A 144,179-nucleotide genomic window follows, 5' to 3' on the forward strand; every position below is an offset into this window, starting at 1 on the left:
TACCTGAGAAATATTGTGGAATAAGGATATTCTGTGTTTTGTTTGAAGAGAGGCAAATCGAAAATTCTTGAGTGTTCATCAGTATTTTCCACTGAGTTCTAAGGTTAACAGCAGTTTGCTTACGTTTAAAATGAGAATAAGTGTTGCATCAATACCTCTCTTTAGAGGCAGCCATTCTAATTCTGAACCTTAAGTGAATACACTTAAGGGGGAGCCATGGAACATGTTTTATACTGTACACTGTGGAAAAGAGCACCAGAAACAGGCAAAGATGAGAAAAAGGATTCTGCTGATGGAACAAGAGAGATTTCCTAAGACAAAATGTGTTTTCATGTAGCCTTTCTAAAAAAAACGAAGTATTAGCACTCAAATTTTAACAGCTCTTGAAAACAATCAGTGGCTACAACCAAGAGGAGTTTGCCCTTCAGAGGTGGGAAACAAGAAAAGATACTGAGAGAGGAAAAGGTTGATTTAAATTAAAAATTTTGGATGAATTTTTTTCTGATTCAGAGATAAGCTCAGTAATGTTAATTGTCGATTTGTATTGAGAGGGTTGGGAATAAGAGGAAGAAAATGTAGAAAAACACACAATTTGGAGATTTGTGAGTAAATATTAATGATTTTATTCCCCCAAATCATCTTTTCTTTAAAGTGAAAGATGTGAGTAGTCAGCTTTATGAGTTAGTTTTCAAATATAATTCAGCCTATAAGAATTCTGTTAATTCAACTTTCGTAATTCTCTGTGGGTAAACACAAGACTCTTGTCTCCTTACGTATTGACAATTCTAATTATCCGTACTCAGAAAGGGTTTTGAATACTAGATACCACAATTTCTTTAAAATTGAAATATTTTACCCACAAAGTCTCACTGTTCTATTCATGAGTCATGTTGATTTGGAGTTTCCATAAATGCTACAAACCAAATGAATTATCTCAGTACATGTATAGGGCTATAGCCTATTTTATTTGTTGAAATAGCCATTTTAGTTGAAATAGCATCATTAGAAAAACAGGATCGCTTTTTACAAGTTTTAAGGATTTTCTGTGATTTTTTTCTGCAAAACTTGTGACATCTTTTTTTTTCTGTTTTCGAGTGTGTGTGTATATATATATATATATATATATATTTATTTAATGAGACTTGTTTTTTTATTCTTCTGCTTTCCCTCTAGATAAAAGTTAAGCAGCTAGAAGAACAACTACATTCTTTTACTGAAACCAGTTCACAGAACGACCATCTACGCAAGTTGAATAAGGCACTAGAGGGCAAATATGCTCAGGTGTGATGAATAGCTATAAAACAGATTGCTTCTATGTTGTTTTAATTAGCTTTTTAAGAATTTGGTGACTTTCTCCCCACCTCACCGTATGATCCCAGAAAGATGAATATTCTCTCACTTGACTCAATTTATCAAAAATATTTTAAACACCCTCGATGTACAAGGTTCCACTCAACCACAGAAGAGTTCATAAAGATGCCTGAAGCAGTATTGGGACATTCAACTTGCATGCTCTGATTGCAGGATTAGGAATGTACTCAGCAGACTTTATTATAGAATAGAAGGTTATGCCTTTCAGAAACAAAATAGATTGTATTGTGAGCATGCATAGGGAACATCATCATGATGAAAGCCTCGAGAATCTCTATCATAGAGGAAGTGGTTTTTTTTTAATTTGAACCTTAAAATTTTTGGCAGAGGTGAGGAACAAGTATCTTTGGGTTTTTAATTACAGGCGAACGCAGAACTCATTGCCAACAAGATATACTTGCAATAGCGCACTTGAAAGAGGTATTAGTAGTGAAGGTGCTTACTTGTTAGCATGGTGGCTATTGAGACTGAGACTATTGAGACTATTAACAATGATTTACAAATTTATCACATTATTTATTTTTAATTTTTAACAGTGTAAGCATGTGTGACTCCTTTAACTCTAACGTTTGTGTATGTCTACCCTTGGTAACCAAGCAACTAGAATGTGTCTTCAAATGGGTTCTAACGATCTGACTATACTGGTAAAGGGGACCTCATTAGATATGCTTTGTTTCTGCATGAGGACATACTTTACACTAGTATTTTCTTCATTCTGAAAGCAAAGGAACACATTTTAAAGTATATTTTCCATCCCAGCTTCATTTAGAACGTTGTGTTGTTTCTCATAGTAAAGGGGGCACTCACTGAAAAATAATTCTAGGTTTAGTTGATTTTGTCTTTTTAAATTGCTGATGCTTCCAAGAAGGAGGAAGTCTCCAGAGAGGCCTGCATCTTCAAAATTACTTTAAAGCCACAGGCCCCGTGTCAACACTGTAAAGGAACGAAGTTCATCAGTTGTTTTGCCCAGTGTTAGGCCAAACCCTACACACCATGTGACCTTTGCACCTACCCTGACTTCTGTGAGGTCTTCTCAGGAGATTGGAGACTCTGGGATCTCTCTAAAGACTCTTTTGAATGCCATTAAAACCATGGAGGGAAGACTGGAAGGTAAAATAGACATTCTTGCCTCAAGACCATTAAAAAATGATGAGTCACCAAATTTTCTTCACCGGGATTCGGTAAGTGAAGGCCACAAATTAAATCATAAGGAAATTTCAGATTTATACAACAATGAAGAAAAGTAGTAACATCTAGAAAGATAACGTTTGGAGGTGTGAGTAACAACAAGGAAAGAACTTCTTCACAAACAGCAAAAACTGATGATGTAGATCAAAACCATCATTCTGGCTATTGCATACTTAGTTTTTGATTTGGACACAGAAATGTCATATTTGGCTTAAGAGTAACCATTGAGATTTTTAATCTAATTTTCACTTTAAAAATTAATGCTAATAGTCTTAACATTTACAGTAAAATGGGTAAAGCCTGATTTTCAAGTAGAAATACATAAATAGAAGCCCTGAGAACTTGAACACTGGAAAATACTTCCCAAAGAAAACTTACTAGAGCATCCATCTTTGTTTGGTATTTAAAAATAGAAAGTACTATAGCTTGTCTTCTCGAGTTAACTACAATTTAGACCCTTTCTGTAAGCACTTTTGCTAGTGGCCTTTTCATTTTTTATAAATAATTTATAAGCACTGGTAAAATTATAAAAACTATATTCTTCCTAATGTGCTTTTCTAGAACAAAATCCAATAGGTTTTCAAAACCTTATAAGTGAGCATCTTTTGTACTATTCTTGAATCCTTACAGAAGACGTTAAAGTATTTTTAACGTTACAGGTTAAAAGTTATAAGGAAGTATAATATTGAGGAAGATGTGGGGAAAAGGCATTCTTCTTTGCTGCTGTTTGGAGTGCCCTTTTCCTGTGGAGGACAATTTGGCTTTGTTTATCACTTTACACCCACAGTTGTACTCTTTCCTACAGATACACTAGCTTGTACATAAGACATGTTTACAAGGTTACTTTCTGAAGTATTGTTTGTTATTAGCAAAAGACTAGAAACAACCAAAATTCCATCAGTAAGAGGCTGGCTAAATAAATCATGGTATATCCATAGTTTGGAATACTGTTTGAAGATATATTTATCTTAATCATAACATATCTATTATTAGGTTAAAACAGTCCAGGTTCAGAAGAGCATACAGAGTATTTTACTATTTGTGTGCAAAAGGGTTGGGGCGATGAAGTCTTCATATGTATTCACTTTTGAATAGAGTCTCTCTAAAATGAATCGTAATAAATGGGCAACATTATTTTCGAGGAAGGAAACTGGGTGGCTGGGAGATTTTTCACTTTATCCTTTTGTACCTTAAGAGTAATGTGAATGTGCTACCCATCCAGAAAAATTTTATGAACATTTTATTTTCAACAGAAGTAAAAGTAGAGAAAGGATGGTCTTTTCAACAAATGTGCTAGAGCAATTGGGTATCATATGCAGAAACAAAAAAACAAAATACCTTTGATCCATACCTCTTACCATATATAAAAATTAACTCAAAATGGATGAAAGCCCTAAAGGTAAAACTTAAAACTGTAAAACTTCTGAAACATAGGATGAAACCATTGTGATCTTGGATTACACTAAGATTTCTTAGATTTGACATCAAAAGCATGATCCATAAAGGAAAAAAGGTAACATTGACAACGTATGCTCTTCAAAGACATTGTTAAGAAAATGAAAAGCTACAGGCTGGGGGAAAGAAAACAAAACATTTTCAAATCACATATCTGATAAAGGTCTTGTCTCCACAGTTTATTAAAAACTCTCCAAACTCACTAAGAAGGAAAAACAATCCGAAAAAAAAAAGGTGCAAAGTATTTTATTTATTTGGTGAACACACGTTTCACCAAAAAAGATATACGGATGATAAATAAGCACCTGAAAAGATGTTAAACATCAGTCATTAGGGAAATGCAAATTAAAACTGCAGTGAGGTACTACCACACACTATTAGGATGTCTAAGATTGAAAAACTGATTACCCCAAGTGTTAGTGAAGATGTGGAGGAACTCTCATACATTGCTGAAGGGAATGTAAAATCACTCAGCCACTCTGGAAAATAGTTTGGTAGTTTCTTTAAAAGTGAGACATACTACTACCATACAACCCAGCCAGTCCACTCCTATGCATTCACCAAAGATAAATGAAAGCATATATCTACACGAAGATCTGTATACAACTGCCCAGAGCAGCTCTGCTTGTAACAGCTTAAAACTGGAACAACTCCAGTGTTCAGCAGAACACTATTCAGCAACAGAAAGGAAGAACTATTGATATATAAAGAAGAGTGAGTGAATCTCACAATAATTGTGCTGAGTGGAAAATCATTCAAAAATGAGTACATCAACTATGATTTCATTTATATAAAATCCTAGGAAATAAAAGTGAATTGATTGTGACAGAAAACAGGTCAGTGGTAGCCTTGGGTGGATGTGTAGGAACAGGGAGATATAGAAGTGGGGGAAATTACAAAAAGGCATAAGGGAACTTTGGGGATAACGGAAGTGTTCATTATCATGATTATGGTTTATACATATATCAAAATTGTACACTTTAAATATTCATAGCTTATTGTATTTCAACTATATCTCAGTAAGGCTGTTTTAAAAAATGTGAATGTATTATACTAAAGTTAATTATTTTTAAATGTTTAAAATAACATTCTTGAAATGACAAAAACAGTAGCGATAGAGAACAAATTACTGGTTGCCAGGGGACATGGGATGAGTTTGGGGGAGGGTGTGAACACAGAGAAGTAGCACAAGTGAGTTGTTTGCGGCAGTGGAGCAGTTCTGTATCTTGGTTGTCGTGATCACAGGAATATGTGCATGGGGTCAGATTACATAGAGCTCTGTGCATGTGTGCATACACAGATGAATGCAGGTTTAAAAAAATGGTGAAGGGCTTCCCTGGTGGCGCAGTGGTTGAGAGTCCGCCTGCCGACGCAGGGGACGCGGGTTCGTGCCCCGGCCCGGGAAGATCCCACATGCCGTGGAGTGGCTGGGCCCGTGAGCCATGGCCGCTGAGCCTGCGTGTCCGGAGCCTGTGCTCCGCAACGGGAGAGGCCACAACAGTGAGAGGCCCGCGTACCACACACACACAAAGTTCCTTTTCATCCATTTCTTAGGTGTCTCACAGTTTCTATAGTGTTATGTTTTTATAGTTTTATATTAGAGAATATATGTAAGGGGCAATATTAGGGTAGGAGATTAAGAAGTACAGACTACTGTGTATAAAATAAGCTACAAGGATATATTGTACATTACATGGAATATAGCCGATATTTTATAATAACTATAAATGGAGTATAATCTTTAAAAATTGTGAATCCCTATGTTGTATAGTTGAAACTTACATAATATTATAAATCAACTCTACCTCAATTTTTAAAAATATGTATCTATATATATTTAGATCATTTGAAACAGTAGGAGGATATGACCTTGACCTAAATACTGGTATTTCCGAGACTGCCTGGTAAGCTAGCTGTGGAAGCTACTTGGATTTTAATGACACAGGAACATCAGATCTCTGAGGGCAGCAGGATTTATTTGCTTCTGTGTTCTTCCCCATTTCAGTGTCCTGAATTAGAAATTCTTCCAAAAAAGAAACCCAGTATAAAAAGTAAAGTGCTTTATAGATGAGAACATGCCATCTGACAAGTTTCAGGGCATTTTATTGAGTACTCTGAGGCTGGGGGTAGCGTAAGTTACCTGAGAAATATTGTGGAATAAGGATATTCTGTGTTTTGTTTGAAGAGAGGCAAATCGAAAATTCTTGAGTGTTCATCAGTATTTTCCACTGAGTTCTAAGGTTAACAGCAGTTTGCTTACGTTTAAAATGAGAATAAGTGTTGCATCAATACCTCTCTTTAGAGGCAGCCATTCTAATTCTGAACCTTAAGTGAATACACTTAAGGGGGAGCCATGGAACATGTTTTATACTGTACACTGTGGAAAAGAGCACCAGAAACAGGCAAAGATGAGAAAAAGGATTCTGCTGATGGAACAAGAGAGATTTCCTAAGACAAAATGTGTTTTCATGTAGCCTTTCTAAAAAAAAACGAAGTATTAGCAGTCAAATTTTAACAGCTCTTGAAAACAATCAGTGGCTACAACCAAGAGGAGTTTGCCCTTCAGAGGTGGGAAACAAGAAAAGATACTGAGAGAGGAAAAGGTTGATTTAAATTAAAATTTTGGATGAATTTTTTTCTGATTCAGAGATAAGCTCAGTAATGTTAATTGTCAATTTGTATTGAGAGGGTTGGGAATAAGAGGAAGAAAATGTAGAAAAACACACAATTTGGAGATTTGTGAGTAAATATTAATGATTTTATTCCCCCAAATCATCTTTTCTTTAAAGTGAAAGATGTGAGTAGTCAGCTTTATGAGTTAGTTTTCAAATATAATTCAGCCTATAAGAATTCTGTTAATTCAACTTTCGTAATTCTCTGTGGGTAAACACAAGACTCTTGTCTCCTTACATATTGACAATTCTAATTATCCGTACTCAGAAAGGGTTTTGAATACTAGATACCACAATTTCTTTAAAATTGAAATATTTTACCCACAAAGTCTCACTGTTCTATTCATGAGTCATGTTGATTTGGAGTTTCCATAAATGCTACAAACCAAATGAATTATCTCAGTACATGTATAGGGCTATAGCCTATTTTATTTGTTGAAATAGCTATTTTAGTTGAAATAGCATCATTAGAAAAACAGGATCGCTTTTTACAAGTTTTAAGGATTTTCTGTGATTTTTTTCTGCAAAACTTGTGACATCTTTTTTTTTTCTGTTTTCGAGTGTGTGTGTATATATATATATATATATATATATATATATATTTCTTTAATGAGACTTGTTTTTTTATTCTTCTGCTTTCCCTCTAGATAAAAGTTAAGCAGCTAGAAGAACAACTACATTCTTTTACTGAAACCAGTTCACAGAACGACCATCTACGCAAGTTGAATAAGGCACTAGAGGGCAAATATGCTCAGGTGTGATGAATAGCTATAAAACAGATTGCTTCTATGTTGTTTTAATTAGCTTTTTAAGAATTTGGTGACTTTCTCCCCACCTCACCGTATGATCCCAGAAAGATGAATATTCTCTCACTTGACTCAATTTATCAAAAATATTTTAAACACCCTCGATGTACAAGGTTCCACTCAACCACAGAAGAGTTCATAAAGATGCCTGAAGCAGTATTGGGACATTCAACTTGCATGCTCTGATTGCAGGATTAGGAATGTACTCGGCAGACTTTATTATAGAATAGAAGGTTATGCCTTTCAGAAACAAAATAGATTGTATTGTGAGCATGCATAGGGAACATCATCATGATGAAAGCCTCGAGAATCTCTATCATAGAGGAAGTGGTTTTTTTTTTTAATTTGAACCTTAAAACTTTTGGCAGAGGTGAGGAACAAGTATCTTTGGGTTTTTAATTACAGGCGAACGCAGAACTCATTGCCAACAAGATATACTTGCAATAGCGCACTTGAAAGAGGTATTAGTAGTGAAGGTGCTTACTTGTTAGCATGGTGGCTATTGAGACTGAGACTATTGAGACTATTAACAATGATTTACAAATTTATCACATTATTTATTTTTAATTTTTAACAGTGTAAGCATGTGTGACTCCTTTAACTCTAACGTTTGTGTATGTCTACCCTTGGTAACCAAGCAACTAGAATGTGTCTTCAAATGGGTTCTAACGATCTGACTATACTGGTAAAGGGGACCCTCATTAGATATGCTTTGTTTCTGCATGAGGACATACTTTACACTAGTATTTTCTTCATTCTGAAAGCAAAGGAACACATTTTAAAGTATATTTTCCATCCCAGCTTCATTTAGAACGTTGTGTTGTTTCTCATAGTAAAGGGGGCACTCACTGAAAAATAATTCTAGGTTTAGTTGATTTTGTCTTTTTAAATTGCTGATGCTTCCAAGAAGGAGGAAGTCTCCAGAGAGGCCTGCATCTTCAAAATTACTTTAAAGCCACAGGCCCCGTGTCAACACTGTAAAGGAACGAAGTTCATCAGTTGTTTTGCCCAGTGTTAGGCCAAACCCTACACACCATGTGACCTTTGCACCTACCCTGACTTCTGTGAGGTCTTCTCAGGAGATTGGAGACTCTGGGATCTCTCTAAAGACTCGTTTGAATGCCATTAAAACCATGGAGGGAAGACTGGAAGGTAAAATAGACATTCTTGCCTCAAGACCATTAAAAAATGATGAGTCACCAAATTTTCTTCACCGGGATTCGGTAAGTGAAGGCCACAAATTAAATCATAAGGAAATTTCAGATTTATACAACAATGAAGAAAAGTAGTAACATCTAGAAAGATAACGTTTGGAGGTGTGAGTAACAACAAGGAAAGAACTTCTTCACAAACAGCAAAAACTGATGATGTAGATCAAAACCATCATTCTGGCTATTGCATACTTAGTTTTTGATTTGGACACAGAAATGTCATATTTGGCTTAAGAGTAACCATTGAGATTTTTAATCTAATTTTCACTTTAAAAATTAATGCTAATAGTCTTAACATTTACAGTAAAATGGGTAAAGCCTGATTTTCAAGTAGAAATACATAAATAGAAGCCCTGAGAACTTGAACACTGGAAAATACTTCCCAAAGAAAACTTACTAGAGCATCCATCTTTGTTTGGTATTTAAAAATAGAAAGTACTATAGCTTGTCTTCTCGAGTTAACTACAATTTAGACCCTTTCTGTAAGCACTTTTGCTAGTGGCCTTTTCATTTTTTATAAATAATTTATAAGCACTGGTAAAATTATAAAAACTATATTCTTCCTAATGTGCTTTTCTAGAACAAAATCCAATAGGTTTTCAAAACCTTATAAGTGAGCATCTTTTGTACTATTCTTGAATCCTTACAGAAGACGTTAAAGTATTTTTAACGTTACAGGTTAAAAGTTATAAGGAAGTATAATATTGAGGAAGATGTGGGGAAAAGGCATTCTTCTTTGCTGCTGTTTGGAGTGCCCTTTTCCTGTGGAGGACAATTTGGCTTTGTTTATCACTTTACACCCACAGTTGTACTCTTTCCTACAGATACACTAGCTTGTACATAAGACATGTTTACAAGGTTACTTTCTGAAGTATTGTTTGTTATTAGCAAAAGACTAGAAACAACCAAAATTCCATCAGTAAGAGGCTGGCTAAATAAATCATGGTATATCCATAGTTTGGAATACTGTTTGAAGATATATTTATCTTAATCATAACATATCTATTATTAGGTTAAAACAGTCCAGGTTCAGAAGAGCATACAGAGTATTTTACTATTTGTGTGCAAAAGGGTTGGGGCGATGAAGTCTTCATATGTATTCACTTTTGAATAGAGTCTCTCTAAAATGAATCATAATAAATGGGCAACATTATTTTCGAGGAAGGAAACTGGGTGGCTGGGAGATTTTTCACTTTATCCTTTTGTACCTTAAGAGTAATGTGAATGTGCTACCCATCCAGAAAAATTTTATGAACATTTTATTTTCAACAGAAGTAAAAGTAGAGAAAGGATGGTCTTTTCAACAAATGTGCTAGAGCAATTGGGTATCATATGCAGAAACAAAAAAACAAAATACCTTTGATCCATACCTCTTACCATATATAAAAATTAACTCAAAATGGATGAAAGCCCTAAAGGTAAAACTTAAAACTGTAAAACTTCTGAAACATAGGATGAAACCATTGTGATCTTGGATTACACTAAGATTTCTTAGATTTGACATCAAAAGCATGATCCATAAAGGAAAAAAGGTAACATTGACAACGTATGCTCTTCAAAGACATTGTTAAGAAAATGAAAAGCTACAGGCTGGGGGAAAGAAAACAAAACATTTTCAAATCACATATCTGATAAAGGTCTTGTCTCCACAGTTTATTAAAAACTCTCCAAACTCACTAAGAAGGAAAAACAATCCGAAAAAAAAAAGGTGCAAAGTATTTTATTTATTTGGTGAACACACGTTTCACCAAAAAAGATATACGGATGATAAATAAGCACCTGAAAAGATGTTAAACATCAGTCATTAGGGAAATGCAAATTAAAACTGCAGTGAGGTACTACCACACACTATTAGGATGTCTAAGATTGAAAAACTGATTACCCCAAGTGTTAGTGAAGATGTGGAGGAACTCTCATACATTGCTGAAGGGAATGTAAAATCACTCAGCCACTCTGGAAAATAGTTTGGTAGTTTCTTTAAAAGTGAGACATACTACTACCATACAACCCAGCCAGTCCACTCCTATGCATTCACCAAAGATAAATGAAAGCATATATCTACACGAAGATCTGTATACAACTGCCCAGAGCAGCTCTGCTTGTAACAGCTTAAAACTGGAACAACTCCAGTGTTCAGCAGAACACTATTCAGCAACAGAAAGGAAGAACTATTGATATATAAAGAAGAGTGAGTGAATCTCACAATAATTGTGCTGAGTGGAAAATCATTCAAAAATGAGTACATCAACTATGATTTCATTTATATAAAATCCTAGGAAATAAAAGTGAATTGATTGTGACAGAAAACAGGTCAGTGGTAGCCTTGGGTGGATGTGTAGGAACAGGGAGATATAGAAGTGGGGGAAATTACAAAAAGGCATAAGGGAACTTTGGGGATAACGGAAGTGTTCATTATCATGATTATGGTTTATACATATATCAAAATTGTACACTTTAAATATTCATAGCTTATTGTATTTCAACTATATCTCAGTAAGGCTGTTTTAAAAAATGTGAATGTATTATACTAAAGTTAATTATTTTTAAATGTTTAAAATAACATTCTTGAAATGACAAAAACAGTAGCGATAGAGAACAAATTACTGGTTGCCAGGGGACATGGGATGAGTTTGGGGGAGGGTGTGAACACAGAGAAGTAGCACAAGTGAGTTGTTTGCGGCAGTGGAGCAGTTCTGTATCTTGGTTGTCGTGATCACAGGAATATGTGCATGGGGTCAGATTACATAGAGCTCTGTGCATGTGTGCATACACAGATGAATGCAGGTTTAAAAAAATGGTGAAGGGCTTCCCTGGTGGCGCAGTGGTTGAGAGTCCGCCTGCCGACGCAGGGGACGCGGGTTCGTGCCCCGGCCCGGGAAGATCCCACATGCCGTGGAGTGGCTGGGCCCGTGAGCCATGGCCGCTGAGCCTGCGTGTCCGGAGCCTGTGCTCCGCAACGGGAGAGGCCACAACAGTGAGAGGCCCGCGTACCACACACACACAAAGTTCCTTTTCATCCATTTCTTAGGTGTCTCACAGTTTCTATAGTGTTATGTTTTTATAGTTTTATATTAGAGAATATATGTAAGGGGCAATATTAGGGTAGGAGATTAAGAAGTACAGACTACTGTGTATAAAATAAGCTACAAGGATATATTGTACATTACATGGAATATAGCCGATATTTTATAATAACTATAAATGGAGTATAATCTTTAAAAATTGTGAATCCCTATGTTGTATAGTTGAAACTTACATAATATTATAAATCAACTCTACCTCAATTTTTAAAAATATGTATCTATATATATTTAGATCATTTGAAACAGTAGGAGGATATGACCTTGACCTAAATACTGGTATTTCCGAGACTGCCTGGTAAGCTAGCTGTGGAAGCTACTTGGATTTTAATGACACAGGAACATCAGATCTCTGAGGGCAGCAGGATTTATTTGCTTCTGTGTTCTTCCCCATTTCAGTGTCCTGAATTAGAAATTCTTCCAAAAAAGAAACCCAGTATAAAAAGTAAAGTGCTTTATAGATGAGAACATGCCATCTGACAAGTTTCAGGGCATTTTATTGAGTACTCTGAGGCTGGGGGTAGCGTAAGTTACCTGAGAAATATTGTGGAATAAGGATATTCTGTGTTTTGTTTGAAGAGAGGCAAATCGAAAATTCTTGAGTGTTCATCAGTATTTTCCACTGAGTTCTAAGGTTAACAGCAGTTTGCTTACGTTTAAAATGAGAATAAGTGTTGCATCAATACCTCTCTTTAGAGGCAGCCATTCTAATTCTGAACCTTAAGTGAATACACTTAAGGGGGAGCCATGGAACATGTTTTATACTGTACACTGTGGAAAAGAGCACCAGAAACAGGCAAAGATGAGAAAAAGGATTCTGCTGATGGAACAAGAGAGATTTCCTAAGACAAAATGTGTTTTCATGTAGCCTTTCTAAAAAAAAACGAAGTATTAGCAGTCAAATTTTAACAGCTCTTGAAAACAATCAGTGGCTACAACCAAGAGGAGTTTGCCCTTCAGAGGTGGGAAACAAGAAAAGATACTGAGAGAGGAAAAGGTTGATTTAAATTAAAATTTTGGATGAATTTTTTTCTGATTCAGAGATAAGCTCAGTAATGTTAATTGTCAATTTGTATTGAGAGGGTTGGGAATAAGAGGAAGAAAATGTAGAAAAACACACAATTTGGAGATTTGTGAGTAAATATTAATGATTTTATTCCCCCAAATCATCTTTTCTTTAAAGTGAAAGATGTGAGTAGTCAGCTTTATGAGTTAGTTTTCAAATATAATTCAGCCTATAAGAATTCTGTTAATTCAACTTTCGTAATTCTCTGTGGGTAAACACAAGACTCTTGTCTCCTTACATATTGACAATTCTAATTATCCGTACTCAGAAAGGGTTTTGAATACTAGATACCACAATTTCTTTAAAATTGAAATATTTTACCCACAAAGTCTCACTGTTCTATTCATGAGTCATGTTGATTTGGAGTTTCCATAAATGCTACAAACCAAATGAATTATCTCAGTACATGTATAGGGCTATAGCCTATTTTATTTGTTGAAATAGCTATTTTAGTTGAAATAGCATCATTAGAAAAACAGGATCGCTTTTTACAAGTTTTAAGGATTTTCTGTGATTTTTTTCTGCAAAACTTGTGACATCTTTTTTTTTTCTGTTTTCGAGTGTGTGTGTATATATATATATATATATATATATATATTTCTTTAATGAGACTTGTTTTTTTATTCTTCTGCTTTCCCTCTAGATAAAAGTTAAGCAGCTAGAAGAACAACTACATTCTTTTACTGAAACCAGTTCACAGAACGACCATCTACGCAAGTTGAATAAGGCACTAGAGGGCAAATATGCTCAGGTGTGATGAATAGCTATAAAACAGATTGCTTCTATGTTGTTTTAATTAGCTTTTTAAGAATTTGGTGACTTTCTCCCCACCTCACCGTATGATCCCAGAAAGATGAATATTCTCTCACTTGACTCAATTTATCAAAAATATTTTAAACACCCTCGATGTACAAGGTTCCACTCAACCACAGAAGAGTTCATAAAGATGCCTGAAGCAGTATTGGGACATTCAACTTGCATGCTCTGATTGCAGGATTAGGAATGTACTCGGCAGACTTTATTATAGAATAGAAGGTTATGCCTTTCAGAAACAAAATAGATTGTATTGTGAGCATGCATAGGGAACATCATCATGATGAAAGCCTCGAGAATCTCTATCATAGAGGAAGTGGTTTTTTTTTTTAATTTGAACCTTAAAACTTTTGGCAGAGGTGAGGAACAAGTATCTTTGGGTTTTTAATTACAGGCGAACGCAGAACTCATTGCCAACAAGATATACTTGCAATAGCGCACTTGAAAGAGGTATTAGTAGTGAAGGTGCTTACTTGTTAGCATGGTGGCTATTGAGACTGAGACTATTGAGACTATTAACAATGATTTACAAATTTATCACATTATTTATTTTTAATTTTTAACAGTGTAAGCATGTGTGACTCCTTTAACTCTAACGTTTGTGTATGTCTACCCTTGGTAACCAAGCAACTAGAATGTGTCTTCAAATGGGTTCTAACGATCTGACTATACTGGTAAAGGGGACCCTCATTAGATATGCTTTGTTTCTGCATGAGGACATACTTTACACTAGTATTTTCTTCATTCTGAAAGCAAAGGAACACATTTTAAAGTATATTTTCCATCCCAGCTTCATTTAGAACGTTGTGTTGTTTCTCATAGTAAAGGGGGCACTCACTGAAAAATAATTCTAGGTTTAGTTGATTTTGTCTTTTTAAATTGCTGATGCTTCCAAGAAGGAGGAAGTCTCCAGAGAGGCCTGCATCTTCAAAATTACTTTAAAGCCACAGGCCCCGTGTCAACACTGTAAAGGAACGAAGTTCATCAGTTGTTTTGCCCAGTGTTAGGCCAAACCCTACACACCATGTGACCTTTGCACCTACCCTGACTTCTGTGAGGTCTTCTCAGGAGATTGGAGACTCTGGGATCTCTCTAAAGACTCTTTTGAATGCCATTAAAACCATGGAGGGAAGACTGGAAGGTAAAATAGACATTCTTGCCTCAAGACCATTAAAAAATGATGAGTCACCAAATTTTCTTCACCGGGATTCGGTAAGTGAAGGCCACAAATTAAATCATAAGGAAATTTCAGATTTATACAACAATGAAGAAAAGTAGTAACATCTAGAAAGATAACGTTTGGAGGTGTGAGTAACAACAAGGAAAGAACTTCTTCACAAACAGCAAAAACTGATGATGTAGATCAAAACCATCATTCTGGCTATTGCATACTTAGTTTTTGATTTGGACACAGAAATGTCATATTTGGCTTAAGAGTAACCATTGAGATTTTTAATCTAATTTTCACTTTAAAAATTAATGCTAATAGTCTTAACATTTACAGTAAAATGGGTAAAGCCTGATTTTCAAGTAGAAATACATAAATAGAAGCCCTGAGAACTTGAACACTGGAAAATACTTCCCAAAGAAAACTTACTAGAGCATCCATCTTTGTTTGGTATTTAAAAATAGAAAGTACTATAGCTTGTCTTCTCGAGTTAACTACAATTTAGACCCTTTCTGTAAGCACTTTTGCTAGTGGCCTTTTCATTTTTTATAAATAATTTATAAGCACTGGTAAAATTATAAAAACTATATTCTTCCTAATGTGCTTTTCTAGAACAAAATCCAATAGGTTTTCAAAACCTTATAAGTGAGCATCTTTTGTACTATTCTTGAATCCTTACAGAAGACGTTAAAGTATTTTTAACGTTACAGGTTAAAAGTTATAAGGAAGTATAATATTGAGGAAGATGTGGGGAAAAGGCATTCTTCTTTGCTGCTGTTTGGAGTGCCCTTTTCCTGTGGAGGACAATTTGGCTTTGTTTATCACTTTACACCCACAGTTGTACTCTTTCCTACAGATACACTAGCTTGTACATAAGACATGTTTACAAGGTTACTTTCTGAAGTATTGTTTGTTATTAGCAAAAGACTAGAAACAACCAAAATTCCATCAGTAAGAGGCTGGCTAAATAAATCATGGTATATCCATAGTTTGGAATACTGTTTGAAGATATATTTACCTTAATCATAACATATCTATTATTAGGTTAAAACAGTCCAGGTTCAGAAGAGCATACAGAGTATTTTACTATTTGTGTGCAAAAGGGTTGGGGCGATGAAGTCTTCATATGTATTCACTTTTGAATAGAGTCTCTCTAAAATGAATCGTAATAAATGGGCAACATTATTTTCGAGGAAGGAAACTGGGTGGCTGGGAGATTTTTCACTTTATCCTTTTGTACCTTAAGAGTAATGTGAATGTGCTACCCATCCAGAAAAATTTTATGAACATTTTATTTTCAACAGAAGTAAAAGTAGAGAAAGGATGGTCTTTTCAACAAATGTGCTAGAGCAATTGGGTATCATATGCAGAAACAAAAAAACAAAATACCTTTGATCCATACCTCTTACCATATATAAAAATTAACTCAAAATGGATGAAAGCCCTAAAGGTAAAACTTAAAACTGTAAAACTTCTGAAACATAGGATGAAACCATTGTGATCTTGGATTACACTAAGATTTCTTAGATTTGACATCAAAAGCATGATCCATAAAGGAAAAAAGGTAACATTGACAACGTATGCTCTTCAAAGACATTGTTAAGAAAATGAAAAGCTACAGGCTGGGGGAAAGAAAACAAAACATTTTCAAATCACATATCTGATAAAGGTCTTGTCTCCACAGTTTATTAAAAACTCTCCAAACTCACTAAGAAGGAAAAACAATCCGAAAAAAAAAAGGTGCAAAGTATTTTATTTATTTGGTGAACACACGTTTCACCAAAAAAGATATACGGATGATAAATAAGCACCTGAAAAGATGTTAAACATCAGTCATTAGGGAAATGCAAATTAAAACTGCAGTGAGGTACTACCACACACTATTAGGATGTCTAAGATTGAAAAACTGATTACCCCAAGTGTTAGTGAAGATGTGGAGGAACTCTCATACATTGCTGAAGGGAATGTAAAATCACTCAGCCACTCTGGAAAATAGTTTGGTAGTTTCTTTAAAAGTGAGACATACTACTACCATACAACCCAGCCAGTCCACTCCTATGCATTCACCAAAGATAAATGAAAGCATATATCTACACGAAGATCTGTATACAACTGCCCAGAGCAGCTCTGCTTGTAACAGCTTAAAACTGGAACAACTCCAGTGTTCAGCAGAACACTATTCAGCAACAGAAAGGAAGAACTATTGATATATAAAGAAGAGTGAGTGAATCTCACAATAATTGTGCTGAGTGGAAAATCATTCAAAAATGAGTACATCAACTATGATTTCATTTATATAAAATCCTAGGAAATAAAAGTGAATTGATTGTGACAGAAAACAGGTCAGTGGTAGCCTTGGGTGGATGTGTAGGAACAGGGAGATATAGAAGTGGGGGAAATTACAAAAAGGCATAAGGGAACTTTGGGGATAACGGAAGTGTTCATTATCATGATTATGGTTTATACATATATCAAAATTGTACACTTTAAATATTCATAGCTTATTGTATTTCAACTATATCTCAGTAAGGCTGTTTTAAAAAATGTGAATGTATTATACTAAAGTTAATTATTTTTAAATGTTTAAAATAACATTCTTGAAATGACAAAAACAGTAGCGATAGAGAACAAATTACTGGTTGCCAGGGGACATGGGATGAGTTTGGGGGAGGGTGTGAACACAGAGAAGTAGCACAAGTGAGTTGTTTGCGGCAGTGGAGCAGTTCTGTATCTTGGTTGTCGTGATCACAGGAATATGTGCATGGGGTCAGATTACATAGAGCTCTGTGCATGTGTGCATACACAGATGAATGCAGGTTTAAAAAAATGGTGAAGGGCTTCCCTGGTGGCGCAGTGGTTGAGAGTCCGCCTGCCGACGCAGGGGACGCGGGTTCGTGCCCCGGCCCGGGAAGATCCCACATGCCGTGGAGTGGCTGGGCCCGTGAGCCATGGCCGCTGAGCCTGCGTGTCCGGAGCCTGTGCTCCGCAACGGGAGAGGCCACAACAGTGAGAGGCCCGCGTACCACACACACACAAAGTTCCTTTTCATCCATTTCTTAGGTGTCTCACAGTTTCTATAGTGTTATGTTTTTATAGTTTTATATTAGAGAATATATGTAAGGGGCAATATTAGGGTAGGAGATTAAGAAGTACAGACTACTGTGTATAAAATAAGCTACAAGGATATATTGTACATTACATGGAATATAGCCGATATTTTATAATAACTATAAATGGAGTATAATCTTTAAAAATTGTGAATCCCTATGTTGTATAGTTGAAACTTACATAATATTATAAATCAACTCTACCTCAATTTTTAAAAATATGTATCTATATATATTTAGATCATTTGAAACAGTAGGAGGATATGACCTTGACCTAAATACTGGTATTTCCGAGACTGCCTGGTAAGCTAGCTGTGGAAGCTACTTGGATTTTAATGACACAGGAACATCAGATCTCTGAGGGCAGCAGGATTTATTTGCTTCTGTGTTCTTCCCCATTTCAGTGTCCTGAATTAGAAATTCTTCCAAAAAAGAAACCCAGTATAAAAAGTAAAGTGCTTTATAGATGAGAACATGCCATCTGACAAGTTTCAGGGCATTTTATTGAGTACTCTGAGGCTGGGGGTAGCGTAAGTTACCTGAGAAATATTGTGGAATAAGGATATTCTGTGTTTTGTTTGAAGAGAGGCAAATCGAAAATTCTTGAGTGTTCATCAGTATTTTCCACTGAGTTCTAAGGTTAACAGCAGTTTGCTTACGTTTAAAATGAGAATAAGTGTTGCATCAATACCTCTCTTTAGAGGCAGCCATTCTAATTCTGAACCTTAAGTGAATACACTTAAGGGGGAGCCATGGAACATGTTTTATACTGTACACTGTGGAAAAGAGCACCAGAAACAGGCAAAGATGAGAAAAAGGATTCTGCTGATGGAACAAGAGAGATTTCCTAAGACAAAATGTGTTTTCATGTAGCCTTTCTAAAAAAAACGAAGTATTAGCACTCAAATTTTAACAGCTCTTGAAAACAATCAGTGGCTACAACCAAGAGGAGTTTGCCCTTCAGAGGTGGGAAACAAGAAAAGATACTGAGAGAGGAAAAGGTTGATTTAAATTAAAATTTTGGATGAATTTTTTTCTGATTCAGAGATAAGCTCAGTAATGTTAATTGTCAATTTGTATTGAGAGGGTTGGGAATAAGAGGAAGAAAATGTAGAAAAACACACAATTTGGAGATTTGTGAGTAAATATTAATGATTTTATTCCCCCAAATCATCTTTTCTTTAAAGTGAAAGATGTGAGTAGTCAGCTTTATGAGTTAGTTTTCAAATATAATTCAGCCTATAAGAATTCTGTTAATTCAACTTTCGTAATTCTCTGTGGGTAAACACAAGACTCTTGTCTCCTTACATATTGACAATTCTAATTATCCGTACTCAGAAAGGGTTTTGAATACTAGATACCACAATTTCTTTAAAATTGAAATATTTTACCCACAAAGTCTCACTGTTCTATTCATGAGTCATGTTGATTTGGAGTTTCCATAAATGCTACAAACCAAATGAATTATCTCAGTACATGTATAGGGCTATAGCCTATTTTATTTGTTGAAATAGCTATTTTAGTTGAAATAGCATCATTAGAAAAACAGGATCGCTTTTTACAAGTTTTAAGGATTTTCTGTGATTTTTTTCTGCAAAACTTGTGACATCTTTTTTTTTCTGTTTTCGAGTGTGTGTGTATATATATATATATATATATATATATATATTTCTTTAATGAGACTTGTTTTTTTATTCTTCTGCTTTCCCTCTAGATAAAAGTTAAGCAGCTAGAAGAACAACTACATTCTTTTACTGAAACCAGTTCACAGAACGACCATCTACGCAAGTTGAATAAGGCACTAGAGGGCAAATATGCTCAGGTGTGATGAATAGCTATAAAACAGATTGCTTCTATGTTGTTTTAATTAGCTTTTTAAGAATTTGGTGACTTTCTCCCCACCTCACCGTATGATCCCAGAAAGATGAATATTCTCTCACTTGACTCAATTTATCAAAAATATTTTAAACACCCTCGATGTACAAGGTTCCACTCAACCACAGAAGAGTTCATAAAGATGCCTGAAGCAGTATTGGGACATTCAACTTGCATGCTCTGATTGCAGGATTAGGAATGTACTCGGCAGACTTTATTATAGAATAGAAGGTTATGCCTTTCAGAAACAAAATAGATTGTATTGTGAGCATGCATAGGGAACATCATCATGATGAAAGCCTCGAGAATCTCTATCATAGAGGAAGTGGTTTTTTTTTTTAATTTGAACCTTAAAACTTTTGGCAGAGGTGAGGAACAAGTATCTTTGGGTTTTTAATTACAGGCGAACGCAGAACTCATTGCCAACAAGATATACTTGCAATAGCGCACTTGAAAGAGGTATTAGTAGTGAAGGTGCTTACTTGTTAGCATGGTGGCTATTGAGACTGAGACTATTGAGACTATTAACAATGATTTACAAATTTATCACATTATTTATTTTTAATTTTTAACAGTGTAAGCATGTGTGACTCCTTTAACTCTAACGTTTGTGTATGTCTACCCTTGGTAACCAAGCAACTAGAATGTGTCTTCAAATGGGTTCTAACGATCTGACTATACTGGTAAAGGGGACCCTCATTAGATATGCTTTGTTTCTGCATGAGGACATACTTTACACTAGTATTTTCTTCATTCTGAAAGCAAAGGAACACATTTTAAAGTATATTTTCCATCCCAGCTTCATTTAGAACGTTGTGTTGTTTCTCATAGTAAAGGGGGCACTCACTGAAAAATAATTCTAGGTTTAGTTGATTTTGTCTTTTTAAATTGCTGATGCTTCCAAGAAGGAGGAAGTCTCCAGAGAGGCCTGCATCTTCAAAATTACTTTAAAGCCACAGGCCCCGTGTCAACACTGTAAAGGAACGAAGTTCATCAGTTGTTTTGCCCAGTGTTAGGCCAAACCCTACACACCATGTGACCTTTGCACCTACCCTGACTTCTGTGAGGTCTTCTCAGGAGATTGGAGACTCTGGGATCTCTCTAAAGACTCTTTTGAATGCCATTAAAACCATGGAGGGAAGACTGGAAGGTAAAATAGACATTCTTGCCTCAAGACCATTAAAAAATGATGAGTCACCAAATTTTCTTCACCGGGATTCGGTAAGTGAAGGCCACAAATTAAATCATAAGGAAATTTCAGATTTATACAACAATGAAGAAAAGTAGTAACATCTAGAAAGATAACGTTTGGAGGTGTGAGTAACAACAAGGAAAGAACTTCTTCACAAACAGCAAAAACTGATGATGTAGATCAAAACCATCATTCTGGCTATTGCATACTTAGTTTTTGATTTGGACACAGAAATGTCATATTTGGCTTAAGAGTAACCATTGAGATTTTTAATCTAATTTTCACTTTAAAAATTAATGCTAATAGTCTTAACATTTACAGTAAAATGGGTAAAGCCTGATTTTCAAGTAGAAATACATAAATAGAAGCCCTGAGAACTTGAACACTGGAAAATACTTCCCAAAGAAAACTTACTAGAGCATCCATCTTTGTTTGGTATTTAAAAATAGAAAGTACTATAGCTTGTCTTCTCGAGTTAACTACAATTTAGACCCTTTCTGTAAGCACTTTTGCTAGTGGCCTTTTCATTTTTTATAAATAATTTATAAGCACTGGTAAAATTATAAAAACTATATCCTTCCTAATGTGCTTTTCTAGAACAAAATCCAATAGGTTTTCAAAACCTTATAAGTGAGCATCTTTTGTACTATTCTTGAATCCTTACAGAAGACGTTAAAGTATTTTTAACGTTACAGGTTAAAAGTTATAAGGAAGTATAATATTGAGGAAGATGTGGGGAAAAGGCATTCTTCTTTGCTGCTGTTTGGAGTGCCCTTTTCCTGTGGAGGACAATTTGGCTTTGTTTATCACTTTACACCCACAGTTGTACTCTTTCCTACAGATACACTAGCTTGTACATAAGACATGTTTACAAGGTTACTTTCTGAAGTATTGTTTGTTATTAGCAAAAGACTAGAAACAACCAAAATTCCATCAGTAAGAGGCTGGCTAAATAAATCATGGTATATCCATAGTTTGGAATACTGTTTGAAGATATATTTATCTTAATCATAACATATCTATTATTAGGTTAAAACAGTCCAGGTTCAGAAGAGCATACAGAGTATTTTACTATTTGTGTGCAAAAGGGTTGGGGCGATGAAGTCTTCATATGTATTCACTTTTGAATAGAGTCTCTCTAAAATGAATCGTAATAAATGGGCAACATTATTTTCGAGGAAGGAAACTGGGTGGCTGGGAGATTTTTCACTTTATCCTTTTGTACCTTAAGAGTAATGTGAATGTGCTACCCATCCAGAAAAATTTTATGAACATTTTATTTTCAACAGAAGTAAAAGTAGAGAAAGGATGGTCTTTTCAACAAATGTGCTAGAGCAATTGGGTATCATATGCAGAAACAAAAAAACAAAATACCTTTGATCCATACCTCTTACCATATATAAAAATTAACTCAAAATGGATGAAAGCCCTAAAGGTAAAACTTAAAACTGTAAAACTTCTGAAACATAGGATGAAACCATTGTGATCTTGGATTACACTAAGATTTCTTAGATTTGACATCAAAAGCATGATCCATAAAGGAAAAAAGGTAACATTGACAACGTATGCTCTTCAAAGACATTGTTAAGAAAATGAAAAGCTACAGGCTGGGGGAAAGAAAACAAAACATTTTCAAATCACATATCTGATAAAGGTCTTGTCTCCACAGTTTATTAAAAACTCTCCAAACTCACTAAGAAGGAAAAACAATCCGAAAAAAAAAAGGTGCAAAGTATTTTATTTATTTGGTGAACACACGTTTCACCAAAAAAGATATACGGATGATAAATAAGCACCTGAAAAGATGTTAAACATCAGTCATTAGGGAAATGCAAATTAAAACTGCAGTGAGGTACTACCACACACTATTAGGATGTCTAAGATTGAAAAACTGATTACCCCAAGTGTTAGTGAAGATGTGGAGGAACTCTCATACATTGCTGAAGGGAATGTAAAATCACTCAGCCACTCTGGAAAATAGTTTGGTAGTTTCTTTAAAAGTGAGACATACTACTACCATACAACCCAGCCAGTCCACTCCTATGCATTCACCAAAGATAAATGAAAGCATATATCTACACGAAGATCTGTATACAACTGCCCAGAGCAGCTCTGCTTGTAACAGCTTAAAACTGGAACAACTCCAGTGTTCAGCAGAACACTATTCAGCAACAGAAAGGAAGAACTATTGATATATAAAGAAGAGTGAGTGAATCTCACAATAATTGTGCTGAGTGGAAAATCATTCAAAAATGAGTACATCAACTATGATTTCATTTATATAAAATCCTAGGAAATAAAAGTGAATTGATTGTGACAGAAAACAGGTCAGTGGTAGCCTTGGGTGGATGTGTAGGAACAGGGAGATATAGAAGTGGGGGAAATTACAAAAAGGCATAAGGGAACTTTGGGGATAACGGAAGTGTTCATTATCATGATTATGGTTTATACATATATCAAAATTGTACACTTTAAATATTCATAGCTTATTGTATTTCAACTATATCTCAGTAAGGCTGTTTTAAAAAATGTGAATGTATTATACTAAAGTTAATTATTTTTAAATGTTTAAAATAACATTCTTGAAATGACAAAAACAGTAGTGATAGAGAACAAATTACTGGTTGCCAGGGGACATGGGATGAGTTTGGGGGAGGATGTGAACACAGAGAAGTAGCACAAGTGAGTTGTTTGCGGCAGTGGAGCAGTTCTGTATCTTGGTTGTCGTGATCACAGGAATATGTGCATGGGGTCAGATTACATAGAGCTCTGTGCATGTGTGCATACACAGATGAATGCAGGTTTAAAAAAATGGTGAAGGGCTTCCCTGGTGGCGCAGTGGTTGAGAGTCCGCCTGCCGACGCAGGGGACGCGGGTTCGTGCCCCGGCCCGGGAAGATCCCACATGCCGTGGAGTGGCTGGGCCCGTGAGCCATGGCCGCTGAGCCTGCGTGTCCGGAGCCTGTGCTCCGCAACGGGAGAGGCCACAACAGTGAGAGGCCCGCGTACCACACACACACAAAGTTCCTTTTCATCCATTTCTTAGGTGTCTCACAGTTTCTATAGTGTTATGTTTTTATAGTTTTATATTAGAGAATATATGTAAGGGGCAATATTAGGGTAGGAGATTAAGAAGTACAGACTACTGTGTATAAAATAAGCTACAAGGATATATTGTACATTACATGGAATATAGCCGATATTTTATAATAACTATAAATGGAGTATAATCTTTAAAAATTGTGAATCCCTATGTTGTATAGTTGAAACTTACATAATATTATAAATCAACTCTACCTCAATTTTTAAAAATATGTATCTATATATATTTAGATCATTTGAAACAGTAGGAGGATATGACCTTGACCTAAATACTGGTATTTCCGAGACTGCCTGGTAAGCTAGCTGTGGAAGCTACTTGGATTTTAATGACACAGGAACATCAGATCTCTGAGGGCAGCAGGATTTATTTGCTTCTGTGTTCTTCCCCATTTCAGTGTCCTGAATTAGAAATTCTTCCAAAAAAGAAACCCAGTATAAAAAGTAAAGTGCTTTATAGATGAGAACATGCCATCTGACAAGTTTCAGGGCATTTTATTGAGTACTCTGAGGCTGGGGGTAGCGTAAGTTACCTGAGAAATATTGTGGAATAAGGATATTCTGTGTTTTGTTTGAAGAGAGGCAAATCGAAAATTCTTGAGTGTTCATCAGTATTTTCCACTGAGTTCTAAGGTTAACAGCAGTTTGCTTACGTTTAAAATGAGAATAAGTGTTGCATCAATACCTCTCTTTAGAGGCAGCCATTCTAATTCTGAACCTTAAGTGAATACACTTAAGGGGGAGCCATGGAACATGTTTTATACTGTACACTGTGGAAAAGAGCACCAGAAACAGGCAAAGATGAGAAAAAGGATTCTGCTGATGGAACAAGAGAGATTTCCTAAGACAAAATGTGTTTTCATGTAGCCTTTCTAAAAAAAACGAAGTATTAGCACTCAAATTTTAACAGCTCTTGAAAACAATCAGTGGCTACAACCAAGAGGAGTTTGCCCTTCAGAGGTGGGAAACAAGAAAAGATACTGAGAGAGGAAAAGGTTGATTTAAATTAAAATTTTGGATGAATTTTTTTCTGATTCAGAGATAAGCTCAGTAATGTTAATTGTCAATTTGTATTGAGAGGGTTGGGAATAAGAGGAAGAAAATGTAGAAAAACACACAATTTGGAGATTTGTGAGTAAATATTAATGATTTTATTCCCCCAAATCATCTTTTCTTTAAAGTGAAAGATGTGAGTAGTCAGCTTTATGAGTTAGTTTTCAAATATAATTCAGCCTATAAGAATTCTGTTAATTCAACTTTCGTAATTCTCTGTGGGTAAACACAAGACTCTTGTCTCCTTACATATTGACAATTCTAATTATCCGTACTCAGAAAGGGTTTTGAATACTAGATACCACAATTTCTTTAAAATTGAAATATTTTACCCACAAAGTCTCACTGTTCTATTCATGAGTCATGTTGATTTGGAGTTTCCATAAATGCTACAAACCAAATGAATTATCTCAGTACATGTATAGGGCTATAGCCTATTTTATTTGTTGAAATAGCTATTTTAGTTGAAATAGCATCATTAGAAAAACAGGATCGCTTTTTACAAGTTTTAAGGATTTTCTGTGATTTTTTTCTGCAAAACTTGTGACATCTTTTTTTTTTCTGTTTTCGAGTGTGTGTGTATATATATATATATATATATATATATATTTCTTTAATGAGACTTGTTTTTTTATTCTTCTGCTTTCCCTCTAGATAAAAGTTAAGCAGCTAGAAGAACAACTACATTCTTTTACTGAAACCAGTTCACAGAACGACCATCTACGCAAGTTGAATAAGGCACTAGAGGGCAAATATGCTCAGGTGTGATGAATAGCTATAAAACAGATTGCTTCTATGTTGTTTTAATTAGCTTTTTAAGAATTTGGTGACTTTCTCCCCACCTCACCGTATGATCCCAGAAAGATGAATATTCTCTCACTTGACTCAATTTATCAAAAATATTTTAAACACCCTCGATGTACAAGGTTCCACTCAACCACAGAAGAGTTCATAAAGATGCCTGAAGCAGTATTGGGACATTCAACTTGCATGCTCTGATTGCAGGATTAGGAATGTACTCGGCAGACTTTATTATAGAATAGAAGGTTATGCCTTTCAGAAACAAAATAGATTGTATTGTGAGCATGCATAGGGAACATCATCATGATGAAAGCCTCGAGAATCTCTATCATAGAGGAAGTGGTTTTTTTTTTTAATTTGAACCTTAAAACTTTTGGCAGAGGTGAGGAACAAGTATCTTTGGGTTTTTAATTACAGGCGAACGCAGAACTCATTGCCAACAAGATATACTTGCAATAGCGCACTTGAAAGAGGTATTAGTAGTGAAGGTGCTTACTTGTTAGCATGGTGGCTATTGAGACTGAGACTATTGAGACTATTAACAATGATTTACAAATTTATCACATTATTTATTTTTAATTTTTAACAGTGTAAGCATGTGTGACTCCTTTAACTCTAACGTTTGTGTATGTCTACCCTTGGTAACCAAGCAACTAGAATGTGTCTTCAAATGGGTTCTAACGATCTGACTATACTGGTAAAGGGGACCCTCATTAGATATGCTTTGTTTCTGCATGAGGACATACTTTACACTAGTATTTTCTTCATTCTGAAAGCAAAGGAACACATTTTAAAGTATATTTTCCATCCCAGCTTCATTTAGAACGTTGTGTTGTTTCTCATAGTAAAGGGGGCACTCACTGAAAAATAATTCTAGGTTTAGTTGATTTTGTCTTTTTAAATTGCTGATGCTTCCAAGAAGGAGGAAGTCTCCAGAGAGGCCTGCATCTTCAAAATTACTTTAAAGCCACAGGCCCCGTGTCAACACTGTAAAGGAACGAAGTTCATCAGTTGTTTTGCCCAGTGTTAGGCCAAACCCTACACACCATGTGACCTTTGCACCTACCCTGACTTCTGTGAGGTCTTCTCAGGAGATTGGAGACTCTGGGATCTCTCTAAAGACTCTTTTGAATGCCATTAAAACCATGGAGGGAAGACTGGAAGGTAAAATAGACATTCTTGCCTCAAGACCATTAAAAAATGATGAGTCACCAAATTTTCTTCACCGGGATTCGGTAAGTGAAGGCCACAAATTAAATCATAAGGAAATTTCAGATTTATACAACAATGAAGAAAAGTAGTAACATCTAGAAAGATAACGTTTGGAGGTGTGAGTAACAACAAGGAAAGAACTTCTTCACAAACAGCAAAAACTGATGATGTAGATCAAAACCATCATTCTGGCTATTGCATACTTAGTTTTTGATTTGGACACAGAAATGTCATATTTGGCTTAAGAGTAACCATTGAGATTTTTAATCTAATTTTCACTTTAAAAATTAATGCTAATAGTCTTAACATTTACAGTAAAATGGGTAAAGCCTGATTTTCAAGTAGAAATACATAAATAGAAGCCCTGAGAACTTGAACACTGGAAAATACTTCCCAAAGAAAACTTACTAGAGCATCCATCTTTGTTTGGTATTTAAAAATAGAAAGTACTATAGCTTGTCTTCTCGAGTTAACTACAATTTAGACCCTTTCTGTAAGCACTTTTGCTAGTGGCCTTTTCATTTTTTATAAATAATTTATAAGCACTGGTAAAATTATAAAAACTATATCCTTCCTAATGTGCTTTTCTAGAACAAAATCCAATAGGTTTTCAAAACCTTATAAGTGAGCATCTTTTGTACTATTCTTGAATCCTTACAGAAGACGTTAAAGTATTTTTAACGTTACAGGTTAAAAGTTATAAGGAAGTATAATATTGAGGAAGATGTGGGGAAAAGGCATTCTTCTTTGCTGCTGTTTGGAGTGCCCTTTTCCTGTGGAGGACAATTTGGCTTTGTTTATCACTTTACACCCACAGTTGTACTCTTTCCTACAGATACACTAGCTTGTACATAAGACATGTTTACAAGGTTACTTTCTGAAGTATTGTTTGTTATTAGCAAAAGACTAGAAACAACCAAAATTCCATCAGTAAGAGGCTGGCTAAATAAATCATGGTATATCCATAGTTTGGAATACTGTTTGAAGATATATTTACCTTAATCATAACATATCTATTATTAGGTTAAAACAGTCCAGGTTCAGAAGAGCATACAGAGTATTTTACTATTTGTGTGCAAAAGGGTTGGGGCGATGAAGTCTTCATATGTATTCACTTTTGAATAGAGTCTCTCTAAAATGAATCGTAATAAATGGGCAACATTATTTTCGAGGAAGGAAACTGGGTGGCTGGGAGATTTTTCACTTTATCCTTTTGTACCTTAAGAGTAATGTGAATGTGCTACCCATCCAGAAAAATTTTATGAACATTTTATTTTCAACAGAAGTAAAAGTAGAGAAAGGATGGTCTTTTCAACAAATGTGCTAGAGCAATTGGGTATCATATGCAGAAACAAAAAAACAAAATACCTTTGATCCATACCTCTTACCATATATAAAAATTAACTCAAAATGGATGAAAGCCCTAAAGGTAAAACTTAAAACTGTAAAACTTCTGAAACATAGGATGAAACCATTGTGATCTTGGATTACACTAAGATTTCTTAGATTTGACATCAAAAGCATGATCCATAAAGGAAAAAAGGTAACATTGACAACGTATGCTCTTCAAAGACATTGTTAAGAAAATGAAAAGCTACAGGCTGGGGGAAAGAAAACAAAACATTTTCAAATCACATATCTGATAAAGGTCTTGTCTCCACAGTTTATTAAAAACTCTCCAAACTCACTAAGAAGGAAAAACAATCCGAAAAAAAAAAGGTGCAAAGTATTTTATTTATTTGGTGAACACACGTTTCACCAAAAAAGATATACGGATGATAAATAAGCACCTGAAAAGATGTTAAACATCAGTCATTAGGGAAATGCAAATTAAAACTGCAGTGAGGTACTACCACACACTATTAGGATGTCTAAGATTGAAAAACTGATTACCCCAAGTGTTAGTGAAGATGTGGAGGAACTCTCATACATTGCTGAAGGGAATGTAAAATCACTCAGCCACTCTGGAAAATAGTTTGGTAGTTTCTTTAAAAGTGAGACATACTACTACCATACAACCCAGCCAGTCCACTCCTATGCATTCACCAAAGATAAATGAAAGCATATATCTACACGAAGATCTGTATACAACTGCCCAGAGCAGCTCTGCTTGTAACAGCTTAAAACTGGAACAACTCCAGTGTTCAGCAGAACACTATTCAGCCAACAGAAAGGAAGAACTATTGATATATAAAGAAGAGTGAGTGAATCTCACAATAATTGTGCTGAGTGGAAAATCATTCAAAAATGAGTACATCAACTATGATTTCATTTATATAAAATCCTAGGAAATAAAAGTGAATTGATTGTGACAGAAAACAGGTCAGTGGTAGCCTTGGGTGGATGTGTAGGAACAGGGAGATATAGAAGTGGGGGAAATTACAAAAAGGCATAAGGGAACTTTGGGGATAACGGAAGTGTTCATTATCATGATTATGGTTTATACATATATCAAAATTGTACACTTTAAATATTCATAGCTTATTGTATTTCAACTATATCTCAGTAAGGCTGTTTTAAAAAATGTGAATGTATTATACTAAAGTTAATTATTTTTAAATGTTTAAAATAACATTCTTGAAATGACAAAAACAGTAGTGATAGAGAACAAATTACTGGTTGCCAGGGGACATGGGATGAGTTTGGGGGAGGGTGTGAACACAGAGAAGTAGCACAAGTGAGTTGTTTGCGGCAGTGGAGCAGTTCTGTATCTTGGTTGTCGTGATCACAGGAATATGTGCATGGGGTCAGATTACATAGAGCTCTGTGCATGTGTGCATACACAGATGAATGCAGGTTTAAAAAAATGGTGAAGGGCTTCCCTGGTGGCGCAGTGGTTGAGAGTCCGCCTGCCGACGCAGGGGACGCGGGTTCGTGCCCCGGCCCGGGAAGATCCCACATGCCGTGGAGTGGCTGGGCCCGTGAGCCATGGCCGCTGAGCCTGCGTGTCCGGAGCCTGTGCTCCGCAACGGGAGAGGCCACAACAGTGAGAGGCCCGCGTACCACACACACACAAAGTTCCTTTTCATCCATTTCTTAGGTGTCTCACAGTTTCTATAGTGTTATGTTTTTATAGTTTTATATTAGAGAATATATGTAAGGGGCAATATTAGGGTAGGAGATTAAGAAGTACAGACTACTGTGTATAAAATAAGCTACAAGGATATATTGTACATTACATGGAATATAGCCGATATTTTATAATAACTATAAATGGAGTATAATCTTTAAAAATTGTGAATCCCTATGTTGTATAGTTGAAACTTACATAATATTATAAATCAACTCTACCTCAATTTTTAAAAATATGTATCTATATATATTTAGATCATTTGAAACAGTAGGAGGATATGACCTTGACCTAAATACTGGTATTTCCGAGACTGCCTGGTAAGCTAGCTGTGGAAGCTACTTGGATTTTAATGACACAGGAACATCAGATCTCTGAGGGCAGCAGGATTTATTTGCTTCTGTGTTCTTCCCCATTTCAGTGTCCTGAATTAGAAATTCTTCCAAAAAAGAAACCCAGTATAAAAAGTAAAGTGCTTTATAGATGAGAACATGCCATCTGACAAGTTTCAGGGCATTTTATTGAGTACTCTGAGGCTGGGGGTAGCGTAAGTTACCTGAGAAATATTGTGGAATAAGGATATTCTGTGTTTTGTTTGAAGAGAGGCAAATCGAAAATTCTTGAGTGTTCATCAGTATTTTCCACTGAGTTCTAAGGTTAACAGCAGTTTGCTTACGTTTAAAATGAGAATAAGTGTTGCATCAATACCTCTCTTTAGAGGCAGCCATTCTAATTCTGAACCTTAAGTGAATACACTTAAGGGGGAGCCATGGAACATGTTTTATACTGTACACTGTGGAAAAGAGCACCAGAAACAGGCAAAGATGAGAAAAAGGATTCTGCTGATGGAACAAGAGAGATTTCCTAAGACAAAATGTGTTTTCATGTAGCCTTTCTAAAAAAAAACGAAGTATTAGCAGTCAAATTTTAACAGCTCTTGAAAACAATCAGTGGCTACAACCAAGAGGAGTTTGCCCTTCAGAGGTGGGAAACAAGAAAAGATACTGAGAGAGGAAAAGGTTGATTTAAATTAAAATTTTGGATGAATTTTTTTCTGATTCAGAGATAAGCTCAGTAATGTTAATTGTCAATTTGTATTGAGAGGGTTGGGAATAAGAGGAAGAAAATGTAGAAAAACACACAATTTGGAGATTTGTGAGTAAATATTAATGATTTTATTCCCCCAAATCATCTTTTCTTTAAAGTGAAAGATGTGAGTAGTCAGCTTTATGAGTTAGTTTTCAAATATAATTCAGCCTATAAGAATTCTGTTAATTCAACTTTCGTAATTCTCTGTGGGTAAACACAAGACTCTTGTCTCCTTACATATTGACAATTCTAATTATCCGTACTCAGAAAGGGTTTTGAATACTAGATACCACAATTTCTTTAAAATTGAAATATTTTACCCACAAAGTCTCACTGTTCTATTCATGAGTCATGTTGATTTGGAGTTTCCATAAATGCTACAAACCAAATGAATTATCTCAGTACATGTATAGGGCTATAGCCTATTTTATTTGTTGAAATAGCTATTTTAGTTGAAATAGCATCATTAGAAAAACAGGATCGCTTTTTACAAGTTTTAAGGATTTTCTGTGATTTTTTTCTGCAAAACTTGTGACATCTTTTTTTTTTCTGTTTTCGAGTGTGTGTGTATATATATATATATATATATATATATATTTCTTTAATGAGACTTGTTTTTTTATTCTTCTGCTTTCCCTCTAGATAAAAGTTAAGCAGCTAGAAGAACAACTACATTCTTTTACTGAAACCAGTTCACAGAACGACCATCTACGCAAGTTGAATAAGGCACTAGAGGGCAAATATGCTCAGGTGTGATGAATAGCTATAAAACAGATTGCTTCTATGTTGTTTTAATTAGCTTTTTAAGAATTTGGTGACTTTCTCCCCACCTCACCGTATGATCCCAGAAAGATGAATATTCTCTCACTTGACTCAATTTATCAAAAATATTTTAAACACCCTCGATGTACAAGGTTCCACTCAACCACAGAAGAGTTCATAAAGATGCCTGAAGCAGTATTGGGACATTCAACTTGCATGCTCTGATTGCAGGATTAGGAATGTACTCGGCAGACTTTATTATAGAATAGAAGGTTATGCCTTTCAGAAACAAAATAGATTGTATTGTGAGCATGCATAGGGAACATCATCATGATGAAAGCCTCGAGAATCTCTATCATAGAGGAAGTGGTTTTTTTTTTTAATTTGAACCTTAAAACTTTTGGCAGAGGTGAGGAACAAGTATCTTTGGGTTTTTAATTACAGGCGAACGCAGAACTCATTGCCAACAAGATATACTTGCAATAGCGCACTTGAAAGAGGTATTAGTAGTGAAGGTGCTTACTTGTTAGCATGGTGGCTATTGAGACTGAGACTATTGAGACTATTAACAATGATTTACAAATTTATCACATTATTTATTTTTAATTTTTAACAGTGTAAGCATGTGTGACTCCTTTAACTCTAACGTTTGTGTATGTCTACCCTTGGTAACCAAGCAACTAGAATGTGTCTTCAAATGGGTTCTAACGATCTGACTATACTGGTAAAGGGGACCCTCATTAGATATGCTTTGTTTCTGCATGAGGACATACTTTACACTAGTATTTTCTTCATTCTGAAAGCAAAGGAACACATTTTAAAGTATATTTTCCATCCCAGCTTCATTTAGAACGTTGTGTTGTTTCTCATAGTAAAGGGGGCACTCACTGAAAAATAATTCTAGGTTTAGTTGATTTTGTCTTTTTAAATTGCTGATGCTTCCAAGAAGGAGGAAGTCTCCAGAGAGGCCTGCATCTTCAAAATTACTTTAAAGCCACAGGCCCCGTGTCAACACTGTAAAGGAACGAAGTTCATCAGTTGTTTTGCCCAGTGTTAGGCCAAACCCTACACACCATGTGACCTTTGCACCTACCCTGACTTCTGTGAGGTCTTCTCAGGAGATTGGAGACTCTGGGATCTCTCTAAAGACTCTTTTGAATGCCATTAAAACCATGGAGGGAAGACTGGAAGGTAAAATAGACATTCTTGCCTCAAGACCATTAAAAAATGATGAGTCACCAAATTTTCTTCACCGGGATTCGGTAAGTGAAGGCCACAAATTAAATCATAAGGAAATTTCAGATTTATACAACAATGAAGAAAAGTAGTAACATCTAGAAAGATAACGTTTGGAGGTGTGAGTAACAACAAGGAAAGAACTTCTTCACAAACAGCAAAAACTGATGATGTAGATCAAAACCATCATTCTGGCTATTGCATACTTAGTTTTTGATTTGGACACAGAAATGTCATATTTGGCTTAAGAGTAACCATTGAGATTTTTAATCTAATTTTCACTTTAAAAATTAATGCTAATAGTCTTAACATTTACAGTAAAATGGGTAAAGCCTGATTTTCAAGTAGAAATACATAAATAGAAGCCCTGAGAACTTGAACACTGGAAAATACTTCCCAAAGAAAACTTACTAGAGCATCCATCTTTGTTTGGTATTTAAAAATAGAAAGTACTATAGCTTGTCTTCTCGAGTTAACTACAATTTAGACCCTTTCTGTAAGCACTTTTGCTAGTGGCCTTTTCATTTTTTATAAATAATTTATAAGCACTGGTAAAATTATAAAAACTATATCCTTCCTAATGTGCTTTTCTAGAACAAAATCCAATAGGTTTTCAAAACCTTATAAGTGAGCATCTTTTGTACTATTCTTGAATCCTTACAGAAGACGTTAAAGTATTTTTAACGTTACAGGTTAAAAGTTATAAGGAAGTATAATATTGAGGAAGATGTGGGGAAAAGGCATTCTTCTTTGCTGCTGTTTGGAGTGCCCTTTTCCTGTGGAGGACAATTTGGCTTTGTTTATCACTTTACACCCACAGTTGTACTCTTTCCTACAGATACACTAGCTTGTACATAAGACATGTTTACAAGGTTACTTTCTGAAGTATTGTTTGTTATTAGCAAAAGACTAGAAACAACCAAAATTCCATCAGTAAGAGGCTGGCTAAATAAATCATGGTATATCCATAGTTTGGAATACTGTTTGAAGATATATTTATCTTAATCATAACATATCTATTATTAGGTTAAAACAGTCCAGGTTCAGAAGAGCATACAGAGTATTTTACTATTTGTGTGCAAAAGGGTTGGGGCGATGAAGTCTTCATATGTATTCACTTTTGAATAGAGTCTCTCTAAAATGAATCGTAATAAATGGGCAACATTATTTTCGAGGAAGGAAACTGGGTGGCTGGGAGATTTTTCACTTTATCCTTTTGTACCTTAAGAGTAATGTGAATGTGCTACCCATCCAGAAAAATTTTATGAACATTTTATTTTCAACAGAAGTAAAAGTAGAGAAAGGATGGTCTTTTCAACAAATGTGCTAGAGCAATTGGGTATCATATGCAGAAACAAAAAAACAAAATACCTTTGATCCATACCTCTTACCATATATAAAAATTAACTCAAAATGGATGAAAGCCCTAAAGGTAAAACTTAAAACTGTAAAACTTCTGAAACATAGGATGAAACCATTGTGATCTTGGATTACACTAAGATTTCTTAGATTTGACATCAAAAGCATGATCCATAAAGGAAAAAAGGTAACATTGACAACGTATGCTCTTCAAAGACATTGTTAAGAAAATGAAAAGCTACAGGCTGGGGGAAAGAAAACAAAACATTTTCAAATCACATATCTGATAAAGGTCTTGTCTCCACAGTTTATTAAAAACTCTCCAAACTCACTAAGAAGGAAAAACAATCCGAAAAAAAAAAGGTGCAAAGTATTTTATTTATTTGGTGAACACACGTTTCACCAAAAAAGATATACGGATGATAAATAAGCACCTGAAAAGATGTTAAACATCAGTCATTAGGGAAATGCAAATTAAAACTGCAGTGAGGTACTACCACACACTATTAGGATGTCTAAGATTGAAAAACTGATTACCCCAAGTGTTAGTGAAGATGTGGAGGAACTCTCATACATTGCTGAAGGGAATGTAAAATCACTCAGCCACTCTGGAAAATAGTTTGGTAGTTTCTTTAAAAGTGAGACATACTACTACCATACAACCCAGCCAGTCCACTCCTATGCATTCACCAAAGATAAATGAAAGCATATATCTACACGAAGATCTGTATACAACTGCCCAGAGCAGCTCTACTTGTAACAGCTTAAAACTGGAACAACTCCAGTGTTCAGCAGAACACTATTCAGCAACAGAAAGGAAGAACTATTGATATATAAAGAAGAGTGAGTGAATCTCACAATAATTGTGCTGAGTGGAAAATCATTCAAAAATGAGTACATCAACTATGATTTCATTTATATAAAATCCTAGGAAATAAAAGTGAATTGATTGTGACAGAAAACAGGTCAGTGGTAGCCTTGGGTGGATGTGTAGGAACAGGGAGATATAGAAGTGGGGGAAATTACAAAAAGGCATAAGGGAACTTTGGGGATAACGGAAGTGTTCATTATCATGATTATGGTTTATACATATATCAAAATTGTACACTTTAAATATTCATAGCTTATTGTATTTCAACTATATCTCAGTAAGGCTGTTTTAAAAAATGTGAATGTATTATACTAAAGTTAATTATTTTTAAATGTTTAAAATAACATTCTTGAAATGACAAAAACAGTAGCGATAGAGAACAAATTACTGGTTGCCAGGGGACATGGGATGAGTTTGGGGGAGGGTGTGAACACAGAGAAGTAGCACAAGTGAGTTGTTTGCGGCAGTGGAGCAGTTCTGTATCTTGATTGTCGTGATCACAGGAATATGTGCATGGGGTTAAATTACATAAAGCTATGTGCATGTGTGCATACACAGATGAATGGAGGTTTAAAAAATGGTGAAGGGCTTCCCTGGTGGCGCAGTGGTTGAGAGTTCGCCTGCCGATGCAGGGGACGCGTGTTCATGCCCCGGTCCGGGAATATCCCACATGCCGCGGAGTGGCTGGGCCCGTGAGCCATTGCTGCTGAGCCTTTCTGGAGCCTGTGCTCCGCAACGGGAGAGGCCACAACAGTGAGAGGCCCGTGTACTGAAAGAAATAACAAGTGAACATTGTAAGTTTTGTAGTGTAGTTATTCTCATTAAAGTCTATATCCTGGTTTTAATGTTGAACTACAATATAAGATGTCATCATTAGAAGCAGGGAAAAGAGTGCATGGGGACTCTGCACTAATTTTGTAAAGTCCTGTGACTCTGTATTTCAAGATAAAGTATTTTTTAAAAGAGTAGTATTTAGATTAGTATGATGCATCTGAAACAACTGTGTAGATATAGTAAAAGTGTTGCAGATATGTAAAAGTCGAATACTTCCAATTAGGATTAGGACACTATTTAGAACACTTCTGTAACACTATTTTCTTGATGCTATTTAGTTCTTATTCACCTTTGCTATTATGATATTAATTTACGTTGTATTTTCAAATTCTGTGATAATCTGTTTCTTCCCCGTTTTTCATCTTAGCATCATTCTCTCATCTCCCTTACCTTCATTCTGCGCTGTCATAGAGATTGACATATATTAGAGATTTGCCCATGTTTATTAACAGATTTTTTTTGCTTTGTAGTTTTAAGGGGAAAAACAGCTACTAAAGCTAGTTTTTATTTACAATAATATATAAGCATATTTAATTAAACATTTTAAATTTGGTTTCTAAATTGCTGTGTCTTATTCTAATTGCTGATTGACTGTGCTTTGGGAGAATCATTTATCATTTCTTTTTTTCTACTAAGGTGAAATCCATTCTTGAAAAGAAAGAACGTGAGCTCTCACGAGTTGTGAAGGGTCGTGCTGCAGCCCTGAAAGAGAGTCAGAAGTTGAAACATGACCTCAAAGCTTTGGAGGACAGGGAGAACAAGAAGGCAAGACATCAATCCTTTCTGAAGTCTGTTACTGAAATGAAGCGCTTCTGAAATTTTTCATGAGCCATATTCTTTCTTTTCTTGTTACCTTTATTAAAAAAGAATGAGGATTGATCAGAGGAGGATTTTTTTTTCCTAAAGAAAGGATACCTTTAGAAGAGCTCTAAGATATTTCCTTTAAAAATACATGATTTAACTCCCAATGTTTTTTTTTTCTTCCTGTCTTAAAATAATCAAAAGTCCTATTTTTTTTCTGTTGAAACACATCTGACCTTGGTAATAATAACCACCTACTTATGTATTATTAATGTGATATAACACTGTTAAGATTTTATGTTAAGTCAAATTACCAAATGCTTTCTGCTTAACAGTGTGTGTACTTAGTGGGAAGAGAGGTAACATCCCAAAATTCATGACAGCAGGTGCTAGATTTTGCCCCTCTGAAGAGGGCTGTGAGTCACATCATTCTTCAGCAGCTTCCACTTATGGTCCTCTTTCCTCAGATAATTCTGATGGGCTTCAAATGTGTTATCTTCTTCTGACCCCATGATAAGATAGCTGAGGAGGGCTAGCACAGGCCAGTCTGGGACCACCTCTAGCCCCAAGAAGCTGTTGGTCCTTATGTCTCTAGTTAATATATGTGCTGTGACACGACAATAGTTAGGATGCACTGCAGAGTTCTTCATAGGATCCATATGATCTAGGGTCTAGTTTTCTTTTTCTCAAAGTCAAAATAACTTAAGATACAAAATAAATATAAAATATACTTTAATTATTCCTCTTAGCATTCTACCAGACCTGGTTTCCATACTCTTCTAGAAGTCATGGGACTCAGCAGAAGAATAACCAGAAAGGATCAAATATCTTTGTCTTATTTCATTTTCTATTAGGTGGGAAACTTTCAGCAACAACTGGCAGAAGCTAAAGAAGACAACTGCAAAGTTAAAATCATGTTGGGGAATGTGTTGGCTTCTCACAGTAAGATGCAAGGCGCTCTGGAAAAAGTGCAAATAGAGCTTGGGCGGAGGGATGCAGAGATTGCAGGCCTCAAGAAAGAAAGGTACCAGAGATTATTTTTCTGTCTTTGTACTTGTATTTTTCTGCGACATTGTAGTAAAGAACAGAGTGCAGTCAAGAAACAGTCATTTTCTATTGATTCCCTTGTGAAAATAAAGTAGTAAAATGGTATTTAAAGAACTAGCAAATTCAGGAAAATCTGGAATTATAAATAAAAATGATATCCAAAAATTCTCATATTTTGTAGCGATGTAAATAAGTATGTATTTTAGAAATTCATGTGATATATGCTGTTTTATCCTTGCTGTTTTCTACACCATTTATACCTACCCTTGGGTCTACAGAATGATAATTGTCAAGATTAAAGCCAAGTGTCTACTTCTGTTTGAATTAATTATCCATTAATTAGTATCCTATTTATTTTAGATGAATCATTCTGAGAACTACTTTTAGCCATGTTTTGTAAGTGAACTCCTTTAAATGTTTAAAAATTACATAAAAGTTTCCCTTTTAGGTTAATGAACAAATGGTTTGAGTTTAATCAGACCTCTAAGACCTATTGTAATACATTACTGGTGAATATTGCCTCTGTGTTATGGGAGAACAAGTGAGTTTTATATTCTTCATTGTGCTTGTTTTTTTACATATTATGAATCTGTATTACCTCTGAACTTAAAAAAAAAGTCAAGGGGATGGTATTAAACATTGTTTACTATTCACAATAAAATTCTGGGTAAAAAGCAGAAATCTCAACAGCAAGCCAGTCCATACAGAGGTGATATATTTTTGTACTAGTAATATATATATAGTATAAAGTTACCAGCCCATAAGTTAGTCATTAACATGTACTGATACTTTAATATATAAAGCCAAATTGAATCATAAATGGGACAAGTTTTTAATCCATAGGAAAATTAGTTTCTTAACCTGAAGCTGAGGCTACTAATTGTCACCTGCCAACTCTCAGATATTCTGAGCATCTGTAGCCCACTACATATGCCATTTGGGCTTCCTGGAAGGTGCCCTGTAACTCCCAGTGGTATCACTCCTAGATGGTACTTTTCTGTGGTCACTCTCCCTGTGCCCTTCATTTACAGGGCTCTAAATCAACAGCGGGTACAGAAGCTGGAAGCAGAAGTGGACCAGAGGCGGTCCAGAATCCTTGTCGTGGATGCCCAGCACAACAGTAAGGTAGAAGCCAGGTTTTTATAGATAGATAACGTTGATATTTTTTATTTTATTGGCATATTGCTATTTTGGAAAAATGGAGTAAAACAATCGGGTAAATTTCCTTTCCATTCAAGTCTGAGTTTTGAACAGTGACATATTTCCAAATGGGAAATGGGTCTGTGATCTTACAGTGAACCATTTATTGGCAAACCAGGACCATAATTATGCCTAACTCTCCTTGTCTTATATGGTCTGCATTCTTTTCATGTATTAATGCATAAGTGAACTTAAAGGGCTTAGAAAACAACATAACTTTAGTCAGAAGTAGCGAGAGTGATCCCACTTAATAAGGAGGCATACTCACATGTTTATAGGTGTATACACACATGAATATGTATCTACACATATGCACACATATAAAATAGAGATATTTCCTATAAAAAGCTTTTTCTAGAAGGATATACAAGGGACAGTTGCCAGTTCTTATCTCTCTAGGCAGTGAGACCAGAGGGTCATAGGATCAGGAAGGGGAGTTTAACTGGTTTAAAACCTTAGAAATTAGGATAAATAAGTTGGCTCTATTTTCCAAAACTCTCTAGTGACCAGTGGAGCATACCCTTCCCATCACCTTCTAAGAGTCTCCTAAGGACTGTCTGTAATAAGTTCTCACATATATATATTCCAGGCATCTGGAGTCTTTGGTTCTGGTTCCAAATAATTATTGTTTCAATGTTTAAAGAGTGAATATACAGTGTTATGGACTTCTTGTATCTGTTACAGTGGAATTAAAAACAATCTTCTTTCTTCTCTCTTTCAGATGGAGGCTCTACAAAAAGCTCTAGATGTAGCTAGAGAAGAAAACAGGAGACTGGCTATGAGCCTGGAGCAAGCTCTCCAGACAAATCATCAGCTGCAAACAAAGCTTGATCCTGTTCAAGAGAAATTGGAAAGCAAAGAACTTGAGCTACAGAATTTGGAAAGCTTCATGTAAGGGCAGTATAGTCACAGTGGAATTAGGGAAGAGCCTCTGGGAGAGAAAGTTTGGCTAATTCACATAAACCCGTTAAACCCTTTTCCCCTACTTTGAGCTAGTACTCCCTGCAGAGCCATGTGAAGGAAGCAGGCATAGTTGAGCAGAGCAGATATTAGCTGGCTGGGGTACGCTCCTTTTCAGCTCTTCCCTCATCTAGTGTCAGTCTTCTTCTGTACATGAAGGTTTAAACCAAGTTGGAAGGGATACTTACATGTTTCTGCCAAACCTTTTCTATCAGAAGCTTATGTGTCCTTTAAAAGCATGATTTGGAAAGGTAGAAACAGAAGGATGGATGGGAATAACCCCTCCAGGAGTGGGATAATTCCATTTAAGCAGCTGCTAAACCATTCATTGTTTTCAACTTTTTCCCTGAGATTAGTTAGGTCAAACCCATCAAGTTCAGGTCAACCCACTAAAGTTTTTTTGTTAAACTTTATCTAGGCAAATAGGATTTAGATATTAATAACATCCCATGAAAATTTATACCCAAGGGAAATGCATTGTGCACGTGGATCTTTATTCCTTTCACGTAGTGGACATACTGATATAGCAGACAAGTATAAGCTAAAGCAAAGAAGGTAGTTTTCATATTTTTAATCTGTACCAATTTTATATTCTGGTGAAATGTTGCTGGCTCAAGACTACTCAGTATTGGTTAAATCAAGAGTATGTGTTTCACTCTTTTGGGTGGATCTCTTTATATTGAATAACTTTTTGTTTTTGAATGCTGTAGGTAAATGCTTATTTCTTCTTCTGTTAATGAGTTCCAGATCAGTGATTTTTACCTGGTGACTGATCTGCTTCTCATTGGTAAATGACGCCTACTAAGATGTTTTCTAAAGGTGATTTATCATGTCTCTTTTTCAAAACAGAGAACAGATGAGTGAAGAAGCCAAAATAGAAGCAGAATTGTATGCTGAACGCATAGATGCTCTAAGGAAGCAGTTTCAAATTGAGAGAGAAACTGCAAAGAAAGCAGCACAACGGGAAGTGACTGAGGTATGGAGGCAAGTGACAAAAGTCTCCCTGTAGGTGAATGCCTTTGAAGAGGAGAACCAGCCACAGGATTTCCGAGAATGGCTACAGATGTTCTTTGGTTCTTCTAATCCCCCTTTTGCCAGGAGGCCAGATACATCACTATGCTGTTTGTAACTTAACACACAAAAAGTTTCTGATATACAGTTATCTGCCCAATGAATGAATGCCTTGGTGACAGCCTTCCCATTGGAGAATAATAACTGAGTGGGAAGGAGGAGACCGCCATCTGCTAGACAGATGGCCAATCACCTGTCTCCTCTATTCACTTAACTAGCATCCATCATGCACCTACCTGCTCCTAAGAGGCACAAGTAAAAACAGCAGAAGATGTGGTCCGTGCTAAATTACCCCTTATTTAATTGTCATCTCCACTCTTTACATGAGACAACTAGGAAGACATCAGAAGATGTTTCCTGGATAGCTAGAAGCTGTGTACAATTTTAAAGGAATTCAGAAGTAAGGGAAAGTTTGTTTTAGGCTGGTTGGGTGATCGAAGAAGAGGGGAAGCTTGACGAAATTCTACAGGGTTGAGACTGGCAGAGCTGACAGGGCTGTGACACTCTATGTAAGAGGATGAACAAAGCTTAGTTACAGAAATAAATAGGACATGTGAGCAAAGAAAAAGGATTTGCCTCTCTTGATCAGAGCAGAGATTTTAGGAAATTTCTGAGAAAAGGGGGTTAGCTTAGATGAGACCAGCTGGTAGATGGCCTTGACTCCCAGAATGTTGGATGGAAAGTATTAGGTAAAAGGAGAGCACTGTAGGGTTCTGAGAAGGCTGTGAGCACAATGTTAGGTCGGTTAGTCTGTTAGCAGTGGAGAGTAGGTAAGAATGAAGAGAAACTGGAAACATGGAGGCTAAGGGGAACTAGAGCATTTACTCTGGGCTTCAGATGATTAGAGCCAAGCAAAGTGTTTCTGTTGAAAATAGAGAAGAATCAAATCAAAAATCCATTTTAATTAATAGAAAAATCAGACACTAAATGTATCATAAGCAAAGGGGAGGGAGTAATTAAAATAATTCCAAGACTTGGTTGGGGTGGCCAGTCTGTATTTTGCTAAATTTAGCGTATTTAGCAATTGCACTTGACAGCGCACAGTCACAAAATCAGATTCAACCGTTTATATGATGCTTTGTAAATTGAAAAAGCACTGTATAAGTGTTACAAATATTACAGAAATAATTTCTGTGGGAAACAAAAATGGGCACTGAAATTAAAAGTACCTTTATTCAGAGAGAGTTGTTCAGAATATTTAAAAATTAAATCCTTTTAACAGGGATCAGTAAAGATGGTGAACTTGTGCAGGAGAGACCAAGGAACAGTATGAGTGTGATGTCTTGAGCAGTTAGTGGCAGAGGTGGGCTCAGGGTGCACTGTTTAAGACTCCCAGCGCTGCCTCTTATTAGCAATGTGTAAATTTACTATCTGTGCAGATGACTTCACTTCTGAGTCTCAGTTTCCTCAATCAAAATGGAAATCATCACAACTGCTTTCCAGGGTGCTTTTGAGGGATAGTTTTTAAGGCTTACTCAGTTTTGACAAAGCTCTGATTGAGGAAATGGTGGAATATCTAACAGAAATTTAGTTGGGTGATAATAAAAGACTAACACTGTAGTGTGAGGGTAGGATCTGAGGGAATGAGCAAGTAAAAAGAGAAAGGTAACAATTTTGACTTTTTACTTTGACAAGTTAAATACTTACAAATCACAGAGAATACCACACTCCTATCGTCTCCCTTCTCAGCTGCAGTGTCTTCATCCTAAAAATCCAGTGGTACTCATTTAAGGGCATATGAGGAAGAGGGGGAACTCTGTAAAATGATTTCAGTACTGTTAAAAGATAAATTGAGGAATAATAAAATTAAGAGTTTATTTGAACAAAAATCAATTTGAGTCAGGCAGTATGCAATCGATTGCAATAGAAAGGCGCTCTGAGGAGTTGTATAAAATGAAAGACTTTTATAGGCAGAGGGGAGCAGGAACAAGGAAGTTATACTAGGCAAAAAAGTAGATTAGTTACTAGTAGCAGAGTTACTTCCGTTAAGGGATGGCAGGGGTCTGTCAGGCAGATTACTCACCTAATGCTGATCAGGCCATTTCTGATTGACTGGTTTAAGAGTTCTTTTCTGGGAGAGCCAAAACTGTAATTAAGTCTCAGTTTGGTGGCATAAGGTTTAGCATAAGTGACTTCATTGTGGGCCTGTTGTCTTGTTTTGAATAGTAATCACTATGTTATTTTTCCACTAGACAAGTTTATTAAAATTTCTAAACATAAAGCAATATTCATAAGAAGTATAAACTACTATGTAAATAAGCTACAAGGATATATTGTACAGCACAGGGAATATAGCCAGTATTTTATAATAACTGGAGTATAATCTATAAAAATTTTTAATCACTATGTCCTACACCTAATACTAATGTAATATCATAAATCAACTATACCTTAATCGACAAAATCAATATTATAAAAATATATGCAAGGAGAGTCAATAACTGACAGGTGTATTTACATAAACTCCATATAATTTATTTTCACTTCTCCATATATGAGGTCACGAGGTTAAGTTTTTTTTTTAAAAAAAATAACCTTTAAAGCACAGCAATGAGCACTGAGCAATTATTGTGTGCCAGGCTCTATATTCCTTCTCTGCCTCCACTTGTTTAACTGTTACATGAATCCTATGAAGTAGGCTATTCTCATACTTTTCCAATGATGAACCTGAAGCTTAGGGAAGTTAATTATCTGAAATTACTTGACTAGTGTGTGGTGAAGCTGAGATTTTAACTTCTGTCTGATTCCAAAGCCATGCTCTTAGAAAGCAAATGACGAACATACATTTACATTATCTGTTCTAAGAAAAATTGTGTTCTTTAGTGTTAAAAATTATGAAAATCACTGAGAGTGTTTCTCCACAAATCTCCTTCTTATTATTGCCTCACTTACCCTCCTTTTTAAAATATCTATTTATTTGGCTGTGCCAGGTCTTAGTTGCAGCACACAGGATCTTTAGTTGTGGCACACAGGATCTAGTTCCCTGACCAGGGATCAAACACGGCCCCCATGCATTGGGAGCACAGAGTCTTAGCCATTGGACCACCAGGGAAGTCCCATCACTTAACCTCCTTTTTAAAAGAAAGGTCCAAAGAGAACAAAATATAGGAACACAGCTAAACATAAGCTTCTCTTACTGAATGGAAGATTAAAATGTTCTAATTTTCCCTCTGTATCCCACAGCTGAAGAAAGCCCTTGATGAAAGCAACTTCAGAGAAGTGGAAGTATCCCGGACCAACCAGGAGCTGCGGCAGACACTTACAGAGATGGAAAATATAATGAACAGCATCAAGGAGAAAATAAAGGATCAAAAGGCCCAAATTAAGTTCCTCTTATCAGCTAAGGAGAATACTGCTCAGAACATAGAGAGGAAGAAGGTTGTATGAGAAACCCTAACTCTCCTCTCCTCCTTAGTATCTGATGAGGATCCAGGCAGGGAGTGGTGTCTGGGGAAGATGGTTTCAGAGCCCCACCACCACCATGTGTTCTCTGGGAATTACAGCTACACCTGGGAAGTGGGCAGATTGCCTGGGGGGAGGTGGGGGGAGACTCTTTGTCCCGCAGAGATACTGCTGCATCAGTGTTTGGTTTCTCATTAGCTGCCAGTGTCACATTCTGGCTCCCCAGCTGTCTCTTCCACAGTGATTGTACAAGACTTAGCTCTTTCGGGGTCAGGGGGCTGGATGGGAAGGAGAGCCCAGCAGGAACTGGTAACTGTGGATCTCATGTGGGATTCTTTCTGTCAGCCTATAGGCAAAAAGAGCAAGCCAGTTTTTCCACTGATCATCTTTCTATGTTATTTCCACATTTACTTTCAGCACATAGAAACAGAATTGAGCCAAATGGAGTTAATTAAGGATCAGTATCAGAAAGAAAGCTATGACCAGGTAGATTATTTCCACACACTGTTTACCATTCACATGAAATCCCAAACTTGGACAGGTTCACCAACCGTCTCCCTCTTTGTGCCCTACCAGTCACTGAGTATCCAGAAATGTGTATCTGAAACGACTAACCTACAGCAGGAAATGCAGCCATTGGCCAAGAGCCAGCATGATCTGTCAGCTCAGAATATACAGCAAAAGCTGCAACTCGAGGCAGAGCAGAAGAGGAGGTGGGAGCTGGAGCATCGGTGCCAGGTAAAAGGGTTCCTAAGACTCACCTCAGAGATTACCAGCAAAGGCCATGTGCAAAACCCAGCATGAGGGCACCTGGCTTTTCTAGGCTCTATAGAAGAAGACAAACTTACAAGTCGTTCATCTTAGCTAAGTCCTTAGAATCATATGTAGGAATGAAGCCTGGAGCTTTGACTATGGCACCTCGTCTTCATGTTCAACTTAATAAAAATGATACTCATTTTTGAAGAACGGCTAAAGCTCACATATGCAAAGTACTAGTTACTAAGTAAGACTTGTGAACTTCATAGTCTTTCAGGAACTTTACACCCCTTGGTTCTTCCCCGTAGCTCAGATACATCTGTTGCCGTTACAGGACTTTTATCTACTCCCAACCTAATGAAAAGCACATTTTATTACTAAAAAGGGATTTCAAGAGACCATCAAGCTCTTGCCTTCCAACAGAGATTGTCTGCTATGAAAAGTATTCTCCAGTTCTGGAAAGAGATGTTAATCATCTTTTCTCAGGAGAATCTGTAAATCAAAATCTATAATCATATACACAAATGTATACTGTAGGTTCAACTGAAAATAATAGTTTTTATCCTATAGTCTGGTAGCACCTGGAGTTAGAAAGTACCCCATCATACTTTCATAATTTGGTTGCTCATTTATTACAATATTGAAGCTTTTTCTTCCATATATAGTACATTGGGAGTTTGTCAAAAATCTCTGTATCACGTTTTCAGGAATTGGAAGAAACAGTTAGACACCTGAAGAAATGTAAAGAGGCAACAGAGGATAAACTGAAAGAAGCTAGTGTGGAATCAGAACAGGTAAGGCAGACCCACGGACATGAAGACTTAGACAAGCTTCCTCAGGCACGATGACCCTGAAACACAAGTCCGTGTAATACCCTTCAGTAACACAGTTGTCAGGAGTGCAAAAGGCAAGAACCAATACCTTAGTATAGCCTCCGTTATAAAGAATAGTTTTAGATTAAGATTCTGTGTCTTGATGAGACATCATAGAATGCTAAAAGATTGATTGACATTGACTAATATTAACTTGGTCATCCAAGCCCCTGAAATTCCAGAAATCCCTGGAATTGGGATTGACATATCTACACTAATATGTATAAAATAGATAACCAATAAGAACGTGCTGTATAATAAATAAATAAAATTGGAAAACGAAGAGATTCTTAAGCTAAAGGTATCACAGTGACATTGCTGCCAGTTTATCCCCTTTACAGACGTTAAGTTACATGATAATATGACTGTCAGAATGGTATATTAAAAGGAATATGGGGGGGCTTGGTGAAGACGGTGCACTAGGAGGATGCGGAATCCGCGTCTGCTCACAACGAGGGCACCTGGGGGACCACGGACACCTAAGGGTTCGGGAGGAACCCCCAGAGACCAGGTAGGACCTGGGGCGTGGGGGGGAGTGAAGGGGGAGGTGAGCTGCCGTCTCTTCTTCCTACAAATCCAGTGGTACTTATTTAAGGGCATATGAGGAAGAAGGGGAACTCTGTAAAATGATTTCAGTACTGTTAAAAGATAAATTGAGGAATAATAAAATTAAGAGTTTATTTGAACAAAAATCAATTTGAGTCAGGCAGTATGCAATCGATTGCAATAGAAAGGCGCTCTGAGGAGTTGTATAAAATGAAAGACTTTTATAGGCAGAGGGGAGCAGGAACAAGGAAGTTATACTAGGCAAAAAAGTAGATTAGTTACTAGTAGCAGAGTTACTTCCGTTAAGGGATGGCAGGGGTCTGTCAGGCAGATTACTCACCTAATGCTGATCAGGCCATTTCTGATTGACTGGTTTAAGAGTCCTTTTCTGGGAGAGCCAAAACTGTAATTAAGTCTCAGTTTGGTGACATAAGGTTTAGCATAAGTGACTTCATTGTGGGCCTGTTGTCTTGTTTTGAATAGTAATCACTATGTTATTTTTCCACTAGACAAGTTTATTAAAATTTCTAAACATAAAGCAATATTCATAAGAAGTATAAACTACTATGTAAATAAGCTACAAGGATATATTGTACAGCACAGGGAATATAGCCAGTATTTTATAATAACTGGAGTATAATCTATAAAAATTTTTAATCACTATGTCCTACACCTAATACTAATGTAATATCATAAATCAACTATACCTTAATCGACAAAATCAATATTATAAAAATATATGCAAGGAGAGTCAATAACTGACAGGTGTATTTACATAAACTCCATATAATTTATTTTCACTTCTCCATATATGAGGTCACGAGGTTAAGTTTTTTTTTTAAAAAAATAACCTTTAAAGCACAGCAATGAGCACTGAGCAATTATTGTGTGCCAGGCTCTATATTCCTTCTCTGCCTCCACTTGTTTAACTGTTACATGAATCCTATGAAGTAGGCTATTCTCATACTTTTCCAATGATGAACCTGAAGCTTAGGGAAGTTAATTATCTGAAATTACTTGACTAGTGTGTGGTGAAGCTGAGATTTTAACTTCTGTCTGATTCCAAAGCCATGCTCTTAGAAAGCAAATGACGAACATACATTTACATTATCTGTTCTAAGAAAAATTGTGTTCTTTAGTGTTAAAAATTATGAAAATCACTGAGAGTGTTTCTCCACAAATCTCCTTCTTATTATTGCCTCACTTACCCTCCTTTTTAAAATATCTATTTATTTGGCTGTGCCAGGTCTTAGTTGCAGCACACAGGATCTTTAGTTGTGGCACACAGGATCTAGTTCCCTGACCAGGGATCAAACACGGCCCCCATGCATTGGGAGCACAGAGTCTTAGCCATTGGACCACCAGGGAAGTCCCATCACTTAACCTCCTTTTTAAAAGAAAGGTCCAAAGAGAACAAAATATAGGGACACAGCTAAACATAAGCTTCTCTTACTGAATGGAAGATTAAAATGTTCTAATTTTCCCTCTGTATCCCACAGCTGAAGAAAGCCCTTGATGAAAGCAACTTCAGAGAAGTGGAAGTATCCCGGACCAACCAGGAGCTGCGGCAGACACTTACAGAGATGAAAAATATAATGAACAGCATCAAGGAGAAAATAAAGGATCAAAAGGCCCAAATTAAGTTCCTCTTATCAGCTAAGGAGAATACTGCTCAGAACATAGAGAGGAAGAAGGTTGTATGAGAAACCCTAACTCTCCTCTCCTCCTTAGTATCTGATGAGGATCCAGGCAGGGAGTGGTGTCTGGGGAAGATGGTTTCAGAGCCCCACCACCACCATGTGTTCTCTGGGAATTACAGCTACACCTGGGAAGTGGGCAGATTGCCTGGGGGGAGGTGGGGGGAGACTCTTTGTCCCGCAGAGATACTGCTGCATCAGTGTTTGGTTTCTCATTAGCTGCCAGTGTCACATTCTGGCTCCCCAGCTGTCTCTTCCACAGTGATTGTACAAGACTTAGCTCTTTCGGGGTCAGGGGGCTGGATGGGAAGGAGAGCCCAGCAGGAACTGGTAACTGTGGATCTCATGTGGGATTCTTTCTGTCAGCCTATAGGCAAAAAGAGCAAGCCAGTTTTTCCACTGATCATCTTTCTATGTTATTTCCACATTTACTTTCAGCACATAGAAACAGAATTGAGCCAAATGGAGTTAATTAAGGATCAGTATCAGAAAGAAAGCTATGACCAGGTAGATTATTTCCACACACTGTTTACCATTCACATGAAATCCCAAACTTGGACAGGTTCACCAACCGTCTCCCTCTTTGTGCCCTACCAGTCACTGAGTATCCAGAAATGTGTATCTGAAACGACTAACCTACAGCAGGAAATGCAGCCATTGGCCAAGAGCCAGCATGATCTGTCAGCTCAGAATATACAGCAAAAGCTGCAACTCGAGGCAGAGCAGAAGAGGAGGTGGGAGCTGGAGCATCGGTGCCAGGTAAAAGGGTTCCTAAGACTCACCTCAGAGATTACCAGCAAAGGCCATGTGTAAAACCCAGCATGAGGGCACCTGGCTTTTCTAGGCTCTATAGAAGAAGACAAACTTACAAGTCGTTCATCTTAGCTAAGTCCTTAGAATCATATGTAGGAATGAAGCCTGGAGCTTTGACTATGGCACCTCGTCTTCATGTTCAACTTAATAAAAATGATACTCATTTTTGAAGAACGGCTAAAGCTCACATATGCAAAGTACTAGTTACTAAGTAAGACTTGTGAACTTCATAGTCTTTCAGGAACTTTACACCCCTTGGTTCTTCCCCGTAGCTCAGATACATCTGTTGCCGTTACAGGACTTTTATCTACTCCCAACCTAATGAAAAGCACATTTTATTAAGGAAAAGGGACTTCAAGAGACCGTCAAACTCTTGCCTTCCAACAGAGATTGTCTGCTATGAAAAGTATTCTCCAGTTCTGGAAAGAGATGTTAATCATCTTTTCTCAGGAGAATCTGTAAATCAAAATCTATAATCATATACACAAATGTATACTGTAGGTTCAACTGAAAATAATAGTTTTTATCCTATAGTCTGGTAGCACCTGGAGTTAGAAAGTACCCCATCATACTTTCATAATTTGGTTGCTCATTTATTACAATATTGAAGCTTTTTCTTCCAATATATAGTACATTGGGAGTTTGTCAAAAATCTCTGTATCACGTTTTCAGGAATTGGAAGAAACAGTTAGACACCTGAAGAAATGTAAAGAGGCAACAGAGGATAAACTGAAAGAAGCTAGTGTGGAATCAGAACAGGTAAGGCAGACCCACGGACATGAAGACTTAGACAAGCTTCCTCAGGCACGATGACCCTGAAACACAAGTCCGTGTAATACCCTTCAGTAACACAGTTGTCAGGAGTGCAAAAGGCAAGAACCAATACCTTAGTATAGCCTCCGTTATAAAGAATAGTTTTAGATTAAGATTCTGTGTCTTGATGAGACATCATAGAATGCTAAAAGATTGATTGACATTGACTAATATTAACTTGGTCATCCAAGCCCCTGAAATTCCAGAAATCCCTGGAATTGGGATTGACATATCTACACTAATATGTATAAAATAGATAACCAATAAGAACCTGCTGTATAATAAATAAATAAAATTCAAAACCGAAGAGATTCTTAAGCGAAAGGTATCACAGTGACATTGCTGCCAGTTTATCCCCTTTACAGACGTTAAGTTACATGATAATATGACTGTCAGAATGGTATATTAAAAGGAATATGGGGGGGCTTGGTGAAGACGGTGCACTAGGAGGATGCGGAATCCGCGTCTGCTCACAACGAGGGCACCGGGGGGACCACGGACACCTAAGGGTTCGGGAGGAACCCCCAGAGACCAGGTAGGACCTGGGGCGTGGGGGGGGAGTGAAGGGGGAGGTGAGCTGCCGTCTCTTCTTCCTACAAATCCAGTGGTACTTATTTAAGGGCATATGAGGAAGAAGGGGAACTCTGTAAAATGATTTCAGTACTGTTAAAAGATAAATTGAGGAATAATAAAATTAAGAGTTTATTTGAACAAAAATCAATTTGAGTCAGGCAGTATGCAATCGATTGCAATAGAAAGGCGCTCTGAGGAGTTGTATAAAATGAAAGACTTTTATAGGCAGAGGGGAGCAGGAACAAGGAAGTTATACTAGGCAAAAAAGTAGATTAGTTACTAGTAGCAGAGTTACTTCCGTTAAGGGATGGCAGGGGTCTGTCAGGCAGATTACTCACCTAATGCTGATCAGGCCATTTCTGATTGACTGGTTTAAGAGTCCTTTTCTGGGAGAGCCAAAACTGTAATTAAGTCTCAGTTTGGTGGCATAAGGTTTAGCATAAGTGATTTCATTGTGGGCCTGTTGTCTTCTTTTGAATAGTAATCACTATGTTATTTTTCCACTAGACAAGTTTATTAAAATTTCTAAACATAAAGCAATATTCATAAGAAGTATAAACTACTATGTAAATAAGCTACAAGGATATATTGTACAGCACAGGGAATATAGCCAGTATTTTATAATAACTGGAGTATAATCTATAAAAATTTTTAATCACTATGTCCTACACCTAATACTAATGTAATATCATAAATCAACTATACCTTAATCGACAAAATCAATATTATAAAAATATATGCAAGGAGAGTCAATAACTGACAGGTGTATTTACATAAACTCCATATAATTTATTTTCACTTCTCCATATATGAGGTCACGAGGTTAAGTTTTTTTTTAAAAAAAATAACCTTTAAAGCACAGCAATGAGCACTGAGCAATTATTGTGTGCCAGGCTCTATATTCCTTCTCTGCCTCCACTTGTTTAACTGTTACATGAATCCTATGAAGTAGGCTATTCTCATACTTTTCCAATGATGAACCTGAAGCTTAGGGAAGTTAATTATCTGAAATTACTTGACTAGTGTGTGGTGAAGCTGAGATTTTAACTTCTGTCTGATTCCAAAGCCATGCTCTTAGAAAGCAAATGACGAACATACATTTACATTATCTGTTCTAAGAAAAATTGTGTTCTTTAGTGTTAAAAATTATGAAAATCACTGAGAGTGTTTCTCCACAAATCTCCTTCTTATTATTGCCTCACTCACCCTCCTTTTTAAAATATCTATTTATTTGGCTGTGCCAGGTCTTAGTTGCAGCACACAGGATCTTTAGTTGTGGCACACAGGATCTAGTTCCCTGACCAGGGATCAAACACGGCCCCCATGCATTGGGAGCACAGAGTCTTAGCCATTGGACCACCAGGGAAGTCCCATCACTTAACCTCCTTTTTAAAAGAAAGGTCCAAAGAGAACAAAATATAGGGACACAGCTAAACATAAGCTTCTCTTACTGAATGGAAGATTAAAATGTCCTAATTTTCCCTTTGTATCCCACAGCTGAAGAAAGCCCTTGATGAAAGCAACTTCAGAGAAGTGGAAGTATCCCGGACCAACCAGGAGCTGCGGCAGACACTTACAGAGATGAAAAATATAATGAACAGCATCAAGGAGAAAATAAAGGATCAAAAGGCCCAAATTAAGTTCCTCTTATCAGCTAAGGAGAATACTGCTCAGAACATAGAGAGGAAGAAGGTTGTATGAGAAACCCTAACTCTCCTCTCCTCCTTAGTATCTGATGAGGATCCAGGCAGGGAGTGGTGTCTGGGGAAGATGGTTTCAGAGCCCCACCACCACCATGTGTTCTCTGGGAATTACAGCTACACCTGGGAAGTGGGCAGATTGCCTGGGGGGAGGTGGGGGGAGACTCTTTGTCCCGCAGAGATACTGCTGCATCAGTGTTTGGTTTCTCATTAGCTGCCAGTGTCACATTCTGGCTCCCCAGCTGTCTCTTCCACAGTGATTGTACAAGACTTAGCTCTTTCGGGGTCAGGGGGCTGGATGGGAAGGAGAGCCCAGCAGGAACTGGTAACTGTGGATCTCATGTGGGATTCTTTCTGTCAGCCTATAGGCAAAAAGAGCAAGCCAGTTTTTCCACTGATCATCTTTCTATGTTATTTCCACATTTACTTTCAGCACATAGAAACAGAATTGAGCCAAATGGAGTTAATTAAGGATCAGTATCAGAAAGAAAGCTATGACCAGGTAGATTATTTCCACACACTGTTTACCATTCACATGAAATCCCAAACTTGGACAGGTTCACCAACCGTCTCCCTCTTTGTGCCCTACCAGTCACTGAGTATCCAGAAATGTGTATCTGAAACGACTAACCTACAGCAGGAAATGCAGCCATTGGCCAAGAGCCAGCATGATCTGTCAGCTCAGAATATACAGCAAAAGCTGCAACTCGAGGCAGAGCAGAAGAGGAGGTGGGAGCTGGAGCATCGGTGCCAGGTAAAAGGGTTCCTAAGACTCACCTCAGAGATTACCAGCAAAGGCCATGTGCAAAACCCAGCATGAGGGCACCTGGCTTTTCTAGGCTCTATAGAAGAAGACAAACTTACAAGTCGTTCATCTTAGCTAAATCCTTAGAATCATATGTAGGAATGAAGCCTGGAGCTTTGACTATGGCACCTCGTCTTCATGTTCAACTTAACAAAAATGATACTCATTTTTAAAGAATGGCTAAAGCTCACATATGCAAAGTACTAGTTACTAAGTAAGACTTGTGAACTTCATAGTCTTTCAGGAACTTTACACCCCTTGGTTCTTCCCCGTAGCTCAGATACATCTGTTGCCATTACAGGACTTTTATCTACTCCCAACCTAATGAAAAGCACATTTTAATAAGGAAAAGGGACTTCAAGAGACCGTCAAACTCTTGCCTTCCAACAGAGATTGTCTGCTATGAAAAGTATTCTCCAGTTCTGGAAAGAGATGTTAATCATCTCTCAGGAGAATCTGTAAATCAAAATCTATAATCATATACACAAATGTATACTGTAGGTTCAACTGAAAATAATAGTTTTTATCCTAGAGTCTGGTAGCACCTGGAGTTAGAAAGTACCCCATCATACTTTCATAATTTGGTTGCTCATTTATTACAATATTGAAGCTTTTTCTTCCATATATAGTACATTGGGAGTTTGTCAAAAATCTCTGTATCACGTTTTCAGGAATTGGAAGAAACAGTTAGACACCTGAAGAAATGTAAAGAGGCAACAGAGGATAAACTGAAAGAAGCTAGTGTGGAATCAGAACAGGTAAGGCAGACCCACGGACATGAAGACTTAGACAAGCTTCCTCAGGCACGATGACCCTGAAACACAAGTCCGTGTAATACCCTTCAGTAACACAGTTGTCAGGAGTGCAAAAGGCAAGAACCAATACCTTAGTATAGCCTCCGTTATAAAGAATAGTTTTAGATTAAGATTCTGTGTCTTGATGAGACATCATAGAATGCTAAAAGATTGATTGACATTGACTAATATTAACTTGGTCATCCAAGCCCCTGAAATTCCAGAAATCCCTGGAATTGGGATTGACATATCTACACTAATATGTATAAAATAGATAACCAATAAGAACCTGCTGTATAATAAATAAATAAAATTCAAAAACGAAGAGATTCTTAAGCGAAAGGTATCACAGTGACATTGCTGCCAGTTTATCCCCTTTACAGACGTTAAGTTACATGATAATATGACTGTCAGAATGGTATATTAAAAGGAATATGGGGGGGCTTGGTGAAGACGGTGCACTAGGAGGATGCGGAATCCGCGTCTGCTCACAACGAGGGCACCTGGGGGACCACGGACACCTAAGGGTTCGGGAGGAACCCCCAGAGACCAGGTAGGACCTGGGGCGTGGGGGGGAGTGAAGGGGGAGGAGAGCTGCCGTCTCTTCTTCCTACAAATCCAGTGGTACTCATTTAAGGGCATATGAGGAAGAAGGGGAACTCTGTAAAATGATTTCAGTACTGTTAAAAGATAAATTGAGGAATAATAAAATTAAGAGTTTATTTGAACAAAAATCAATTTGAGTCAGGCAGTATGCAATCGATTGCAATAGAAAGGCGCTCTGAGGAGTTGTATAAAATGAAAGACTTTTATAGGCAGAGGGGAGCAGGAACAAGGAAGTTATACTAGGCAAAAAAGTAGATTAGTTACTAGTAGCAGAGTTACTTCCTTTAAGGGATGGCAGGGGTCTGTCAGGCAGATTACTCACCTAATGCTGATCAGGCCATTTCTGATTGACTGGTTTAAGAGTTCTTTTCTGGGAGAGCCAAAACTGTAATTAAGTCTCAGTTTGGTGACATAAGGTTTAGCATAAGTGACTTCATTGTGGGCCTGTTGTCTTGTTTTCAATAGTAATCACTATGTTATTTTTCCACTAGAGAAGTTTAGTAAAATTTCTAAACAAAAAGCAATATTCATAAGAAGTATAAACTACTATGTAAATAAGCTGCAAGGATATATTGTACAGCACAGGGCATATAGCCAGTATTTTATAATAACGAGTATAATCTATAAAAATTTTTAATCACTATGTCATACACCTAAATCTAATATAATATAATAAATCAACTATACCTCTAGACAAAATAAAGCAAGATTATAAAAATAGATGCAAGGATAGTCAATAACTGACAGGTGTACTTACATACACTCCATATAATTTATTTTCACTTCTCCATACATGAGGTCACAAGTGACAGAAAGAGACGAACTCAAGCTTTAAAAAAAAAAAAAAAAAACCTTTAAAGCACAGCAATGAGCACTGAGCAATTATTGTGTGCCAGGCTCTATATTCCTTCTCTGCCTCCTCTTGTTTAACTGTTACATGAACCCTATGAAGTAGGCTATTCTCATACTTTTCCAATGATGAACCTGAAGCTTAGGGAAGTTAATTATCTGAAATTACTTGACTAGTGTGTGGTGAAGCTGAGATTTTAACTTCTGTCTGATTCCAAAGCCATGCTCTTAGAAAGCAAATGACGAACATACATTTACATTATCTGTTCTAAGAAAAATTGTGTTCTTTAGTGTTAAAAATTATGAAAATCACTGAGAGTGTTTCTCCACAAATCTACTTCTTAATATTGCCTCACTTACCCTCCTTTTTAAAATATCTATTTATTTGGCTGTGCCGGGTCTTAGTTGCAGCACACAGGATCTTTAGTTGTGGCACACAGGATCTAGTTCCCTGACCAGGGATCAAACCCGGCCCCCATGCATTGGGAGCACAGAGTCTTAGCCACTGGACCACCAAGGAAGTCCCATCACTTAACCTCCTTTTTAAAAGAAAGGTCCAAAAAGAACAAAATATAGGGACACAGCTAAACATAAGCTTCTCTTACTGAATGGAAGGTTAAAATGTTCTACTTTTCCCTTTGTATCCCACAGCTGAAGAAAGCCCTTGATGAAAGCAACTTCAGAGAAGTGGAAGTATCCCGGACCAACCGGGAGCTGCGGCAGAAACTGACAGAGTTGGAAAAGGTACTGAACAGCAGCAAGGAGAAAATAAAGGATCAAAAGGCCCAAATTAAGTTCCACTTATCAGCTAAGGCGAATAATGCTGAGAACATAGAGAGGAGGAAGGTTGTATGAGAAACCCTGACTCTCCTCTCCTCCTTAGTATCTGATGAGGATCCAGGCAGGGAGTGGTGTCTGGGGAAGATGGTTTCAGAGCCCCACCACCACCATGTGTTCTCTGGGAATTACAGCTACACCTGGGAAGTGGGCAGATTGCCTGGGGGGAGGTGGGGGGAGACTCTTTGTCCCGCAGAGATACTGCTGCATCAGTGTTTGGTTTCTCATTAGCTGCCAGTGTCACATTCTGGCTCCCCAGCTGTCTCTTCCACAGTGATTGTACAAGACTTAGCTCTTTCGGGGTCAGGGGGCTGGATGGGAAGGAGAGCCCAGCAGGAACTGGTAACTGTGGATCTCATGTGGGATTCTTTCTGTCAGCCTATAGGCAAAAAGAGCAAGCCAGTTTTTCCACTGATCATCTTTCTATGTTATTTCCACATTTACTTTCAGCACATAGAAACAGAATTGAGCCAAATGGAATTAATTAAGGATCAGTATCAGAAAAAAAGGCTATGAATGGGTAGATGATTTCCACACACTCTGTCTACCATTCACATGAAATCCCAAACTTGGACAGGTTCACCAACCGTCTCCCTCTTTGTGCCCTACCAGTCACTGAGTATCCAGAAATGTGTATCTGAAATTACTAACCTACAGCAGGAGATGCAGCTGTTGGCCAAGAGCCAACATGATCTGTCAGCTCAGAAGAAACAGCAAAAGCTGCAACTCGAGGCAGAGCAGAAGAGGAGGTGGGAGCTGGAGCATTGGTGCCAGGTAAAAGGGTTCTTAAGACTCACCTCAGAGATTACCAGCAAAGGGCATGTGCAAAACCAGGCATGAGGGCACCTGGCTTTTCTAGGCTCTATAGAAGAAGACAAACTTACAAGTCGTTCATCTTAGCTAAATCCTTAGAATCATATGTAGGAATGAAGCCTGGAGCTTTGACTATGGCACCTCGTCTTCATGTTCAACTTAACAAAAATGATACTCATTTTTAAAGAATGGCTAAAGCTCACATATGCAAAGTACTAGTTACTAAGTAAGACTTGTGAACTTCATAGTCTTTCAGGAACTTTACACCCCTTGGTTCTTCCCCGTAGCTCAGATACATCTGTTGCCATTACAGGACTTTTATCTACTCCCAACCTAATGAAAAGCACATTTTAATAAGGAAAAGGGACTTCAAGAGACCGTCAAACTCTTGCCTTCCAACAGAGATTGTCTGCTATGAAAAGTATTCTCCAGTTCTGGAAAGAGATGTTAATCATCTCTCAGGAGAATCTGTAAATCAAAATCTATAATCATATACACAAATGTATACTGTAGGTTCAACTGAAAATAATAGTTTTTATCCTAGAGTCTGGTAGCACCTGGAGTTAGAAAGTACCCCATCATACTTTCATAATTTGGTTGCTCATTTATTACAATATTGAAGCTTTTTCTTCCATATATAGTACATTGGGAGTTTGTCAAAAATCTCTGTATCACGTTTTCAGGAATTGGAAGAAACAGTTAGACACCTGAAGAAATGTAAAGAGGCAACAGAGGATAAACTGAAAGAAGCTAGTGTGGAATCAGAACAGGTAAGGCAGACCCACGGACATGAAGACTTAGACAAGCTTCCTCAGGCACGATGACCCTGAAACACAAGTCCGTGTAATACCCTTCAGTAACACAGTTGTCAGGAGTGCAAAAGGCAAGAACCAATACCTTAGTATAGCCTCCGTTATAAAGAATAGTTTTAGATTAAGATTCTGTGTCTTGATGAGACATCATAGAATGCTAAAAGATTGATTGACATTGACTAATATTAACTTGGTCATCCAAGCCCCTGAAATTCCAGAAATCCCTGGAATTGGGATTGACATATCTACACTAATATGTATAAAATAGATAACCAATAAGAACCTGCTGTATAATAAATAAATAAAATTCAAAAACGAAGAGATTCTTAAGCGAAAGGTATCACAGTGACATTGCTGCCAGTTTATCCCCTTTATAGACTTTAAGTTACATGATAATATGACTGTCAGAATGGTATATTAAAAGGAATATGGGGGGGCTTGGTGAAGACGGTGCACTAGGAGGATGCGGAATCCGCGTCTGCTCACAACGAGGGCACCTGGGGGACCACGGACACCTAAGGGTTCGGGAGGAACCCCCAGAGACCAGGTAGGACCTGGGGCGTGGGGGGGAGTGAAGGGGGAGGAGAGCTGCCGTCTCTTCTTCCTACAAATCCAGTGGTACTCATTTAAGGGCATATGAGGAAGAAGGGGAACTCTGTAAAATGATTTCAGTACTGTTAAAAGATAAATTGAGGAATAATAAAATTAAGAGTTTATTTGAACAAAAATCAATTTGAGTCAGGCAGTATGCAATCGATTGCAATAGAAAGGCGCTCTGAGGAGTTGTATAAAATGAAAGACTTTTATAGGCAGAGGGGAGCAGGAACAAGGAAGTTATACTAGGCAAAAAAGTAGATTAGTTACTAGTAGCAGAGTTACTTCCTTTAAGGGATGGCAGGGGTCTGTCAGGCAGATTACTCACCTAATGCTGATCAGGCCATTTCTGATTGACTGGTTTAAGAGTTCTTTTCTGGGAGAGCCAAAACTGTAATTAAGTCTCAGTTTGGTGACATAAGGTTTAGCATAAGTGACTTCATTGTGGGCCTGTTGTCTTGTTTTCAATAGTAATCACTATGTTATTTTTCCACTAGAGAAGTTTAGTAAAATTTCTAAACAAAAAGCAATATTCATAAGAAGTATAAACTACTATGTAAATAAGCTGCAAGGATATATTGTACAGCACAGGGCATATAGCCAGTATTTTATAATAACGAGTATAATCTATAAAAATTTTTAATCACTATGTCATACACCTAAATCTAATATAATATAATAAATCAACTATACCTCTAGACAAAATAAAGCAAGATTATAAAAATAGATGCAAGGATAGTCAATAACTGACAGGTGTACTTACATACACTCCATATAATTTATTTTCACTTCTCCATACATGAGGTCACAAGTGACAGAAAGAGACGAACTCAAGCTTTAAAAAAAAAAAAACAAACCTTTAAAGCACAGCAATGAGCACTGAGCAATTATTGTGTGCCAGGCTCTATATTCCTTCTCTGCCTCCTCTTGTTTAACTGTTACATGAACCCTATGAAGTAGGCTATTCTCATACTTTTCCAATGATGAACCTGAAGCTTAGGGAAGTTAATTATCTGAAATTACTTGACTAGTGTGTGGTGAAGCTGAGATTTTAACTTCTGTCTGATTCCAAAGCCATGCTCTTAGAAAGCAAATGACGAACATACATTTACATTATCTGTTCTAAGAAAAATTGTGTTCTTTAGTGTTAAAAATTATGAAAATCACTGAGAGTGTTTCTCCACAAATCTACTTCTTAATATTGCCTCACTTACCCTCCTTTTTAAAATATCTATTTATTTGGCTGTGCCGGGTCTTAGTTGCAGCACACAGGATCTTTAGTTGTGGCACACAGGATCTAGTTCCCTGACCAGGGATCAAACCCGGCCCCCATGCATTGGGAGCACAGAGTCTTAGCCACTGGACCACCAGGGAAGTCCCATCACTTAACCTCCTTTTTAAAAGAAAGGTCCAAAAAGAACAAAATATAGGGACACAGCTAAACATAAGCTTCTCTTACTGAATGGAAGGTTAAAATGTTCTACTTTTCGGGCCTCCCTGGTGGCGCAAGTGGTTGAGAGTCCGCCTGCCGATGCAGGGGATACGGGTTCGTGCCCCGGTCTGGGAGGATCCCATATGCCGCGGGGCGGCTGGGCCCGTGAGCCATGGCCGCTGAGCCTGCGCGTCCGGAGCCTGTGCTCCGCAATGGGGGAGGCCGCAACAGTGAGAGGCCCGCATACCGAAAAAAAAAAAAAAAAAAATGTTCTACTTTTCCCTTTGTATCCCACAGCTGAAGAAAGCCCTTGATGAAAGCAACTTCAGAGAAGTGGAAGTATCCCGGACCAACCGGGAGCTGCGGCAGAAACTGACAGAGTTGGAAAAGGTACTGAACAGCAGCAAGGAGAAAATAAAGGATCAAAAGGCCCAAATTAAGTTCCACTTATCAGCTAAGGCGAGTAATGCTGAGAACATAGAGAGGAGGAAGGTTGTATGAGAAACCCTGACTCTCCTCTCCTCCTTAGTATCTGATGAGGATCCAGGCAGGGAGTGGTGTCTGGGGAAGATGGTTTCAGAGCCCCACCACCACCATGTGTTCTCTGGGAATTACAGCTACACCTGGGAAGTGGGCAGATTGCCTGGGGGGAGGTGGGGGGAGACTCTTTGTCCCGCAGAGATACTGCTGCATCAGTGTTTGGTTTCTCATTAGCTGCCAGTGTCACATTCTGGCTCCCCAGCTGTCTCTTCCACAGTGATTGTACAAGACTTAGCTCTTTCGGGGTCAGGGGGCTGGATGGGAAGGAGAGCCCAGCAGGAACTGGTAACTGTGGATCTCATGTGGGATTCTTTCTGTCAGCCTATAGGCAAAAAGAGCAAGCCAGTTTTTCCACTGATCATCTTTCTATGTTATTTCCACATTTACTTTCAGCAAATAGAAACAGAATTGAGCCAAATGGAATTAATTAAGGATCAGTATCAGAAAAAAAGGCTATGAATGGGTAGATGATTTCCACACACTCTGTCTACCATTCACATGAAATCCCAAACTTGGACAGGTTCACCAACCGTCTCCCTCTTTGTGCCCTACCAGTCACTGAGTATCCAGAAATGTGTATCTGAAATTACTAACCTACAGCAGGAGATGCAGCTGTTGGCCAAGAGCCAACATGATCTGTCAGCTCAGAAGAAACAGCAAAAGCTGCAACTCGAGGCAGAGCAGAAGAGGAGGTGGGAGCTGGAGCATTGGTGCCAGGTAAAAGGGTTCTTAAGATTCATCTCAGAGATTACCAGCAAAGGGCATGTGCAAAACCCGGCATGAGGGCACCTGGCTTTTCTAGGCTCTATAGAAGAAGACAAACTTACAAGTCGTTCATCTTAGCTAAGTCCTTAGAATCATATGTAGGAATGAAGCCTGGAGCTTTGACTATGGCACCTCGTCTTCATGTTCAACTTAACAAAAATGATACTCATTTTTAAAGAATGGCTAAAGCTCACATATGCAAAGTACTAGTTACTAAGTAAGACTTGTGAACTTCATAGTCTTTCAGGAACTTTACACCCCTTGGTTCTTCCCCGTAGCTCAGATACATCTGTTGCCATTACAGGACTTTTATCTACTCCCAACCTAATGAAAAGCACATTTTATTAAGGAAAAGGGACTTCAAGAGACCGTCAAACTCTTGCCTTCCAACAGAGATTGTCTGCTATGAAAAGTATTCTCCAGTTCTGGAAAGAGATGTTAATCATCTCTCAGGAGAATCTGTAAATCAAAATCTATAATCATATACACAAATGTATACTGTAGGTTCAACTGAAAATAATAGTTTTTATCCTAGAGTCTGGTAGCACCCGGAGTTAGAAAGTACCCCATCATACTTTCATAATTTGGTTGCTCATTTATTACAATATTGAAGCTTTTTCTTCCATATATAGTACATTGGGAGTTTGTCAAAAATCTCTGTATCACGTTTTCAGGAATTGGAAGAAACAGTTAGACACCTGAAGAAATGTAAAGAGGCAACAGAGGATAAACTGAAAGAAGCTAGTGTGGAATCAGAACAGGTAAGGCAGACCCACGGACATGAAGACTTAGACAAGCTTCCTCAGGCACGATGACCCTGAAACACAAGTCCGTGTAATACCCTTCAGTAACACAGTTGTCAGGAGTGCAAAAGGCAAGAACCAATACCTTAGTATAGCCTCCGTTATAAAGAATAGTTTTAGATTAAGATTCTGTGTCTTGATGAGACATCATAGAATGCTAAAAGATTGATTGACATTGACTAATATTAACTTGGTCATCCAAGCCCCTGAAATTCCAGAAATCCCTGGAATTGGGATTGACATATCTACACTAATATGTATAAAATAGATAACCAATAAGAACCTGCTGTATAATAAATAAATAAAATTCAAAAACGAAGAGATTCTTAAGCGAAAGGTATCACAGTGACATTGCTGCCAGTTTATCCCCTTTATAGACTTTAAGTTACATGATAATATGACTGTCAGAATGGTATATTAAAAGGAATATGGGGGGGCTTGGTGAAGACGGTGCACTAGGAGGATGCGGAATCCGCGTCTGCTCACAACGAGGGCACCTGGGGGACCACGGACACCTAAGGGTTCGGGAGGAACCCCCAGAGACCAGGTAGGACCTGGGGCGTGGGGGGGAGTGAAGGGGGAGGAGAGCTGCCGTCTCTTCTTCCTACAAATCCAGTGGTACTCATTTAAGGGCATATGAGGAAGAAGGGGAACTCTGTAAAATGATTTCAGTACTGTTAAAAGATAAATTGAGGAATAATAAAATTAAGAGTTTATTTGAACAAAAATCAATTTGAGTCAGGCAGTATGCAATCGATTGCAATAGAAAGGCGCTCTGAGGAGTTGTATAAAATGAAAGACTTTTATAGGCAGAGGGGAGCAGGAACAAGGAAGTTATACTAGGCAAAAAAGTAGATTAGTTACTAGTAGCAGAGTTACTTCCTTTAAGGGATGGCAGGGGTCTGTCAGGCAGATTACTCACCTAATGCTGATCAGGCCATTTCTGATTGACTGGTTTAAGAGTTCTTTTCTGGGAGAGCCAAAACTGTAATTAAGTCTCAGTTTGGTGACATAAGGTTTAGCATAAGTGACTTCATTGTGGGCCTGTTGTCTTGTTTTCAATAGTAATCACTATGTTATTTTTCCACTAGAGAAGTTTAGTAAAATTTCTAAACAAAAAGCAATATTCATAAGAAGTATAAACTACTATGTAAATAAGCTGCAAGGATATATTGTACAGCACAGGGCATATAGCCAGTATTTTATAATAACGAGTATAATCTATAAAAATTTTTAATCACTATGTCATACACCTAAATCTAATATAATATAATAAATCAACTATACCTCTAGACAAAATAAAGCAAGATTATAAAAATAGATGCAAGGATAGTCAATAACTGACAGGTGTACTTACATACACTCCATATAATTTATTTTCACTTCTCCATACATGAGGTCACAAGTGACAGAAAGAGACGAACTTAAGCTTTAAAAAAAAAAAACAAACCTTTAAAGCACAGCAATGAGCACTGAGCAATTATTGTGTGCCAGGCTCTATATTCCTTCTCTGCCTCCTCTTGTTTAACTGTTACATGAACCCTATGAAGTAGGCTATTCTCATACTTTTCCAATGATGAACCTGAAGCTTAGGGAAGTTAATTATCTGAAATTACTTGACTAGTGTGTGGTGAAGCTGAGATTTTAACTTCTGTCTGATTCCAAAGCCATGCTCTTAGAAAGCAAATGACGAACATACATTTACATTATCTGTTCTAAGAAAAATTGTGTTCTTTAGTGTTAAAAATTATGAAAATCACTGAGAGTGTTTCTCCACAAATCTACTTCTTAATATTGCCTCACTTACCCTCCTTTTTAAAATATCTATTTATTTGGCTGTGCCAGGTCTTAGTTGCAGCACACAGGATCTTTAGTTGTGGCACACAGGATCTAGTTCCCTGACCAGGAATCAAACCCGGCCCCCATGCATTGGGAGCACAGAGTCTTAGCCACTGGACCACCAGGGAAGTCCCATCACTTAACCTCCTTTTTAAAAGAAAGGTCCAAAAAGAACAAAATATAGGGACACAGCTAAACATAAGCTTCTCTTACTGAATGGAAGGTTAAAATGTTCTACTTTTCCCTTTGTATCCCACAGCTGAAGAAAGCCCTTGATGAAAGCAACTTCAGAGAAGTGGAAGTATCCCGGACCAACCAGGAGCTGCGGCAGAAACTGACAGAGTTGGAAAAGGTACTGAACAGCAGCAAGGAGAAAATAAAGGATCAAAAGGCCCAAATTAAGTTCCACTTATCAGCTAAGGCGAGTAATGCTGAGAACATAGAGAGGAGGAAGGTTGTATGAGAAACCCTGACTCTCCTCTCCTCCTTAGTATCTGATGAGGATCCAGGCAGGGAGTGGTGTCTGGGGAAGATGGTTTCAGAGCCCCACCACCACCATGTGTTCTCTGGGAATTACAGCTACACCTGGGAAGTGGGCAGATTGCCTGGGGGGAGGTGGGGGGAGACTCTTTGTCCCGCAGAGATACTGCTGCATCAGTGTTTGGTTTCTCATTAGCTGCCAGTGTCACATTCTGGCTCCCCAGCTGTCTCTTCCACAGTGATTGTACAAGACTTAGCTCTTTCGGGGTCAGGGGGCTGGATGGGAAGGAGAGCCCAGCAGGAACTGGTAACTGTGGATCTCATGTGGGATTCTTTCTGTCAGCCTATAGGCAAAAAGAGCAAGCCAGTTTTTCCACTGATCATCTTTCTATGTTATTTCCACATTTACTTTCAGCACATAGAAACAGAATTGAGCCAAATGGAATTAATTAAGGATCAGTATCAGAAAAAAAGGCTATGAATGGGTAGATGATTTCCACACACTCTGTCTACCATTCACATGAAATCCCAAACTTGGACAGGTTCACCAACCGTCTCCCTCTTTGTGCCCTACCAGTCACTGAGTATCCAGAAATGTGTATCTGAAATTACTAACCTACAGCAGGAGATGCAGCTGTTGGCCAAGAGCCAACATGATCTGTCAGCTCAGAAGAAACAGCAAAAGCTGCAACTCGAGGCAGAGCAGAAGAGGAGGTGGGAGCTGGAGCATTGGTGCCAGGTAAAAGGGTTCTTAAGATTCATCTCAGAGATTACCAGCAAAGGGCATGTGCAAAACCCGGCATGAGGGCACCTGGCTTTTCTAGGCTCTATAGAAGAAGACAAACTTACAAGTCGTTCATCTTAGCTAAGTCCTTAGAATCATATGTAGGAATGAAGCCTGGAGCTTTGACTATGGCACCTCGTCTTCATGTTCAACTTAACAAAAATGATACTCATTTTTAAAGAATGGCTAAAGCTCACATATGCAAAGTACTAGTTACTAAGTAAGACTTGTGAACTTCATAGTCTTTCAGGAACTTTACACCCCTTGGTTCTTCCCCGTAGCTCAGATACATCTGTTGCCATTACAGGACTTTTATCTACTCCCAACCTAATGAAAAGCACATTTTATTAAGGAAAAGGGACTTCAAGAGACCGTCAAACTCTTGCCTTCCAACAGAGATTGTCTGCTATGAAAAGTATTCTCCAGTTCTGGAAAGAGATGTTAATCATCTCTCAGGAGAATCTGTAAATCAAAATCTATAATCATATACACAAATGTATACTGTAGGTTCAACTGAAAATAATAGTTTTTATCCTAGAGTCTGGTAGCACCTGGAGTTAGAAAGTACCCCATCATACTTTCATAATTTGGTTGCTCATTTATTACAATATTGAAGCTTTTTCTTCCATATATAGTACATTGGGAGTTTGTCAAAAATCTCTGTATCACGTTTTCAGGAATTGGAAGAAACAGTTAGACACCTGAAGAAATGTAAAGAGGCAACAGAGGATAAACTGAAAGAAGCTAGTGTGGAATCAGAACAGGTAAGGCAGACCCACGGACATGAAGACTTAGACAAGCTTCCTCAGGCACGATGACCCTGAAACACAAGTCCGTGTAATACCCTTCAGTAACACAGTTGTCAGGAGTGCAAAAGGCAAGAACCAATACCTTAGTATAGCCTCCGTTATAAAGAATAGTTTTAGATTAAGATTCTGTGTCTTGATGAGACATCATAGAATGCTAAAAGATTGATTGACATTGACTAATATTAACTTGGTCATCCAAGCCCCTGAAATTCCAGAAATCCCTGGAATTGGGATTGACATATCTACACTAATATGTATAAAATAGATAACCAATAAGAACCTGCTGTATAATAAATAAATAAAATTCAAAAACGAAGAGATTCTTAAGCGAAAGGTATCACAGTGACATTGCTGCCAGTTTATCCCCTTTATAGACTTTAAGTTACATGATAATATGACTGTCAGAATGGTATATTAAAAGGAATATGGGGGGGCTTGGTGAAGACGGTGCACTAGGAGGATGCGGAATCCGCGTCTGCTCACAACGAGGGCACCTGGGGGACCACGGACACCTAAGGGTTCGGGAGGAACCCCCAGAGACCAGGTAGGACCTGGGGCGTGGGGGGGAGTGAAGGGGGAGGAGAGCTGCCGTCTCTTCTTCCTACAAATCCAGTGGTACTCATTTAAGGGCATATGAGGAAGAAGGGGAACTCTGTAAAATGATTTCAGTACTGTTAAAAGATAAATTGAGGAATAATAAAATTAAGAGTTTATTTGAACAAAAATCAATTTGAGTCAGGCAGTATGCAATCGATTGCAATAGAAAGGCGCTCTGAGGAGTTGTATAAAATGAAAGACTTTTATAGGCAGAGGGGAGCAGGAACAAGGAAGTTATACTAGGCAAAAAAGTAGATTAGTTACTAGTAGCAGAGTTACTTCCTTTAAGGGATGGCAGGGGTCTGTCAGGCAGATTACTCACCTAATGCTGATCAGGCCATTTCTGATTGACTGGTTTAAGAGTTCTTTTCTGGGAGAGCCAAAACTGTAATTAAGTCTCAGTTTGGTGACATAAGGTTTAGCATAAGTGACTTCATTGTGGGCCTGTTGTCTTGTTTTCAATAGTAATCACTATGTTATTTTTCCACTAGAGAAGTTTAGTAAAATTTCTAAACAAAAAGCAATATTCATAAGAAGTATAAACTACTATGTAAATAAGCTGCAAGGATATATTGTACAGCACAGGGCATATAGCCAGTATTTTATAATAACGAGTATAATCTATAAAAATTTTTAATCACTATGTCATACACCTAAATCTAATATAATATAATAAATCAACTATACCTCTAGACAAAATAAAGCAAGATTATAAAAATAGATGCAAGGATAGTCAATAACTGACAGGTGTACTTACATACACTCCATATAATTTATTTTCACTTCTCCATACATGAGGTCACAAGTGACAGAAAGAGACGAACTTAAGCTTTAAAAAAAAAAAAACAAACCTTTAAAGCACAGCAATGAGCACTGAGCAATTATTGTGTGCCAGGCTCTATATTCCTTCTCTGCCTCCTCTTGTTTAACTGTTACATGAACCCTATGAAGTAGGCTATTCTCATACTTTTCCAATGATGAACCTGAAGCTTAGGGAAGTTAATTATCTGAAATTACTTGACTAGTGTGTGGTGAAGCTGAGATTTTAACTTCTGTCTGATTCCAAAGCCATGCTCTTAGAAAGCAAATGACGAACATACATTTACATTATCTGTTCTAAGAAAAATTGTGTTCTTTAGTGTTAAAAATTATGAAAATCACTGAGAGTGTTTCTCCACAAATCTACTTCTTAATATTGCCTCACTTACCCTCCTTTTTAAAATATCTATTTATTTGGCTGTGCCAGGTCTTAGTTGCAGCACACAGGATCTTTAGTTGTGGCACACAGGATCTAGTTCCCTGACCAGGGATCAAACCCGGCCCCCATGCATTGGGAGCACAGAGTCTTAGCCACTGGACCACCAGGGAAGTCCCATCACTTAACCTCCTTTTTAAAAGAAAGGTCCAAAAAGAACAAAATATAGGGACACAGCTAAACATAAGCTTCTCTTACTGAATGGAAGGTTAAAATGTTCTACTTTTCCCTTTGTATCCCACAGCTGAAGAAAGCCCTTGATGAAAGCAACTTCAGAGAAGTGGAAGTATCCCGGACCAACCGGGAGCTGCGGCAGAAACTGACAGAGTTGGAAAAGGTACTGAACAGCAGCAAGGAGAAAATAAAGGATCAAAAGGCCCAAATTAAGTTCCACTTATCAGCTAAGGCGAATAATGCTGAGAACATAGAGAGGAGGAAGGTTGTATGAGAAACTCTGACTCTCCTCTCCTCCTTAGTATCTGATGAGGATCCAGGCAGGGAGTGGTGTCTGGGGAAGATGGTTTCAGAGCCCCCCCACCACCATGTGTTCTCTGGGAATTACAGCTACACCTGGGAAGTGGGCAGATTGCCTGGGGGGAGGTGGGGGGAGACTCTTTGTCCCGCAGAGATACTGCTGCATCAGTGTTTGGTTTCTCATTAGCTGCCAGTGTCACATTCTGGCTCCCCAGCTGTCTCTTCCACAGTGATTGTACAAGACTTTGCTCTTGCCTTCCAACAGAGATTGTGTGCTATGAAAAGTATTCTCCAGTTCTGGAAAGAGATGTTAATCATCTTTTCTCAGGAGAATCTGTAAATCAAAATCTATAATCATATACACAAATGTATACTGTAGGTTCAACTGAAAATAATAGTTTTTATCCTATAGTCTGGTAGCACCTGGAGTTAGAAAGTACCCCATCATACTTTCATAATTAGGTTGCTCATTTATTACAATACTGAAGCTTTTTCTTCCATATATAGTACATTGGCCCCGGGCCCCACCTCTATACTCAGAGACCCCGTCCATGGCACTGGGCCTAATCCCCACCCACACACCCTCACTCAGGGCCTTACCTCCAAACTCTAGAACTCCACACTGCAGAGGCCCTCCCTTCCTTCCACCCAGGTCCTAAGCAGAGGCCCTGCCCCACACTTCAACATCACCCCACCTAGGCCCCAACCCCAGTGCCTTTTCCTGCTATGAGGGTTCTGTGCCTAGGTCCTGCCCCACCTTAAAACTCGCCCCTGCCTAAGTTCCACCCCTGCCTAAACCCCACCACCCCATAGCTAAGGCTTTTTTTTTCTCTCTTAGATTGGCATTCTGTTTTACCTTGTTGACTCATTGTTGATTCTCTTATAATTTTATATTTCCTAATCTTTTATTTTTCTAATTTTATTTTATTCTTTATACTTTGTTATTTTTCTCTCCTTTTGGCTTGTACCCACCCCCCCCCTTTTTCTGTTGTGGTTTTATTTTACCTTGTTGCAGTTGTTTCAATTATAGTTTTATATTTCCTAATATATTTTTTATCTTTCTAATTTTATTTTCTTTTTTATTCTTTGATATTGTGCTGCTCTGGTCCTTTTTTTCCTTTTTCTTTTTCTTTTTTACAATACCACAAAACTTGCAAGATCTTGCTTCCCAGGACAGAGATGAGGCCCGAGCTCCTGTGGTGGGAGCTCCAAGTCTGCTGCACTAACAGAGAACCTCAAACCCCAGGGAATATTAGTGGGAGTGAGGCATCCTGGAGGTCCTCATCTCAGCACCAAGACCCGGCTCTATCCAACTGCCTGCAAACTCCAGTGCTGGACTTCTCAGGCCAGACAACCAGTAAGATAGATAGGAATACAGCACCACCCATCAAAAAAAATGAAATGACAAAAAAAATGTTACAGATGAAGGAACAAGGTGAAAACCTAAAAGACAAATAAGTGAAGATGAAATAGGCAAGCTACCTGAAAAAGAATTCAGAGTAATGATAGTAAAGGTGATCCAAAATCTCGGAAACAGAATGGAGAAATTACAAAAAACATTTAACAAGGATCTAGAAGAATTAAAGAGTAAACAAACAAACAGTTACTGAAATTAGAAATACTCTAGAAGAAATCAGTAGCAGAATAACTGAGGCAAAAGAATGGATAAGTGAGCTGGAAGATAAGATGGTGGAAATAACTGCCAGGGAGCAGAATAAAAGAATGAAAAGAACTGAGGGCAGTCTCAGAGACCTCTGGGACAACATTAAACACACCAACATTCGAAATATAGGGGTCCCAGAAGAAGAAGAGAAAAGAAAGGGACTCAGAAAATATTTGAAGAGATTATAGTTGAGAACCTCCCTAACATGGGAAATGAAGTAGTCAATCAAGTCCAGGAAGCACAGAGAGTACCACACAGGATAAACCCAAAGAGAAACATGCCGAGACACATTAATCAAACTATCAAAATTTAAATACAAGGAAAAAATGTTAAAAGCAGCAAAGGAAAAGCAACAAATAACATACAAGGGAATCCCCAAAAGGTTAACAGCTGATTTTTCAGCAGAAACTCTGCAACCCAAAAGGGAATGGCAGAACATAATTAAAGTGGTGAAAGGGAAAAACCTACAACCAATATTACTCTACCAAGCAAGGATGTCATTCAGATTTAATGGCGAAATTAAACCCTTTATAGATAAGCAAAAGCTAAGAGAATTCAGCACCACCAAACCAGCTTTACAACAAATGCTAAAGGAACTTCTCTAGGCAGGAAACACAAGAGAAGGGAAAGACCTACAATAACAAACCCAAAACAATTAAGAAAATGGTAATAGTAGCATACATATCAATAATTACCTTAAATGTAAATGGATTAAATGCTCCAACCAAAAGACACAGACTGGCTGAATGGATACAAAAACAAGACCCATATATATGCTGTCAGACCTAGGGACACATACAGACTGAAAGTGAGGGGATAGAAAAAGATATTGCATGCAAATGGAAAGCAAAAGAAAGCTGGAGTAGCAATTCTCATATCAGACAAAATAGACTTTAAAATCAAGACTATTACAAGAGACAAGGACACTACATAATGATCAAGAGATTGATCCAAGAAGAAGATATAACAATTGTAAATATGCACCCATCATAGGAGCACCTCAAAACATAAGGCAAATGCTAACAGCCATAAAAGGGGAAATCAAGAGCAACACAGTCACAGCAGGGGACTTTAACACCCCACTTTCACCAATGAACAGATCATCCAAACTGGAAAGAAATAAGGAAACACAAGCTTCAAATGATACATTAAACAAGATGTACTTAATTGACATTTATAGGACATTCCATCCAAAAACAACAGAATATACTTTCTTCTCAAGTGCTCATGGAACACTCAGAATAGATCATATCTTGGGTCACAGATCAATCCTCAGTAAATTTAAGAAAATTGAAATCGTATCAAGTATCTTTTCTGACCACAACGCTATGAGACTGGATATCAATTAACTACAGGAAAAAATCTGTAGGAAATAAAAATACATAGTGGCTAAACAATACACAGTTAAATAACCAAGAGATCACTGAAGAAATCAAAGAGTAAATCAAAAAAATACCTAGAAACAAATGACAATGAAAATGACGACACAAAACCTATGGGATGCAGCAGAAGCAGTGCTAAGAGGGAAGTTTATAGCAAAAAAATCCTACCTCAAGAAACAAGAGACATCTCAAATAAATGACTTAACCTTACACCTAAAGCAATTAGAGAAGGAAGAACAAAATAACCCCAAAGTTAGCAGAAGGAAAGAAATCATAAAGATGAGAAATAAATGAAAAAGAAATGAAGGAAACAATAGCAAAGATCAATAAAACTAAAAGCTGGTTCTTTGAGAAGATAAACAAAATTGATAAACCATTAGCCAGACTCATCAAGAAAAAAAGGAAGAAGACACAAATCAATAGAATTAGCAATGAAAAAGGAGAAGTAACAACTGACACTGCAGAAATACAAAGGATCATGAGAGATTACTACAAGCAACTCTATGCCAATAAAATGGACAACCTGGAAGAAATGGACAAATTCTTAGAAATGCACAACCTTCCAAGACTGAACCAGGAAGAAAGAGAAAATATGAAGAGTCCAATCACAAGCACTGAAATTGAAACTGTGATTAAAAATCTTCCAATAAACAAAAGCCCAGGACCAGATGGATCCACAGATGAATTCTATCAAACATTTAGAGAAGAACTAACACCTATCCTTCTCAAACTCTTCCAAAATATAGCAGAGGGAGGAACACGCCCAAACTCATTCTGTGAGGCCACCATCACCCTGATATCAAAACCAGACAAAGATGTCACAAAGAAAGAAAACTACAGGCCAATATTGCTCATGAACATAGATGAAAAAATCCTCAACAAAATACTAGCAAACAGAATCCCTACAGCACATTAAAGGGATCATACACCATGATCAAGTGGGGTTTATCCAAGGAATGCAAGGATTCTTCAATATACACAAATCAATCAATGTGATACAACATATTAACAAACTGAAGGAGAAAAACCATATGACCATCTCAATAGATACAGAGAAAGCTTTTGACAAAATTCAAAACCCATTTATGATAAAAACCCTCCAGAAAGTAGGCATATCGTCCTCAATGGGAAAAAACTGAAACCATTTCCTCTAAGATCAGGAAGAAGACAAGGTTGCTGACTCTTACCACTGTTATTCAGCATAGTTTTGGAAGCTTTAGCCACAGCTATCAGAGGAGAAAAAGACAAAAAGGGAATGAAAATCAGAAAAAAAGAAGTAAAACATTACTTTTTGCAGATGACATGATACTATACATAGAGAATCCTAAAGATGCTACCAGAAAACTACTAGAGCTAATCAATGAATTTGGTAGTGTAGCAGGATACAAAATTAATGCAAAGAAATCTCTAGCATTCCTATACAATAATGATGAAAAATCTGAAAGTGAAATTAAGGAAACACTCCCATTTACCATTGCAACAAAAAGAATAAAATACCTAGGAAGAAACCTACCTAAGGAGACAAAAGACCTGTATGCAGAAAACTATAAGACACTGATGAAAGAAGTTAAACATGATACAAACAGATGGAGAGGTATACCATGTTCTTGGATTGGAAGAATCAACATTTGTGAATATGACTATACTACCCAAAGCAACTTACAAACTTCACAATTTGTATGGAAACACAAAAGACCCCGAATAGCCAAAGCAATCTTGAGAAAGAAAGACAGAGCTGGAGGAATCAGGCTCCCAGACTTCAGACTATGCTACAAAGCTAAAGTTATCAAGACAGTATGGTACTGGCACAAAAAGAGAAATATAGATCAATGGAACAGGATAGGAAGCCCTGAGATAAATCCACTCACATATGGTCACCTTATCTTTGACAAAGGAGGCAAGAATATACAATGGATAAAAGACAGCCTCTTCAATAAGTGGTGCTGGGAAAACTGGAGAGCTACATGTAAAAGAATGAAATTAGAACACTCCCTAACACCATACACAAAAATAAACTCAAAATGGATTAAAGGCCTAAATGTAAGGCCAGACACTATCAAACTCTTAGAGGACACTCTATGACATAAATCACAGCAAGATCCTTTTTGACCCACCTCCTAGAGAAATGGAAACAGAAACAAAAACAAATGGGACCGAATGAGATTTAAAATCTTTTGCACAACAAAGGAAACCACAAACAAGATGAAAAGACCACCCTCAGAATGGGAAAAAATATTTGCAAATGAAGCAACTGACAAAGGATTAATCTCCAAAATATACAAGCAGCTCATGCAGCTCAATATCAAAAAAACAGAAAATGCAATCCAAAAATGGGCAGAAGACCTAAAGAGACATTTCTCCTAAGAAGATACAGATGGCGAACAAACACATGAAAAGATGCTCAACATCACTAATCATTAGAGAAATGCAAATCAAAACTACAGTGAGGTATCACCTCACACCAGTCTGAATGGCCATCATCAAAAAATCTACAAACAATTGGGCTTCCCTGGTGGTGCAGTGGTTGAGAGTCCACCTGCCGATACATGGGACATGGGTTCATGCCCTGGTCTGGGAAGATCCCACATGCCACGGAGCAGTTGGGCCCGTGAGCCATGGCTGCTGAGCCTGCACGTCCAGAGCCTGTGCTCCACAACGGGAGAGGCCACAACAGTGACAGGCCCGTGTACTGCAAAAAAAAAAAAAATCTACAAATAATAAATGCTGGAGAGGGTGTGGAGAAAAGGGAACCCTCTTGCACTGTTGGTGGGAATGTAAATTGATACAGCCACTATGGAGAACAGTATGGGGATTCCTTAAAAACCTAAAAATAGAACTAGCATATGACCCAGCAATCCCACTATTGGGCATATACCCTGAGAAAACCATAATTCAAAAAGAGTCATGTACCACAATGTTCATTGCAGCTCTATTTACAATAGCCAGGACATGGAAACAACCTAAGTGTCCATCAACAGATGAATGGACAAAGAAGATGTGGCACATATATACAATGGAATATTACTCACCATAAACGTAAACAAAATTGAGTTATTTGTACTGAGATGGATGGACCTAGAGTCTGTCATAAAGAGTGAAGTAAGTCAGAAGGAGAAAATCGGATACCATATGCTAACACATATATATGGAATCTAAAAAAAAAAGAACAAAAAAGGTCATGAAGAACCTAAGGGCAAGACGGGAATAAAGACACAGACCTACTAGAGAATGGACTTGAGGATACAGGGAGGGGGAAGGGTAAGCTGGGACGAAGTGAGAGAGTGGCTTGGACATATACACACTACCAAACGTAAAATAGATAGCTAGTGGGAAGCGGCTGCATAGCACAGGGAGATCAGCTCAGTGCTTTGTGACCACCTAGAGGGGTGGGATAGTGAGGGTGGGAGGGAGGGTGACACGAGAGGGAAGAGATATGGGGACATATGTATATGTATAATGGATTCACTTTGTTATAAAGCAGAACCTAACACCACTGTAAAGCAATTATACTCCAATAAAGATGTTTTAAATAATTAATTAATTAATTAAAAGGAATATGGACTCGTCTCTTGTGAGTTTGCCAACAGTGACACTTACTGGGCCCTTAAGGAAGTTACATTTACTTTCTGTAACTCATCAGTTACCACTTCTATAATAGTCAGGATGTTATTACCTACCACTGTTACTCTGATAGATGGCTTGGAGTAAGTTTCAATAAATGTGGCTCCATTCTCATTCACCATACAAGAGGAGACATGATGTACAATGAATGTCATTTCAAGCAACTTTCCCTCCACTTCTGATAAAGAGAAAAGTGGGGTTTGGTTTGGGGGTGGATGGGAGTGTGTCTGTCGTCAGGATACACAAACAGACCTGGAAAATACTTTAGCTTTGTAGCTTTCTAAAAGTTAAATGACAAGCAGAGCTCTATTTTCTTGTCTCACTATTTTGTACTCACACTGTGACCTGGTTAATATGGGACAAGTACATAGTAGCACAAATTTATAAAGGACCTATTATATGGCTTGTACCATGCTAGGTGATGGAGCTATAGGGTGAATAAGCCAGAAGAAGCCCCTGGTCTCATCGAACTTGCCTTCTCCCAAGCAAGAGAGAAATACACTAGTCTCTGAGACCTCAGAGTCAAAACATGAAAATGCTGTCCATGAAACATAAATAATCAAAGGGGGAAAACCAGTCATTTTACTTTTTATTTTAGAGGATATGTTCTACAGCTATTTTGAAGCAACCTTTATATATAATAAAAACCTGTTGGCTCTACCTTCAAAATAACAAAATATCCCAAATACATAGAAAAGTGCTAGGCACATATAGGCACTCAATAAATATTTGTCAAGTAAATGAATACTGATTCTAGATCATCTTCAAAGGCAGACTATTAGAGGGACTGTTTTCAAGTCTAACAGATCATTTGGAAGTTTGTGCTTAGGAGCTAAAGTATAAAATATTTTGATAAAGGAAATAAAAAATACCATTTACACTAAGCTGGTCCAGTGTTTTTACTAATTCGTTCTATTACCTTTATAAAGCACAGCAGGAAAATCTAGGCTTTACAGTTCAGGGACTTTGGAGAAGTGTTTAGTCTCAGAGAGCAGAACTCAAAGTGTGGTTTGAACTACCACTTGAATTTTCAATGCCATCTTGTACTTTCACTCCTATCTTAACTTTCTCCCGAGCCCTCTCACCTCAGTTCACATCCAGGAAATATTAACAAATGCATGAAAATCAGCAGGTTTGCATTCATTGTTTAACTCCATATTCAGAAATTATTCTCTCATCTATAGGAGGATGTGTATTATGCAAACAGGTTGCAAAGACCATGCAGTTAGAATTTGAGTCTTTTAATATCTAGGTAAAGTCTCTTGAACTGGCAACTATAGGAAGAAAACTTCCAGTTTAACTAATATGAAGCCCATTTGCTAATTGTGTGGGGAAATAAAGCTTTTAAATTATACAGTGTAAAAAGAAAGAGTCTCAGGCTTCCCTGGTGGCACAGTGGTTGACAGTCCGCCTGCTGATGCAGGGGACACGGGTTCGTGCCCCGGTCCAGGAAGATCCCACACGCCACGGAGCGGCTGGGCCCGTGAGCCATGGCCGCTGAGCCGGCGCGTCCGGAGCCTGTGCTCCGCAACGGGAGAGGCCACAACAGTGAGAGGCCCGTGTACCGCAAAAAAAAAAGAGTCTCTTGAACTAATACACAAAATGATTTAAGTGTTCCTTCGTTGTAAATTTTAATGAGAACATTTGTATGTGCAGATAACAGCTAACCTGGAACAAGCTTGGTGCTGGTTTAAGTGCAAACGCGATGGCCTAAAACTTGAGCTGACCAAAAACCCGTTGCAGAGGGAAGACAGGTGGCGGAAAGAGGTGGAATATTTGTGTGTCTTAAGCAATTCTGGATTTGTTCCTTCTCAGATTTCTTTTTTTTTTTTTTTTTTTTTTGCGGTATGCGGGCCTCTCACTGTTGTGGCCTCCCCCGTTGCGGAGCACAGGCTCCGGACGCGCAGGCTCCGGACGTGCAGGCTCAGCGGCCATGGCTCACGGGCCCAGCCGCTCCGCGGCATATGGGATCCTCCCAGACCGGGGCACGAACCCGTATCCCCTGCATCAGCAGGCGGACTCTCAACCACTTGCGCCACCAGGGAGGCCCCTCAGATTTCTAATTACACAAGTTCTGTCTTCATCCAGCTACTCTCCACTAATCTGTAGATCTCTTTAAACTGCTGTTTGGAAAACCAATGAACTGAATTTCTTTCTTAAAACTTCTACCTCTCCCAAGCTGTCTAGTTTAGAACCACCTATCTTGAAAAGAAAATGACATCCATAAAGACAAAATAGGTCCTCAGCTCTGCAGTTAGTTTCTAACAGTTTTGGGGTGTGTTTTCTTTCCAATAGGACCAAGATAAAAGACACAGCAGCATATCCGATCAGTCTGCTCTACATCGATGGGAGAATAAACTGAATCTTAGACTTGTGCCCAAGAAGTGTCATTCTGAACTAAAGAGAGGTGGTGTCCTTGACAGAGGAGCTTCTTCACTTAGAACAGCTACATCACCCTGATTCCCTGAGCCCAGCAACTAGGGCTGGGCTGTTTCCACCGTCATCAGGACATGAAGTCTTTGATGTGGACTGAAGATTTTGGACCTGAGTTTATCCTTTTATGAACTCTTTGATATCAATACAGAACCACCCCATCTTTTTTGTCCCTTTCCCCATTTTCCACCCAGTAAATTTATATTAATGTGTTGTATGATAGGAGATGCTGTTGCATGATACTTGGCTATTATTTTAAGTAAATTTTATCAAAAAGCATTTAATGAGGTACTGAATGATTTGGCAACTAAATGATATGATACCTTATTTCAGTGAAATGTCCTAGTCTAACATCTAGTAGATACTCCCTGGAAATACGATCACCTGAAAAGTGGTAAAAACTCTCCCACTGTCTAGTAAACATATACCTTTCTATGCTGGGTAATTACTAGCACACCTTTTATAAGACCATATCTCTATTCGTATATAAGATATCTCAGAGGTTGTATTTGCAGGTTCCTTGGACATTTACAAAGAAGTTTATTCAACTCTGTTCCAGGAGATTATGCCTGACCAATGTAGCTCTCCCTTACTATAGTAAGCAATAAATTCAGCTTTATCTTCTCATTTCAGATTAAGTAATCCAGATTTAAAGTATGTAAACAGCTGGCATAATACCTGGCTTAATTGATGCTCAAGTAATGGTAGCTGCTGATAATAGTATTAGGACCTAAATCAAATAAGCAATTATAAAATTAGAATATCAAATATAAGACTCAGAGGTTGATGAGCCCAGCACTCAATACCTAATATAAAAAAACACAGCTGGGGACTTCCCTGGTGGTGCAGTGTTTAGGAATCCACCTGCCAATGCAGGAGATATAGGTTCAATCCCTGGTCCAGGAAGATCCCACATGCCGCAGAGCAACTAAGTCCATGTGCCACAAATACTGAAGCCTGCACTCTAGGGCCTGTGTGCTGCAACTACTGAGCCCGCATGCTGCAACTACTGCAGCCCGCGCACCTAAAGCCCATGCTCCGCAACAAGAGAAGGCACCACAATGAGAAGCCCATGCACTGCAACAAAGAGTAGCCCCTGCTCTCTGCAACTAGAGAAAGCCACGCGCAGCAACGAATACCCAATGCATCCCAAAATAAATAAATTTAAAAAATAGAACAAAATACTAAAAAATGAAAAAACACCACTGAATTTATTGCTTACTGTGGTAGGGGAGAGATGTTAGTCAGACAGTGGCCCCCCTGATCAGAGCAAACTGCTGATCTTATATAGGGTTTTGAGAAAGCATTGAGTTCAAGCACTGGAAGAGTTTCAGAGGTTTAAGTGGGTTGGCATCATCTGCAGATGTGTAGCACTTGAGTGAGACTATTGTTGATTAATTGACATTCAGAGGCAAGTTTCCTGGAGGGCATCCATTTCTGTGTCTGACTTTCAAGAGTGAGGGACTCACTGATTGGCAGGCTGGTAAAAGCCTCCTTAAGTTGTCTAACTCCTATAGTATTTATCCCTTTGGAGGTAAGGAGGTATTGTCAATTTGATGGTATTGGGGAGTCAGAATCTTGAAACAGCCTAACTAAGAGCCCCAGAGAACAATTAACCTGGTCCTGGGGTGGCACTGAAAACCTTGGTCCTGAAATATGCATAGGAACAAAGATCCCAATTGCTGCACAGGAGAGATGATCAATCTTAATGGGTTGCAAATGAGTGTTGTCGTGACAGTCACATGCCAAGAATATTAATATCCTCATCCAGAACAAGAGGAGAATTACAGAGTTAAACTGGTGATCATTTCTAGTCAAGATTATAGTTAAAACAGCCTATTTAGTGTGATGATTTGTTAAAGCATTTCTATGATACTTTAGAAGTGTTTCTATAGTACGTTTAGAGTATCTATCATATATACTAGCTTCTATTGTGACCCTCTACTTTCATTTGAAATAACAAAAAAACAGACAAAATATGAAACAATGGTTTTTAAGAGACTGGACATCAAGCAACAAAGCACTCTCATCCCTGAAAGAAAGGGAACAAGTGAGGTGAGCCCTATTGTTGCCTCGACTTACAGCCTTGAGGGAGTTCAGCCTGTGATGCAAGGAGTGGAAATCAGGATGGGTTCCCTGGGTTAAGGAATGAGAATTGAGAGTCCAGGGAGACACAGGCTGCAAGCGTTCCAGGACACAGGACGGGAGAGGAGAGAGCCGCACAGAGACGCCCACAAGGTCCTCTCTGAGTACTGAGCTGAGTACTGGGCAGCACATGCCTTTGAGGAATCTACCTAAGGCTGGAGAAAAGGCCATCCAAAAGGGTTAGAAGTGACAGTTCCCAGCATGCACATGCACGTACACAGACACGCACGCATGCACACATACGCGCACACACACACACGTACGTGCAGTACCAGTTCTCACCAGCCAGAATTGGAAACCTTGTGATTTCCGGGCACTGGGTAGTAAACAACAGGGCCTGGCCTCCGTAGTAGTGAATAGTGAGCCCTGGAGTCAACACAGCTCTGCTCCTAACACGTCTTAACAACATGGCCCCAAATGACCCATTTCCAAGTAACTGTGTTCCAAAACAGAGCTTAAGAATATCTAGAAGGATACAAAATTATGGTACCCATCAAGGTAGAATCACGATTTCTGGCAAAATTATCAGGCATGCAAAGAAGCAGGAAAATAGGGCCCATAATGAGAAAATCAAAATTGACCCAGAACTAACACAAACAGAGTTGACAGACAAGGACATTAAAACAATTATTGTAACTACTCTGTATATTCAAAGAATGTTATACCAGTAGATGGTAATATGAGAAAACGAAAGTGGCAATAGTTTATAATTATTTAGTTAACTAGTAGAAAAATGATGAGTGATTTCCTTTAGCAATAGAGATTTACTGCCTGTGGTAACATCAGATTTAAAGGTGAGCCTAACACAAGATCTGAAGATGCTTTGACTAATTTCTTGAAGACTAATTTTTCTGAAGCAAGGAGACTAAGCCACGGCTTCTACTGATTTAAGGGACAGGCAGTGCCATGTTTTTAACACCCCTAGAGCATGGCCTAACCTTTTCACGTCAGTACAAAATGAGATTTATGAAAATCTAGGAAGAATCCATCTGAACTCTGATTGATTTTGTTCCAGTTAGTCTGTCTGTAAAGTCTTTTACCCTTGGGGATTCTGAGACCATAGCTATTTCTTTGGTAATTTTTTGGTCAGCTTTATTGAGGTATAACTGACATTAAATTATAAGATATTTAAAGTATACATTGTAATAATTTGTTATTCACTGTGAAAGATTCTTCTCATCTTGCTAATTAACACATCCATCAACTCACATCTTTTTAAAAAAATTTGGTGACAGCATTTAATTTCTACTGTTAGTAAATTTTAGTTATACAAGACAGCATTTTCAACCATAATCATCATGTTATACATTATCTTATAACTGAAAGTTTGTACCCTTTTCCCAACTGCTTCCTATTTCCTCTACCTCCCAACCCCTGGAAATCACTTTTCTAATCTCTGTTTCTATGAGTTTGAACTTTTTGGGGGGGATTCCACATGTAATTATCTTTGGTAATTCCTTGAGTCATTTCTTTAGGCTAGTGTAGGTAATCTAATGTCACATCAGCTATAATCTGATAATATGAAAGGGCTGCAGTATATTTTCTCTGGAAGTAGATCCTGCCTATTAAATCTGTAGGTGCCACAAAGAATAAAGGAATATTTCTCTAACAGAGATCCCAAAGTATCAGATATGGGTTGAGATTTAGAGTTGTTGTAAATTCTCAGTTTTCAGAGTGGTTCTAATAGACCAAATCAAATAAAGTTGATTTCTTCTCAAGCTTCTATGATAACATTTTCAAATTCTTCATCATCTTTTATCATGTCAGTCATTTTTACATTAAGACAAAATTCTCTCTCTCTCTCTCACTGTAAGTCATTTTGCTTTTTAGACAACCTCAAAACTCCTCTGAGGATCTGATGTTCCAGAGTAGCAGGATTAAGGATAGAGAACACTAATATCAACAAGAATGCTATATTGTTCCACTTGGGAGTTTAGAGGAAGGACGAGGAACTGTTGTGGACTCAGGTCTCCTTCAGAGCGACCATGATTAGACAGATTTTGGATTGTCCTTCAGCTTCTTAGCCAGAATTGAACAATTGTTATCTCAGTGCTCCTTTCACTTGCACTATTCTCCTGGCTTCTTTACCTACAGGTTTCCAATTCTTAACAGAAGACCTTTTGGTCTAGTTTTTATCTCAGGGGTCAATTTTTATCTAGAGAGCCATAGCTTGTTTACTCTCTAAGCCTCTCTAAAAACAGCTGGCCACATATTATATATTTTCTAAAAATAGTTTCACATTTCAATTTTTTCTTAATAAGTTCTCTAGTTTATATTTGAGCCTGTTTTAAAAAAGGGAGTACTAGTCCTCCTTTACTTCAGCTGTGGGGTCTACCCCAGAATACTTTCGAAAAAAGAGGAGGTTTTCTAAGAAATTTGACTATTTGATAATATTTGACATCTCTCTTCTCAAGAGTGTTTATTCTGGGCTTTTATCTCTGGTGATCTCTCACTTCATTGAGTGAGATGGCTCTATGGTGGCACCACACTATAATATTTTCTCCACCTTGGATTTCCTTGGGCAATAGGGACTCTGTAAACCATTTGCTAATGTAATCCCTTTTCTAAATGGTCAGAAACGATGAACAATATATAGAAGACTAAAACAGACTGGAATATTTCCTGATTACCAGCCCCAGCAGAGTGTTTTTCTTTTCTTATATAGTTCTAATAAGAGATCAGGATTGAGTCTCATTGGAAGGATTGGTTCAATGCCACCCTCAAACAATCACTGTGACTTGAAAGCTGAATTGTATACTGACTGGTTAGGTCTCTATGTGAGATGTGTCCATCTCTGAAACTGAGGGTGGTCCCCAAAGGAAATCTAAGTGATATTTCCAGAAGAAAGGGGAAAAGGAGGTGGACAAGATCAAAACCATAGATGTCAAAAGTTTGTAAGTGGAGAAAAAAACACCAAGGTCACTAGTGAACTTCATTTACACTGCAGCCAGAAAACTTTGAGTAGCGGATAGGATCCTCATACTGACACTCGTTTTCTTCCAGAGCACTAATGGACAGCCACAAGCTGTCAAGTTCTTCCTGAAGCTTTTAAAACTATTTTGTTAGTAACCTATGTATAGGGGCTTTCAGATAAATAAAGACATGGCAGACACTTAGCTGTCTGCCTCCTAATACTCCCTTCACAAGCAATATGAAACAAGAAACAAAAAGTAAATTCTACACAAAATCATACTCTATATAACTCGAAGGCAGATAATGTCAAATTTTCAAAATAATTAAGTAAAATGAGGAGAAAAAAAATCACCAAATCCCCATGCATGGCTCTCTCACACTTCTGCCCCACCTCCCTCAATAAAAGGCTCTGTGGCAGACAAAGGTAGACCAAAATAAGTGCAGTGAAGACAGAAAAAGGAAACTAGGGAAGGAGTCTAAGGTTGATCTTGAACTGCCACCACAAAGACTAATTGCACCCTAAATCTGGAAATACTAAAAAGTGTCCTGGCAGATCAGGGCATGAACTACAGGAAAGGGACTTCAAAGTACATACATGATTTAAAAGGTACAGGCATGATTTAAGGGGGCAGTCATCAAAATGCATAGATTCTGGAGGAGTAATAAAGGCAAAAGGGAGAAGCCCTCTTTCGAAAGTGTTAAGGGGAAAGAGAAAAAGGGAAAATTTTAGGGCCAGTAAGAAAAAAGACAAGCATAAAATACCATACCTGTGAACAAGAGGAAAGTTAAGTCCGTACAGAGCTGCAGAAAGTCAGGAAGTGAAATTCCCTACATTTCAACTGAGGAAAATTTCCAATAAGCATTCATGGAGGAGGACAGGAAAAGTGAACATTCCAAACAAATGTATTTCAGACAAACTTTTGAGGACAGGATACACCACTGGGAAACAAATTCAAAAACTGAGACCAGAAATGGACAAAAATCAGAAGTAAAAGGAGAGTTGTTTAAACTCAGGAAAGAAATGGAAAAAAAGACAAAATTGTCTCAAAAATGAGGAATAAGTTACAAGATGCTCAAGGGAGAACAGATTCAGATGAGAATAACAGTCATTGAAGAAAGGCAGTAAAACAACCAAGAAAATGAAAATTGTATAAAGAAGTTCAGAGAAAATGTAAATGGAATGGAAAATAGGCAAAGAAGGAATAATAATTGTGTTATTGGAGGCCCTGAGGAAGAAAAAACAGTAGAATAGAAGTAATATTTTAACCTACAGCCCAAGCACACTTTCCAAAAATAGAAAAAAAAATGTATATCTGAATCTACATTATAAGGACGCTGTGGGTACCCTGGGAAGACTGATCAACTTTGAGACATATTCTAATAAAACTATTAGATTTCAAAGACAAAATGTTATCAAAGTCTACAGGCAAAAAGATCAAATAAATTAAAAGGCAAAAGAAACTGGCAATAGACATTTAAAAACCAACACACCAAGCAAAGCAACAGTGCAGCAGTGTGGTAGGCAGAATTCTAAGGCCCTGAGATTCCCTACACTCTGATATGCATGCCTACACCATCCCTGCGACTGTGAAAATGGTGATTTTCCTCATGATTCAATTATATGTTACAATTGACTTTAAGAAAGGAAGAGTATCCTGGTCTAATCACGTGAGTCTTTTAAAAACTGTTTTCCCCACCTGGTTACAGAAGGGGAGGTCAGAGATTTGAAGCACAAGATTTCACATGCCCTTGCTGCCTTGAAGATGGAGAAGGCCACATGGCAAAGAATGCAGGTGTCCTCTAGGAGCTGAGAGCAGCCCCCGGCTGAAAACCAGCAAGGAAATGTTGACCTCAGTCCTAAAACTGCAAAAAAAACCTGAATTCTGCCAACAACCAGGTTGAGCTTCAAAGCAAATTCTTCCCTAGACCTCCAGAGAGAAGCACAGCCTTGCTGATACCTTGCTTTCAGCCTATGAAACCCTGAGTGAGACTCTAGCCTCGCTGTGTCTGTATTCCTGATGCACAGAAACTATGAAATAATAAGTGTGTATTATTTTAAGGGTTTAAGGTAGCAGCAATAAAAAGTTAATACAAGTAGCATTTTTTTAAAACTCTAAGAATGTGTTAAAAAAAAACACAAAGAATGTGTGTGAACCAAGGATTTTATATCCAGATACATTGTCCTTCAAATAGCAAGACTAAGAAAATTGGTTAGAAACATATAAAAACTTAGAGAATTCTGTACCCATCAGCCCTTCTTAAGGAATTTGCAAGAGCAGAGGTCAGCAAACTTTCTCTGTAAAGGGCCTGATGGTAGATATTATGGGCTTTGAGGGTCATATACGGTTTCTGTCACTCATTATTCTTTGGTTTGTGTGTGTGTGTGTTTTATACAATCCTTTAAAAATAAGGAGAAAAATTCTTAGCTCATAAGCCATATAAAAATGGGCTATGGGCCATATTTGGCCTGTGGGCCTTATTTGAACAACCTCTGTATTAAGGATGAGCCTCATCCAACCAAGTGATAACTGGGAAAATTTCAGGCAAAGGACTGATGGTGTGAGCATTTAAAAATATATAAAGCAATATATGAAGCAAAGGTCAGAATGACAATGAAAAACTGATGTACAAGTGTTACATATTATGACAAAGCAGAAATGCAACTACAAAAATGGCAAAAAGAAGGAAATACAAAAATAGAATAATGCTATGTAGGCCACAGGAGGGCATTAAAGGATAAAAAAAAAAAACTTGATAAACCAGATAGCCAAAGGTTAAATAAGGAAACTGGAGTAACAGCTTTTTAAAAAGTACAAGCAAGGGAGGCAGCTCAAGACGATGATGTAAGAAGATTCTGGACCCACCTCCTCCTACGGACACACTGAATCTACAGCTATATATGGAACAATTTCCTCTGAAAACTAGCTGAGCATCTCTACATGGGGAAAATGAGCAAAAGGCCACATCAAAGCGGTAGGAGAGGCTGAGATCCAATCTCATCACAAACCCCATCCCTGGCATGGCAATCCACAATCAGGAGGAAACATACATGCAGAGTGGCTCCCTGAGGTGTGAAGGGTTTGTACCCAAAAAAGGCACCCCAACTTTTAAGATTTGCACAGGAGAGACAAGCCTCCAAAACATCTGGCTTTGAAATCCAACAGGGCTCATGTCCATGAGACCCAAAGGGCTGCAGCAATCTGAGAAATGGCCCTTGAAGGGCTTGCATGAACTCACTTACCACGGGGCCCAGAACAGAAGCAGCCATTTGAAAAGCACTTCGACTTTACAAGAAATAGATTCAACTGCTAATCTTAAAGCATCCACTAGAATGGTGGGATGTGCTGCAATACCCTCCAGGGACGGAGGATGGTGGGCACCATTTTCACACTCTCCCTCTGCATTGCTAAAGCCAGTGGGTGCCTTTTTTTCTCACCCCTTGGCAGGTGTCATCTCCATCCTCCAACCAGGGAGTGCCATCCTCACTAAAACTTTAATTTTGCTAAACCTAGAGGTGCCATCTCTTTTCCCCACTCTAGACCTTTGTTTTCTCTGCTTGGGGCGGGCTCCATCTTTGTGCTCTCTCTCTACTGTGCTCCAGAGTGTCAGCATCTCCCAGAGGGGAGGTTTTATATGCATCTGGTGCCTGGTTTTTGTGGGTGCCGCCCACAGGATGCCCCTTGATCACTTGGCTCTGGAGGCATGAGGGCTTACATTCCTGGGTGCCAGAGGACTGTAACAATCAGAGACAGTTCTTGGCAGACTACTACCCACAGGGCACTTCAAAAATAGCCTACTAAAACATACTCACAGAGTTTCTGAGAAAGAGGCCTATTTGCTTGTCCAGGAGCTCTGACCTGAGTGGCAGGCTTTACTGGTCTGGCATGCTTCTAGGAGGTAACCTTGGGTAAGACAGGCTGGTGGGCACAATCTTTGTGCTCTCCCCCTGCTTCACTCCAGTTTGCTGGTATATTCCAGAAAGGAGCTTATACCCTTGTTTGGTGCCCCAATTTTTGCAGCTGCCACCAGGGAACACCTCTACATTTTCTGGCTCTGGTGGCTTACACTATGGGTCCCACAGAACTATAGCCAGGAGAAAGAATTCTTAAACAGCTACCACCCTTAGGGCACAGCAAGAGGCAAGGAGCTCAGGAGAGTCAGGAGCTCAGTCTTCTTATGAAAGAGGCCTAAATGTTTAGCATCACTGATGCAGCATAGGGGCAAGGCTTCTAATTATAAACACACCAAGGGCTGACTGTAAACCTTTCTAGAGACTGCAGAGGGCAGGCACAGCCTTCATGCTCTCCCTCCAGAGCAGGTACTGGCACTCCAGAATGCCAATATTGCTTGGGAAGGAGCTCTTACACATGTCTAGGGCCCCAGTTTTTACCTCTGGTGCCCTGGTTTCTGTGGCTGCCACCCAGGAAACATCCCTTTATCACCTGGCTCTGGTAGCCACAAGGGCTCACCTTCCTGGGTTCCACAGGACTGTAACAATAGAAGAGAGAATTCTTGGCAGACTGTCACCCCCAGGGCACTGCACAGACAGAAGCCTGAAACACACCTTTGGTCTTTCTGTGAAAGAGGTATTTACTTATCCTGGAGCTTTGGCCTAAGGGACAGGATTCAGGTATAGCATGCATTTAGAGGCATGTGGAGGTGCTCTCAAGAAATATGGGCAAGAGGACACCATCTACACTCTCTCCCTCTGCCTCACTCCCAGAAAAGCAACTTATACACTCCTCTGGAGCCTTGATTTTTGCAGCTGTTGCCCAGGGAACACCTCCAGATCACCTGGCTCTAGGGGCCAGCAGGACTTATGCTTGCAGTTCCACAGGACTGTATATATTTGCATGCTTTAAAAGCTGCTGCCTGAAGGTCTGGCTTCTAAATCTGCCTGAATCAAGGTGCTGACTGAAATACCCCTCTTTGGAACACTGACAGGTCTTGGCACACCCTCAACTACTGGGAACCATTAAAAATAAAATAGGCCGTGTGGACAGTCACAAAGGATTGAGAGACAACGAAGAGCTGGGGCAGGGCTGAATGATAAGGTTCATCTCCTACACAAGGTCACTCCTTCAAGACAGAGAGGTAGTTGTTTCGTCTACTATATAGAAACCAACAAAGAGTCATGTAAAATGAAGAAATTGAGGAATATGTTCCAAATAAAGGAAGAAGATAAAACCTATGAAACAGAGATAAGTAATTTAGCTGATAAAGAGTTCAATAATGGTCATAAAAATGCTCACCAAACTGGGGAGAACAATGGATGAACCGAGTGAGAACTTTAATAAAGAGATGAAAAATGTAAGAAAGTACCAAATAGAAGTCACAGAACTGAAGAACACAGTAACAGAACTGAAAAATATACTAAAGGGTTTCAACAGCAGAGTAGATGAAGCAGAAGAAACGATCAATCAACTCAAAGGCCAGGCAGTGGAACTCACCCAATCAGAGCAGCAAAAAGAAAAAGAATGAAAAAAGTTAAGATGGCCTAAGCGACTTATGGGACATCAAGCATATTAACGTTCACATTAAAGGGGTCCAAGAAGGAGAAGAGAGAGAGAAAAGGGCAGGAAACTTATTTGCAGAAATAATGGCTCAAAACTTCCCTAACATGGGAAAGGAAATAGACATCCAGATCCAGAAAGCCTAGGGAGTTCCAAAAAAGATGAACCCAAAGAGATCCACACTGAAACACATTACAATTAAAATTTCAAAAGTGAAAGACAATGAAAAAATCTTTAAAACAGCAAGAGAAACAGTTTGTTACATACAAGGGAACCCTCCCATAAGACTCTGAACAGATTTTTCAGCAGAAACTTCACAGGCTAGAAGGTAGTGACACAATATATTTAAAGTGCTAAAAGAAAAAAAATGTTCCAACCAAGAATACTCTACCTGGAAAAATTATTATTCAGAATTGAAGGAGAGATGAAGAGTTTTCCAAGCAAGCAAAAACTAAAGGGATCCATTACCATGAAGCCAGCCTTAAAAGAAATGTTAAAGGGATTTCTCTAAGCTGAAAAGGAAGGGCAGTAATTAGTAACAGAAAAACATATGAAAGTATAAATCTCATGGTAAATGTAGTGGATCATTCACTTATAAAACTAAAAAGAAAAAAGTAGTAAAAATAACTATAATAATTAGTTAAGGGATACATAAGATTAAAAGATGTAAAATGTGACATCAAAAATATAAAACGTTGGGGCTTCCCTGGTGGCGCAGTTGTTGAGAGTCCGCCTGCCGATGCAGGGGATACGGGTTCGTGCCCCGGTCTGGGAAGATCCCACATGCCCTGGAGCGGCTGGGCCCGTGAGCCATGGCCGCTGAGCCTGCGCGTCCGGAGCCTGTGCTCCACAATGGGCGAGGCCACAACAGTGAGAGGCCCGCATACTGCAAAAAAAATATATATATATATATATATATATATATATATAAAACGTTGGGGGTGCATAAAAAGGTAGAACTTCAAAATATGTTCAAACTTATTATCAACTTATTGACTGTTATAAGTTGTTATATATAAGCCTCATGGTAGCCACAAAGCAAAAACCTATGGTAGATACACAAAAGATAATGAGAAAGGAATCTAAGTATACCACTAAAGGAAGTCACCAATCCACAAAGGAAGAGATCAAGAGAAGAAAGGAACAGAGAAGAAGTACAAAACAGCCAGAAAACAATTAACAAAATGGCAATAAATACATATCTATCAATAATTACTTTAAATGTAAATGAACTAAATTTTCCAATCAAAAGACAAAGAGTGGCTAAATGCATTAAAAAACACACATAAAAACTAAGACCCATCTATGCTTCTCACAAGACACTCCATCTGTAAGAACACAGACTGAAAGTGAAGGGATAAAAAAAGAGATTCCATGCAACAGAAACAAAAAGAAAGCTGAGTTACCTATACTTATCAGACAAAATATTATAGTCTTTAAAACAAAGACTGTAATAAGAGACAAAGAAGGAGATAATGATAAAGGGGTCAGTCCAGCAAAAGGATATACCAGGTATAAATATTTACATTCCCAACATAACAGCCACCTAAATATATACAGCAAATATTAACAGGCTAAAAAGAAGGAGAAATAGACAGCAATACAATAATACTAGGGGACTACAATACTTCACTTACATCAATGTATAGATCATCCACACGAAAAATCAATAAGGAAACATAGACTTTAAATGACACATTAGATCAAACAGACTTAACAGATACACACAAAACATTCCATCCCAAAGCAGCAGAATACACATTCTTCTCAAGTGCACTTGGAATACTCTCTAGGATAGATCATATGTTAGGCCACAAAACAAGTCTTAATAAATTTAAGAAGACTGAAATCATATCATGCATCTTTTCTAACAACAATGGTATAAAAGTAGAAATTAATTAGAAGAAGAAAACTGGAAAACTCACATATAGGTGGAGAATAAACAACATGCTATGGAACAACCAGTGGGTCAAAGAAGGAATCACAAGAGAAATAAAAAAATACCTAAGACAAATGAAACTGGGAATAAAACATACCAAAATTTATGGAATACAGCAAAAGCAGTTCCAAGAAGGAAGTTTATAGCAATAAACACCTACCTCAAGACATGAGAAAAATCACAAACAAACAACCTAACACTACACCTCAAGAAATTAGGAAAAGAAAAACATGAAACCCAAGTTAGTAGAAGGAAAGAAATAAAGAACAGAGCAGAAATGAATGAAATAGAGACTAAAAAGACAGCATAAAAGATTAATGAAGCTAAGAGATGGTTCTTTGAAAAGATAAACAACACTGACAAATTTTAAGCTAGACCCACCAAGAAAAAAAAAGAGATACCACAGAAATACAAAAGATCATAACAGACTACTATGAAGAATTACACACCAACAAATTTGACAACCTAGAAGAAATAAATTCTTAGAAATATACAACCCTTGAGACTGAATCATGAAAAATAGAAAATCTGAATATACTGAAGAGAAATAAGGAGATTGAATCAGTAATCAAAAACCTCCCAACAGGGCCTCCCTGGTGGCGCAAGTGGTTGAGAGTCCGCCTGCCGATGCAGGGGATACGGGTTCGTGACCCGGTCTGGGAGGATCCCATATGCCGCGGGGCGGCTTGGCCCGTGGGCCATGGCCGCTGAGCCTGCGCGTCCGGAGCCTGCGCGTCCGGAGCCTGTGCTCCGCAACGGGGGAGGCCACAGCAGTGAGAGGCCCGCATACCGCAAAAAAAAAAAAAAAAAAAAAAACAAAAAAAACAAAAAACCTCCCAACAAAATAAAGTCCAGGACCAGATGGCCTCACTGGTGAATTCTACCAAACATTCAAAGAATAATTAATACCAATCCTTGTCAAACTCTCCCAAAAAATACAACAGGAAGGCAAACTTCCAAAATTCATTTTATGAGTCCAGCATTACCCTGATACCAAACTAGACAAGGATACCATAAAACTACAAGCCAATATCCCTGATGAATAGAGATGCAAAAATTCTTACCAAAATATTAGCAGTGATCAGAATTCATAGCACTAAACATTTTTATCAATAAAAATGAAAAACTGAAAACCAATAAATCAAGTTTCAAGCTCATAGAAACTAGTGAAAGAAAAAAGTAAACCAAAAGAAGATACAAAGAAGGGAATAATAAAGATAAAAGCAGAAATTGATGATAGAGAATTTAAAAATAGATCTAGTAAATAAATTAAAATCCTATTTTAAAAAAATTAACAAAACAGACAAAACCACTAGTTAATTTGATCATTAAAAAGGGAAAAAGCATAAATACTGAAAAATGACAAGGTAGAAATAACCATTGAAACAGAAGAAATTTTAAGTCATGAGAGACTACTTTGCACATCTTGCTGCAAATAAATTTGAAAACTTAGATGAAAGGGATAATTTCCTAGGGAAATACAGCTGATCAAAATTGATGCCCTTGGGCTTCCCTGGTGGCACAGTGGTTGAGAGTCCGCCTGCCGATGCAGGGGACACGGGTTCGTGCCCCGGTCTGGGAAGATCCCACATGCCGCGGAGCAGCTAGGCCCGTGAGCCATGGCCACTGGGCCTGTGCGTCCAGAGCCTGTGCTCTGCAATGGGAGAGGCTACAACAGTGATAGGCCCACGTACCACAAAAAAAAAAATTGATGCCCTTAATAATAGAAGCTTAAACAGACTAATTTCTGTAGAAGAAACAGAGAAAGTTATTAAGAAATTACCTAACATAAATGTGGAATTCTACCAAAGCTTCAAAGACTGGTACCCAAATGCTTCATCATTATTCCAGAGCATTAAAATGAAGGAAAACTTCCTAATACCTTTTTTAAGGCAAGTATAACACTGATACCTAAACCTGATAAAGATGATAAAAAAAACTACAGAGCAATATCACTCATGAATATTCATGCAAAAATACTAAAGAATCCGCAAACAGAATTCAACACCATACCAAGAAAGTAATATACTATAACCAACTGGGATGTATTCCAGGAATGCAAGGTTGGTTCAATATTAGGATATCTGTTAATATCATATACCATATTAAAAACCAAAAGGGAAAAATATTAAAAATCTATGGGAAAAATCATAATTATTTTCATAGATGCTGAAAAAGCCTTCAATAAAAATCAACATCCATTGAAGATAAAAATACTCAAGAAAATAAGAATTGAGTTTTTAACAAGAGCAAGTATATATAAAAATACAGATTTCACTTTATTTATCTATAAATATATATGTTTATAAAATATATTATATAAAATTATATATACATATATATGTATGTGTGTATATATACACATAGGTAATCCTTAAACAATATGGGTTTGAACTGCACAGGTCCATTTGCATGCAAATTTTTCCAATAAATATAGCACTTGTATTTTCATTTTACAAAACCTTAAATTAACTAAGTGTGGGGAAAAGTCTGTGTTCAATTAGAGATCACAATATGTAGAATCAAAAAAACTAGGATTTGTGTCCTCATTCTATACAAACGGTTTTACCTTCCTGCCCTTGAGTGAGGCATCTATCAATTCCTTTGTCTTTGAGGCAGAAATAGCAGCACATGGATTTTCTAATGCAGTGGGGTGGGGTTAGGGGGAGCAGTCAACTGCACAAACATAAATTTTATACACACACACACACACACACACAAACTCCCCAAGCCAACCTTAACATGGAACCACTCAGAGAAAGGAATTCTGGAAAATGCAGTTCCACCTTAATTAGATTGACACAGTTCAAACCGCACATTCTGACCAGCAATGAGTGAGTATAGGTGGCCTGTAGGGGAGCTGGTCACATTCTATTTCTTGATTTGGGTGGTGATTTCATGGTTGTGTTCACTTTGAAATAATTCACTGGCCCCTACACTTGTGATCTGAGCCCTTTTCCCTAAGTATATTATACTTTCACTAAATAAGCCATTTTTAAAAAGAAAATAAATGTGTTATGAAGTTATAAATATTAAAATAATTTGGTACTGGCTCAGAAGTAGACAAACAGTTCAGTGGAATAAAACAGAAGACATACAGATGGCCAAAAAGCACATGAAAATTTGCTTAACATCACTAATTATTAGAGAAATGCAAATCAAAACTACAATGAGGTATCAGCTCACTTTGGTCAGAATGGCCATCATCAAAAAGTCTACAAACAATAAATGCTGGAGAGGGTGTGGAGAAAGGGAACCTTCCTACACTGTGAGTGGGAAGGTAAATTGGTACAACCACTATGGAGAACAATATGGACGTTCTTTTAAAAACTGAAAACAGAACTACCATATGATCCAGCAATCCCACTCCTGGGCAGATATCCAGAGAAAACCATAATTTGAAAAAATACGTGTACCCCAATGTTCATTGCAGCACTATTTACAAGACCCAAGACATGGAAGCAACCTAAATGTCCATCGACAGAGGAATGGATAAAGATGTGGTACATACATACAACAGTGGAACATTACTCAGCATAAAAAAGAATGAAATAATGCCATTTGAAGCAACATGGATGGACCTGGAGATTATTATACTAAGTGACGTAAGTCAGACAGAGAAAGACAAATATCATATGATGTCACTTATATGTGGAATCTAAAAAGATGATACAAATGAACTTATTTACAAAACAGAAACAGACTCACAGACTTTGAAAACCAACTTATGATTACCAAAGGGGACATGTGGAGGGGGGAGATAATTTAGAAAGTTGGGATTAACATATATACACTACTATATATAAAATAATCAACAAGGACCTACTGTATAGCACAGGGAACTCTACTCGGTATTCTATAATAACCTATACGGGAAAAGAATCTAAAAAAGAATGGATATATGTATATGTATAACTGAACCACTTTGCTGCACACCTGAAACTAACACAGTATTGTACATCAAATATACCCCAATATAAAATAAAAATTAAGTTCAAAAAAAAGAAAGAAATTAAATGTGTTGTAAAGTTATAATCATTAAAATAATTTGGTACTGGCTCAGAAACTAACAGTTCAATGGAACAAAACAGAAAGTCCAGAAATAGTCACCATTTGAATTTGCTATGTAATTAAGATGGTGGGAATAAAGAGTTAACAAAACCCTTTCTCCTTTTCCAAAAGGAAAAGACCTTGGATTCACTTTCTCCCAGCATTATTTGCCTGGAAACCTAATAGGGTAGGGTGTCAGCTGTGTTACCAGGCAGCATTGCTTATAGTAAAAATGACCCCCTAATGAGTAAATTGCACCTAGTCTGGGAGGCTTTTAACGCCCGGTGGGAAGCAGGGCCCTGGGGCTTCACTATGAGGTTCACCCTGTGAGCGAGTGCATACTTCCATGCAGGGCCCTGGAAGTGATGTTCATGAGCTTTTACAAACAATATTGGTTCCTATGGTGGTCTTGGTTCTTGTCTGGCTTTGTTCCGTTATACCTGTGCTGCTCCTTGGAGGCCAAAAGTCTAGTTCCTGGACTCTGTAAGGACCCCTAGTGATGACACATCTGATGCTGTTCTGCTGACATGCTGTAATTCCTGTCCTGTGTCCTTCTATAGATCTAAATGAGGCTGATGCCAGGTGTGGCCTATTGGTCTTGTGACTGTGAGTGTCCCACTGGACTGAGTCACTGTGCTGGTCAAGCAGAGCGGACATTGCAGGTGGCATTTCAAAACGGTGGTAAAAAATTATTCCGTAAAGTCAGTCGAGACACAGACTGGTTAGTCAGCCTTTTAGTAAAACAAAGGTGGGTTTCCACCTCATCCTACCTCAGTACCAGCCTTTATATTCAGATGGATTTCACACTTAAAGGGGAAGAACACCACATCTGGGTATATACTGAAAAGAATTGAAAGCAGGACCTTGAACAGAAATTTGTGCACCAATGTTCATTGCATTATTCACAATAGCAAAAGGTAGAAACAACCCAACTGCCTATCAATGGATGAATGGATAAATAAAAGTTGGTATATAATAGAATGGAATATTATTCAGCCTTCAAAAGGAAGGAAATTCTGACACATATTACAACGTGAATGAACCTTGAAGACATCATGCTAAGTAAAATAAGCCAGTCACAAAGGACAAAAATGGTATGATTCCACTTATGAGTAGTCAAACTCAAGTTCCTAGAGACAGAAAGTAGAATGACAGTTGCCAAGGGCTGGGGGAGAGAGAATAGAGAGCTCTCATTTAACAGGTACAGCGTTTCAGTTGAGAAAGATGTAAAAGTTCTGGAGATGATGGTGGTGATAGTTGCACAAAAATGTCAATGTACTTAATGTCACAGAACCATACGCTTAAAAATGGCTAAAATGGTAAATTTCATGTTATGTACATTTAACCACGTTTTTAAGAGGTGGGGACAAAACCATAAAAGTACTAGATTATATGAGTGGAAAGTTTTGTCATCTTGTGGAGGGAAAGACATTTCTAAGAATGACACCCCAAACAGAAAACCTATAGGGAAAAAAGAAAGACTAGAGGGCTTCCCTGATGGCACAGTGGTTAACAATCAGCCTGCCAATGCAGGGGACACAGGTTTGATCCCTTTTCTGGGAATATCTCACATGCTGCAGAGCAACTAAGCCCGTGCGCCACAACTACTGAGCCTGAGCTCTACAGTCCGCGAGCCACAACTACTGAAACCTGTGCGCCTAGAGCCCATGCTCTGTGCCAAAAGAAGCCACTGCAATGAGAAGCCCGTGCACCGCAACGAAGAGTAGCCCCCGCTCGCGGCAACTAGGGAAAGCCCTCGTGCAGCAACAAAGACCCAACGTAGTCAAAAATAAATTAAATTTTTAAAAATACCAACTAGAAAAAAGAGTCCTTTATTTTATAAACAAAATTAACAAGCCAACAACATACCCACTGAGTTTTCTCCTCCTCATCTACCTGTGTCTTGCACCTGTGGCCCACCTGGTATGGCGATGAGGCCCCCACCTCTGGGCAGGCAGTTGGCACCCACACGGGTCCTGGCTTACAGCTGGGAGAGACCACTTCAGTCTGAACCTCACAGAGGATACACAAGGCCTCCTCACTGTCAGATGAGCAACCACGGCAAATGCAACAGGTTCCTTTCCCCCAAATCCTCCTGCAATAAAAAGATGTGTGATAAGCAAGACTTTGGGGGGTTTTCAAAGCCTCCAGTAGCACTGGGGTTGCCCCTCATCCACAGCCAGGTGCTCTGCCCTCTTTCCAGCCCCAGAAGAGGTCCTCCTGCTGCCAAGTTACTCGAGTCAAATTGGTGAATGGTTGGTGACTTCTGGACTGTCTCCAACAAACCACCTACCATACCCATTAAACTCAAAACATAGCCTTAGTTCTCAGCAGCTGATGGACCAGGGAAGAAATCTATTTGAATCCGATGCTTATTAAAAATGATGTGTTGGGCTTCCCTGGTGGCGCAGTGGTTGAGAGTCCGCCTGCTGATGCAGGGGACACGGGTTCGTGCCCCGGTCCAGGAAGATCCCACATGCTGCAGAGCGGCTAGGCCCGTGAGCCATGGCTGTTGAGCCTGCGCATCTGGAGCCTGTGCTCCGCAACGGGAGAGGCCACAACAGTGAGAGGCACACGTACCACACACAAAAAAAATGATGTGTTTCACATACTTCTCTGAAATGCAAGAGAAATGATGCTTTTGAAGTGACAGATTTCTTCCCTCCTTACTTCCTGCAGGAGAGCCACCAGTTCAGGGACCTGTTTCTCATGCTCTTCCAAAGCCCTTTCAACATCATTGAATCATTACCCACAGTAGCACCACCAACTCCTTCATATCCCAACCACTCTCCAGTGACTCCCTGTACCAGCAAATGTGAGCTGTCTTCTCTTTCTTCTCCACCGTGAGCATCTGGGAACCCCTATTCCTGACACGCTAGTTCTGTTTGGCAGTTGAGGGCATCCTGAACTCAGGACAAACTCAAGTTTGCTTGTTCAGTACCTGTAATTCATACACAGCCTCTACCACTGGGAGACTCTTTAAAATGCCTAAGAACTTTAAAATTCAGATAATGGCACTAATTAAGAATGTCTTAATATGGTCCCTCAAATCTGTACAGTCCAATATGGCAGCCAAAGCTATTTCAATTTTAATTTAAATTAAATTTAAATAAATTAAAATTAAGTAGAATTTAAAATTCAGCTCCTTAGTCGCACTAGCCCCATTTCAACAGCTCAATAATGTCTAGTGCCCACCGAATTGGACCGCACAGACATGGAACATTGACATCACAGGAAGTTCTATTGGACAGCACTACCTTAAACCATGGATCTCTGCCCAAACTCTTTCCAGCACTCATTAAATGTCTGTGCTTCTATAATTACCAGGTGTAGTGAGATGACACGCCTGTTCCTAGCCTTCAACTTCCATATTAACCTTCTTTCCATTTCTGGGTTGGGTGCTGGGGGAGCACAAAGCACTACCCTGCTCTTAATACCCTGACCTCACCACTCCCAGGAATTCTGGGGAACACTGAAGGGCTGTACCATAAAAAGGGGACATAAGCACGTGTAGGATACCTTCCTTAGCCTATTGCCAACAACAGCGAGTTCTAGGAGCTGGTTATAATCAGCTCCCCTGTTGCTGTGAGCCCAGGGATCCCTGGCACGGCAATGCAGTGTGCCTACAACTTCTCTTAACTCTGCAAAGTGCTTGGAAATTAACAAGTGCATCACAGGGTATCCCAAGTATCGGTGACTTTCTATTTTCAAGCCACAGAGACCTTATAAGTATTAGCTCATAGAATGACTAGTAAAAGGCAGTTATTTGAGACCAACAACTCTTGGCATGGCTCACCTTGTGACAGCTTTTCACCACCACCACCACCCCATCTAGAAGACAGCCAGGAGTTGCATTATGGCCTGGAGCCAAGTAGAGACTGAGGTAATGCTGGGTCAGTCTGGACCCCCAGTCCATTCGTGGCAGCCTCTCAGCACTTCTGCACCTTTTCCAGTTACCAAGGGAGTGCGCCTTTGGGTAGGTAGACTCTACCACCAGTCAGTCATGAAGGATTCCAGCCAAAGAAAACCCCATGACCTACAATGGAAGGGCTATTCTGGACAGGTGAGGCTTAAAGGTTTCTGATTCCTACTGCCTTTAATGGATTATTAACAACTCTTCTCACACCTACAAGGCCAATTCTGCCTCACCTGCTCCAAGGTGCTAGCTGAAGGGAGTTTCCCTGTGTTGTTTTCTATGATTCCCTGCAGTATAGTCCCCGCTTTCCCTCCTTCCTTCAGAATTAAAAATTAGAAGAATCTCGGGAGTTTCTTTTGCTTCCTGAGATGTCTGAAATTGGCCCACAGAAGCCAGTAGGCCTCCCCATCTCCACTGCCTTTAAAAACATATATAAGTTCTTGATTCTTCCTAGAGAAGACCTCTGGCTTGTGATGAGACTAGAATCATTTGTATAAGGCAAAGCCAAAGATTTCTATAAAGCCCTTCAGCAGGCAAGTACCTGGGCCATGTACCCTCTCCGTATTTTTAATTCTTGCATCTCCAGGAGAGTCTAGTAAATCCTCCAAAAGCCACCTCTGTCTCTTAGTCTCTGAGAAGTTTAGCCATGTTTCTATAGACGCCTCTCCCTCCCCCAGCATGCACTTTCTGCTTCCAGAAACCACCAGCTTTACAGCCAGGCTATTTCAGTGGTCCTACCATTTGTTCCCTAATTCCTGTCAGTCGAGATGGAGGTGGGGTTAGTCTGCCTTCTACGGGGATCTTCCTAAGACTCCACCTGATGTTCCAGAATCTTCCTGACTTTCCTAAACACAGTCCAACTTACTGCTGAAGTTTCATGACGGCAATAAATCCTCTTCTCTATCAGGTGGCAGCCTGACAACTCGTGCAGAGAGTCCAGCAGAGTCCCACTCACACTGGGCCACCCACAAAGCCGTGGCCCCTCACTCCCTCCCACCAGCACAGCCCCGAGACTGCAGACAGGGCACAGAATATGGCATCAGGCGCAGCTGCAGGGACTCTTGCTGCCTGGAGTGGTGTTTATATTGACCTCAAAACAGGCACACCTGGGGAAGGCTGGCCGGCAGGGTCAGGGGGCCCAGGTCAGACAATCCTCACCCATCAGGGGCTCACATTGCAGAAAATGGACCTCGCTGAACCTGCCAGGTCCAAGAAACAGGTGTGGGCTCCTGAGAGTCAGGATAGACAAGGGGCTGCAGCTCCGGCTTGTTTTCTAATCATTTTATCGGGCCCATGAGTGGGAGACAACTTCAAGAAGACCCTCTCCTAATGAGAGGAACCAAGGAGTCAGGGGGAGGAGGGGTGATGGGTGGAGACAGAGGTGTGGTGCCCCGGCTGCAGTGGAAGTCTCTGGAAGACCAGGCAGAGGGAGGCCGCACAGAGTGATGCCCAGGGACACAGACCTGTCGGAGATGCTGTTTGTTAGTTCAAGTCCTACTCTGAGGTGCTCTGTGTCAGCTGTGAGTGACAGGCGATCTGGGGAGCTCTGCAATGAGGGCTATGTTCACGGTTCCTGTGTGCCCAGCCCTGCTGGCATACCTGCCCAGGGGAGCTCCTTATACTGGGAGGGTATTGACCACGAGAGCCCCGTGGGCAGCCGGGTAGTTGCACAGGTGAGCTCCATATCCTGGGAGTGGCCTGACCAAAATAGCTCAGTGGGCTGCTGGGGACCCGCCCAGGTGAGCCCCATATCCTGGGAGGGGCCTGACCACGAGAGCCCCATGGGCTGCTGGGTAGTTGCGCAGGTGAGCTCCATAATCTGTGATTGCCCTGACCACGAGAGACCCGTTGGTTGCTGGGGACCTGGTAAAGGATGTCAGGACACTCAGTGAAGCCACCATGGATGTACATCCACTAGTTCCTAATTCCTACACCCTTCTGGTCATTCTACCATCCACCAGGACATGCTATTTTGTACTAGATTTCAATGATGCGTTTTTCTGTATTCCATTGGTCCCAGAAAGGCTCTGCTGCCCTAGTAACCAGATTTGGGAATGGAGAAATGCAGCCGCCTTGTGGCAATTTCCCACAACAGCAGCATTAAACCCAGTGCTAATGGTCACTAAATAGTCACACTCATTGCAGGCCTGTGAATGACACCTGCCCTCAAAAACAATCCTGGGGTCGAAAATTGACAAAAAAATTCAAAAGAGTACAACCATCCAAGAAGACAATTTCAAGAGGTTAACTGTACTCTCCGTTTTTTTCTGTTTTTCTGTACCAGAAATTTAAAAAGGCATGGAAAAATGCTGAACATTAGGAATAATTAAAGATATGCAAATCCAAATTACAAAAAACTCTTAGCTCACACCAGTCAGAATGGCCATCAGCAAAAATTCTGCAAACCATAAATGCTGAAGGGATTTTGGAAAAATGCCTACCCTTGGTTCAACGTGGGACATGGTAAGAGCCAGTAAGGAAAACAAAAATGAGGTGCCTTGTAAAGGTAGGTACCCACTGCTGAGCCTATCGCCTGAGGGGATGAGAATCAAAAGGACACAGGCTGAGTTTCACTGGTGGCGCAGTGGGTGAGAGTCCACCTGCCAATGCAGGGGACATGGGATCAAACCCGGTTTGGGAAGATCCCACATAACGCGGAGCAGCTGGTCCCGTGAGCTATGGCTGTTGGGTCTGCACGTCCGGTGCCTGTGTTCTGCAATGGGAGGGTCCACGGCAGCAAGAGGACCATGTACCTCAAAAAAACTAAAGAAACAGGCTGGCAATCCTGCACTCCAGCAATATTTACCATATCCAGCACTTCGAAGCTACGAAAATGTCCATCAAGAGAGGAATGCACAAAGAAGAAGTGGTCCATGAACACAATGGAATATGACTCCGATTAAAAAATATAAATTCAATTTATAAAACAAACAAAAGTAAGGAGACATCAGATTTTGGGGGCACATTCCACTCTAATATATAACCGAGGAACACCACTGCCAGGATGGTCTGTTTACCTACTTACCAGATTGGGAAAAACAGAAATTCTGCCGCCCTCTGGCCGTCACCTGCAACAGCAGCTTTAAAACCTGTGCTAAGGGTCACTTCATATGCACCAGTACTGCAGGATTTTGAATGAAACCTGCCCTCAAAATGTCTTGAGGGAGGTAATGGCCAAAATATTTCTAAATGTCACACATACTTCACGAAAACAATTTGAAGAGGTAAGCTGTACTCACAGTTTGAAGAAAAAAGGACATGCCAGAAAGCTCAATTTCAAGGGATTATGAGACGCATGCAAATCCAACCACAAAGTGGTATCAGCACACACTAGTCAGAATAAAAATCAGCAATAATACTACAAACAATAAATGCTGAAGGTGTTGTGGAGAAGACCATAAACTCAACTTTAAGTGGCATGTAACCTGGTAAGAGCCACTAATGTGAACAGAAAGGAGGTGCTTTTACAAGGTAAACATTTTGCTACCATATGATCCAGCAGGTCCACTCCTGGGCCTATAACCTAAGAAGAGAGAATTTGAAAGACACAGGCAGGCAAATGTGCATTGCCGCAGCATTACAATAGCCATGACATGGAAGCAACCAAAAAGTCCATCAACAGATGAGTGGACAAAGAAGAAGTGGTACATGTACAGACAGAATATTAGCCAAGGAAAAAAGGGACACAATGCCATGTGCAGCACCATAGATGAGTCTAGAGGTAATCACGTGAATTGCTGTAAGTCAGAAAGAGAAAGATACATATCATATGATATCACTTATAGGTGTTACCAAAAAATTGATAGCAGTGAAGATATTTCCACAGAGAAGGGGAATCACAGATTTATTAAACAAACTTATGGTTCACCAATGGAAAGGTGTGAGGATTGGATACATTAGGATATTGGGGTTAACAGACATATACAAACACAGGTGAAATATATAATCACAAAACACTTACGGAATACCAAGAGAAGAATACTTAACATTCTCTCATAACGTACATGGGGAAAGCATCCCAGGAAGAACAGACATATGTATATGTGTAAAAGAACCACATCTTGCACACCTACAACAAACCAAACATTGTAATCAAACTTGCTGTGATCAAAAATAAAAATTAAATTAAAAAAACGAACAAGAGGTAGCGAGACAAACTTAAGGGGTGTTTTCCTGGCACATTCCATTCTAAATTACAAACTAGAACACGACTTCCATTGAGGTTCTGTTGCCCTAGTAACCAGATTTGGTAAAGAGAACGGCTGCCACCTTGTGGCTGTTTCACACAACAGCAGCTTTAATCCCAGCGCTAATGGTCAGTTGATATTCAACATAATTGCAGGTCTGTAAATGACAGCTGCCCTGAAAACAAATCCTGGGGTCGTATATCGACCAAAAAATTCAAAAGACGTTCATATTTCAAAACGACAGTTTCAAGAGGCATATTTTATGCACATTTGTGTTCTGCTTCTTTTTCTTTCTTTCTTTCTCTTTTTGTTAAAAAACGGGAATGGAAAAAGGCAACCCTCAGAATGGGAGGAAATATTTGCCAACGAATAAATGGACAAAGGTTTTATCTCCAATATATATAAACAGCTCATGCAGCTTAATATTAAAAACAACAACCCAATACAAAAATGGGTAGAAGATCTAAATAGACATTTCTTCAAAGAAGACCCAGAGATGGCCAAGACGCACATGAAAAGCTGCCCAACATCACTAATTATTAGAGAAATTCAAATCAAAACTACAGTGAGGTATCACCTCACCCCTGTTAGAATGGGCATCATCAGAAAATCTACAAACAACAAATGCTGGGGAGGGTGTGGACAAAAGGAACCCTCTTCCACTATTTGTCGGAATGCAAATTGATACAGTCACTATGGCGAACAGTATAGAGGTTCCTAAAAAAACTAAAAATAGAATTACCATATGATCCAGCAATTCCACTTCTGGGCATATACCCAGAGAAAAACATAAATCAAAAAGACACATTCACCATAATGTTCATTGCAGCACTATTTACCATAGGCAGGTAATGGAAGCAACCTAAATGCCCACAGACAGACGAATGGATAAAGATGTGGTACATATATAAAATGGAATATTACTCAGCCATACAAAGGAATGAAAGTGGGTCATTTGTAGAGACGTCGATGGATCTAGAGACTGTCATACCGAGTGAAGTAAGTCAGAAAGAGAAAAACAAATATTGTATATTAATGCATGTATGTGGAACCTAGAAAAATAGTTCAGATGAACCGGATTGCAGAGCAGAAATAGAGACACAGAGGTAGAGAAAAAAAACGTATGGACACCAAGGAGAGGAAACCATGGGGTGGTGGTGGTGGGATAAGTTCGGAGATTGGGATTGACCTGTATACAGGTATATGTATAAAATAGATAACTAATAATAACCTGCTGTATAAATAAATAAAGAAAATTAAATTTCAAAGTTTTTAAAAATAAATAAAATTTAAAAATAAAACAGAAAAATGTTCTTCTCTTCACACAGATGTACTTATATGAATGAATTATTTCCATACTTATATCTATAAATACATAAAAGAGGAATAAAATCTACGTTGAACCAAAAAAGAAAAAAAGCCAGAACCCACCAGTTATACAGAGGAAAACCCTATCAAGGCACTTGCTCCAGTGGTAAACAATTCTGAAGATGGTCAGAGGTGGGGAATCATCTCCCATGCAGCCAGCAGCCCCCCCTCAAGGAGCATCCTCATTGCAAACCTGGGGGACCGTGCCGAGGCGTCTGTGAGTAAACGTGAGCTGAGCCCCAGGCCAGCTGCTGCTGAACTATTCCCACCCTTCCCAGGTAAAACACCATTTTGTCTTTAAGTTACTTGTTGCAACAACTGCACAAATATGAAAAAGATATAATATCAGGCATCCTCTGCCCCAAGTGCCTACTAATACATGATTTTCTGCCACATTAATGATAAAAACAGAACATTTCAGCATTCCACTGCCCTTATTATTTTTCATTGTTCTTGATATTTGTACTGAATACATCTTTCAATATTTTAAAAACGGAACATTTATTTAGGTTGTTCCACACACAGCCTTTAGTGGTAAGGGTTTTTGTTATACTTCTATTATGTTTCCTTTATAAATAATTATACTGTTTAAATAGTCAATTTTATAGGCATTTATCCTATGATATTGATGAAATTAATACATAGAGAGCAATAGTAGAAGTTGATTGGACTTGAGAGCCTCTATTAGCACAGTTAAATATAAATATTATATATATATAAGCTAAATTATATGCTGAGTGAGATTCTCCTACTCTTTTCACTCTGTGCCCCTCAAGCCTGTAAGAAATGGAATATTTGTTGCCATCTCAGTAAACAAAGGATGTCACAGTCATCAGCCCTTGCAGCCCTCCAGTGTGAGGCGCGGGCCCTGAGGAACACAGGATATGCAAATACAGAATATGCAGGCCCCAGGGCGCTGAGGTGCATAACAAAAGAAGGAATTCAGTGAGCCCAGACTCTGGTATCTTCGCACAGAAAGAATAGCGCTACATTCCTCACGTTGGGAGAGCTGGTTTTCCTTAGTTAACAATCAGCTGTTGATAGTCCCCATTACCTGCGCCAGTCCCCTGCCCTGTCCCGCCCCCCCCACCGTACTTTAGCTCAGGGAGGAAGGAGCGCAGAGGGACTCGGCTGAATAAGGGGCCTGCGAGCCTCGGGAGGAGTTTTTAGCCGCTTTCCCCGCAGTCCAGAGGAGGGGTGCTGACGCTGCAGCCGGACCCTGCACCTCGCTTGCCCCGTTTCCCCTCAGGACGCTCAGGTAGACCCCCTCCCCACGCCCTCCAGGCCCCACTAGCCAGGCCGAGGGCAGGGGCGAGAGGAGGGACCGAAATTCCCAGGGACCAGAGGATGGGGACAGCCCTTTCTGCACAGCAGTGGTGGGTGGCAATGAACCCCTGCCCCTCAGAACCTGGTCTTGCACTGCCGCCCGGGCACCGGACCAGGCGGAGGGTCGGTGCCCGCTTACCCGGCCCGCTCTCCCCACGACTGTCGCAGCTTCAGCAGCCAGGGCCCCTCCAGAGCCGGCAGCCTCAGTGAGGCCGCCCTCTCCTCGGGCTCCGGGGCAGTTCCGTGAAGGCGGAGGGAAGAGACCCCGAGCCGGGAGCTCCAGCTCTGCGGAAACACGGGCTCCGTTCTGGGCGCACGGGGTGGGACCCTTCTGACCCAAGGCCTTCTGGGAGTGAGGGGGCGACGGGGGAGGGAGCCGCCAGGAGCGCAGGGCCCCGTCGGGGGTCCTGGAGGGGCGGAACGGCCTGAAGGCCCCGCCCACTGTGACAGCAGCCCAGGCCTTTTTCCTGGAATCCTACACATAAATGTTAGAAAGAAACGCGCTCTACAGTAAATATTCATAAATGATTGTTGCTTCTGTGCTTCCTATTCTATTAAACGTGTGAAGTCCATAAAACACTTTAAGTTCAGAGTTATCTATGAATTTTTACCTGTCCTTATTATGTCTCCGCTTCTCCCAATTGTGGTTAATGAATCAGAGACTGTGGCATCACTAGTTAAAAATGAGCTTGTTAAAAAATAGAACACAGGCACAGCGGACCTACTGAACCACCATCTGCACTTTTACAATCTCCCCAGTGTACTTTTGTACCCATGAATAGTTGGAAGGTTCATTTCTACCTCGACATGTCTTTTCTGTCTGAGAAATACACACATTTTATCCAGTTTGATATAAATAGAACACTCAAAAATGCATATGCCTGTGTTGAAACCATCCTTTTATCATTTCTTTTCCAGATAAGTATAGTCTCTATACTGGTTTTGTGGATCACATGCCATACTCTTTTCTTGTAGTTAGAAATAAGATAGAGAAACTTATTTTCTAAAATATAGATATAGATATAGATATAGATATATTTCTTCTTGGGTCACATTATGAACTGTTCCCGTGGCCACACGGTATGTGTACTTTTAATTTCAGGGACTGCTGACATTCCAGGATGTGCCCATAGATTTCTCTCAAGAGGACTGGGAATGCCTGGACCAAGATCAATGGGAATTGTACAGGGATGTGATGTTAGAGAAGTATAGGAGCCTGCTCTCCCTGGGTGAGGATACCTTCCTTCCAGAATTCCTTATCCACCCACAGGGTTTAGAGTCCTTCATTTGTAGAATGTCTCCTGGAATCTTCTGCTTCCTACAATCGGGTTTCAGATTGCAACGTTTCAGGAAATATTGGGAGTTTGTCGGTATAATTTATCTTATTCTTTAAAATTGCAGTCTCCCTTTTAATATACTTTGTAACTGCTTGAGATGTGTCTATATGAACTGTGTACTATATGCTTCTGTTATAGTCCTTACAATATTTCATTGTCTTATTTTCTGTGACAATTTTCAATGGATTCTTTAGGCTTAAGGTTTACTAAAAGGGAGATTGTGATCCTGGGACTTCCCTGGTCATGCACTGGTTAAGAATTTGCCTGCCTATGCAGGGGACACGGGTTCGATCCCTGGTCCCGGAAGATCCCACTTGCCACGGAGCAACTAAGCCAGTGGGCCACAACTACTGAGACTGTGTGCCACAACTACTGAAGCAGGTGTGCCTTGGACCCTTGGGCCATTTATTTTTTGGAGAATCAACCATCTCTGAGTGATCAAAAGTTAGACCAGCTAGTCAAAATGCTTTATCACCTGTTCTTCTAAATCACTGATCAACGGAACAAGTTGTTTTTTTTTTTTTTTTTTTTTTTTTTTTTTTTTTTTTTTTTTTTTTGCGGTATGCGGGCCTCTCACTGTTGTGGCCTCCCCCGTTGCGGAGCACAGGCTCCGGACGCGCAGGCTCAGCGGCCATGGCTCACGGGCCCAGCCGCTCCGCGGCATATGGGATCCTCCCAGACCGGGGCACGAACCCGTATCCCCTGCATCGGCAGGCGGACTCTCAACCACTTGCGCCACCAGGGAGGCCCTGGAACAAGTTTTAATAGGGATAACAGTGTCATTGTATTCTGGAGTTCATATCGGCAATATGGTTTATGATCTTGATACTGGATCATGACATTTCAATGGTATAACTGCTATTAATTGTCTGTTCAATGATTAAAGTCTAACGTGATCTGAGTTCAGACTGGAGTCATCCTGGTTGCTTTCTGTCTATTGCAGATTTCTTCCAGTAAGAAAGGACAAGAGCAATACAGCTTACTTTACAAAATGTGTGCAAACTAAATGATGATATAATCTACATTCAATTAATTTATACATACCCTACTGTAGAACCGGGTTTGTTACGGTGGCAGAGCCTGGTAATTATGTAAAACTGAAACCTTTATCTGCACTGGTTCAAGTCCTCTTCCTAAGAATATGTTTATAATCAACATTCTTTCACAAATTACACAATTTAATTCACCATAGCATTCCTCATATTAACTAAATGGAAAATCCTAGGCTATATACAAATACAGAAAGGGCCAAAAATCATCAGCCCCCATGGATGACTACAACCCATTGCTGAGGCATTCAAATGACTTATTAAAGAACCACTACATCCATCAACATCATCAATTTATATATTATTGCCCCAATGCTAGCTTTAACCCTGGCTCTCACAACATGAATTCCTCTTCCCATATCTTATCCAATAATGAATATAAACAGAGGCATATTATTTATATTAGCCATATCACACCTAGCCATTTATTCCATCCTCAGATCTGGATGAGCTTCACATTCAAAATATTCACTCACTGGAGCCCTAGGGACAGTAGCACACACAATCTCCTATGAAGTAATGTAGCAGTTTTTGTATTCTCAGTCTTACAGAGAAATGGATCATTTACACTTTCAACAGTAATTATAACACGAGAACACCTATGACTAATTTTCTCCTGACCACTACCCAGAATTTGATTATCTCCACAGTAGCAGAAATCCAATGAAGCCCCACTTGATTTAACAGAAGTAGAATCAAAACCTGCATATGTCTTCAATGTAGAAAATGTAGCAGGCCCATTCACCCCGTCCTTCCTAGAGAATATGTCAATTTCCTTATAATAAACGTTTCCACAACAATCTATTTTAGGAGCATTTGACATTCCCTAGGTGCCAGGATGATAGATACTTTCTTCTTGTGAATATAGATTTTTTTAAAATTTTTTTTATAGTTTTACTACCTTTAAACAAAACATCCTCCATTGCTGTGGAATATTCCTTCATAGGAGCGTGCATGGTTCATTTCTGCATCCGCATGTGATGGCCTTCAGGTTCTTTCAGGTTTGGCTCCTGTGGCTGCAGAGTCTATGTCCGTGTGTCCTGGTGCAGGGATGGGGTGTTTGTGTTCAGCTGGGAGGAACGCTGTGGGTCTGTGTGCACGGACTTCACTCTCTGAGGCCCGATTGCTTCAGAAGTGGTTGCACCCCACGCTGTGCACCAGGCTTTCCATTGCTCCACATCCTGCTGATATTTGATACTATGTCTTCATGTCTTCCATTCTGGTAGATGTGTGCACAGTAGTTTTCTTATGGTTTTAATCCCTCAGTTGTTAGTGAACTTGTGCATCTTGTGGTACTCATGGACTACTTCCTGTTGTTTTTTATAAAATGTTTTAAAAATTGTGGTCCAATACACAAAACATCAACTTTACTATCTTAACCATTTTTAAGTGCACATTTCAGGGTCCAGAAGTAATTCACACTGTTGTGCAAACCTGACTGCCATCGTCCTCCAGAATTTTTCATCTTGCAAAATTGAAACAGTCCCCATTAAACACTCAGTCCCCATTGTCCCTCCCAGAGCCCCTGGCACTCAACATCCTACACTCTATGTTTCTGACTCCTCTAAGGGCCTTGTATGAATGGATCAAGCACTGTCTGTTTGTTGGTGTCTAGCTTACATCACTGAGCATTAATGCCCTCAAGGTTCATCCCTGCTGCAGCCTGTGTCACAATTGCCTTCCGTTTTAGGCTGAATAACATTCCCTTGTATTGATGGACCGTGTTTTTCTTCTCCATTCCTCCATTAGTGGACACATGTAATATCTACATTCATTTCTCCTGTCATAATATTTGTAGAATAAGTCAGAAATTCCTATGAATCAAAAGTCATTTGCCATTAACTTTTTTCTTAAACTTTTTATTGTGAAAAACATCAAAGCTAAGAAAAGGGAAAATACATGTCAGTTTAAATTGTGTTCAGGACTTATTGCTTTACGGATTAACTTTATGGAATCACTTTGTTCCCTGTGTGTGTGCTATGTATGTGCGTGTGCGTGTGCCTGCTTGCATACTGATGCTGTGCATGTGCATATGTATGTGCACTTGAACACGTTAGTTAGTGTGCATTTGCTCACGTTAGTGTGTGCATGGGCATATGCGTGCATGTGTGTTCATATGCTAGTGTGTGAATATATTTGTGCTGGGCACCTGCATATGTTTGTGTGTGTGCTGTGCCTGCCTGTGTGCACAACTGTGTGTTTGCTGGAACCACTTGCAGATATATCCACACGCAGCTGCTCTAACAATCCTGTGTAACCATGTAAAGGTCACAGATCTCAGGGATTTAAATGGATGGAGCAGGATGTCCTGACACAGAGTCTGTCTTCCAATGACTGTCACTTTCTCAGTAACATACTTCACACCTTCTTTAAGCCCCATTCTGGGTCTAGTTTAGACCCCCATTACAATCAGTCACCTACCCCAGGTCCCCTAAAGCTCCAATGTCACAGTTGGAGAGCCTGGCCAAGGCTGGGGGTGCCCCAACTGTTGGCCTGGCCTCCAGGCTCTGCACTTGGCTCCTGTGTTCCCATCTCTCAGCCAGGCCCCGACTTGGATTGGGCCGTCACCTCTTTCCTCACAGGGCCCCATCGCCCAGGCAAGGGGGTTCATTCTCCCAAAGTCAGCATCAGGAGTGGGGGTGTGACAGTCCCCACTGGGTCTCCTTCATGTGAGACCTTGTGCTTTTGAAAGAGCAGGCGCCCTGCCCTTGGGGGTGGGGGCTGGGGGGTGACATGTGGCCCACGATGGGCAGGTGGGTCACCAGGTGGGGCGGGCCAGTGTGCAAGGAGTTCTGTGGTGGGTTCTCCTCTCCAACGGCTTCTGTGCCCCTACCTCTCCTCGTTCCTCCCCTCGAAGGCAGTGCGGTGCCCGGGACCAGAGCCATGGGAGCCGTCAGCCACTGGCCCGTCTACACACACACACACACGCGCACACACACACACACACACACACACACTACAGGGAAGCAGGACCTGAGTGCAGGGCTCTCAGCGGCCCTGAGCGCCCCGCCCGGAATCGGCCAGCAGAATGGACAGACTGGATCTCTGGGCCTGGACCATGCAGGACTGTCCTGCCTGGGCTTCCAGTGCAGCCGCCTCCTTCTGGAAGCCTGGGAGGCTGGCATCAGGCCACTTCTTGTCTGTCCTGGCAGCAGACTGGGCTGCACTCTCAGAAGCTCGTGGCTCACCCGTGGATCCTGACCATCAGGTGGCCAGAGATATTGGTAACATTTCTCTTTTGCCTGTTGAAATGTTTAATGACAAAGATTTGGTTCAGTTTCCTGATGTGAGTGTCCAAAGATGAAAGACCCATGTGTGTGATCTGTACCTCCTATGAGATCGGCCCTAAGCTAGTTTAAACATGATCAACTTCTGTCTACACGGTAGATTTAGACCTCTGCATGTCCTGTCTACTGTTTATGTTTAGAGCTGACCATGTGTTGTCTATACTAAGAAGATTTAGACCTGACCATGTTCTCTGTACACTAGGACTATGGGAACCTGGGTGGAAACCCGGACTGGCCTCAGGACTGGGAAGCTCCGTGCCTGCATCTGAAAGTCAGAGCTTAGATGTCTGTGGTCTGGAGCTGAGGTGCGCTTGTCTAAGTAACAGCCTCTCTTCTGAGTGTGGTTACCTGGTCCTCCCAAGGGTCAGTGTTATGGTCGGGGCCTTAGTCTTAATTTCTGCAAGGTTCACCTTCCCTGGGGCTCGTGGAGAATCTGCAGGAGGGCTACCTGGCAATAATTCTAATTCACCAGCACTTGCATGGTGTGTAGGGAGGCAGGTTTAGCTGGTGAATTGATGGCAGGGCACGCAGATCGGGCAAAAGGCTGATGGGTAACAGCTGAAGCTGCTGCTGAGCTCTCCTTCCAGTCTACCGTCCCTACTCAGAAGCGTCCAGAGCTGCCCCTCGGCTTTCAGCCCTGCTGTCCTGTGAGTTATCTCAACAAGTATGTGAGACAAGAAAGGACTGAGCCTGCCAGAACCAAGTAGTGTGTTCAACTCTAGCATGAAAGCTTTAAAAACAGGTAAAATCAACAGAAGCAAAGTGAAAAGAGGAGGACTTCTCTGGGACAAATGTGGGGAGAGGAGACCCAACTGCTACTTTTCCCATCCCAGGAGGTCCCAGGAACACAGCTTGTTTCCACATGAGGGGAGCTACCAGGAGAGCCATTGTGTCCTGACCGAAGGGACAATTCACCCCAGGTGCAGGGTCTGGGGAGGTGAGGTCACCCTGGAGACTGTGCACATGTGAGCCCAGTTGGGGGAGTCTGGAGAGGGCGGTTCACCCTGGGACTGTGGACATGTGACTCAGGTGGAGGCGTCTGTGTAGGAAGGGTCACCTGTTGAGACAGAACGTGTGACTTTAGGTGCAGGATCTGGGGAGGTGGGGTCACCGCGGTGAGTGTGGATGTGCAACCGAAGGTAAAGGGTGTGGGGAATGTGTGGGTCTCACCACATCTGCATGGGTCAGCATCACATGTAAGGGGAGACCCCATATGTGCTCTTTGCCTGCAGTGTCTTTTCCCTTTTGAGATTTCCAGCCTCTGCATTAGAGTGTTGCCCTGATTAACCTGTGGTACCTTTTCTTCTCTTAGTCTTCTCACATTCTTATGAGGTCAGGCATGATTGTGAGTGGGTTGCCGCTCTGTGTTCTGGTGAGTGACAACACTTGGTGGTATCATATTAATAACATATCATATCATATGTCTAATCTATGGGGGTCACCACTGTCCAGGGTACCCCTGGACAGAGGTCAGGTGAGCACAGACTAGCCCCCCCCAAAGAATGGTCTCCCTTGTGCTGTGTGAGTGTACCATGATGGCCCCTAAGGTAGGGGACTGTGTCTGGGCCTCTGACGTTTTTGAAGAAGGGGAGTCAAAATGGAATCTCAATTAACAAGACATTATTTTAAGAATTTATTTTAAGTGAAATAAAACACACGTCTCATACCCTTTACCATCATCACCATTTTAAATGCACGTTTCTGAGGCATCAGATATATTCACTTTCTCGTGGAGCCATCACCACCATTCCTAGAACTTTTCATCTTGCAAAACCAAAATTCCACAACCATGAACGTCTCACTCCCCATTCCCTCCCACTGCCCCTGGCACTGATATCCACTTCAGTCCCTGAGTTGTGGACTCCAGGGCGCCCACTGGAGTGGAATCCTGCAGTGTTTGCTGACGGGTCACTTTGGAAGAGCTGACTTTCACTCTGAAGCTCTGCCTGTTTGCATCTGAAGAATCTGCATTTAGGGAGGGGGTGTATGAGGAAGGGGGTGTATGAGGGACAAAGGTGTCCGGCGTGCAGATGAGCCAGGACCTGACCAGCTGCCTTTTGGGTCCTCTGGTTCCGTCTCTTGGTCTGTGCCTCATCTGCATCATCACTGTCCCCGCTGGCACCCCTGGGGTGTTGCTGGGTGCCTGAGTGAGATTCCCCTGGTGCTCCTGCTCTCCTTCCCTCCTTCTGCTGGTTGGGGAGGAAACTGCTTGCTGTGTGGTCTCTACTCCTGAGGCAGGAAGGACCCTGCAGCGTGGACCTGCAGAGCGTGGGTGTGGCCCCAAGAGCAGGGGACCCACATAGGACACAGCATTGGGGCGTGACAAGTGCTGGGGCTGCCTCATCACCGACAGGGCGTGTTGCCAAGATCCTGCTCGGGAGGGCGTGGTGGGTGGCCTGGGACCCCAGAGGCCCCATTCCTATCCTGGAGCTTGGGGAGTGCATCCCCATGGGCTCCAGGTTCACCCCATATCTCAGCCATATGCCTCTGTCGTGTCTTTGACCTCAGGAAAACGACCTCTACTGATCATTGTCCACAACATAGGCCTGGTCCTGTCGGTATTAGGATTCTTTAATTTAGGCGTCCTGGGAGAGCAGCTCTTTTTAGGCCTGAGAAGGAACAGCTCAGGAGTGTACAACAATTTCAGATGAAACTAACATTCAATGACTATCTCTATACTGCTAGGTTGTTGACTTCTATTAATCACTATTCTCCTGGTTTTAGCTCTGATGTGGGGATTACAGAGGAGTCAACATTTAAATCTTCATAATCTGTGTATTAGTAGCATCAGTATCATTACTGACCTATAGTTTTTATGGTTTGGGAAGAGTTATTGATCTCATGTATCATGTAAAGGATTCACAATGATGATAGGGCAGTTAAGATTACAATAATGGCTGGTAAATTGTTCAAATGTTCTCTACCTGTGCATCTATTGTACGCATATGAGTTAGTTTAGTTGTTAATATTAGTGAAATAATATAGAGGACTAGAGAACTTCTTTTAAAAATCACTATTAATGTGTGTGATGAAAATGTAAAAGTTCTTCCATAATCGGTGATGTTGTGTCTTGAGAGCCTAGATGAAATTGATATGCCTTCATGATATACACTATTTTAACCTATAATTTCACATTGAAAAATTTACATCACTTTTTACTTTTATCTCATTTATTGAGAAAGACATAATTGTTATGCTGTTGGCTTCAAACTGCTTGAAAGGGACTTGAGTCCTTCCTTATTTTACATTCACATAGGTAGGATCTTCAAATATAGGATATGGTGGAGGGCATCCGTGCAACCATTCTAGGTTACGAGTAGCAGTTTCCACTGCTGAGACTTCTCGTTTGGACACAAATGTTTTTCACAGTATGAAGATTATTAGCATTACTGCTGCTACTGAGACGAATGAGCCTAAAGACAAAATATTTCACGTTGTGTGTGCCTCAGAGGAATGTAGTAACCTCCCTGAGAGGCCAAGAAAGTGCTGCAGGAAGTCATATTTACTACTACAAATATACCTGTGAAGTGAGTTTTGCTACTGCTGAGTTAACTGTGTAACCTGAGAATAGTGAGAATCAGTGTAGGAAGCCTCCTATAATAGTGAAGACTGCTCCCATGGACACTACGTCATGGAAGTGTGCTACTACATAGTATGTATCCTGGAGGACAATGTCTGGGGATGAGCTGGCTAAGATGATTCCTGTCAAACCACCTACTGTAAAAAGGAAAATAAAGCCTAAAACTCATAATAGAGTGGGATCTCATTTAATATTACCTCCGTGAAGAGTTGCTAATCAGGAAGTTTCCTGGTGATGCGGTGGTAAAGACTTGGCCTGCCAATACAGGGGAAACGGGTTTGATCCCAGGTCCAGGAATATTCCACATGCCGTGGAGCAAAAAGGCCATGCGCTACAACTACTGAGCCTGGCCTCTAGATCCCGCGAGCCACAACTACTGAGCCCACGCACCAGAGCCTGTGCTCTGCAACAAGATAAGCCACTGCAATGAAAAGATCACACGCCACAATGAAGAGTAGCTGCCGCTCACCGCAACCATAGAAACAACCCACGTGCAGCAACCAAGACCCAACACAGCCAAAAGAACGAAAAAAAAAAGAAAAATTAAAGAAAGTGTTGCTATCCCTATGGTAAACATATGATGGGCCCACAAGAGAAATCCTAAAAAGCCAGTAGACATGACTCATACTATTCCCAAATAGCTGAAAGGCCCATTTCATCCTAAATAGTATGTAATGCTATGTGAGTTTATAACAAACCCTGATAGGCCATGAATACAGACTTCAGGGTGACCAAAGAATCAAAATACGTGTTGGTATAGGATTCGGTCTCCTCCTGCAGGGTCAAAGAAAGTAGTGTTGAGATTTCTATCTCTTAACTGTATGGCAATTCTGGCTGCTCGGACTGACATTGGTAATTATAGTAATATGGCTCTAGTTAGGGAAGATTAAACAAATAATGGTGTTTGGTATTGGGATATGACTGTTGGTTTTGTATGAAAGACTATAGTGATAAAAGTAATAGCACCAAGAATGGAAGAGACACCTGCTAAATGTAAGGAGGAAATGGTTAGGTCAACAGAGGCTCCTGTGTGGGCCAGATTGCAGGCTAGAGCTGAATACACGGTTCCACTGGTACCAGAACCAGCTTCTACTGTTGGTGATATGAGTAGGAGTAAGAATGATGGGGGAAATAGTCAAAAGTTTATATGATTTATTTGGGGAAATGCTACCTCAGGTGTCCTACTTATTAGTGGCCCAAGTCAGTTTTGAAACCCTGCAATATAATGGGTACAACTATAAAGAAAATTATTACAAGTGAAGGGACTGTTATGACTACCTTACAGATTTGGGCATCTCCAAGCAGCGCTTCAGGTTAGCATATCTCAGCCTGGATTAATATACTTAAGGTGCTGCCTGCTACTCCAGCTCAAGCACCAAATAGTAAATATAAAATGCCGATATCTTTGTGATTTGTAGAAAATAATCTGTAGTGTATGAACAGAGGTAAAATGACTGAGCTATCTTTAGACTGTAAATGTAAAGACAGAGATTGAGCCCTCTTTGTCGCAAACCCTGTGGTGAATCAACGAATTGAACTGTAATTTCAGACAAGCAGCTTCAATTCTGCCAGAGATTTTCCTGACTTTTTTCTCTTTTTTTTTCTTTCTCAAATGAAGGAGAAGCAGATTGAAGCCAGCAGACTAGAGGATTTGCCTGTTAACTAAAGTTTCCTGGGGTTAAAGCTCATCAATCTCCTAAAGATTTGGCTGAATTACAATGTTTGCTTTACATTCAATTGATGTAGGATGACGTCTTGCAATCCTTATTTTTAGGAATTAAGTAAATTTTACTTGTTTAGGGTTATGAAAGCTCTTGGTCTGAACTGACCTAAATTCCTAGTCCAGCACTGATAGAATGGGTGTATGTGTAGGAATCGTGTGGATATTATGATTGGTAATGATAGGAAGGTTATTTCTTTGTATGTTCAAATTGTTTTATTTTTCTGTTGCTTAATGAAGGGAACATAGTTAGTGATGTGGAGTATGTTAGCTGCAAGTAGAAATATATGTTGAGGACGGCTATGATGGCTATCAGTGTTGGTAGAATGATGTTATCATTTTTGTAATCTCTTGGATAATTATTCATTTGGGTAAAAACCCTGATAGTTATGGGGGATGTCCTAATGATACTATAATGGTGAGGAAAAGGATTGTGATGGGAGGTGTTTTATCTCATGTGTGTGATAATGATACTCTTGTAGTACATGATCTGGGCATAAATAAGAAGCAGAGAGTGTTGTTATGATATAAATTAGTATGTTTAGGATTGTTATAATTGGAATATACTTTATAATAGCTGTTATTCATCCTATATGGGCAATTGATGAGGAGGGTGTAATTTATTCCAGGTGAGTATGGCTAAGTCTGCCTCAGCCTCCAGCTATGATTTATAATATCACTATGATTAATAGTATTTTTAGGTTGATGGATGGTGACATGTGGTATAAAACTGATGGGGGTGCACTTTTGTCATGTAAATAGCATCAGGCCTGCTGTTCATGGAATGCCTTGTGTTACTTCAGACACTCAGAAGTGAAATGGGGAAAGTCTTACTTTTGTGACAAGGGCGATTTTCATGAGGGTGGATGCTGCTGGATTAAAGATTTTTGTTATTCTTTGTGTTCTTTGACCAGAGTGTATTAGATTAATGATAATAGCCATTATAAGTAGTATTGATGTGGTGGATTGTTTTAGGAAATATTTCTTGGATGCTTCTGTAGCTTATGGGTTTGTGTTTTTTATTAGAATGGGGATACCATTAACCAGTGTGAACTTCGCATACAATTATATTTCCTGAGATAATAGTCAGTAGAATGATAGTAAAAACAATGAGAGTTTATTAGTACAGGAAGGATATATGACAATATTTTGGGGGTATGGGCCTGAGCCTTACTTAGAGAACCTTACTATATAGCATGTGGTGTAATGTGGTAGCATGGAGAATGTAAAATTCTTAGGAAGAATTCAATTCCAGGAATAAGAGCATTGAAACGTCTATGATTTACTCTATCAAAGTAACTCTTTTGTCAGACATATTTCTTTCTTTTTTTTTTTTTTTTTTTGCGGTACACAGGCCTCTCACTGCCATGGCCTCTCCCACTGCGAAACACAGGCTCTGGACGCCGCAGGCAGGCTCTATGGCCATGGCTCACGGGCCCAGCCGCTCCACGGCACGCGGGATCCTCCCAGACCGGGGCACGAACCCATGTCCCCTGCATTGGCAGGCGGACTCCCAACCAGTGCGCCACCAGGGAAGCCCCGTCAGACATATTTCTTAAGTTTGTGACAGGTTGCCTGGTATGATGACAGGTAGTGAAAACTCTCATATACATCGGGCTAATGTTAGTAGTCAAAAAAAACACTTTTTATAAGAGATGTAGACGTTGATCATATCAAAATTGTGGGTAGGATGCTCAAATTCATAGAAAGGAGATTGTTAGATGTGTTTTAATGATAACTTGGGCTGTATATAACTCTGGCACCTAGGGATTGTCGAATGCTCCTAAACATAGATTGTTGTGGAAATGTTTATTATAAGGAAATTGACAAATCCTCTAGGAAGGACGGGGTGAATGGGCCTGCTACATTTTCTACACTGAAGACAATTACAGGTTTTGATTCTACTTCTGTTAAATCAAGTGGGGCTTCACTGGATTTCTGCTACTGTGGAGACAATCAAATTCTGGGTAGTGGTCAGGAGAAAATTCGTCATAGGTGTTCTCGTGTAATAATTATGGTTGAAAGTGTAAATGATCCATTTATCAGTAAGACTGAGAGTAGAATAACTGGTACATTACTTCATATGAGATTGTATGTTCTACTGTCCCTAGGGCTCCAGTGAGTGAGTATTTTGAATCTGAAGATCAGCCAGCTCAGAAGATAGAAAAAATGGCTAGGTGTGATATGGCTAATATAAATAGTATCCCTACATTTATATGAATTAGTGCATAAGATATGGGAAGAGGAATTCATGTTGTGAGAGCCAGGGTTAAGTTTAGCATTGGGGCAATAATATATAAATTGATGATGTTGATGGACATAGTAGTTCTTTAATAAGTAATTTGGATGCCTCAGCAATGGTTTGTAATCATCCATGGGGGCTGATGATTGTTGGCCCTTTCTGTATTTGTATATAGCCTAGGATTTTCCATTTAGTTAATATGAGGAATGCTATGGTGAATTAAATTGGGTCATTTGTGCAATTATAAACATATTCTTAGGAAGAGGACTTGAACCAGTGCAGATAAAGGTTTCAGTTTTACATAATTACTGGGGTCTGCCACTGTAATGAAACCTGTGCTACAGTAGGGTATGTATAAATTAATTGAATGTAGATTATACCATCATTTAGTTTGAAGACATTTTGTAAATTAAGCCGTATTGCTCTTGTCCTTTCATACTGGGAGAAATCTGCAATAGACAGAAAGCAACCAGGACGACTCCAGTCTGAACTCAGATCACGTGAGACTTTAATCGTTGAACAAACAGACAGTTAATAGCAGTTATACCATTGAAATGTCCTGATCCAGCATCAAGGTCATAAACCATATTGCTGATATGAACTCTAGGATACAATAACACTGTTATCCCTAGTAAAACTTGTTCCGTTGATCAGTGTTTTAGAAGAACAGGTGATAAAGCATTTTGACTAGCTGGTCTAAATTTTAATCACTCAGAGGTGGTGTGATTCTCCAAAAAATAAGTGGTGCACGGACTCAAGGCACACTGGCTTCAGTAGTTGTGGTGTGCAGGCTCAGTAGTTGTAGCCCCCTGGATTAGATGCTCCGTGGCACGTGGGATCTTCCCAGACTGGGGATCAAACCCGTGTCCCCTGCATTGGCAGGTGAATTGTTAATGACTGCATCACCAGGGAAGTCCCAGAATTGCAGTCTCCCTTTTAATATACCTTAAGCCCAAAGAATCCTTGGAAAATTGTTACAGAAAATAAGACAATAAAAGATTGTAAGGACTATAACAGAAGCATATAGTACACAGTTCATATAGACACATCCCAAGCAGTTACAAAGTATATTAAAAGAGAGACTGCAATATTAAAGAATGAGATAAAGTATACCGACAAACTCCCAATATTTCCTGAAATGTTGCAATCTGAAACCCTAGTGTAGGAAGCAGAAGATTCCAGGAGACATTCTACAAATGAAGGACTCAAAACCCTGTGGGTGGATAAGGATTTCTGGAAGGAAGGTATCCTCACCCAGGGAGAGCAGGCCCCTATACTTCTCTAACATCACATCCCTGTACAATTCCCATTGATCTTGGTCCAGGCATTCCCAGTCCACTTGAGAGAAATCTATGGGCACATCCTGGAATGTCAGCAGTCCCTGAAATTAAAAGTACACATGCCATGTGGCCACGGGAACAGTTCATAATGTGACCCAAGAAGAAATATATCTATATCTATATCTATATTTTAGAAAATAAGTTTCTCTATCTTATTTCTAACTACAAGAAAAGAGTATGGCATGTGATCCACAAAACCAGTATAGAGACTATACTTATCTGGAAAAGAAATGATAAAAGGATGGTTTCAACACAGGCATATGCATTTTTGAGTGTTCTATTTATATCAAACTGGATAAAATGTGTGTATTTCTCAGACAGAAAAGACATGTCGAGGTAGAAATGAACCTTCCAACTATTCATGGGTACAAAAGTACACTGGGGAGATTGTAAAAGTGCAGATGGTGGTTCAGTAGGTCCGCTGTGCCTGTGTTCTATTTTTTAACAAGCTCATTTTTAACTAGTGATGCCACAGTCTCTGATTCATTAACCACAATTGGGAGAAGCGGAGACATAATAAGGACAGGTAAAAATTCATAGATAACTCTGAACTTAAAGTGTTTTATGGACTTCACACGTTTAATAGAATAGGAAGCACAGAAGCAACAATCATTTATGAATATTTACTGTAGAGCGCGTTTCTTTCTAACATTTATGTGTAGGATTCCAGGAAAAAGGCCTGGGCTGCTGTCACAGTGGGCGGGGCCTTCAGGCCGTTCCGCCCCTCCAGGACCCCCGACGGGGCCCTGCGCTCCTGGCGGCTCCCTCCCCCGTCGCCCCCTCACTCCCAGAAGGCCTTGGGTCAGAAGGGTCCCACCCCGTGCGCCCAGAACGGAGCCCGTGTTTCCGCAGAGCTGGAGCTCCCGGCTCGGGGTCTCTTCCCTCCGCCTTCACGGAACTGCCCCGGAGCCCGAGGAGAGGGCGGCCTCACTGAGGCTGCCGGCTCTGGAGGGGCCCTGGCTGCTGAAGCTGCGACAGTCGTGGGGAGAGCGGGCCGGGTAAGCGGGCACCGACCCTCCGCCTGGTCCGGTGCCCGGGCGGCAGTGCAAGACCAGGTTCTGAGGGGCAGGGGTTCATTGCCACCCACCACTGCTGTGCAGAAAGGGCTGTCCCCATCCTCTGGTCCCTGGGAATTTCGGTCCCTCCTCTCGCCCCTGCCCTCGGCCTGGCTAGTGGGGCCTGGAGGGCGTGGGGAGGGGGTCTACCTGAGCGTCCTGAGGGGAAACGGGGCAAGCGAGGTGCAGGGTCCGGCTGCAGCGTCAGCACCCCTCCTCTGGACTGCGGGGAAAGCGGCTAAAAACTCCTCCCGAGGCTCGCAGGCCCCTTATTCAGCCGAGTCCCTCTGCGCTCCTTCCTCCCTGAGCTAAAGTACGGTGGGGGGGGCGGGACAGGGCAGGGGACTGGCGCAGGTAATGGGGACTATCAACAGCTGATTGTTAACTAAGGAAAACCAGCTCTCCCAACGTGAGGAATGTAGCGCTATTCTTTCTGTGCGAAGATACCAGAGTCTGGGCTCACTGAATTCCTTCTTTTGTTATGCACCTCAGCGCCCTGGGGCCTGCATATTCTGTATTTGCATATCCTGTGTTCCTCAGGGCCCGCGCCTCACACTGGAGGGCTGCAAGGGCTGATGACTGTGACATCCTTTGTTTACTGAGATGGCAACAAATATTCCATTTCTTACAGGCTTGAGGGGCACAGAGTGAAAAGAGTAGGAGAATCTCACTCAGCATATAATTTAGCTTATATATATATAATATTTATATTTAACTGTGCTAATAGAGGCTCTCAAGTCCAATCAACTTCTACTATTGCTCTCTATGTATTAATTTCATCAATATCATAGGATAAATGCCTATAAAATTGACTATTTAAACAGTATAATTATTTATAAAGGAAACATAATAGAAGTATAACAAAAACCCTTACCACTAAAGGCTGTGTGTGGAACAACCTAAATAAATGTTCCGTTTTTAAAATATTGAAAGATGTATTCAGTACAAATATCAAGAACAATGAAAAATAATAAGGGCAGTGGAATGCTGAAATGTTCTGTTTTTATCATTAATGTGGCAGAAAATCATGTATTAGTAGGCACTTGGGGCAGAGGATGCCTGATATTATATCTTTTTCATATTTGTGCAGTTGTTGCAACAAGTAACTTAAAGACAAAATGGTGTTTTACCTGGGAAGGGTGGGAATAGTTCAGCAGCAGCTGGCCTGGGGCTCAGCTCACGTTTACTCACAGACGCCTCGGCACGGTCCCCCAGGTTTGCAATGAGGATGCTCCTTGAGGGGGGGCTGCTGGCTGCATGGGAGATGATTCCCCACCTCTGACCATCTTCAGAATTGTTTACCACTGGAGCAAGTGCCTTGATAGGGTTTTCCTCTGTATAACTGGTGGGTTCTGGCTTTTTTTCTTTTTTGGTTCAACGTAGATTTTATTCCTCTTTTATGTATTTATAGATATAAGTATGGAAATAATTCATTCATATAAGTACATCTGTGTGAAGAGAAGAACATTTTTCTGTTTTATTTTTAAATTTTATTTATTTTTAAAAACTTTGAAATTTAATTTTCTTTATTTATTTATACAGCAGGTTATTATTAGTTATCTATTTTATACATATACCTGTATACAGGTCAATCCCAATCTCCGAACTTATCCCACCACCACCACCCCATGGTTTCCTCTCCTTGGTGTCCATACGTTTTTTTTCTCTACCTCTGTGTCTCTATTTCTGCTCTGCAATCCGGTTCATCTGAACTATTTTTCTAGGTTCCACATACATGCATTAATATACAATATTTGTTTTTCTCTTTCTGACTTACTTCACTCGGTATGACAGTCTCTAGATCCATCGACGTCTCTACAAATGACCCACTTTCATTCCTTTGTATGGCTGAGTAATATTCCATTTTATATATGTACCACATCTTTATCCATTCGTCTGTCTGTGGGCATTTAGGTTGCTTCCATTACCTGCCTATGGTAAATAGTGCTGCAATGAACATTATGGTGAATGTGTCTTTTTGATTTATGTTTTTCTCTGGGTATATGCCCAGAAGTGGAATTGCTGGATCATATGGTAATTCTATTTTTAGTTTTTTTAGGAACCTCTATACTGTTCGCCATAGTGACTGTATCAATTTGCATTCCGACAAATAGTGGAAGAGGGTTCCTTTTGTCCACACCCTCCCCAGCATTTGTTGTTTGTAGATTTTCTGATGATGCCCATTCTAACAGGGGTGAGGTGATACCTCACTGTAGTTTTGATTTGAATTTCTCTAATAATTAGTGATGTTGGGCAGCTTTTCATGTGCGTCTTGGCCATCTCTGGGTCTTCTTTGAAGAAATGTCTATTTAGATCTTCTACCCATTTTTGTATTGGGTTGTTGTTTTTAATATTAAGCTGCATGAGCTGTTTATATATATTGGAGATAAAACCTTTGTCCATTTATTCGTTGGCAAATATTTCCTCCCATTCTGAGGGTTGCCTTTTTCCATTCCCGTTTTTTAACAAAAAGAGAAAGAAAGAAAGAAAAAGAAGCAGAACACAAATGTGCATAAAATATGCCTCTTGAAACTGTCGTTTTGAAATATGAACGTCTTTTGAATTTTTTGGTCGATATACGACCCCAGGATTTGTTTTCAGGGCAGCTGTCATTTACAGACCTGCAATTATGTTGAATATCAACTGACCATTAGCGCTGGGATTAAAGCTGCTGTTGTGTGAAACAGCCACAAGGTGGCAGCCGTTCTCTTTACCAAATCTGGTTACTAGGGCAACAGAACCTCAATGGAAGTCGTGTTCTAGTTTGTAATTTAGAATGGAATGTGCCAGGAAAACACCCCTTAAGTTTGTCTCGCTACCTCTTGTTCGTTTTTTTAATTTAATTTTTATTTTTGATCACAGCAAGTTTGATTACAATGTTTGGTTTGTTGTAGGTGTGCAAGATGTGGTTCTTTTACACATATACATATGTCTGTTCTTCCTGGGATGCTTTCCCCATGTACGTTATGAGAGAATGTTAAGTATTCTTCTCTTGGTATTCCGTAAGTGTTTTGTGATTATATATTTCACCTGTGTTTGTATATGTCTGTTAACCCCAATATCCTAATGTATCCAATCCTCACACCTTTCCATTGGTGAACCATAAGTTTGTTTAATAAATCTGTGATTCCCCTTCTCTGTGGAAATATCTTCACTGCTATCAATTTTTTGGTAACACCTATAAGTGATATCATATGATATGTATCTTTCTCTTTCTGACTTACAGCAATTCACGTGATTACCTCTAGACTCATCTATGGTGCTGCACATGGCATTGTGTCCCTTTTTTCCTTGGCTAATATTCTGTCTGTACATGTACCACTTCTTCTTTGTCCACTCATCTGTTGATGGACTTTTTGGTTGCTTCCATGTCATGGCTATTGTAATGCTGCGGCAATGCACATTTGCCTGCCTGTGTCTTTCAAATTCTCTCTTCTTAGGTTATAGGCCCAGGAGTGGGCCTGCTGGATCATATGGTAGCAAAATGTTTACCTTGTAAAAGCACCTCCTTTCTGTTCACATTAGTGGCTCTTACCAGGTTACATGCCACTTAAAGTTGAGTTTATGGTCTTCTCCACAACACCTTCAGCATTTATTGTTTGTAGTATTATTGCTGATTTTTATTCTGACTAGTGTGTGCTGATACCACTTTGTGGTTGGATTTGCATGCGTCTCATAATCCCTTGAAATTGAGCTTTCTGGCATGTCCTTTTTTCTTCAAACTGTGAGTACAGCTTACCTCTTCAAATTGTTTTCGTGAAGTATGTGTGACATTTAGAAATATTTTGGCCATTACCTCCCTCAAGACATTTTGAGGGCAGGTTTCATTCAAAATCCTGCAGTACTGGTGCATATGAAGTGACCCTTAGCACAGGTTTTAAAGCTGCTGTTGCAGGTGACGGCCAGAGGGCGGCAGAATTTCTGTTTTTCCCAATCTGGTAAGTAGGTAAACAGACCATCCTGGCAGTGGTGTTCCTCGGTTATATATTAGAGTGGAATGTGCCCCCAAAATCTGATGTCTCCTTACTTTTGTTTGTTTTATAAATTGAATTTATATTTTTTAATCGGAGTCATATTCCATTGTGTTCATGGACCACTTCTTCTTTGTGCATTCCTCTCTTGATGGACATTTTCGTAGCTTCGAAGTGCTGGATATGGTAAATATTGCTGGAGTGCAGGATTGCCAGCCTGTTTCTTTAGTTTTTTTGAGGTACATGGTCCTCTTGCTGCCGTGGACCCTCCCATTGCAGAACACAGGCACCGGACGTGCAGACCCAACAGCCATAGCTCACGGGACCAGCTGCTCCGCGTTATGTGGGATCTTCCCAAACCGGGTTTGATCCCATGTCCCCTGCATTGGCAGGTGGACTCTCACCCACTGCGCCACCAGTGAAACTCAGCCTGTGTCCTTTTGATTCTCATCCCCTCAGGCGATAGGCTCAGCAGTGGGTACCTACCTTTACAAGGCACCTCATTTTTGTTTTCCTTACTGGCTCTTACCATGTCCCACGTTGAACCAAGGGTAGGCATTTTTCCAAAATCCCTTCAGCATTTATGGTTTGCAGAATTTTTGCTGATGGCCATTCTGACTGGTGTGAGCTAAGAGTTTTTTGTAATTTGGATTTGCATATCTTTAATTATTCCTAATGTTCAGCATTTTTCCATGCCTTTTTAAATTTCTGGTACAGAAAAACAGAAAAAAACGGAGAGTACAGTTAACCTCTTGAAATTGTCTTCTTGGATGGTTGTACTCTTTTGAATTTTTTTGTCAATTTTCGACCCCAGGATTGTTTTTGAGGGCAGGTGTCATTCACAGGCCTGCAATGAGTGTGACTATTTAGTGACCATTAGCACTGGGTTTAATGCTGCTGTTGTGGGAAATTGCCACAAGGCGGCTGCATTTCTCCATTCCCAAATCTGGTTACTAGGGCAGCAGAGCCTTTCTGGGACCAATGGAATACAGAAAAACGCATCATTGAAATCTAGTACAAAATAGCATGTCCTGGTGGATGGTAGAATGACCAGAAGGGTGTAGGAATTAGGAACTAGTGGATGTACATCCATGGTGGCTTCACTGAGTGTCCTGACATCCTTTACCAGGTCCCCAGCAACCAACGGGTCTCTCGTGGTCAGGGCAATCACAGATTATGGAGCTCACCTGCGCAACTACCCAGCAGCCCATGGGGCTCTCGTGGTCAGGCCCCTCCCAGGATATGGGGCTCACCTGGGCGGGTCCCCAGCAGCCCACTGAGCTATTTTGGTCAGGCCACTCCCAGGATATGGAGCTCACCTGTGCAACTACCCGGCTGCCCACGGGGCTCTCGTGGTCAATACCCTCCCAGTATAAGGAGCTCCCCTGGGCAGGTATGCCAGCAGGGCTGGGCACACAGGAACCGTGAACATAGCCCTCATTGCAGAGCTCCCCAGATCGCCTGTCACTCACAGCTGACACAGAGCACCTCAGAGTAGGACTTGAACTAACAAACAGCATCTCCGACAGGTCTGTGTCCCTGGGCATCACTCTGTGTGGCCTCCCTCTGCCTGGTCTTCCAGAGACTTCCACTGCAGCCGGGGCACCACACCTCTGTCTCCACCCATCACCCCTCCTCCCCCTGACTCCTTGGTTCCTCTCATTAGGAGAGGGTCTTCTTGAAGTTGTCTCCCACTCATGGGCCCGATAAAATGATTAGAAAACAAGCCGGAGCTGCAGCCCCTTGTCTATCCTGACTCTCAGGAGCCCACACCTGTTTCTTGGACCTGGCAGGTTCAGCGAGGTCCATTTTCTGCAATGTGAGCCCCTGATGGGTGAGGATTGTCTGACCTGGGCCCCCTGACCCTGCCGGCCAGCCTTCCCCAGGTGTGCCTGTTTTGAGGTCAATATAAACACCACTCCAGGCAGCAAGAGTCCCTGCAGCTGCGCCTGATGCCATATTCTGTGCCCTGTCTGCAGTCTCGGGGCTGTGCTGGTGGGAGGGAGTGAGGGGCCACGGCTTTGTGGGTGGCCCAGTGTGAGTGGGACTCTGCTGGACTCTCTGCACGAGTTGTCAGGCTGCCACCTGATAGAGAAGAGGATTTATTGCTGTCATGAAACTTCAGCAGTAAGTTGGACTGTGTTTAGGAAAGTCAGGAAGATTCTGGAACATCAGGTGGAGTCTTAGGAAGATCCCCGTAGAAGGCAGACTAACCCCACCTCCATCTCGACTGACAGGAATTAGGGAACAAATGGTAGGACCACTGAAATAGCCTGGCTGTAAAGCTGGTGGTTTCTGGAAGCAGAAAGTGCATGCTGGGGGAGGGAGAGGCGTCTATAGAAACATGGCTAAACTTCTCAGAGACTAAGAGACAGAGGTGGCTTTTGGAGGATTTACTAGACTCTCCTGGAGATGCAAGAATTAAAAATACGGAGAGGGTACATGGCCCAGGTACTTGCCTGCTGAAGGGCTTTATAGAAATCTTTGGCTTTGCCTTATACAAATGATTCTAGTCTCATCACAAGCCAGAGGTCTTCTCTAGGAAGAATCAAGAACTTATATATGTTTTTAAAGGCAGTGGAGATGGGGAGGCCTACTGGCTTCTGTGGGCCAATTTCAGACATCTCAGGAAGCAAAAGAAACTCCCGAGATTCTTCTAATTTTTAATTCTGAAGGAAGGAGGGAAAGCGGGGACTATACTGCAGGGAATCATAGAAAACAACACAGGGAAACTCCCTTCAGCTAGCACCTTGGAGCAGGTGAGGCAGAATTGGCCTTGTAGGTGTGAGAAGAGTTGTTAATAATCCATTAAAGGCAGTAGGAATCAGAAACCTTTAAGCCTCACCTGTCCAGAATAGCCCTTCCATTGTAGGTCATGGGGTTTTCTTTGGCTGGAATCCTTCATGACTGACTGGTGGTAGAGTCTACCTACCCAAAGGCGCACTCCCTTGGTAACTGGAAAAGGTGCAGAAGTGCTGAGAGGCTGCCACGAATGGACTGGGGGTCCAGACTGACCCAGCATTACCTCAGTCTCTACTTGGCTCCAGGCCATAATGCAACTCCTGGCTGTCTTCTAGATGGGGTGGTGGTGGTGGTGAAAAGCTGTCACAAGGTGAGCCATGCCAAGAGTTGTTGGTCTCAAATAACTGCCTTTTACTAGTCATTCTATGAGCTAATACTTATAAGGTCTCTGTGGCTTGAAAATAGAAAGTCACCGATACTTGGGATACCCTGTGATGCACTTGTTAATTTCCAAGCACTTTGCAGAGTTAAGAGAAGTTGTAGGCACACTGCATTGCCGTGCCAGGGATCCCTGGGCTCACAGCAACAGGGGAGCTGATTATAACCAGCTCCTAGAACTCGCTGTTGTTGGCAATAGGCTAAGGAAGGTATCCTACACGTGCTTATGTCCCCTTTTTATGGTACAGCCCTTCAGTGTTCCCCAGAATTCCTGGGAGTGGTGAGGTCAGGGTATTAAGAGCAGGGTAGTGCTTTGTGCTCCCCCAGCACCCAACCCAGAAATGGAAAGAAGGTTAATATGGAAGTTGAAGGCTAGGAACAGGCGTGTCATCTCACTACACCTGGTAATTATAGAAGCACAGACATTTAATGAGTGCTGGAAAGAGTTTGGGCAGAGATCCATGGTTTAAGGTAGTGCTGTCCAATAGAACTTCCTGTGATGTCAATGTTCCATGTCTGTGCGGTCCAATTCGGTGGGCACTAGACATTATTGAGCTGTTGAAATGGGGCTAGTGCGACTAAGGAGCTGAATTTTAAATTCTACTTAATTTTAATTTATTTAAATTTAATTTAAATTAAAATTGAAATAGCTTTGGCTGCCATATTGGACTGTACAGATTTGAGGGACCATATTAAGACATTCTTAATTAGTGCCATTATCTGAATTTTAAAGTTCTTAGGCATTTTAAAGAGTCTCCCAGTGGTAGAGGCTGTGTATGAATTACAGGTACTGAACAAGCAAACTTGAGTTTGTCCTGAGTTCAGGATGCCCTCAACTGCCAAACAGAACTAGCGTGTCAGGAATAGGGGTTCCCAGATGCTCACGGTGGAGAAGAAAGAGAAGACAGCTCACATTTGCTGGTACAGGGAGTCACTGGAGAGTGGTTGGGATATGAAGGAGTTGGTGGTGCTACTGTGGGTAATGATTCAATGATGTTGAAAGGGCTTTGGAAGAGCATGAGAAACAGGTCCCTGAACTGGTGGCTCTCCTGCAGGAAGTAAGGAGGGAAGAAATCTGTCACTTCAAAAGCATCATTTCTCTTGCATTTCAGAGAAGTATGTGAAACACATCATTTTTTTTGTGTGTGGTACGTGTGCCTCTCACTGTTGTGGCCTCTCCCGTTGCGGAGCACAGGCTCCAGATGCGCAGGCTCAACAGCCATGGCTCACGGGCCTAGCCGCTCTGCAGCATGTGGGATCTTCCTGGACCGGGGCACGAACCCGTGTCCCCTGCATCAGCAGGCGGACTCTCAACCACTGCGCCACCAGGGAAGCCCAACACATCATTTTTAATAAGCATCGGATTCAAATAGATTTCTTCCCTGGTCCATCAGCTGCTGAGAACTAAGGCTATGTTTTGAGTTTAATGGGTATGGTAGGTGGTTTGTTGGAGACAGTCCAGAAGTCACCAACCATTCACCAATTTGACTCGAGTAACTTGGCAGCAGGAGGACCTCTTCTGGGGCTGGAAAGAGGGCAGAGCACCTGGCTGTGGATGAGGGGCAACCCCAGTGCTACTGGAGGCTTTGAAAACCCCCCAAAGTCTTGCTTATCACACATCTTTTTATTGCAGGAGGATTTGGGGGAAAGGAACCTGTTGCATTTGCCGTGGTTGCTCATCTGACAGTGAGGAGGCCTTGTGTATCCTCTGTGAGGTTCAGACTGAAGTGGTCTCTCCCAGCTGTAAGCCAGGACCCGTGTGGGTGCCAACTGCCTGCCCAGAGGTGGGGGCCTCATCGCCATACCAGGTGGGCCACAGGTGCAAGACACAGGTAGATGAGGAGGAGAAAACTCAGTGGGTATGTTGTTGGCTTGTTAATTTTGTTTATAAAATAAAGGACTCTTTTTTCTAGTTGGTATTTTTAAAAATTTAATTTATTTTTGACTACGTTGGGTCTTTGTTGCTGCACGAGGGCTTTCCCTAGTTGCCGCGAGCGGGGGCTACTCTTCGTTGCGGTGCACGGGCTTCTCATTGCAGTGGCTTCTTTTGGCACAGAGCATGGGCTCTAGGCGCACAGGTTTCAGTAGTTGTGGCTCGCGGACTGTAGAGCTCAGGCTCAGTAGTTGTGGCGCACGGGCTTAGTTGCTCTGCAGCATGTGAGATATTCCCAGAAAAGGGATCAAACCTGTGTCCCCTGCATTGGCAGGCTGATTGTTAACCACTGTGCCATCAGGGAAGCCCTCTAGTCTTTCTTTTTTCCCTATAGGTTTTCTGTTTGGGGTGTCATTCTTAGAAATGTCTTTCCCTCCACAAGATGACAAAACTTTCCACTCATATAATCTAGTACTTTTATGGTTTTGTCCCCACCTCTTAAAAACGTGGTTAAATGTACATAACATGAAATTTACCATTTTAGCCATTTTTAAGCGTATGGTTCTGTGACATTAAGTACATTGACATTTTTGTGCAACTATCACCACCATCATCTCCAGAACTTTTACATCTTTCTCAACTGAAACGCTGTACCTGTTAAATGAGAGCTCTCTATTCTCTCTCCCCCAGCCCTTGGCAACTGTCATTCTACTTTCTGTCTCTAGGAACTTGAGTTTGACTACTCATAAGTGGAATCATACCATTTTTGTCCTTTGTGACTGGCTTATTTTACTTAGCATGATGTCTTCAAGGTTCATTCACGTTGTAATATGTGTCAGAATTTCCTTCCTTTTGAAGGCTGAATAATATTCCTTTCTATTATATACCAACTTTTATTTATCCATTCATCCATTGATAGGCAGTTGGGTTGTTTCTACCTTTTGCTATTGTGAATAATGCAATGAACATTGGTGCACAAATTTCTGTTCAAGGTCCTGCTTTCAATTCTTTTCAGTATATACCCAGATGTGGTGTTCTTCCCCTTTAAGTGTGAAATCCATCTGAATATAAAGGCTGGTACTGAGGTAGGATGAGGTGGAAACCCACCTTTGTTTTACTAAAAGGCTGACTAACCAGTCTGTGTCTCGACTGACTTTACGGAATAATTTTTTACCACCGTTTTGAAATGCCACCTGCAATGTCCGCTCTGCTTGACCAGCACAGTGACTCAGTCCAGTGGGACACTCACAGTCACAAGACCAATAGGCCACACCTGGCATCAGCCTCATTTAGATCTATAGAAGGACACAGGACAGGAATTACAGCATGTCAGCAGAACAGCATCAGATGTGTCATCACTAGGGGTCCTTACAGAGTCCAGGAACTAGACTTTTGGCCTCCAAGGAGCAGCACAGGTATAACGGAACAAAGCCAGACAAGAACCAAGACCACCATAGGAACCAATATTGTTTGTAAAAGCTCATGAACATCACTTCCAGGGCCCTGCATGGAAGTATGCACTCGCTCACAGGGTGAACCTCATAGTGAAGCCCCAGGGCCCTGCTTCCCACCGGGCGTTAAAAGCCTCCCAGACTAGGTGCAATTTACTCATTAGGGGGTCATTTTTACTATAAGCAATGCTGCCTGGTAACACAGCTGACACCCTACCCTATTAGGTTTCCAGGCAAATAATGCTGGGAGAAAGTGAATCCAAGGTCTTTTCCTTTTGGAAAAGGAGAAAGGGTTTTGTTAACTCTTTATTCCCACCATCTTAATTACATAGCAAATTCAAATGGTGACTATTTCTGGACTTTCTGTTTTGTTCCATTGAACTGTTAGTTTCTGAGCCAGTACCAAATTATTTTAATGATTATAACTTTACAACACATTTAATTTCTTTCTTTTTTTTGAACTTAATTTTTATTTTATATTGGGGTATATTTGATGTACAATACTGTGTTAGTTTCAGGTGTGCAGCAAAGTGGTTCAGTTATACATATACATATATCCATTCTTTTTTAGATTCTTTTCCCGTATAGGTTATTATAGAATACCGAGTAGAGTTCCCTGTGCTATACAGTAGGTCCTTGTTGATTATTTTATATATAGTAGTGTATATATGTTAATCCCAACTTTCTAAATTATCTCCCCCCTCCACATGTCCCCTTTGGTAATCATAAGTTGGTTTTCAAAGTCTGTGAGTCTGTTTCTGTTTTGTAAATAAGTTCATTTGTATCATCTTTTTAGATTCCACATATAAGTGACATCATATGATATTTGTCTTTCTCTGTCTGACTTACGTCACTTAGTATAATAATCTCCAGGTCCATCCATGTTGCTTCAAATGGCATTATTTCATTCTTTTTTATGCTGAGTAATGTTCCACTGTTGTATGTATGTACCACATCTTTATCCATTCCTCTGTCGATGGACATTTAGGTTGCTTCCATGTCTTGGGTCTTGTAAATAGTGCTGCAATGAACATTGGGGTACACGTATTTTTTCAAATTATGGTTTTCTCTGGATATCTGCCCAGGAGTGGGATTGCTGGATCATATGGTAGTTCTGTTTTCAGTTTTTAAAAGAACGTCCATATTGTTCTCCATAGTGGTTGTACCAATTTACCTTCCCACTCACAGTGTAGGAAGGTTCCCTTTCTCCACACCCTCTCCAGCATTTATTGTTTGTAGACTTTTTGATGATGGCCATTCTGACCAAAGTGAGCTGATACCTCATTGTAGTTTTGATTTGCATTTCTCTAATAATTAGTGATGTTAAGCAAATTTTCATGTGCTTTTTGGCCATCTGTATGTCTTCTGTTTTATTCCACTGAACTGTTTGTCTACTTCTGAGCCAGTACCAAATTATTTTAATATTTATAACTTCATAACACATTTATTTTCTTTTTAAAAATGGCTTATTTAGTGAAAGTATAATATACTTAGGGAAAAGGGCTCAGATCACAAGTGTAGGGGCCAGTGAATTATTTCAAAGTGAACACAACCATGAAATCACCACCCAAATCAAGAAATAGAATGTGACCAGCTCCCCTACAGGCCACCTATACTCACTCATTGCTGGTCAGAATGTGCGGTTTGAACTGTGTCAATCTAATTAAGGTGGAACTGCATTTTCCAGAATTCCTTTCTCTGAGTGGTTCCATGTTAAGGTTGGCTTGGGGAGTTTGTGTGTGTGTGTGTGTGTGTGTATAAAATTTATGTTTGTGCAGTTGACTGCTCCCCCTAACCCCACCCCACTGCATTAGAAAATCCATGTGCTGCTATTTCTGCCTCAAAGACAAAGGAATTGATAGATGCCTCACTCAAGGGCAGGAAGGTAAAACCGTTTGTATAGAATGAGGACACAAATCCTAGTTTTTTTGATTCTACATATTGTGATCTCTAATTGAACACAGACTTTTCCCCACACTTAGTTAATTTAAGGTTTTGTAAAATGAAAATACAAGTGCTATATTTATTGGAAAAATTTGCATGCAAATGGACCTGTGCAGTTCAAACCCATATTGTTTAAGGATTACCTATGTGTATATATACACACATACATATATATGTATATATAATTTTATATAATATATTTTATAAACATATATATTTATAGATAAATAAAGTGAAATCTGTATTTTTATATATACTTGCTCTTGTTAAAAACTCAATTCTTATTTTCTTGAGTATTTTTATCTTCAATGGATGTTGATTTTTATTGAAGGCTTTTTCAGCATCTATGAAAATAATTATGATTTTTCCCATAGATTTTTAATATTTTTCCCTTTTGGTTTTTAATATGGTATATGATATTAACAGATATCCTAATATTGAACCAACCTTGCATTCCTGGAATACATCCCAGTTGGTTATAGTATATTACTTTCTTGGTATGGTGTTGAATTCTGTTTGCGGATTCTTTAGTATTTTTGCATGAATATTCATGAGTGATATTGCTCTGTAGTTTTTTTTATCATCTTTATCAGGTTTAGGTATCAGTGTTATACTTGCCTTAAAAAAGGTATTAGGAAGTTTTCCTTCATTTTAATGCTCTGGAATAATGATGAAGCATTTGGGTACCAGTCTTTGAAGCTTTGGTAGAATTCCACATTTATGTTAGGTAATTTCTTAATAACTTTCTCTGTTTCTTCTACAGAAATTAGTCTGTTTAAGCTTCTATTATTAAGGGCATCAATTTTTTTTTTTGTGGTACGTGGGCCTATCACTGTTGTAGCCTCTCCCATTGCAGAGCACAGGCTCTGGACGCACAGGCCCAGTGGCCATGGCTCACGGGCCTAGCTGCTCCGCGGCATGTGGGATCTTCCCAGACCGGGGCACGAACCCGTGTCCCCTGCATCGGCAGGCGGACTCTCAACCACTGTGCCACCAGGGAAGCCCAAGGGCATCAATTTTGATCAGCTGTATTTCCCTAGGAAATTATCCCTTTCATCTAAGTTTTCAAATTTATTTGCAGCAAGATGTGCAAAGTAGTCTCTCATGACTTAAAATTTCTTCTGTTTCAATGGTTATTTCTACCTTGTCATTTTTCAGTATTTATGCTTTTTCCCTTTTTAATGATCAAATTAACTAGTGGTTTTGTCTGTTTTGTTAATTTTTTTAAAATAGGATTTTAATTTATTTACTAGATCTATTTTTAAATTCTCTATCATCAATTTCTGCTTTTATCTTTATTATTCCCTTCTTTGTATCTTCTTTTGGTTTACTTTTTTCTTTCACTAGTTTCTATGAGCTTGAAACTTGATTTATTGGTTTTCAGTTTTTCATTTTTATTGATAAAAATGTTTAGTGCTATGAATTCTGATCACTGCTAATATTTTGGTAAGAATTTTTGCATCTCTATTCATCAGGGATATTGGCTTGTAGTTTTATGGTATCCTTGTCTAGTTTGGTATCAGGGTAATGCTGGACTCATAAAATGAATTTTGGAAGTTTGCCTTCCTGTTGTATTTTTTGGGAGAGTTTGACAAGGATTGGTATTAATTATTCTTTGAATGTTTGGTAGAATTCACCAGTGAGGCCATCTGGTCCTGGACTTTATTTTGTTGGGAGGTTTTTTGTTTTTTTTTTTTGTTTGTTTTTTTTTGTTTGTTTGTTTGTTTGTTTTTTGCGGTATGCGGGCCTCTCACTGCTGTGGCCTCCCCCGTTGCGGAGCACAGGCTCCGGACGCGCAGGCTCCGGACGCGCAGGCTCAGCGGCCATGGCCCACGGGCCAAGCCGCCCCGCGGCATATGGGATCCTCCCAGACCGGGTCACGAACCCGTATCCCCTGCATCGGCAGGCGGACTCTCAACCACTTGCGCCACCAGGGAGGCCCTGTTGGGAGGTTTTTGATTACTGATTCAATCTCCTTATTTCTCTTCAGTATATTCAGATTTTCTATTTTTCATGATTCAGTCTCAAGGGTTGTATATTTCTAAGAATTTATTTCTTCTAGGTTGTCAAATTTGTTGGTGTGTAATTCTTCATAGTAGTCTGTTATGATCTTTTGTATTTCTGTGGTATCTCTTTTTTTTTCTTGGTGGGTCTAGCTTAAAATTTGTCAGTGTTGTTTATCTTTTCAAAGAACCATCTCTTAGCTTCATTAATCTTTTATGCTGTCTTTTTAGTCTCTATTTCATTCATTTCTGCTCTGTTCTTTATTTCTTTCCTTCTACTAACTTGGGTTTCATGTTTTTCTTTTCCTAATTTCTTGAGGTGTAGTGTTAGGTTGTTTGTTTGTGATTTTTCTCATGTCTTGAGGTAGGTGTTTATTGCTATAAACTTCCTTCTTGGAACTGCTTTTGCTGTATTCCATAAATTTTGGTATGTTTTATTCCCAGTTTCATTTGTCTTAGGTATTTTTTTATTTCTCTTGTGATTCCTTCTTTGACCCACTGGTTGTTCCATAGCATGTTGTTTATTCTCCACCTATATGTGAGTTTTCCAGTTTTCTTCTTCTAATTAATTTCTACTTTTATACCATTGTTGTTAGAAAAGATGCATGATATGATTTCAGTCTTCTTAAATTTATTAAGACTTGTTTTGTGGCCTAACATATGATCTATCCTAGAGAGTATTCCAAGTGCACTTGAGAAGAATGTGTATTCTGCTGCTTTGGGATGGAATGTTTTGTGTGTATCTGTTAAGTCTGTTTGATCTAATGTGTCATTTAAAGTCTATGTTTCCTTATTGATTTTTCGTGTGGATGATCTATACATTGATGTAAGTGAAGTATTGTAGTCCCCTAGTATTATTGTATTGCTGTCTATTTCTCCTTCTTTTTAGCCTGTTAATATTTGCTGTATATATTTAGGTGGCTGTTATGTTGGGAATGTAAATATTTATACCTGGTATATCCTTTTGCTGGACTGACCCCTTTATCATTATCTCCTTCTTTGTCTCTTATTACAGTCTTTGTTTTAAAGACTATAATATTTTGTCTGATAAGTATAGGTAACTCAGCTTTCTTTTTGTTTCTGTTGCATGGAATCTCTTTTTTTATCCCTTCACTTTCAGTCTGTGTTCTTACAGATGGAGTGTCTTGTGAGCAGCATAGATGGGTCTTAGTTTTTATGTGTGTTTTTTAATGCATTTAGCCACTCTTTGTCTTTTGATTGGAAAATTTAGTTCATTTACATTTAAAGTAATTATTGATAGATATGTATTTATTGCCATTTTGTTAATTGTTTTCTGGCTGTTTTGTACTTCTTCTCTGTTCCTTTCTTCTCTTGATCTCTTCCTTTGTGGATTGGTGACTTCCTTTAGTGGTATACTTAGATTCCTTTCTCATTATCTTTTGTGTATCTACCATAGGTTTTTGCTTTGTGGCTACCATGAGGCTTATATATAACAACTTATAACAGTCAATAAGTTGATAATAAGTTTGAACATATTTTGAAGTTCTACCTTTTTATGCACCCCCAACGTTTTATATATATATATATATATATATTTTTTTTTTTTTTTTTGCAGTATGCGGGCCTCTCACTGTTGTGGCCTCGCCCATTGTGGAGCACAGGCTCCGGACGCGCAGGCTCAGCGGCCATGGCTCACGGGCCCAGCCGCTCCAGGGCATGTGGGATCTTCCCAGACCGGGGCACGAACCCGTATCCCCTGCATCGGCAGGCGGACTCTCAACAACTGCGCCACCAGGGAAGCCCCAACGTTTTATATTTTTGATGTCACATTTTACATCTTTTAATCTTATGTATCCCTTAACTAATTATTATAGTTATTTTTACTACTTTTTTCTTTTTAGTTTTATAAGTGAATGATCCACTACATTTACCATGAGATTTATACTTTCATATGTTTTTCTGTTACTAATTACTGCCCTTCCTTTTCAGCTTAGAGAAATCCCTTTAACATTTCTTTTAAGGCTGGCTTCATGGTAATGGATCCCTTTAGTTTTTGCTTGCTTGGAAAACTCTTCATCTCTCCTTCAATTCTGAAGAATAATTTTTCCAGGTAGAGTATTCTTGGTTGGAACATTTTTTTTCTTTTAGCACTTTAAATATATTGTGTCACTACCTTCTAGCCTGTGAAGTTTCTGCTGAAAAATCTGTTCAGAGTCTTATGGGAGGGTTCCCTTTTATGTAACAAACTGTTTCTCTTGCTGTTTTTAAGCTTTTTTCATTGTCTTTCACTTTTGAAATTTTAATTGTAATGTGTTTCAGTGTGGATCTCTTTGGGTTCATCTTTTTTGGAACTCCCTAGGCTTTCTGGATCTGGATGTCTATTTCCTTTCCCATGTTAGGGAAGTTTTGAGCCATTATTTCTGCAAATAAGTTTCCTGCCCTTTTCTCTCTCTCTTCTCCTTCTTGGACCCCTTTAATGTGAACGTTAATATGCTTGATGTCCCATAAGTCGCTTAGGCCATCTTAACTTTTTTCATTCTTTTTCTTTTTGCTGCTCTGATTGGGTGAGTTCCACTGCCTGGCCTTTGAGTTGATTGATCATTTCTTCTGCTTCATCTACTCTGCTGTTGAAACCCTTTAGTATATTTTTCAGTTCTGTTACTGTGTTCTTCAGTTCTGTGACTTCTATTTGGTACTTTCTTACAGTTTTCATCTCTTTATTAAAGTTCTCACTAGGTTCATCCATTGTTCTCCCCAGTTTGGTGAGCATTTTTATGACCATTATTGAACTCTTTATCAGCTAAATTACTTATCTCTGTTTCATAGGTTTTATCTTCTTCCTTTATTTGGAACATATTCCTCAATTTCTTCATTTTACATGACTCTTTGTTGGTTTCTATATAGTAGACGAAACAACTACCTCTCTGTCTTGAAGGAGTGACCTTGTGTAGGAGATGAACCTTATCATTCAGCCCTGCCCCAGCTCTTCATTGTCTCTCAATCCTTTGTGACTGTCCACACGGCCTATTTTATTTTTAATGGTTCCCAGTAGTTGAGGGTGTGCCAAGACCTGTCAGTGTTCCAAAGAGGGGTATTTCAGTCAGCACCTTGATTCAGGCAGATTTAGAAGCCAGACCTTCAGGCAGCAGCTTTTAAAGCATGCAAATATATACAGTCCTGTGGAACTGCAAGCATAAGTCCTGCTGGCCCCTAGAGCCAGGTGATCTGGAGGTGTTCCCTGGGCAACAGCTGCAAAAATCAAGGCTCCAGAGGAGTGTTGCTTTTCTGGGAGTGAGGCAGAGGGAGAGAGTGTAGATGGTGTCCTCTTGCCCATATTTCTTGAGAGCACCTCCACATGCCTCTAAATGCATGCTATACCTGAATCCTGTCCCTTAGGCCAAAGCTCCAGGATAAGTAAATACCTCTTTCACAGAAAGACCAAAGGTGTGTTTCCGGCTTCTGTCTGTGCAGTGCCCTGGGGGTGACAGTCTGCCAAGAATTCTCTCTTCTATTGTTACAGTCCTGTGGAACCCAGGAAGGTGAGCCCTTGTGGCTACCAGAGCCAGGTGATAAAGGGATGTTTCCTGGGTGGCAGCCACAGAAACCAGGGCACCAGAGGTAAAAACTGGGGCCCTAGACATGTGTAAGAGCTCCTTCCCAAGCAATATTGGCATTCTGGAGTGCCAGTACCTGCTCTGGAGGGAGAGCATGAAGGCTGTGCCTGCCCTCTGCAGTCTCTAGAAAGGTTTACAGTCAGCCCTTGGTGTGTTTATAATTAGAAGCCTTGCCCCTATGCTGCATCAGTGATGCTAAACATTTAGGCCTCTTTCATAAGAAGACTGAGCTCCTGACTCTCCTGAACTCCTTGCCTCTTGCTGTGCCCTAAGGGTGGTAGCTGTTTAAGAATTCTTTCTCCTGGCTATAGTTCTGTGGGACCCATAGTGTAAGCCACCAGAGCCAGAAAATGTAGAGGTGTTCCCTGGTGGCAGCTGCAAAAATTGGGGCACCAAACAAGGGTATAAGCTCCTTTCTGGAATATACCAGCAAACTGGAGTGAAGCAGGGGGAGAGCACAAAGATTGTGCCCACCAGCCTGTCTTACCCAAGGTTACCTCCTAGAAGCATGCCAGACCAGTAAAGCCTGCCACTCAGGTCAGAGCTCCTGGACAAGCAAATAGGCCTCTTTCTCAGAAACTCTGTGAGTATGTTTTAGTAGGCTATTTTTGAAGTGCCCTGTGGGTAGTAGTCTGCCAAGAACTGTCTCTGATTGTTACAGTCCTCTGGCACCCAGGAATGTAAGCCCTCATGCCTCCAGAGCCAAGTGATCAAGGGGCATCCTGTGGGCGGCACCCACAAAAACCAGGCACCAGATGCATATAAAACCTCCCCTCTGGGAGATGCTGACACTCTGGAGCACAGTAGAGAGAGAGCACAAAGATGGAGCCCACCCCAAGCAGAGAAAACAAAGGTCTAGAGTGGGGAAAAGAGATGGCAACTCTAGGTTTAGCAAAATTAAAGTTTTAGTGAGGATGGCACTCCCTGGTTGGAGGGTGGAGATGACACCTGCCAAGTGGTGAGAAAAAAAGGCACCCACTGGCTTTAGCAATGCAGAGGGAGAGTGTGAAAATGGTGCCCACCATCCTCCGTCCCTGGAGGGTATTGCAGCACATCCCACCATTCTAGTGGATGCTTTAAGATTAGCAGTTGAATCTATTTCTTGTAAAGTCGAAGTGCTTTTCAAATGGCTGCTTCTGTTCTGGGCCCCGTGGTAAGTGAGTTCATGCAAGCCCTTCAAGGGCCATTTCTCAGATTGCTGCAGCCCTTTGGGTCTCATGGACATGAGCCCTGTTGGATTTCAAAGCCAGATGTTTTGGAGGCTTGTCTCTCCTGTGCAAATCTTAAAAGTTGGGGTGCCTTTTTTGGGTACAAACCCTTCACACCTCAGGGAGCCACTCTGCATGTATGTTTCCTCCTGATTGTGGATTGCCATGCCAGGGATGGGGTTTGTGATGAGATTGGATCTCAGCCTCTCCTACCGCTTTGATGTGGCCTTTTGCTCATTTTCCCCATGTAGAGATGCTCAGCTAGTTTTCAGAGGAAATTGTTCCATATATAGCTGTAGATTCAGTGTGTCCGTAGGAGGAGGTGGGTCCAGAATCTTCTTACATCATCGTCTTGAGCTGCCTCCCTTGCTTGTACTTTTTAAAAAACTCCAGTTTCCTTATTTAACCTTTGGCTATCTGGTTTATCAAGTTTTTTTTTTTATCCTTTAATGCCCTCCTGTGGCCTACATAGCATTATTCTATTTTTGTATTTCCTTCTTTTTGCCATTTTTGTAGTTGCATTTCTGCTTTGTCATAATATGTAACACTTGTACATCAGTTTTTCATTGTCATTCTGACCTTTGCTTCATATATTGCTTTATATATTTTTAAATGCTCACACCATTAGTCCTTTGCCTGAAATTTTCCCAGTTATCATTTGGTTGGATGAGGCTCATCCTTAATACAGAGGTTGTTCAAATAAGGCCCACAGGCCAAATATGGCCCATAGCCCATTTTTATATGGCTTATGAGCTAAGAATTTTTCTCCTTATTTTTAAAGGATTGTATAAAACACACACACACACAAACCAAAGAATAATGAGTGACAGAAACCGTATATGACCCTCAAAGCCCATAATATCTACCATCAGGCCCTTTACAGAGAAAGTTTGCTGACCTCTGCTCTTGCAAATTCCTTAAGAAGGGCTGATGGGTACAGAATTCTCTAAGTTTTTATATGTTTCTAACCAATTTTCTTAGTCTTGCTATTTGAAGGACAATGTATCTGGATATAAAATCCTTTGTTCACACACATTCTTTGAGTTTTTTTTAAACACATTCTTAGAGTTTTAAAAAAATGCTACTTGTATTAACTTTTTATTGCTGCTACCTTAAACCCTTAAAATAATACACACTTATTATTTCATAGTTTCTGTGCATCAGGAATACAGACACAGCGAGGCTAGAGTCTCACTCAGGGTTTCATAGGCTGAAAGCAAGGTATCAGCAAGGCTGTGCTTCTCTCTGGAGGTCTAGGGAAGAATTTGCTTTGAAGCTCAACCTGGTTGTTGGCAGAATTCAGGTTTTTTTTGCAGTTTTAGGACTGAGGTCAACATTTCCTTGCTGGTTTTCAGCCGGGGGCTGCTCTCAGCTCCTAGAGGACACCTGCATTCTTTGCCATGTGGCCTTCTCCATCTTCAAGGCAGCAAGGGCATGTGAAATCTTGTGCTTCAAATCTCTGACCTCCCCTTCTGTAACCAGGTGGGGAAAACAGTTTTTAAAAGACTCACGTGATTAGACCAGGATACTCTTCCTTTCTTAAAGTCAATTGTAACATATAATTGAATCATGAGGAAAATCACCATTTTCACAGTCGCAGGGATGGTGTAGGCATGCATATCAGAGTGTAGGGAATCTCAGGGCCTTAGAATTCTGCCTACCACACTGCTGCACTGTTGCTTTGCTTGGTGTGTTGGTTTTTAAATGTCTATTGCCAGTTTCTTTTGCCTTTTAATTTATTTGATCTTTTTGCCTGTAGACTTTGATAACATTTTGTCTTTGAAATCTAATAGTTTTATTAGAATATGTCTCAAAGTTGATCAGTCTTCCCAGGGTACCCACAGCGTCCTTATAATGTAGCTTCAGATATACATTTTTTTTTCTATTTTTGGAAAGTGTGCTTGGGCTGTAGGTTAAAATATTACTTCTATTCTACTGTTTTTTCTTCCTCAGGGCCTCCAATAACACAATTATTATTGCTTCTTTGCCTATTTTCCATTCCATTTACATTTTCTCTGAACTTCTTTATACAATTTTCATTTTCTTGGTTGTTTTACTGCCTTTCTTCAATGACTGTTATTCTCATCTGAATCTGTTCTCCCTTGAGCATCTTGTAACTTATTCCTCATTTTTGAGACAATTTTGTCTTTTTTTTCCATTTCTTTCCTGAGTTTAAACAACTCTCCTTTTACTTCTGATTTTTGTCCATTTCTGGTCTCAGTTTTTGAATTTGTTTCCCAGTGGTGTATCCTGTCCTCAAAAGTTTGTCTGAAATACATTTGTTTGGAATGTTCACTTTTCCTGTCCTCCTCCATGAATGCTTATTGGAAATTTTCCTCAGTTGAAATGTAGGGAATTTCACTTCCTGACTTTCTGCAGCTCTGTACGGACTTAACTTTCCTCTTGTTCACAGGTATGGTAATTTATGCTTGTCTTTTTTCTTACTGGCCCTAAAATTTTCCCTTTTTCTCTTTCCCCTTAACACTTTCGAAAGAGGGCTTCTCCCTTTTGCGTTTATTACTCCTCCAGAATCTATGCATTTTGATGACTGCCCCCTTAAATCATGCCTGTACCTTTTAAATCATGTATGTACTTTGAAGTCCCTTTCCTGTAGTTCATGCCCTGATCTGCCAGGACACTTTTTAGTATTTCCAGATTTAGGGTGCAATTAGTCTTTGTGGTGGCAGTTCAAGATCAACCTTAGACTCCTTCCCTAGTTTCCTTTTTCTGTCTTCACTGCACTTATTTTGGTCTACCTTTGTCTGCCACAGAGCCTTTTATTGAGGGAGGTGGGGCAGAAGTGTGAGAGAGCCATGCATGGGGATTTGGTGATTTTTTTTCTCCTCATTTTACTTAATTATTTTGAAAATTTGACATTATCTGCCTTCGAGTTATATAGAGTATGATTTTGTGTAGAATTTACTTTTTGTTTCTTGTTTCATATTGCTTGTGAAGGGAGTATTAGGAGGCAGACAGCTAAGTGTCTGCCATGTCTTTATTTATCTGAAAGCCCCTATACATAGGTTACTAACAAAATAGTTTTAAAAGCTTCAGGAAGAACTTGACAGCTTGTGGCTGTCCATTAGTGCTCTGGAAGAAAACGAGTGTCAGTATGAGGATCCTATCCGCTACTCAAAGTTTTCTGGCTGCAGTGTAAATGAAGTTCACTAGTGACCTTGGTGTTTTTTTCTCCACTTACAAACTTTTGACATCTATGGTTTTGATCTTGTCCACCTCCTTTTCCCCTTTCTTCTGGATATATCACTTAGATTTCCTTTGGTGACCACCCTCAGTTTCAGAGATGGACACATCTCACATAGAGACCTAACCAGTCAGTATACAATTCATCTTTCAAGTCACAGTGATTCTTTGAGGGTGGCATTGAACCAATCCTTCCAATGAGACTCAATCCTGATCTCTTATTAGAACTATATAAGAAAAGAAAAACACTCTGCTGGGGCTGGTAATCAGGAAATATTCCAGTCTGTTTTAGTCTTCTATATATTGTTCATCGTTTCTGACCATTTAGAAAAGGGATTACATTAGCAAATGGTTTACAGAGTCCCTATTGCCCAAGGAAATCCAAGGTGGAGAAAACATTATAGTGTGGTGCCACCATAGAGCCATCTCACTCAATGAAGTGAGAGATCACCAGAGATAAAAACCCAGAATAAACACTCTTGAGAAGAGAGATGTCAAATATTATCAAATAGTCAAATTTCTTAGAAAACCTCCTCTTTTTTCGAAAGTATTCTGGGGTAGACCCCACAGCTGAAGTAAAGGAGGACTAGTCCTCCCTTTTTTTAAACAGGCTCAAATATAAACTAGAGAACTTATTAAGAAAAAAATTGAAATGTGAAACTATTTTTAGAAAATATATAATATGTGGCCAGCTGTTTTTAGAGAGGCTTAGAGAGTAAACAAGCTATGGCTCTCTAGATAAAAATTGACCCCTGAGATAAAAACTAGATCAAAAGGTCTTCTGTTAAGAATTGGAAACATGTAGGTAAAGAAGCCAGGAGAATAGTGCAAGTGAAAGGAGCACTGAGATAACAATTGTTCAATTCTGGCTAAGAAGCTGAAGGACAATCCAAAATCTGTCTAATCATGGTCGCTCTGAAGGAGACCTGAGTCCACAACAGTTCCTCGTCCTTCCTCTAAACTCCCAAGTGGAACAATATAGCATTCTTGTTGATATTAGTGTTCTCTATCCTTAATCCTGCTACTCTGGAACATCAGATCCTCAGAGGAGTTTTGAGGTTGTCTAAAAAGCAAAATGACTTACAGTGAGAGAGAGAGAGAGAATTTTGTCTTAATGTAAAAATGACTGACATGATAAAAGATGATGAAGAATTTGAAAATGTTATCATAGAAGCTTGA

General features: G+C 39.6%; 1 pseudogene; it reads left to right on the forward strand.

Moving 5' to 3' along the window:
* The first annotated feature begins 33,024 nt into the window (after positions 1-33,024).
* Positions 33,025-77,815, forward strand: LOC132495076 (coiled-coil domain-containing protein 150-like; annotated as a pseudogene).
* Positions 77,816-144,179: the final 66,364 nt, after the last annotated feature.

The sequence above is a fragment of the Mesoplodon densirostris genome, chromosome 8 (assembly GCF_025265405.1).
Source record: "Mesoplodon densirostris isolate mMesDen1 chromosome 8, mMesDen1 primary haplotype, whole genome shotgun sequence".
NCBI lineage: Eukaryota > Metazoa > Chordata > Mammalia > Artiodactyla > Ziphiidae > Mesoplodon > Mesoplodon densirostris.